Genomic DNA, 115,230 nt, shown 5'->3' on the forward strand with positions numbered 1-115,230 from the left:
TTATTTGACCTCCTGTAGCCAGCTCTATGGGTGGTGACAGGCCCAGTGTCACCCCGAGGTAGCCCGCTGGGCCAATGAGTTTGCTGTAACGAGTTGGGACACTGAGACTCCTTCAACATGGCTTATTCTGTCCTTCTGTCCTTTATTTATTTAGGTGGGAGGAGGGGACGAGAACCAAGCCAGCCGTGCTTAGTCCTTACGAGGCACTGAGACTACACCAGTTCTCAAACTGCGGCCTGTGGCTTCTGTCGGAAACACCGGGCGCTGCTGGTGCCCTCCACGCAATCTGAGGGTGGGGTCTGGCGTGTGGGACTCTGCACTGGGAACATGCTTGCAGGGATTCTGATCAACAGTGATGTGGGCATCACTCTTCCAGAGGCCCAGTGAGACCCCCATGGTCCCCAAGGAGTGAGGTGAGTTGGAAATAAGGACACAAGTGTCCTGATTCCCTGACAGAATCTTTAGGTTTTTACCTTAAGGCGAGGGGAAAAAAAGAAAAGATACAGAGTGAAGAATTCATTGTATGTTTATTATTCACAGTTAATCACTACCTACCAAATGCTACCCGCAGAGTTAAAGGATTAAGTACACAGGTCTTTTTATTTAAACACTGATTTTCTTTTAAATATATACACACAAAACTTAGTTCTGCAAGGCTTCATGATATACACCAATTCCAAAATAAAACAATCAAATGGTCCAGGTGCAGAATGCCAGAGATTCCTCATATCATCAGCAAGGAGAGGAGAAGCTAGTGGACAGGGGTGATGAGAGGCGGACGCTGTGTCTGGGAGTGCAGCGCCTCCTGGGCCTCAGGCCACTCCAGGCCGAGTCCGGCTCCATAACCAGAGTCCAGGGGAGACGCCGACCGACCACTTCAGAAGCCAAAGGCCACCACCAACTCCCAGTGGCCCCGTTTTTGTTGTGGGAAGGGTGGGGAGAAGATGATCACAGGCGTGTTACCACAAGGGAGAAGAAGCCAACAGGAGACGGACAGAAAGAGCTTTGCAATGGACTCAGCCTTCCTATCGTTCCAATCTTCCTTCCAACAGTCACTGCGTCACAGATACACTTCCTTTTCAGGGGGTCGGGTGGAGCAGCTATGAACACAGCCCGCTGTGAATGGAGACATGAAAAACCACCCGGCTGCTTCCTGAATGCGGCCTGAAGCTCACCTGGGCAGCTCAGGTAGGGGACACAAAAGGTGAAAGCCCTGAACAGATACCCCTAGATTTCAGAGTAAGAAAAATGAAGGGAAAACGCTCATCCTGCCCGCATACCCCACCCCAGTGTAGGAACACGGTAGAACCTGATACAATTTAAACCTTCCTGCATTTGAAACTTGCTGGCTCCAGAGACTGGTGTCTGGGGGTGTCTGGGGCTACAGAGGGCACAGACAACACCTGAGACCACAAGGTCAAGGACCCTGGCCCCCCTTTCAGCCAGCTCCAGTCAGATGCAGGGAGGGCTGTAACCCGGTCCCACTGTGCCCTGGGGCTCCGGCTCCCTTAACCTCCAGGGGCTATAAATATTAAAGTTGAACCTTACAGACTCTGGCTGTGCACAGGCAGGACGCCCACACCCTCATCTCACTTGTCTCCTCTTCCCTACCCTGTCCTCCCCTCCCCCGAGGGAAAAAAATATTTACAGAGTAGGAAACAAATTGGCTGTCTTTAACTTATTTTTAAAACAAAACAAATAAAAACCACCACTCATAAGCAACCCTTGAAATAAGGCAGAAGGCACTAAGAAAAACAACATGCTCAGGAACACCATCGGAAAGGGAAACCAACGTGGAAGAGAGACACAGGTTTGGGGCCTGGCTCGCAGGAAGCCCTGAGGGGCACACTCACCCCCACGCCCATCCAACCCTGACACAACATTCTGGTGGGGACTGGGGGCTGGCAGGCAGGTTCCCACTTGCCCTCCCTCCTCCGGCAGAAGCTAAAGGGCAAGGGCCGCCCGCTCCCGGCCCGCTCCTGTGTGTGTGCATGTAAACGCAGGACACAGAAGCGGCTGTTCTTTCTGTCGTCCCGACTAAAACAGACATTTTGCATAGAGAAAATATCAGCCCACGTGGTTTCTTTTCTTTTATTATTGGCATCAGCTAGGACTATATGTGGCATTAAATGTCATGCACTGATGGACAGAAGAGGAAACAGGATGAAAAAAAGGACAAAGGAGGAGGAATAGGAGCAGTGGTGAAAATTTGTAATAAAAACTCTTTTCTTAATTTATAGGTAAGTTTTGGCATTGTTATATCCAACTCCCCCTCCCACCCCCCAGAGTTCCAACCAAAGTGAGAGGGTCACCAGGTGACCCAGCTGGGTATTCTGAGCTCCCTCACAGGCTGCTGATAGAGGCAGCTGATGGGTTTAATTCTTTTGTACGTGTTTAAAATTTTTCGCTTTCTTTAAATAATCTCTTGACTCTTAGACGTTCCGGTTCACGGGGGTGACGTAATTGCGTGGAAACATGCCGGTCTGCCCGTGGCAAGCCCCTTTCCACCAGTTGGGGTCTGAGTTATCCATGACGTGGATAAAGTCTCCCCGACGGAATCCCAGCTCTCCATCCTCTTGGGGATCAAAGTCAAAGAGGGCTTGGACGTACGTCGGTTGCTGCAGAAGAGGGGCAGGGAGAAAACACACATTGCATCCCTGATCGTGGCCAGCCCCTCGTAAGCGGACCGGTGATGGGGAAACTGATGTGTGCCAGCCTTTTCACATTTCCTGAAATAACCCCTCACTTCTCCTCCCCTCCCCACCAATTCTTACAGTTTACCCGAGGTGGGTGTCGTGCAGTCTTCACCAGTGCTCAAAACCACCTGGGTGTCCCCACCGTGGAGGCGGGCTGCACCCCAGCATCAAGCAAAGAGCAGCAGGTACTGCTTCAAGAGGAAAGAACTTCGGAAACAGCCAGTGGGGTTTTGTTTACAATCCCAGACGTGGAAATGGTTTAGCTCCTATCGCTTTATCACGTAGAAAATCCTTAAGGTTTTATACAGTGAGAAGGGTAGAAGCTTGAATAAAATAAGGTGGTAATAACCATTACATGTGAGAAGGATTTTAAGAACGAGTGTGGACTTCACTCCCTTACAGTACGATTTTCCCCAAAGTTTACTTCCAGGCAGAGTATTTGAGGGTGTGTTAAAGACCTTCTTCCAAGAGACACAAGATAACTAGCAACACAATGCTTCAGAGAAGCAGCCTCTGGAAAAGACAAAACTATTTTTTGTTTCAAACGTCAAATCTTTAACATGACTTAATAATGAACACAGAAGGTCCAAAAGGAACCTTTTAAAAAAACACCTGCTTGCCTAAAGAGCTATTCTTAATTGCTAAGAATGACCCCAATGTGTCTTACGAGGCTTACCTGTGGCACCTGCTCTATGTCCCGGAGAAATATCTGCTGGTTTCTGGAGACGGATGTAGATCTGTGATAATCTACCAGCTCATTCAAAGAATTGAACTTGACCACCCAGAGGAAATACTTTCCAGCCCCATCTCGGAGCACCTTGAAGTGCTGTACATCATTTCCAAACCTGGGGAGGGGTAGAGGATACACGTGAGAACAGGCCAGAGGGCTCTGTCCCAGCTACCCAGGGGCCACCTGCCCACCAAGGAGGTGTCCTGGAGAACTTGTGTGCTGGCCATGCCCCTCACAGGCTGGGTGCCCAGGACTGTAGCACAACTTGACTTCCTGGCTGGAGAGCACCCTGAGACCCTCCATTAGGATGACAATTACCAGTGACAACAGGAAGAATCCTCGCCAGACAGGGAAACCCTGTCAGTCTGTCTAATTCTGAAAACATTTGTAAATAAAAAGAAATGTCCTGGGCTTCCCTGGTGGCGCAGTGGTTGGGAGTCCGCCTGTCGATGCAGGGGACGCGGGTTCGTGCCCTAGTCCGGGAGGATCCCACATGCCGTGGAGCGGCTGGGCCCGTGAGCCACGGCCGCTGAGCCTGCACGTCCGGAGCCTGTGCTCCACAGCGGGAGAGGCCACAGCAGTGAGAGGCCCGCGTAACGCAAAAAAAAAAAAAAAAAAAAAAAAAAGTCCTAACCTATATAATGCCTCTATGTGCCCTGCACTGTGCCAAATGAAAAACAGAACTGAAATCTTGTGTGACATTTGAAGACTACAAAAGATAAGATAGGAAATAAGGTGAGGAAAGGAGGGATTGGACAACTTCCAACAATTTTCCTATAACTGGGAGGAGTTTAAAGTCATGTTTTCTACTCAGGGATTTTAGCTCTACTTAAGGGGAAAAGATCTCAAAAGCAAGGAACATGCTGGGACAATAAATAAAAGGCCACCCCCCATAAAAGGCTTCTCTACCACCTGGTAAAAAGGCAAATGCTCTCTTTACAATGGCCCAGAAAAACAGCATGAGCCTGGCTGAGTGGGAATGGCCCACCACCGTCGTGCTGTCTGCCTAGAACATCAGCTCAAACAAGGCCCTGCCTGTCCCACTCTCTGCCGAGTCCTTGAGGTCCACACCAGCCCCCAGCCCTCAGAAGACGCTCTATGAAGATCTGTTAAATGAACGACTAAGAGTCTCTCCTCCCATCGCTGGTATTAAAGCGTAAATACTTCTTAAAACCAACCCAGCAGGTGGCAGCACTGAGCTTTAAGGAAGCCACTGAGTACAAGTGCGAAGTGCTTAGAAACAGCACTATTTCATGGGAAAAACGGTGGACGAGGAAGAAAGCTTTATGAGGAAGAAGGACATACTGAAATGGCACTTCTGGGCCCGTGGGAGCCCACTCCCACAGTGCAATGCAGGTGGCTTCTGAAAGGGGTACAGGGTCCCTAACGGTGAGCTGTTAACTACTGCAGTTTTTCCATTAGACTCAACGCCTTGAAACTCAAGACTGCACACTCTTGAACCTCCTTGGTGCAGGTGCTTGTGTTGTTAGAGGTGGTTATGACACCTGTTTCAAATTTTATTTCTAAAGCAATAAATACATGAACACTTTAAAGGTTTTATTTGATAAAACGGAAGGGTCTGGGAGGTTCCCGACAGCCAGCGCACGAGCATGGGCGGGCAGGCAGCCAGCGCATGGTCATCAGACAACCGAACCCGAACTGCCATGGGGTTTTTGGCCATCATTCAAGGATTAACTGCTTGTACTCCTTGTCCTCCACTGTTCGATTTATACTCAGGTCAGTCAGTATAAAACGTTAAGGAAAACAGAGGCGGAAACACAAGTTAATGAGAAGCATAAGGACTCTTCCACCTCAAGGTGCTCTCAGCCCACCAGGTCCTCATATGCAGGTGTTTAATCAAGCACATCAAAAAGCCACTGTTTCTAAGCATATGGGAGTAAGGGGTGCACGGGAACTCTGTACCTTCCACTCAATTTTGCTGTGAACCTAAACCTGCTCTAAAAAAGAAAGTTTCAAAAAAAAAAAAGCCATTGTTAAAAGAGGAAAAAAACTATTAGATCCAGTTTGATTTTTTTCATGTTGGGACTAAAACCTAACTATACTGGAAACGTATACGAAAGATACTGCAAATGTCACCTGAAACCACCTCCCACATCTTCACTGAGAAAAGAAACACAAAAATTTTATATTTAAATCTATATTAAAGAAACCCACACTTTAACTGCACATTTGGTCCTAAAATGAAACAAGATACTGAGCTGATTTTTGAAACTGAAAAATCTTTATATCATTTGTAAATGGCAAATAAATTGTTTTACAGCCTTCATTTTAAATGTATACTAAAGTGATCTGAGTTTTTAATCTAGTCACCTCTTTGTCACATAAACGATGATGTGATTTCTAAGATTCCTAGGGGAGGGTTTCCTGTGATAATATATTAACTAGAAATGGACAGAGTCAAAACACATATGGAAAAATGACAATTTGATTCAAAATCCTTACGTCACAGATGGGAAGTGATTAGCTTAGGATCCTCAAAGTTCCAATTTATATTCTCTATACCAAGGAGTTATACCAAGGTGGTATAACTCCCTGCCTTCCCCACTCCCTGCATACCAGCTCCCTTCCACATTTAAATTTACCACTGGGGAAAGCAAAAACCCCCAAACCCCTGTGGTCACCTTTTAAGTCAGTGTGAAGCCTAGTATGACACTGGTAGATTTCAGAGAGACACCTAGTCAAGGTGCACAAGGCAGCTGACCTAGTGATCAGTTGCTGTTACAGAGCTGCAGGAATCCCACAGAGGGCAGGGGTGCCCGGATAAGGGAAGAGCCGTGTGTGTGGAGAGCACTGCAGAGTGGTGGGGATTGGGGAAAACTGGCAAGTATTTGCTCTCTGAAGCTCAGCTGCTGCTCAGCAACTAAAGACAGTTTTCACATGGGAATCTAAATCCAGTGCTCCTAGAGGTCATTTTTAAGAGGAGCCAGAAATTAGGATTTTAATGTAAATTTGTCTGATTTATAAAATACTGTTTAGGCTCAACCTCTCCCAGTTTGCCACCTTTGGTGTGTGTACCCAGACACCTGGCCTCTGGCTTCACCATTTCCATCATCTGAAGACAGGATTCCAGGCAATCCAAGTAGTAAATACTTACTTGACAGAGAGGGAGAAATCCCCAGGAGCACTCTCGCTCTCTCGGATAAGAAAGGCCCCATCGTGCCGCTGTTTGCTAAGCATTTCTTCTGCCTTGGCTCTGGGGATTTTGCCAAAAAACCACCTAAGGAAGGAAGGCAAGCCAGTCAACATCTGCTTCCCCACAAAGAAACGGGATATCCAGCCTCTGAAATATGAGTAACAGAACACTCCTCGCTGAAGGAAGGGCCTCCCTCTCTACCCTCCTGTCTCCACATGCCCCATCACGCCTTGAGAGGGGGACCATCTCCCTGCAACCATCTCCTCCATTCCCCAGTGACTCAAAAGACACAATCGTGGGCCACTTTCTATACAGGAAGACACTTAAAAATGGGCCTCCTGGGCCAAAGCTCACTGGGCCCCCCACTGACTCATCAGCAAGGCAGCAGGGAAAGCCCAGGCCTATCGATTTGAGCACATGATGAACCATCTAAGGTGAGACAGGCCCTTCCTGCAGCCACTTGATAAGGCAGCAGCCTTGCTACAGTGGGATGAAGAGAAACAGGGGTAGGAAAGCTGGAAGGCCCAGAAGCTGGACAGGGCCACTTCTTGTAACAGCACAAAGGGAAGAGGTTCAGGCTGTGAGGGAGCAGCCTCTGCTCGTAGCTGTAGTTGGCACTCCTCTCAAGGCCACTCTCTGCTGTCACCGCTCAGAGTCTGGTTTTCAGGAACCATTAGGAATGCCATGCGTTACTCTGTGCAGAGGCAGCTAGTTGCAAAATTCACTTTTTCATTTGGAGTAACTTACAGATTCTTCTGCTCCCAATGCTAACTGACCTTGGTCACAAGAAAAAGTGGGTGAATTCATGGAAAAGGGTAGGAGCAGCAGGGGCTGGGGCTGACCATGAGGAAGAGGAGGAGAAATCTCTGAAACAGCTTCAAGTCACAGGCACCTCACTTCTCACAGGAAAGTCACAACTAATTAGGATAGATGACTGTGAAAACAAGGTTCTCTTTGCAACTTGTCGTTACTGTGTTATTATTTTAAAAAAAGCAACGATGCCACTTGTAACTAATAAAGACCTACCTGCTTCATCAGACTCCATACATGGTAACTAATATGCATTAAATATGCAAACTAGAATAACAAAGATACAAGGAGTCTGTTAAAGTTATAAATCTAACATATATCTATCTTACTTATAAGCAACTGCAAGATGTCTCTGAAACAATACACTATACTAAAATTCAAACAGAAGGATGGGAGCTGCTAGGAAGGATACATTCAGAAGTTGCCATTAGTAACCTTTAAACATTCCTAAAATCCGCAGCCTTGTATCTTTCTCATTTGAAGTGAAGTAATGCCAAGCCGCTGAGGAGCTGGTACAACCTATCTTCCTGCACCTACAAAGAACTTGAGGGTAAGTCTTCCAGGGCCTGGAAGTAAGGCCACACAGGAGAAATCATGTAGTAACACAACAGAACTATCTCCCACTAGGAAAGGACAGCTCATAGTGTTGAGATCACGTAAGTACTTTCTGTTTTCATCTGTGCTCTCTGGTTTACATTGCAGTGCCCGTGCACTCAGTAGCCATTTGGCCGAGAGGTGGCGAGAAGTTCCCCAACAGTCACATTCTTTCCTCCTAGACCCCCCAAATCTTCCAGCAGGCAGGCATTTTCCTTTCTGCTTTCCTTTTTTAAGGTATAAGTAATGAACATAAATTAAAATAGCTTAGATGTACGTGAAGTAAAAATAAGCAAGACTCTTCCCTCAAACTCCCCAGAGGCAGCAACTGTTGGCAGTTAGATGTGTATGTTTGTGGACCTTCCCTTATGGTGCACAAATATATAGATATGGTGGCAGTATTTTCTTCCTCTCAGCTTAAAATTAACTCATTTTTATTTTCAACTTGGAAAAAAAAACCAAAACCTGTGGTGAAGCAAAGTACTCTAACTGGAATTTTTACAAAGATTTACTTCATAAAAAACACCCGTTATAAGCACCCAGATTGAAAAATGGAAAATTAGTTGGAGACCATTTTATTAAATACTTCTTTTGTACCTGTTCCCATTTTCACTAAACACACACACACTCCCTCCCCCGCTTCCTCCCTCTAGAAAAAGAGGATGTCCCACAACATAAGGGATATGACACTATGAGGAACAGCTATCACTCTCAGTTATAACATTTAATACCACCATCCTACACTTCCTTAGCATTTTATACTGTTGTAACTTTAACTTCTTTTAATGGTGATATTTACATGTGACTACATGGCTATGGTCAAACTTCTTAAAATTTTTTAAAAGATGGGTTTATACTACAATACAATTAGCAAGGGAGAAAGCTAATGGGAGGAGGCAGCTTATTTCCAATTCAAGCCTTTATTACATCCCATAGGCACCCATCCATATGCATTTAATGTGAAAAGCACATATTTGGATCCACCCCCAGTATATACAACTCATGTTGCAACACTAATGCCAACAATCATTTCGTAGTCTGTGTTTAATTTGTTAGCTCAAATGCTATATTAGGTCATACTCCATTATTTTTTTTTTTTTTTTTTTTTTTTTGCGGTACGCGGGCCTCTCACTGTTGTGGCCTCTCCCGTTGCGGAGCACAGGCTCTGGACGCGCAGGCTCAGCGGCCATGGCTCACGGGCCCAGCCGCTCCGCGGCATGTGGGATCTTCCCGGACCGGGGCACGAACCCGTGTCCCCTGCATCGGCAGGCGGACTCTCAACCATTGCGCCACCAGGGAAGCCCCATACCCCATTTTAAACTTCCCTCTTGCTCCCTAACAAAAACTAAAAAAGGGAAGTAAGGGAGGCTGGGGAGATGGAAGGAGGGGCCTGGTACTCTGTACCCTCCCATAGCTATGAAACCAACACTGACCCTGTACTTATGGACATCCAGTCACACAGCAGCCCTGTTAATGTGAAACAGGCCTGTGAGGCCCACCACTGCACAGGTACAGGGTGATGGTCTTTTCTGGCAATATGGTTTCCTTTTGCAGAGCTTGGATGGATGAACACTGCCTGCGTTCCAGCTAGAGTCTGTGAAGAACACCACCATGGGGCCTGGATGCTTCCTGATCAATTATTATTCCAAAGTTCTTTACAGTGGGGAGAGAGGAGCAGGCATGAGAGTGACTCTTCCTAAAAAGCTAATCCATCCATCAGGTCAGTAACTACAAACTATCCAAGGAAGGTGGCCTTTCCTATGTTCCCAACAGTCAGATTTGAAGTGCCGACGTCACCTGAAACAATCTGAAGAAAAACAAGGATTTAGAGCCACAGGCATTTTATTTAATATAAAAATTACAGTCTGATGTTCTGCTGAATTCCCCTTCAGCCTGGAAATATGAAAATGAAAAGCAGACTTCCCTGGTGGCACAGAGGTTAAGAATCCGCCTGCCAATGCAAGGGACACAGGTTCGATCCCTTGTCTGGGAAGATCCCACATGCTGCAGAGCAACTAAGCCCGTGTGCCACAACTACTGAGCCCGAGCGCCCAACTACTGAGCCCATGCACCGCAACTACCGAGCCCATGCACTGCATCTACTGAGCCCAAATGCTACTGAAGCCCACTTGCCTAGAGCCCATGCTCCACAACAAGAGAAGCCACTGCAATGAGAAGCCCGCCCGCAGCAACGAAGACACAATGTAGCCTCCCCCGCCAAAAAAAAAGGAAAAATGAAAAGGAACTTAAGTTGATTTTGTTATCACTGGATCTAATGCTGAAGTCAGCGAACTATGGCCCTCAGCCTAAATCTTTCCAGTTTTGCTGTGACCCACAATCTAAGACTATTTAAAAAAATTTTAAAGGATTGTTTTAAAAAATTCAACCAAAGAAGTATATGTGACATGACAGAGACTGCACATGGCCCACAAGGCTTAAAATATTTATTATCTGGCCCTTTACAGAAAAGGTTTAGCCAATCCTTGATCTATTTTGAGGGCGGATTGTAGGAATAGATGTGCACCAATTTTTGGCTTGTGTGGACCGAGGTAGGATGCACTATGTGACTCCCAGTAACCACTATCCAACTGCTTCTCCCCATGGGGTGTATTCCGTGATGCTGTCCACGAAAAGCCCACACAGCCCCCAAAGCAAATATGGACACTAAGTGGCCACAAGAATGCAAAACTGTGCTTAGTACAATTCCCGGGAATCTATAATAATCTCATGCTCATCTTTTGTAGTTTCTTGGATATCACTGCTTGTGCCTACATTTTAGTAACCTGGGCATGGCTGTGTGTTAATAACAGCCAATCTAACATCACAGGGACCTCAAATAAGGGACATTATCAATCCACTGACCAGGGGCCACAAATCTTTTCCACGTACGCCTCTGAAGACTTAATACTTCTGGCTTTTATTATCATGAACAAATTGGTCCCAGCCTTTGTACAAGAATTTGCATCTGAGTATCAATTCAAAACTACTTACTGAGCTACTATGTGCAGAGGCAAGGCACAAGTTACAAGGGAGTATGAAAGCAGAAGACATAAATTCTTCAAGGAATCTAATATCTTTTTTAGGGGAGAAGGGGAGAGATCAAACTCACATAGTTACAAAGATACACGATAGTACAAGTTTCAAACAAAAACTAGAAAAATATACTTCACAGTTAGACTGGTTTTCTCCTTTTAAATCATTCAATGAAACATTTAGTGAGCTATTATAAGGTGCCTGGTTCTTCTTGAAATATAAGAAGTTTCCTTGAGGACCTCACAGATTCTTCATTATAGAAACTTCTGCATAGGTATCTTCCTATTACCAAACTGCAGGGTAACCCAATCTCTCTCCAGGCTTCCTGGATGTGCTCTCTCAAAGAACTTCCCATTAACTACATGGACGTTTTATTATACCATAACTTAACTACAGAACCTAACTTCCCAGCACCTAGCACGGTCTCTGCACATAGTGAGAACTGTGCAAGAGTTCAGCGACCAAAACATGAATCCAGCAGACAGTTTTAGGGTGAAGCTCCTGAATCATCTGTTTTGTTTCATAGAGGCAAATCATTTTAGAACAGATTCAGTTCAAAAGGTAGCATTTGGCTCATGTTTAGTTGCTAGTGGTGGTTACCTCTAAAAGGGGTACATGTATGGGGAGAAACTCACACTGCTCTATAGTTTTCTACACTGTGAGTCTTTTAAAATGAGAACTCTATTCATAAATCAGGAGCTTGGGATAAACATACACACACTGCCATATATAAGATAACCAACAAGGGAACTCTACTCAATATTCTGTGATAACCTATATGAGAAAAGAATTTAACACAATATTGTAAATCAACTACACACCAATAAAATTAAAATATTAAAAAAAGAGAAGTATATTAGTTTATTAATTCATAAATTAGTAGTTTTGAAATAAAAATACTGGAAGCTTTCCTAATTTGCAGCATAAAGAGGAATGAACTAGACCGTTGTCAAGGCGCTTTTGAGCTCTACAGCATTCAGTTCTTTGTAAGATGACGTAAAAGCTGTGTAAGATAAGATGTGGTTAAGATCTTTGCTCCAGTACTTGGGGGAAGAGAAATGACAGGGACACATCAGAACAGTGACAATGGGGGAGAGGGACAAATGGGCTGCTACTCGAGGTGGGGCAGTCATCTGAAAGTCTTTTTGTGTTAAAACAAAATGGTTAATGTGTTAAAACAAAATGGTTAAAACCATTTTGTGTTAGAACAAGTAGATACAGAGGATCTACCGTTTCTTCGTGTTTCGGTGGCATTCTAGTCTGAGCATTAAATGCTTCAGTTCTCCCTGACATACTCACAAGAAAATGACTGCTTTTGAGGGAGGAGCAGAGACAATAAAAGAGGTGGTGGGTAAGGGTGGGAGGAAAGTGGTCTGTAAGGGCAGAGACAATAAAAGAGGTGGTGGGTAAGGGTGGGAGGAAAGTGGTCTGTAAGGGCTCCCAGGATCCCACCATGTCATATACCAACAATAAACGGTTCTGGAATTTAAAAAAAAAAAAATTTTTTTTCTCACTGCTCTCAGCAGCCTGGAGTAGGAGAGCACTTTGTTTTCTCTGAAGTGGGAACACTAAAATGGAGGGGTAGGGCAGTGATTATAGTGTACATTTACTGAGAACCAATTATATGCCAAGTATTGTGCTCTGGTGATACCAAGATTATTAAGATATGGTCCCATAGGAATATCAAACATGTCAATACAAAACCACGTGATAAATACCCTTTCTAAAACTCAAAAAATGCAGAATTATGAAACACATCTGGCACAAAGGGTTTCACAGAGAAAGAATTATGGACCTGCGTAACTGCTGTTTTATCATTTGAAGATCACTGACAGTTACCTAAAACATACACTATTATTGACTATTATGCTCTCATTATATACTCTTACTAACATGGAAAAATCAACATGCTTTGTTAATTCCCTGAGAAGACAGAATAAAAAGTATGACATCCATCCCAATGATCTCAATTTTAAAAACATCATTTGAACAAGCAGATGGGTCTGACCCTGGAGGGTCAGCAGAGCCCAACTTACGGATGTGGTTTCATTTCTATGTAATTCTTGGGGATGAAGCCGTCTTTCCCATTGAGCTCTGCCTTGTACCAGTTCTGATCACATTCTTCATTCAAAACCTGAAAAGAATTAAGACAAGGAAAAAAAAGCAATCATTTCCTTTTCACTCTTAAGTGGGTAGCCATGAAGACGACTATGTTGCCTTTTAGGTTTGTTTGTAAAAGGTGTTATTTGGAGTATTATCAGTTACATGGATGCAAAACTTGTAATTTTTAAAACAACCAGCATTATGTCAACTCTGATACTTAAAAAGAAAAAGGAATTGTGTCTGGAAATGAGAATTCAGGTTCCCAAACATCTAGCATTAAAACCTCAGTAGAAAAGCAGAGGGAGGGAAAAATAAAAGATGAGTTTCTGTGAGGAGATTTCTGGAAAACAGCAAACACTGACACTGGAGAATAAAGGAAGAGAGTAGGTATAACCGCACAACAACTGGGCAGCAACAGAAAGAGCCTGAAAACCTCTCCAGGGATCTTCAAGCCAATTTCCAGAATCACAGAGATCCAATCTTGGGATTTCCTCATACTGTCTCTAGGTTATGCCAAGTATGGGTCAGCCACCGTCCCGCTGCTACCTGCATGCACAGCCATGTGCCCTTGTGTGGGAAAACCGTATTTTAATGAAAAAGCACGGTAAGTCCTACTTACTTCTCTTACCCTCAAGGGCCACGATGTGTCCGAGTTAGAGAATGCTGGAAGCACACCAATGGGCCCCATTCCAGGGGAGGCCCAGAGACCACACAACTGAGCCCCTGCATTCTGCAAAGTGAAAACAGCCTACCCAAGGTTACGGGCTAATGAATCCCATGCAGATTTTCAAAACTGAAACGAGTGTGCTCTCCAATACTGACTTATATGGATAGCCTATCATCTGCAGAGTATTAAAGGGAGCAAAATACGGACTTCCCTGGTGGTCCAGTGGTTAGGACTCCACGCTTCCACTGCAGGGGGCATGGGTTCGATTCCTGGTCAGGGAGCTAAGATCCCGCATGCCACATGGTGCAGCCAAAAAAAAAGGGGGGGTGGGCAGAATAGATCTAGGCATAGTATAAAAGCCACCCTTTGAATTCCAGATTTCTAACAAAAGGCAAAGGGTATAGGACATTTTAAAAAGTAACTTAAAAGAGAAAATAGACATGTGAGCCTAACTCAAAAATGGCGAACACAGGAAAATGCTGATGGACTAGTACAGTGGTAGTAAATCTATACTACAGAGCAAAATTCTAAAAGGAAGTTGGTAAAATTCTTTACCAAATTATTTACTCATGATGCTGAACAATGCTGTACTCACTGCCAAATTAGAACCTGGACTGCTTGATGTATATGTATTGACATTTCCAAGTGAGATACAACTTTGGAAAGGGTAGATAAGACTGATAGATACCAACAAATAGCTAAGTTGCACTAATGATGCCGACCAGTGAATTCACTTCTGAAAAAAGGCTATGCCCTGCAGAGTTTTACAAAGCTGGTGCCTATCTGTGATGCTGGCTAACCTCGGACCCTCAGTGTCAGTCACTGAGTTTACATGTGCACAAGATAAGGTAACAAGCTATTGCTAAATCCCATCAGCCTCAGTGATGAAAACTTTTTTCTTTTCATCAATTTTCCCTTAAAAATTTTTATTTATTTATTAAATACTGTGATGAAATAAACTAATATATGTAAAATACACTTATAATTTTAAAATATGCATTTCAAAAACTGTACTGTGGCCAGAAAAGTTATTCTGTTGCTAGACAATTATAAAGCACACCCGCACACCAAGGACGAAGGTCTGAGAGGGACAGGGCTCTTAAGGCACTCCCTGCCACAATGACATCAACGTCCGTCCCTAAGCACCAAGGTTAACCCACCAGCATCACAGAAGATTCAACAGCACAAGAGCCAAAGGAGCTTTAGGCCAGGATTTTGTTGTCTACCAAAAAGAAGGGCTGGAAGAAAAATGTGGTCTAGTAATTATCTTATAAAGCATTATGGCCCATTTGGACATGAAAACAGAATAAGGTAATCACTTGGAAAAGGCCAGTTTTAATTTGTGACCAATAACCTTGCAGAAAAGGTTCTACACGCCAGGAGTTCTTAGAACCAACCACATGTTCTTCTTTTTTTTTTTAATTTATTTATTTTTGGCTGCACTGGGTCTTCGTTGCTGCACGCAGGCTTTCTCTAGTTGTGGTAAGCGGGGGCTAACCCTTTGTTGCAGTGCACAGGCTTCTCATTGAGGTGGCTTCTCGTTGCGGAGCACGGGCTCTAGGCGCACAGGCTCCAGTAGTTGTGACGCACAGGCTTCGTTGCTTCGTGGCATGTGGGATCTTCCCGGACCAGGGCTCAAACCCGTGTCCCCAGCATTGGCAGGCGGGTTCTTAACCACTGCACCACTAGGGAAGCACTGCACGTTCTTCTTGTCACCTTTGTTAGGACAGAGGCAAACCTCCCCCTAAAAAAATGCCCCACGACAATAAAAGAAACTCCAGGGCAACTCCCAGATTTGGCACCATTTTAGAACTATGGTTTTCTGCAGAACAAAATTAATACTTGGTGTTTGTATGCTTTTCTCCCCAAGAAGGTAGGGAAAAATGGAACTAATACGTTTAGGTGATGATGATGAGGAGGAGGAGGAGGAGGAAGAAGAAGAAGAAGAATACTGGCCGGGTGGCTTGTGGGATCTCAGTTCCCCAACCAGGGACTGAACCCCCGCCACGGCAGTGAAAGCCCAGAATCCTAACCACTAGGACAACCAGGGAACTCACCAATGCTTAGATTTTTTTTTTTTTTTTTTTTTTGCGGTACGTGGGCCCCTCACTGTTGTGGCCTCTTCTGTTGCGGAGCACAGGCTCCGGACGCGCAGGCTCAGCGGCCATGGCTCACGGGCCCAGCTGCTCCGCGGCATGTGGGATCTTCCCAGATCGGGGCACGAACCCGTGTCCCCTGCATCAGCAGGCGGACTCTCAACCACTGCACCACCAGGGAAGTCCGCTTTATTTTTAATGTAATGTCAGAATACATGGGAGGCTAAAATTTTGGTTCTCTAGAATATTCTAGTATCTAGAATATCACTTTGCCAGAAAGCCAAGGTGTGGCTGTGCATGCCTGTAAATCTCTTTACTCGATAGTTTAAGAACAGATTGGTTCTGTGGGAGACAAAGCACAGGACAAGCCTGGGGCCACCTGGGATCAGGTTTTTCTACCCAGCTGGTACATCAGCTTTCACACGCAAGCCCTGAAAGCCCAGGATGGCATAATTTCAGAGTTAAAAATTAAGTTTTATTCAAATGCTTAAAACAACAAAGGGGGGCTTCCCTGGTGGCGCAGTGGTTGAGAGTCCGCCTGCCGATGCAGGGGACATGGGTTCGTGCCCCGGCCCGGGAGGATCCCACATGCCGCGGAGCAGCTGGGCCCGTAAGCCATGGCCACTGAGCCTGCACGTCCGGAGCCTGTGCTCCCCAATGAGAGAGGCAACAACAGTGAGAGGCCCGCGTACCACAAAAAAAAAAAACCAAAAAACAGCCAAGGGCACAAACTGACATAAGTGAATCTCAAGTAGAGCAGGGAAGGGCACCAGAACCACATGTGGAGGATGAGTTTGCACCTACAGAGACTGTACTGAATTTGCTATGGCTTTAGATGAAAGTTCACATCCTTCACAAGTAAGCTGTTAAGGCCCCATCAGAGTTCTGAGAAGGAGGAACTGCTCCTATCACCACTTCCCCAAAACACAGGCAACTTACCATTCGCTCATTCATTACCTCTTAACAAATAGATGGTTGAGTTCGACCACCAAATTTTCATTCCGTTTTGAAAATTCCAAGGAATGTTTTTAGCTCTTACCCCACAGCCGCATGTTCTATGCCAACCCCCATATTCCCTCAAGTTATGACTTTGTAGCCATCAAAACACTTTGGTTTAACGGAAGCAGACTGATCAAGAGATAAGATTATGAAAGGAGGAAGAGACAAGTTTCAGTGAAGTTTTTATTTGTTCTTTTTCTGGTTGCAGAAAGACAATGTTAGAGCCACAATCAGGCAGAAACCTAAAAGATAAGGAATGATGTGAGGTTCACACAGGAGAATTAAAATATTCCAGTTGATGGAAGGGACACAATAGGTGCTTTTGAGCTGTTGCTAATGTTAAACTTCTTGACCTGCAAGTTGGGTGTATTCAGTCTGTGAAAATTCACTGAACTGTGCACTTACGATATGTAACTTTTCTACACATATATCATACTTCAACTGAAAGAAGTATTTCAGTCAAGAGAACACAGTAATACTATGGTCCAATTTAGATGTAAGAAACATACACCAGGGCCTCATACGCCTCTGGTACAAACTTTTCACACCGAAAATACACAGCGGAGCAGAAAATAACAAAACGAGGCTTCAGAAACCCCCACCATGATAGTTTGCCATCACTAACCTATGAAAAAAATTCCCAGAAATAAAACTTTCTTCACTACGGACAACTCAGAGCATTCCACATGTTCTACTTTTCTATATTATATAATCTGGTAACTTTATTCACTGCTGCCACCACCCCACCCCCAATCTGAGACCATTCTAAAGGCAATGCAAATTTCCATCTTTACTAATACCAATTTAAAGGTTTCCAAATAGTTTAAAAAAGAAGAAAGAAAAAAAAGCCAGAGCTCAAAGATTTAGGGCTCAGACCCCTTCGGATGCACCTGATCTGGTAGGATTCAAGAGGCAAATAAACACATGGGTTCAAATTCCAATTTCACCAGCAATGAACTATGTGACCTTGGGCATACGGCCATTTTCTAAGTTTTGGTTTCCCATCTATAAAGTGGTGATAATACCTACCTCTCAGTGTTACTGAGGAGGTTAAATGAGAAAATGAGCAGCATGGCTCACTACAGAGCTACCGTCCAGCTGTTGCAGTGGACACATTTATTTCACAGTAGTTACTCTGCCTTACACATTTAGCAGTATTAGATCTAACAAAACATGGCTATCCTTGGGGCTGAGTTTTACCAAATTAGGTATCTTTGATGTAATGCTGCCCATGGGTACCCAGAGCACACGTATTAACAGAGAATTGGGATTCTTGTTATACTCTGGAAACACAGAGTACAAAACTTCTGTGTTTACTTCAAAAAAAATTTTAAATGCTGAGTTCGAGGATTACAGTAGGTAATGCCCTTCCCTGTCCCTTCCCTGAACTCCCATAAGGGAGTTCTTGTCTCCCTTAAATCCTGGGAGACAAGAACTGCACTTAATTTTCTATACAAATTACAGGAAAAAAAATGTGTCGTTTAGGAAAATGGTAGATAAGAATTTTGTTTATAGACTGCTGTATTTTGAAATACGGGGGTATTTTCTTGCCTGAACATATGCAGTCATCTGTAAATAAACAAAACAAAACAAAAAGAAGAAGGAATCATGATTTAAAAAAAAAAAAAAGCTGTGCAGTTCCAGAACAGTAGTCCCATCAAAGCTTTCAACATACATTCTAATTCTAACAGCTTGCACAGGGTTCAACATTTCTTCAGGGAAAAATTATTCAAAGTTTTATAGCATTTGTGAAGCAATTTATAAGAAAGAGCATTTGTGCATAAAAGATAGGAACAATTACATATTTAAGCTCTTCCACCACTTAAAAAACAAAAATACCACTTACAGCTGGTCCCTGCTTTACAGAAATTCTACATAAGCCAGTGAGTTTCCCCAGCTCTTTAAAGATCAATCAATCCCACACAAGCAACACTGAAATACTGCCAGGACTTGAAGACAAATTTAAAGAATTATGGTGACCCTACCACATAATTTCAAGTTCTTAGAATAGGGAAGGAAAACACACACACACGCACGCACGCATGCACACAGAGTGGCTTTTTAAAGACTTTAACCCCTAAGAAAAATTCTATAGGGCCCTGGCTAGGATAACAGTACTGGGAGAGCCATTTAAAATCAGTTCTCTTCAGCTGCCTGTTACATATATTATTAGGATGCTCTTCAACTTCTCAGACTCCCTTAGTATGGATTACTGCCTCAGCCTCAAACTACACTGATTCATTCCTAACACTTTAAATAAGTGCTCTACAATCACCACCTCCATCTGTTAAAGTTTTTGCTCAACATGAAAAACATCTTGGCTACGCTGCTTGCTCTACTGTGTGCCAAAGCATGAAAAACACCCACACTGTAGATGAGTTACTCCAAATTTATGTAATGATATCAAATCAAGGGGGTATTTTTACCTTATGGTGATGAACTCTTTCAACAAAAGTATAATATCTGTGCCACGAAATGTGTTTTTTAGTTCCCTTTGAAATGGGTATTTCCAGAAGATTCATTTCTTTGGGGATCAAGGAGCCCTAAATCAATTTTTTACATCATTTTCCTTTTAAGAAAGGATTCTATTTACCAAACTAAAGAAATCCAAAGGGCATTTGTTGGTCAAGTTTACCTTCTGACCACTAATGACACATGCTAGGTTTTGCCCTCTTAACAATTTTAAAAGGAAAAGAAAGAAAAAGAGGGAGGAAGGGAGAGGAAAGAAAACCTCCAAACTCCCAAATTTTCTATTGGTAAAATCACTCATCACTTATATACTGCCATTTGAATACAAAGCAGTTACACCCCAGGAACAGTGCCTTTTTTCCCATTGCCTGAGAGGCTCTCGCTACCCTCTCTAAACAGCTGCTATCAATGGGCATCAGTTTGAAAGGGAAACACTGCTGGATCAAGAGGCCAAGCCTACCCCCCACCCTGCCCCGCCACCTCCCAAAAGGTCCAGGTTTCATAGTTTAAGGTTGTCCTGGTTTGACCTCAATCTATTTAGTGCTCTGAATCACTTCAAACACCACTGTTTTTCTGTTAAAAAGTCTTAAGTAGCCTTCTATGGATCCAAATTATTCTTAGTTTGGCATTCCACTTTTCATAATTTGGCCATCACCTACTTTCAGTTCTTCCCACCCACTGCTTCTCTAAATGAACCTTTCAGTTCAGTCAGGCTAGTCAACTCAGCGACCTCTAAACACACTGTACTGCATCTCTCATGCTTCCTCTCTTCCTCATCTATTCACATCTCGTCTACCACTGCTTTGTACTGTGTACTGGAATGCTTTGGTCCTCTCCTAAACTTGACTGCAAGCACCCTAAAGCTGGCTCCATGCCACTTCTCATCGGTATTCTCCATGGTTCTCAGAATAGCATCTAGCATATTTTGAGGAACTGACTGGTATGTGGGGGCTTTGTTCTAAGTAATGCATACAGGATCACAGAGCTAGCTGGGTCTAGGGACAACAGAAAGAGCACCACACATTATACATTACCATGAAATTCCTTGGTGAAAATAATAACATCTTAAATAGACCCTGGAAAGAAGACTGACTGTCATGAATTTGTTCCCCGCAAGGAGATGCAAAATAAAGGAAGTAATAGAATGAGGCAATCAGTCTTCCTGTACCTTAAGCATCACTGCCAAAAAACTTCTATGGCGAGCACCTCAAAACGGGGTACCCCCCATCTTTTCCACAACACTACCTGCTTCTACTTTCTCCAAGATAAAAAAGTGTAAGGGTGGGGTGGGTAGGCAGGGAAGGGAAATTTCAGTATGAAACTGAGAAAATATGCCTTGGGTGGACTAGGGAGGGAAGAGCTGTAGCTCTGTATCTATACACGTGTCCCGACTCACAGCTCTCAGCATGGGGGCACTTCCTGGAATGTTACGATGCCTGGTTCAGCCTGCATGTCTGACTAGTGACTTACTTTTGCAGAGTGTTAATTTTATAGCTACAACTCCTCCACCAAAAGCTTTACAAAGGACACCATGAAGACCTTCACCTTTTTTATTCTTTTGAATGTCAGCCAAGTTGATGTAGAAAGAAAAATGATCTCTCTCTCTCTCTCACACTCACACACACACACACACACACACACACACACACACACACACACTGATTATATTAAGAGTTCAGGGCCATTCACACATTTTTTAAAATGGAAGACTTCCTTTATAATGTTCACATATGTAGCAAGATGAACAATTAAGACGACTAACCAAATTATTATTATAAGAATAATTGTAAGAAGAATAACCAAATCAGGATATTTTTCTTTCTCTGAGAAATATTTTAGTGTTCAAAAAACGAATTAGAGGGACTTCCCTGGCGGTCCAGTGGTTAAGACTTCGCCTTCCAATGCAGGGGGTGCGGGCTTGATCCCTGGTCAGGGAGCGAAGATCCCACATGCCTCGCAGCCAAAAAATCAAAACAAAACAGAAGCAATATTGTAACAAATTCAATAGACTTTAAAAATGGTCCACATCAAAAAAAATCTCAAAAACAACAACAACAAAACAACGAATCAGACACTTATCAACCTTTCCAGGTTCAGCTGTCATTAAGAAAAGCTGCTCATGACATTTTAACAAAACAGGAAGGTTGTTCACACTTATGTAGCTATTACTCCACCCAGATGAATCTGGAGGCAGTGAAACCTAAATGCACAGGCAGTACCCCAAAATAAACTCTTTATACCAAAGGGGTACCAAGAGTTTCCATTCAAAATAACTGTCTTCTGTGCTTTGTGTCTTGTGGAAGACACCCTACTTTAGTGTAGTTGACTGCTCAACAGAAGAGTGAAATGCTCTCAAGAGTGTCAGAATTTCAACTGCAGGGATTTGGGGCAGTTGGGCGCAGGGGATGGGCAGAGACAAAGATAAATATGAGGGAGTTTCAAGAGAGAAAATTCTGTACATTTGAAAAACTCAGCAATCATGTGACAGCCTGTACCAGGCAAGCACTCTGCAACAAGAGTGCAAAGCCCTGAGCTAGGTAAGCTTAGGATGCAATGGCCACCCTTCTCTCCCCAGGGAGCTTAGAGTCTATCTAGTAAACTGCTAGTTGCAACACAGTGTGATGGACTCCAGGAGTCGGGGAATTACAGGTACTGTGGCAAATGTCCATTCAACAGAAAATATCTGCGTTCCAAACACCGAAGGGAAAGACCTAAGTCCAGCTTAGGGGATACAGGAAAACTTCCTGCGGGAAGTGTGAGCTAGGTTATATTCTTCCTATCCCCCCTGCCCCCTGGTTATATTCTTTGTTTGCATCTTTAGTTCTGCTCAGCTTGTATAGAACTTTGAGTAGAAGGAACATGGCCGACTTCCCAACTTGCTATCAAGCAAACGTAGGGACGGATGGTTTCCTTGGCCACACTTGGCAGTCATTAACTAAAAGATTGGTTAAGTTTCCTTAAGTTGAAAAGTAAAACCTTTACTAATGGTATAAGAACTCCTAACTGGAAATAACCAAAATAATCAGAAACTACGGCTAATTCTTTACTTTAGCAATATATATGTATTTAGCTACTCTCCTTGTTCATTAACAGAAGGCTTTCAATTTTAGGTTAAATTCTACAACCCTCTCCTCAAAAACACCAAACTAAATAAAAAGCAAACAAAGCCTCCTAAGCCAGGGGAGCAGCAGTTGCCTGTTCTCTGATGACAGGCAAACCTGCTTACATTCATCAGCTCCCCCTTCTAAGATCTAACTCACTTCCTGTTGCTTCAGCAAATAAACCAAAAACAGGAGCTCCCAAAAAGCCCTCCTCCGCCCCAAAATTAATGACAACAGAGGTCATTAAGTTTAACTTAGGCCTTATTGATTCAAGATGTGAACTAAATAGGGTCTACTGATTTAGTCATTCCGTGCCCCAAAGTCACCTCACAGAATGTAACAGAAAAAAAGGCATCAGTCACTCAGCTAATCACTGGCAACTGCATAAAGATCTATGGCTCTTAAAAAGGAACGAAACTGGGTCATTTGTAGAGACGTGGATGGACCTAGAGACTGTCATACAGAGTGAAGTAAGTCAGAAAGACAAAAACAAATATTGTATATTAATGCATATATGTGGAATCTAGAAAAATGGTACAGATGAACTGGTTTGCAAGGCAGAAATAGAGACACAGACGTAGAGAACAAACGTATGGACACCAAGGGGGGAAAGTGTTGGGGGTAGGTGGGGGTGGGTGGGTGGGTGGGATGACTTGGGAGATTGGCATTGACATGTATATACTAATATGTATAAAATAGATGACTGATAAGAAACTGCTGTATTAAAAAAAAAAAGATCTATGGTTCTGAAACACTCGAGGCTAGGGGGTCTTTACACCTAGAATGCTACCATTCTGAACTAAAAAAAAACCTAGTTCCAAAATTTTCTGAAGCAGCTAATCTAGCTCCATGGCAGGAGAGTCTGTAACCACATGACAGACAGAGGGACTTGGGTGCAGTGGTAATTCCCCACCCCATTCCCAGGGTGGAGGTGAATGCAGGCAATTAAACAGGTTAATAAGTACAACACTAAACTGAAAATGTGGATTCACGTCAGGTTAAGCACAGGGTTAGGAAGCGGAAAAGAGAGGGACCTACCCTAGTCTGGGAGAGACGGGGAATGTGGTCAGTGAGTAACACCTGAGGGGACACCCAGAGTATCTCCTATAAATGGTCTAGGCAGAAGGCTCTAGTGTGCAAATTAGGAAGTTCAAATGGGTATGCTAAGGATGATAACTATAAGTCACAGAAGAGTGACATTCAGGTTTGCATTTTTCAAACATTCCAACGTTTGCACTGTGAGAATGAAGTGCAGGGAAGACCAGGCGGGAACAACTACAGCCGCCAGCGCTTGGACTGCAGTGGGAAAGTGTGGTAGAGGGAAGGAGACAGATTCAAGATACTTCTCTGAGGTGGAATCAAAAGAGCTTCGTGGGCATATGTGACTCGGTGGCCTCCCTCTTGGCCACCAATTTTTTTTCTGAAAAGCACTTTAGAAAAACAGCTATATAGAGCTGCTGGCAAATTTCCCTCTTTTAAAGCCACCGTGAGTAAAAAGCATAATTGTAAAAGGTAGATGGTACCCCCGTGCCTCTCCAGATCCAGCTGACATTCTCCTCTGCCCTTCTGTGCCCTCCACCTGTATGGACCACAACAGCAGGCTCTTCTACAGGCTTCCCAGCTCCCCAGTGGAGAGGCCGCAGAAGGCAGCTTCCTGTCTGGGGCTTCTGTGGACAGTCTTAGACCCGCAACTGAAAGTCTCAGCCTTCTTGACTCAGTCCTTTCCTCCTCCAGGTTCTGGTAACACCCCTCCCCCCTTCCTTTGCCCCACTGTCTTCTGCAGGCCTCAAAATGGGAACCCGGTTACTAGCTCTGGGCACTGTACCGTCCCCTGTGGTTTCTAGAGAAACCCTGCCCACACCTTGTAAATAGTCTCATTAATAAAATCTCCTCAAATTAGCCAGTTTAAATGTGTCATGTGTTTCCTACCAGGACCCTGACTGAAATTCCTCTCAAATCAGTTCTATCCATCCTTTGGAACTCACTGAGGAGATATTTCATTATACAAAGTGACATTTGTTATGAGGCAAACAGATCACAGGAAGTATCCAAATTCTACCAACAACTTGGGAGAAGAAAACTGTAAAACAGCCTTGAGGTCCACCATCTTACGCAGCCAAATAATTCTGTTTACTATTAAAACAGTTACAGGGAATTGAGAAAGGTGGTGGAAGTATGAAAATCTAGGATCTGTAATCTGATCATTACTAGGCTGTCCTGATGAGTTACCGTCGCTGCCCTCTTCGAATTGCACTTCAGTTAATGTTCGAGTGTCTACTCCACTGAAAGCTTTCTGCTAGGAAGCCGCACGGGATTTAAAGGGGGGGCGGGGGCAGAAAGACACAATCCCTGCCCTACAGATAAGGGAGTTATGTATGTAAATAATGAGGGAAGAAGTAAGAAGTGGGATAAGGGAAACTGCTGATTTTGAGTTGAATATGGAATTCACAGCTACATGTTTCCAAGTGAGCTGCTTAGTTAATACAGAAAACTCAATTCATGTCTGGAGAAACGAGAAAAGGGGCAACTTCCAAGAGTACAGGAGTAGAGCAAGAACCTAAAGGCAGAGCAACACAGAGCGTGTAAGAGTATGTGGTAAACAAGGCCATCTTCCCTTTTATATTTTAAAATGGGGTTCAAAAAAAGAGAGTTGCTGTTAAGTCACACTTTACTTGCTGTCCTCCTCCAGGCTACACACTGCCCTTCTGCGATATGGAGCTGTCACATGTTTAAGTGACAAACTAATTACAGACACTGTGGATGGCTGGATGTGGCTCAGTCAAGCAGAGTCACTTCCTACAGGTAATCACCATGGCAATGCTACTCCACTGCACGAAAACTACTGCCTAACACGTAAGACGAGTCACCCTCCTCGCTGTCTCCTCCACTGTGCTCAAGTGCCACCAGGAAGGCTAAAGTCTTACAGCCCAGAAATCTTCAAGGACGGGATATCACGTGGTCATGACTGGAATAACTAGATCAAGTGGCCTACTCGAGTCTTCTGTTTCTATCACTCAGAGATCTCACAGACCTCCCCGCTTCCTCTTCTTTTTGGATGATCACAGTGGCAAAGATAAAAACAAGTTAATATTCAGTGATGGTGGCTGGATGGTACTGGTGGGAGTATAAAAAGGTGTATGGTTTTACTGAAAGCAATTTGGCCATACGTATCAAAGATATGAATTTTCATACCTATTAACCCAGTAAAACCCAGCCATTCTTAGGACTCTATCCTAATAAAATAATCAAAGATGTACTATATTAAGACTCAGGGAGTAGACAAGTATGAGTGTCCATTTTGGGTCAACGTCTGTGCTAGGTCCTGGGGATACCACAATAAGGAAATGATCCTTACTTACAAGGAGCAGATAGTAGGGAAGGGATTGTAATTATAACTTCAGGTATAATAAGTTACGATGAAAAGTTCAGAGTGCTCTGTATGAGGGCACACCTTGGGGAGACCTAATCGAACTATGCAGAGTGTGTCAAGGAAAGCTCACCTGGGCAGTAACATTTCAACCAGAAACCCTGAGTATGAGTAGGTCTTAGCCAGGTTTGGGGGTGGGAATGGAGGACACAAATGAGAGCAAGGAGAAATATTCCAAGCAGAGAGAAGAGCGTAAGTAGAGGCTCTTGGGTGAGAAGGAGTTTAGCACAGTGTAGAACTGAAATGACAAATCCAAGGGAGTTTTGTGAAAAGCAGAGCCTTGGAGGCTAGAGAGAAAGGGAACTGGGCCAGACTGTGCAGGGCTCTGGCCCTGAAGGGTAGAATAAGGATTCTGGGAAACCATGGACTGAATTTGCTCTTTAATATGACGATTCTGGTTTCTGTGTGATACAAAGATCTGAGAGGGATGAAAGTGGCAGCAGGAAGACCACTTAATTACGGGGCTACTGCAGTAAGCCAGGCCAGAGCAGATGGACATTTGGACTAGGGTGGGGGGATTCTGACTGTTTTGAAAAGACCCTAAAATGAACATTAAAAAACCCATACACATTAAAGACTCTAAATTTACCCCTCCATCCTCTGCCAGGAACAGGGAACAGATATCAAATTTCAAGCCATATCACTAGCTTCTCAAGGTCACATAATTTAAAACTTAAAGTTTACTCTCCACCATAAATAAAAAGAAAGTGTATAAAAGAGATAATCCCGAAGCTTCCCTGGTGGCGCAGGGGTTAAGAATCCGCCTGCCAATGCGGGGGACATGGGTTCGAGCCCTGGTCCAGGAAGATCCCACATACCGCAGAGCAACTAAGCCCGTGTGCCACAACTACTGAGCCTGCGCTCTAGAGCCCATGAGCCACAACTACTGAGCCCGCGCGCCTAGAGCCCATGCTCCGCAACAAGAGAAGCCACCGTAATGAGAAGCCTGCGCACCGCAACGAAGAGTAGCCCTCACTTGCTACAGCTAGAGAAAGCTGGTGTGCAGCAATGAAGACCCAATGCAGCCAAAAATAAATAAAACTAAAAATAAATTTATAAAAGTGATAATCCCTCAGTTGTGCTGAGGTGATGTTTTAATTGCTATATAATTAAAAATCTACACAAAACTGACATTACTTTTTCAAACAACCAATTCAAATAACTATAATTTGCAATGTTTAGAATCTATGAAAATACTCAATTTGAACTAGTATACCCTGACATATGCTTACTCCCATATTAAACTTTATCTACTTCCAAATGTGACCCCAAATATGGACATTTTCATCAGGAAAACAGACATCAGAATTCAGGATGTGACAACTTTTTCTAGGCACCTCTCTAACGGAACTGGAGACAAACATAGCTGTTGTTAACAGACAGGCTAAACTAACTACCCCTCCTTTTACCGCTGCAAGGGAGGCCTGTCTAGTAATTAACCAGCTTTCAGGGCCTCCTTCAGGCAGCTGCTGGGCTCAGAGGGCAGGTTCGCAGGGAGGCCTGGGGGGAGGGCGGGGGGGGGGGGGGGTGGGGGCAGCCGGAGAACAACCAGGCTGCTGTGTTCCCGGCCTGTACCATCAAAAGCAGACAAGCCCAGCCTTGCTCCGCCTAGTAGTTTTATCTGAGCACCTACAGACTGTTCCATGTACAAAATCAGCACTGTCGTCCCACAAAACGTCACAATCTGCAGAGAACAGAGGGACTAAGAGGACTAAATAATAGGTGTATTAATGCAAACAATGGGCTTGTCAGACCCTCAATTCCAGACTACAAGGACAACTTCCTGATTTCACGTAGTATTTAAACTGGGAGACTTGTGTGCCATTCCACAATTCTGGGTCAGCCAACAGAACAACGTCCGTGCTGCCTGGTAAATGCAAGGGGAAACCAGGCATATGAGGTTCGCTCTCTTGCCCACAATAACAACTAGCTTCCCCAAATTACAAAAATCATCAGCCATATTATGATCAACTCAGGTATGACTACTGTTTGCCACTACGGAATAGTATTATTAGGCCTTTATAACCCCCCACCCAGCGAAGTCAAAGGCTATGAATGGCTATGCATAATAGATCTATAATGATTAAGTTATCAAATCTGAACTGACTAGAACCAAAATGCCCTGCTTTTTTTGCAGGGGGGGGGGGTGCTGCGCTGGGTCTTCGTTGCTGCATGCGGGATCTTTAGTTGCGGCATGTGGGATCTAGTTCTCTGACCAGGGATCGAACCCGGGCCCCCTGCAATGGGAGCGCGGAGTCTTACCCACTAGACCACCAGGGAAGTCCCCAAAATGCCCTGCTTTCTACAGGTGAATTCTCATTGTTGAAGTTACAGTTTGCAGCTCTGGCAGATAAAAATTAAGCTGGTTTTAAAAATTGTACTCCCTTTATTGGATGGCCTTCTGCTTTCCCTAGAGCTCTAATGGCCTTAAAACAATTTTTCTGAAAAAAAAAAAAAAAAAAAAAAAACAGTTTTTCTGGCTTTATTATATTTTTAAATTATTACAACTTTTCAAGGATGGTATGTGTATAAAAATGCCTGGAATACCCATTTAACTCTTCAATCGATCTACCATTCTGGGATTTTCCTCCAATACTTTCCTTGGTTGGATGTGTTGATTCCTAGAATTCATGTCTTCCTCATTCTTGGTTTTTATGGTAGTGCACCATTAATATTAATACTTTCCCAAGAAAGGGTGCTTAGGAAGCAAATGTTTTCAGTCCTGGCATGTCTGAAATTGCCTTGATTCTTTGCTTATACTTGAACGCCAGTTCAATGAGGTGTAGAATTCAACGGAATTCTAGGCCGAACAGCATTTTCCCTCAGCATTTGGAAGACACTGCTTTCTGGTATTTGAAGTTGTTTGTACAAAGTTCACTGGCAATCTGATTATCATTTCTTTATAGAGACTTGTTTCTTTTTTCTAGATGCTCTTAGAACCTTTTCTTTCTTCTTGTCATTTTGAAACTTAACCATAACCTATCTGAGCATGGATCTATTTTTGTACATATTGCTGGGTAGACTTGGTGGTCCTTTCCCATCCAAAAATCCACATCCATCAGCTATGAGAAGTTATCTTTTCTTTCTTTTTAAAAAAACTGATAGTGTCTTTCATTTGCACTGTTCTCCTTCTGAAACTTTAAGTATTAATTATTAGACCTCACGAAAGACCTCAAGTGGGCTCGCACTGTATCTCCTGAGTCCATTCACTCGCTCCTAGATGACTATCTCATTTTCCTATCTCCTTGAGCTTCAACAGCTCCTCCACCATCCTTCCCAGCAGATGATCTTACTTTCTACTTCACGGAAAAAACAGAAGAGATCCTTAAAAGCTCCCACCACGTGTATACAACTGCTTATACCTATATCCTTACCCTCTGCCTTCTGTTACTTTTGTCCATGCTCCTAACAAAAGAAAATTCTACTTCTGTGCTAGACCCCACCTTTTTGCCTGCTCAAGGACATTTCACTGAAGTACTTTTCCTTTCTTTTTTTTTGCATCATCAATTTTTTGTCTCTACTGGATCTTTCCTATCAGTAAATAAAAATGCTGTTATTTCTCCCAACTCTTGAGATCGGGATGAAAGCAGATTTCTTTTGATTCTACTGCCTTTACATAAAAACTCCTCGGAATAGCTGTTCACATTCTGTCTCCAATTTCTTTCCTCCTGTTCTCTCCCCCATCCCCAACATTTTATTATGAAAGTTTTCAAACGTAGAGCAAAGTTAAAAGAATTTTCCAATGAACACATATTTACCCACAACCTAAATTATGCCATTATGTGTTTTATCACATATCTATCTATGCAACCTTCCATTAATCCATTTTATTTTTTAATGTATCTCAAAGTTGCAGACATCAGTGCTTTCTCCTACATACTTCTGCATACATATTATTAACAACAGTTAAATATTACTTTGCAGTGTTTTCTTTTGCTGTAAAATTTACATAACCACCGCCACCCCCCTGGCAAGTTTCCCCATGTCCCCTTCCCTGTCCCAACCCATTCTCGCTGAACCCACTCCAAGCATGCTTCTGCTCTCACCACTCCATGGAAACTCCTCACAGAGGTCACTAGTGATGGCCTGTTGCTGAATCCAAAGGTCAATTCCCTACCCTTACTTGACTTGGCCTATCAGAAGCACATAATACAGTGATCATTTACTCTGCCTTGAAACACTTTCTTGGCTTCTATGACACAACACATCCTAGGTTTTCTTCCTATCTAACTGGCCGCTCTTGTTTGGTCTCCTTTGCTAGTGTCTTTTTTTTAAATTTATTTTTGCTGCGTTGGGTCTTCGTTGCATGCGGGCTTTCTTTCTCTAGTTGTGGTGAGTGGGGGCTACTCTTCGTTGAGGTGCACGTGCTTCTCATTGCAGTGGCTTCTCTCGTTGCGGAGCACGGGCTGTAGGCACACGGGCTTCAGTAGTTGTGGCACGCAGGCTTCACTAGTGGCACACGGGCTTAGTAGCTCCGCAGCAAGTGGGATCTTCCCAGACTAGGGATCAAACCCGTGTCCCTTGCATTGGCAGGCGGATTCTTAACCACTGTGCCACCAGGGAAATCCCTTTAGTGCCTTTCTTAGCTCATTAACTTTTAAAGGATCCCAAGGGCTCCAACCCAGAACCTATTTTCTTCTCTATCTACTCTCATTCCCCTTAATTTTCTCATATAGTCTAATGGCTTTTACATACCCTAAATCAAAACCCTTCTCTCCAGGGACTTCCCTGGTGGTCTAGTGGGTAAGACTCTGCACTCTCGATGCACGGGGCCTGGGTTTGAACCCGTGGGAAAACTAGATCCCACATGCATGCTGCAACTAAGAAGCCCACGTGCTGCAACGAAGATCCCAAGTGTGGCAACTAAGACTTGGCGCAGCCTAAATAAATAATGAATGAATAAAATAAAAATTTTTTAAAAAGCAAAAAAAACCCTTCTCTCCACTTCTACTGCTACAACTCTAGTCCAAGCTGCTATTATCTCTTGCTTGAATTATTACATAGTGGCTTCCTAACTGGTCTCACTGCTTTCACTTTGTCCCCTTCAGAATGTACTCAATTCTGCAAACCCGAATAACATCATTAAAATGTAAACCAGGACTTCCCTGGTGGTGCAGTGGTTAAGAATCCGCCTGCCAATGCAGGGGACACGGGTTCGAGCCCTGGTCTGGGAAGATCCCACATGCCACGGAGTAACTAAGCCCGTGCTCCACAACTACCGAGCCTGCGCTCTAGAGCCCGCGAGCCACAACTACTGAGCCCACATGCCGCAACTACTGAGCCTGAGCACCTAGAGCCCGTGCTCCACAACAAGAGAAGCCACCGCAATGAGAAGCCTGCACACTGCATCAAAGAGTAGCCCCAGCTCTCCGCAACTAGAGGAAGCCCGTGAGCAGCAACGAAGACCCAACACAGCCATAAATAATAAATAAAAGTTTTAAAAATAATAAACAAACAAATAAAATGTAAACCAGGGGCTTCCCTGGTGGTGCAGTGGTTGAGAATCTGCCTGCCAATGCAGGGGACACAGGTTTAATTCCTGGTCTGGGAAGATCCTACATGCCACAGAGCAATTAAGCCTGTGTGCCACAACTACTGAGCCTGTGTTCTAGAGCCCGAGGGCCACAACTACTGAGCCTGCATGCCACAACTACTGAGCCTGCGTGCTGCAACTACTGAAGCGCACACGCCTAGAGCCTGTGCTCCGCAACAAGAGAAGCCACTGCAATGAGAAGCCCGCGCGCCGCAACCAAGAGTAGCCCCCACTCGCCTCAACTAGAGAAAGTCCATGCGCAGCAATGAAGACCCAATGCAGCCAAAAATATATAAAGTAAATAAATTTATAAATAAAAAGAAAAAAATATAAACCAGATCTGTCACAGCCAGGAGTCATCTAAGCAAACACGACAACTAAGTGTAATGCGGTATCCTAGTTGGGATTCTGTAACAGAAAAAGGACATTAGGGAAAAGCTAAGGAAATCTGGATAAAGTATGGACTTTAGTTAATAATAATGTATCAGTATCGGTTCACTAATTGTAAGAAAAAAAAAATACACCGTACTAACATAAGACACTAAGAATAGGGGAAATTTTGTGTGGGGTATACTTGAACACTTTGTACAACTTTTCTGTAAATCTAAAACTGTTCTTAAAAGTAAAGCTTATGTAAAAAAAAAAAAAGCTGGACTGTCAGTGTGCTTAAAATGCTTCAATGGTTTCCCATTCCTCTAACATCTGGTGCTCCTTGGTTGTGCATTCATATTTAAAATTGAGGCAAAACGAAAGCAGCCTAGGAACTCTACTGGAAGTGGGTGAGGCTTGAAAACAGAGATTCTGCTTTAGAGTGAGTGAACAGAGCTCTAGATGCAGGTATCTTTAGGAAGAGTAGCTGAACACCATTTCCAATGCCACAAGCTTTTTTGGGACAATGCGGAAGTGTTCATTGTCTGTTATTCTCAATGACGGTTCTACCTTTGTTGACAACAAATTCTCCGATCATATTGTGACCTTTGTTTACTGTTCTTTGTATTGTGTAACACACTGAACACTCACCAACACTGGAAGGGAGTGGGGAATGAGTATGTCTGTAGAGAGAGCCTATAATGCAACTTGAATTGGGACTAAAACAACCATCACCACCACCAACAGCAGCAAACCACCCACAATGTAGAAGATACTTAGTAAAATGAATTAGGTCTTTAAAACTCTAATCAAATGTTAAATATAAGCATTTTAAAAAACAATTTAGGGCTTCCCTGGTGGCGCAGTGGTTGAGAGTCCGCCTGCCGATGCAGGGGACGTGGGTTCGTGCCCCGGTCCGGGAGGATCCCACATGCCGTGGAGTGGCTGGGCCCGTGAGCCATGGCCGCTGAGCTTGCGCGTCCAGAGCCTGTGCTCCACGACGGGAGAGGCCACAACAGTGAGAGGCCTGCGTACCGCAAAAATAATAATAATAATAAAATAAAAATAAAAGTTTAAAAAAAAAAAAAAACAATTTAGGTAAAATGCAATTTGGAATCAATTCATCTTAACAGGCCTAATGGCTACATTTTTAGTTTAAATATTTACTTACCAACAAGAGCTATTTTTCTTACTCTCTACTCATCTGTGTGGACAGTGATTCTAATAACTAACTTAAGTGAAAGGACAGAGATGATCAATTCCAGAGAGCTCACCTTTGACTAATATGGCAAAACTCATCAATCGTTTGCTCCAAGTCCACAGCATTTCCTGACTGGTGTGAGGTAGCACAGCACCGAACACGAAGCTTTCAATTACCTGGCCCTCACCTAACTCTCCAGTCTTCCTGCTATTTCCTTCCTTGAACTCCAAATTCCAACAATACTAAAGCTACTGCAAGCTGCTTCCCAACTGCCAAGATGTTTTATGATTTTCAGACTTCGTGTATGTGTTTCCTCTGGCTAAGATGGCAAGCTCAAGATTTAAGGATCACTTCCTCTCTGCAATCACGGATCTTTGTATTATTATTACAGTTCTACCATCATACTAGTCTCAATGCACTGTAATTACTTGTCTTTTCTACTAGATTGAGCTGAGGGCAGGTGCCTCAATCTATTAACCTTGGTATCCTCAAGGGCATGTCTTGCAAGAAAAACCTTTGTTGGCGAAATAGTATGTCACAAAAATATTCTAGATCTTTCTCTCTTCTCTCTTTTTTTTTAAATCAATTTATTTATTTATTTTTGGCTGCGTTGGGTCTTCCTTGCTGCGTCCAGGCTTTCTCTAGTTGTGTTGAGCGGGGGCTACTCTTCATTGCGGTGCGCAGGCTTCTCATTGCGGTGGCTTCTCTTGTTGCGGAGCACGGGCTCTAGGCATGCATGCTTCAGTAGTTGTGGTGCACGGGCTTAGTTGCTCCTCGGCATGTGGGATCTTCCTGGACCAGGGATCGAACCTGTGTCCCCTGAACTGGCAGGCAGATTCTTAACCACTGCGCCACCAGGGAAAAAATGATAAACTATCTCCCAAATGTAAATCAGGAAATGTGATTATTACATAATGAATTTTTATGCCTGGTTTTCTTTTTATTCATAATAAGCAAATGTTTCAGTAGCTTAAATCTCAAAAGTATGGTTCCAACAGATTTCAAGCACTTAGTGTGTGTGTGTCTCTCTCTCTCTCGTTTTCTCTCTCACCCACCCACACACTTATACACACACATCTTAGAAAGACTATTCTGGACAACAGGGACCAGTTTTATGTGTTTGGAACAATTCCTGGTAATTGTCAGTCCTTCACATAAAAATCAAGGGACCAGATGGGATTTTAGGAGATTTTCCAATTCATTTTCCTATTATAAAACCTAGTAAATGAAGTCACAAATACAGGCAAGATAACTATCCTATTTTAGAAGGCTTCCACAGAACTACCCTTAAGAATTTACACAAATGTAATCTCTACCCATGCAATTTAGGTCAAACTCAGCATTAGTTCACACAGGAAACAAAATACCACCATTAGCACGTGTGTCTGCACAATAAGGAATGATGTGACACAAAAGGAAAGTGGACTGGAGTGAAAAGAACACTGAGATCTAGTAGCATCAGTGCTGCCCCTCCCTTTAACCTTGCTCTGGTCCCTTGGCTTGTCTGGGCCTCATATAAAGCCCCTGTGAAATAAGAGTGCTGGGCTGGAATGCTAGGTTCTTTTTTAAACTTAGAACTTAAAAAGGCACAATGTATTGTGCACCTGTTATGTGACCTTTATATGTATATTAAGGCCAACCCTTCACAGAGAGAGTATTTTTATTTTATAGATGATTGCACAGTTAATTCAAATTCAGGTCTGCTTGTTCTTAAAAACGTGCTAATCTGCCTCCTGGAAAAGGAAAAGGGAAAAAGGAAAAAAGGAAGGAAGGGAGGGAGGAAACTACAGACTGGCAAAGATAAGTATTTTTCCTGCAGGCAGCAAAAGAACAGAAAAATAGGTCAAGACAATCCACTATGCCATGAGTAGGGATACAGAAATCCTAAGACAAATGGGCCCAAACACTTGGCTCTTTAATATTGTCATCATAAATGTTATCACTTCTTTACCAACTGCTTAATCTACCAGGACATACCGTCATACTACTTCTCATATATCTACTTGCAAAATGCCAAACATCTTGAATGAAGGTATGTTTGAGGCAGTTTGAGGAACCATCCTAAAAACCATGGTTTGGGGTGGGGTGGGGAGCAGGCACGCGGGACAATAAACTCTTCACCAAATTAGGGGGAAAAACCTTCCCAATTTAGTAGGTTTTAACATCTCTGAAAACAACATGATTCCATGAGCAAAATATATTACACTCATTACATGCCTGTTACTAACTGAGCAACTCCATTCATACAGACTATTAAATTAATATTGTAAATTATAATGTTGCAAATATCCTAGGATTCACGTCTTCCCACTCCTAGTATTTTTCTCGGCTTATTTTCAGATGTTTAAACCATCTCAAAGTTCCCCAGTGAACTGTATAAATATATTTTTGGAAGCATTATATACATACTCTTGGTAAGTGTTAGAATCACGTTTTGCCATAATCCTAAAAATACCCATAAGCATTCCTGAAGCGCTTCAGATTAGTGACAGAGCTAGTCACCCTCAGGCCAGTTTAGAGATGAGAACAATAAAGAAGGTACACTAACATCCTGAGACACAGGGGCTCAAGGCACTGCAGGTACCAGAATGAAAAGGCCCAACATTTCTCAGCCTTTAAAAAAACGAAACAAACAAACAAAAAAACCCAACATCACCACCACCCCCACCATGAAATTTTGATTCACAGATACATGAATATCTATTTATGTACTGTATGCATAAAAAGAGTAAGGTTTTTTTCACCCTCCAACCACCAAATTTCTCCCCCTTGGGGGAGAGGAGAAATCACTCCCGCTGAGAAGGTAAGATCCAGCTCATCTCCTCCACCAAACTACTCAGAACACACAAAAGTCAGGAAGTATTAACAATCTGGGAGCCAGCGGATTTTTTTTTAATGTGTTGATCTTTATCAATAAGAGATAGAAGACTTCCCTGGTGGCACCGTGGTTGGGAGTCCGCCTACCAATGCAGGGGACAGGGGTTCAAGCCCTGGTCCAGGAAGATCCCACATGCCACGGACCAACTAAGCCCGTGTACCACAACTACCGAGCCCACATGCCACAACTACTTAAGCCCATATGCCTAGAGCCCGTGCTCCACAACAAGAGAAACCACTGCAATGAGAAGCCCATGCACCGCAACGAAGAGTAGCCCCCGCTTGCTGCAACTAGAGAAAGCCCATGTGCAGCAACGAAGACCCAGGGCAGCCAAAAATAAATAAATAAATTTATTTTTAAAATATTATATTAAAAATAATAAGAGATAGATACAGGTGCTGAACAACTGTCACTTTATTCCTGTTCTCAATATTTTAAATTGCCAGATGCAGGACAAGAAAAACAGAAACAAAAATTCTCTTTTGTAAAGGTTATTCCACCGGCCCATTAGGTGCATGGCTTTGTCTTGCCTTTAAAAATTCTAAAACTATATATGCTCCCACCCACAGTATCATGCTTTTGCATTCAAAATCCAGCCATTTTGCCTCTGCTTCTGTGTGGGCACCTAAGTACAATGATGTGTGGGCCAATCTTCAAAAGGGCATTACAGCCCCCCACCTCCAGCCAAGATCACCCAATTACTAATGTGATAAACACTGACAGCCAAATGAAGTACTACAGTTAAAAGCTAAAGGCTTTCTCACTTGGGGAGTAGAGGAAGGAAGAAAAGTAAGTCTAGAGGATAAAAAAAAAAAATTTAGAACTGTTTGTTTGAGTTGGGTATTTGAAGGAAACAGAAGCAAAAATAAAGGTGAGGAGTGGAGAGTTTGTTCTGCATGCCATACTTCATAATCCATTCCTGTCACAAAGGGTATGTGTCTGTTTTGGGGGGAAAGGGAGATTATTTTCCATCACACAGATCCCCTGGATTCTAAAATTAACAATCAAGAGACCCTTCTTCAAAGGTTTTGAACACCTAACTTATCTTCTTTATGCGCCAATCCCCACCCACTAAGAAGTGACTGTCAGGTCTTATACTCCTGACCTCTAAAATCAGCTAAGGGGGATCCTATCATTTCCACTCACAAAAGCACCTTCTGCTTTTAAGCTTTCTCTCTGGAAAACCTTTCCCACCTTGGAAAACTATGTGGATTATCTAGAGGGCAGTGATAGATATACTGTTTGATCATTATTTCAGGAACCCAAAAGTACAAATGCAAAGAATATTATACCTGCAAAATGTTTTACTGAGTCTCATTCTTACGAAATCACAACTCTGAATTTTTGTCCTAAGAGCAAATCAGCCAAAGAACACAAAGACACAGCTGACCTATGTACCAGAAAGTCAATATAATGACTGCATTCCAAAAAGTCAACCTAAGATATTCCTAGTAAAGTTTTACAATGGCCTCTTTCTGTTTCAGGGACAGCAGGAATGCCTCCATGGATGGCACTGATCACTGCTAGTTCCTCTTCAAATGTTTGACATTTCTCAAGGTTCTCTTTTTGGTATTGTTCTAAGCCTACATTTTCACTTCAGAAAAAACTCACCTCCACACAAACTTCCATTACTGCCTATATTCTACTTGGATATACGCAAATTTCTCTAGCCCAAATCAACCTCTTCAACAACCTAATCTCTTTCCTTGGATGTCTCACAAGCACCTCAAACTTAACCACAACCAGATAGAACTCAGGATGTTCCAAAAAGTATTCCATCTCCCATATTACCTTTCCCAGTTAATAGCACCCAGAGCCACCAAGTTGCTTTAGTCAGACTTCTTCCTTATCCATCCCCAAGTCTGGTTCCTTCTATCATGTAAATAAATAGATGTCATCTTCAATTAAAATGTCTATCACTTCTACACAGTGCAATATCCTAACTTCCCTTTCTTTAGCACTCTGGTATAACAATTTCTCTCTTAAAATGCAACTGATGTTACTTCCATGCTTAACATCCTTCAATTACTTCCTACCCTCAGAGAATCAAGTCCAGTACTTAGTTCAGCATACAAACTCCAGTTTCTGCCCAACTCTCCAACGACCTCTGCCATTTCCCCCATGAAGACCCCACGTCCTGTCTATAGCCAAACATCTGCTGTTCCCCCTCACCTTCTGTGTTTTCATGCCTCTGCCCCCTTTGCCTGGAATGCCCTTCCCTCCATATTTGTTCACCTAGTCTTATCTTACTCTCCACATCTTAGCTGTAATGTCCATCCTTTGTGAAATCTATCACCACCACTCTCCTTGTACACATCTCCACTAGTGAACTGAAACTAACTGTACAACCACAAAGTAGTATCTAGTTTTATCACATACCTATATAAACACTCGATGCCTGTTTGGTGAATGAGTTTATCTCCTTTAATAAATTACTAAAATAACACAGCTTACATCTATTAAGCATTTATCATGTGCCAGAATTCATGACATATTAGGCCATTTCATCCTCACAACAACTCCATAAGGTCGGTAGGTATTATTCTGCTTTACAGATGAGGAATCTAAGGCCCATTCAAAGAGGCCAGAGAACTTGCCCAAGGAGTGATAGCTTGTTAATGGAAGAGGTAGGACTGGAACTGAGGTCTGACCAATTCTGAAGTCATGCTTGTAACCTCTGTGCATACTTCTCACTATGCGTTATTTTACACCGTCCTTAACAGGCCTCCCGAAGAGTGTTGTCTGCACTATTTCTGTCTAAAACGTCACAGAATCAATTATCTAGCTAGGTTTCTATTAGGGTTTTATACTTTCTGCAGCTGAGGGAACAGAGTTATTTCGGATTAAGAATGCTATGGACAATGAGCTCAGAATAGTACGATGACTCTAAACTGTCTCACATACAAGCATCTGGTACCCAACCTAATCTTCCCATAATATCCAGACAGAGAAATTCAGCCAACCCAAAAAGTTTTTTGAGGTCCACACAGGAAAAAGATATCTACCAACTACTTATTTACTCAGGTCAATCTTCAAACGGAATAACTCCTCCCATTTTTTGGGAAGGCAGTGCAGTCTGCAAATATGAAAATTCTTTTTATTTGGTAGTTTTGAGCCATATACCCAAACATCTAATGGCAGACCATGAAGAAAAAGTAAGATCAAACTAATCTTGTTAAGTCTCTCCTCTGCTCTTGGCCATCTTTATTTTTAGGACATTCTCTAGCAGTTCTAGTATCAAATGATTGTGATACTGAGAATATGTGAGCTTCACAAGCTGGCAGGTGTCAGATACCAATCCTACAGTAGCTCCATCTGCTGCCCACCCAGATGCTTACATTTAAACTGGGAAAAAGTCCAGGAAGGGGGCAGAAGCTAATGGCTCATCTTATACCAGATCTCCTACTTTCAGCTGTCTCAAAAAAAACAAAACCAAAAACCCTCTAAATTAGAATCATTTAAACCTTCCTGGACAGAATCTTATATCAAAGAAATTCTAACTCCTACTTTAATGAATTAAATTAAGCTGTCCTTTTACTCAGAGTAAATCAGTTATGCGTTTTTAATAGAAGCTAAACACAGTAAAACTGGAAGAGAGTAGCAGGTACAGGCTATTCTGGCAAGATATTGCCTTTGCAACTGTGCTAGGAGTGACTGGCTTCAGGTGAAATGAACACCTGGTACCATCTATACCACAGTGAAAAGCTGAAATCAAAGTGAAACAAGACAGTGGGGGATAGAAAATGATGAGCAAAAGAAAAAAAAAAAAGCACCATCAGTACATTTAGAGTTTTTAAAAGGTAAAACAAGAACGTAAGAGGGAATAATTAATAACCAGTGGGTACCCAGGGGTTGCCCAAGAGCATGAACAGAACCACCCAAGGAATGGATCTCACTCAACATGCCAAAACCAAAACCAATCGTCCTCCCAAGTCTCCCTACTATCCAACTCATCAGGTCTGTCTATGAAACTACCATTTTCACAATTATTTCTCCTTTTCTTTCATATCCAAGTCTAATCAAGTATTAAATTTTACTCTTCTTTAAAATACCTCTAAATATAATAAGGATGTTCACCTAAGCATTTTTTAAAATAGTGGCGGGGGGGACTTCCCTGGTGGCACAGTGGTTGAGAATCTGCCTGCCAATGCAGGGGACACGGGTTCAAGCCGTGGTCCGGGAAGATCTCACATGCCGCAGAGCAACTAAGCCTGTGCGCCATAACTACTGAGCCTACGCTCTAGAGCCCGTGAGCCACGACTATTGAGCCCACTGGCCACAACTACTGAAGCCCGCACGCCTAGAGCCCATGCTCCATAAGAGAAGCCACTGCAATGAGAAGCCCGCGCACCGCAACGAAGAGTAGCCCCTGCTTGCCGCAACTAGAGAAAGCCTGCGTGCGGCAACAAACACCCAACGTGGCCAAAATAAATAAATAAATAAAGAACTTTTTAAAAATAAGAAAATAAAATAGTGGGGCGATGGGGGAGGAAACACTCTAAAATGTCCAACAGCAGTAGTGAAATGGTTAAATTACGGTACATACGATGAGATACTCTGCAGCTGTTACAACTGTTACTTTTTTAAAAAACAAATTTATTTATTTATTTATTTTTGGCTGCTTTGAGTCTTTTGTTGCTGCGCCCAGGCTTTCTCTAGTTATAGCGAGTGGGGGCTACTCTTCGGTGCGACGCATGGGCTTCTCACTGCGGTGACTTCTCCTGTTAAAGAGCAAGAGAATGGGCTCTAGGCACACGGGCTCAGTAGTTGTGGCTCACAGACTGTTGCTCCGCGGCATATGGGATCTTTTCAGACCAGGGCTCAAACCCGTGTCTGCTGCATTGGCAGGTGGATTCTTAACCACTGTGCCACCAGGGAAGTCCCACAAATGTTATTTACTAAGAGTTTATAATAGGATGGGTCGGGTAGACAATGGGTGGTCTCCTCAACCTCTATTCTGCCTCTATGAAGCAGCCATGAAGCTTGGGTGGGACTGACCCCCCAACCAAATCTCCCAGGGCAAGTCTATCTCCCCTAACCCACAATGACCAGCTCAGTCCTTGGTTACCTATACCAATCAACCCAAATCTCAAAACACCTGCTGGAGGTGGGAAGGGCAAACTTCTCCCTCCCTCTGATGTTAATGACATGTCTTCTAGTCAAGGTCCCTGGCGATAGACATACTGGTCACAAGGGGAACCAGCCTCAGAACAAAGCTAACGTGGAACAGGGTATAGCTACAAAAACTCATGGAAATACAGAGCTGAACCCTGATCAAACTATATCTGATCTCTATTCTACTTTTGAACTTTTTGATTATATAAACCAATACATACTTTTTATTGTTTAGACTAGTATGAGTAATGTATCCTGTTATTTGCAAACAAGAGTGGCTTAACACAATGGGAAAATATTTATCTTTTAAAAAGGCAATTTCATATACAGTATGATCTTTAATTTTAAAAACGTCCAGAAAAAAATGATTATTAGGAAAGATAATAAACTGATTATTTCTGGGCAATGGATTGGGCTAGACTTGGGTACTGACCATTAACTATCATATATATATTAATTATTAAAAAAGAGACTGTCAGATTGATCACTGTCTTTGAAACTCATTCCATTGACATGCCAACTCTCTGTGAATCCTGACACCTGAAATGCCACTCTCCTTTTTCCAAATCTCCTGTCCAAATCTTAGCCATTTAGGATCAGTGCTTCTCTTCTTTCCTACCTATAATCCCAACAACTTCTTTCTCTGAATGCTTGATGCCTTCAACAGTTAGCAACCATTACAATAACCACCTCATTTACTGAAAACCTACTATAATGCTACAATCCTGGGCACTTTATGTTATTACATTTAAACATAACTGCTTCTGTATTAGTCATTTCTACTCAACCAAATACGAAATTACTGGAGAGCAGGAACTGTTTTACATTTATGTTGAATTGTCTCAACGCCTAGCATATTCTATTATAAAATAAAGCAGAGGTTCTAAATACAGATTATTTATATACATTTGGAAGAGGGGAAATAGCTTTTAATAGAGTCCCAAGGGGTATGGCCCCCAAACAGGTTAAGAACTATTGCACTAGAGATTCAACCAATAGTTCTTAAATCATAACTAAACAGACCACCAATAAGCCAAAGATTCCCAGGTAAAACAGCTCCTGATACATGTCAGTCGGCACAAGTGGAGAAACTTATTTCTAGTCACATTTTGAGTGTATAACAAGGTTTTGGGAATCGCACATGGATAGTACTCTGATGAAATGGAGGCAAACACAGAACTTTCCCTTGACAACGGACAGCACTGTTAAAGGTCCCTCTCTGCCGGACCTGGGGAGGAGTGCCTGTGTTTATATGAATGAGCTGTTGAACCTGTGATCTTTTTACCCCGGCAGGGCGCTTTTCCTAAGCCTGCCATAATAAGCACAGCAGCATAATGGGGCTAACAATGAGCATAAAATTAACCAAGGTTTCAGTACTTCAGGGTCTTATAACTGAGAATTCTCACTTGAATTTTTCTAAATGAATAAGGCCACACTATTCTTACTATTAGCCACAAATAAAAAGTTGTACTGTAACCAATTTAGAAAATCTACAGCAATGGAATGCAGCATTTGCCACAAAGGGTCATACTCCCATCTATTACTCTGTTTCAAGACAGCTAGTGAAACAGGAATTGCCCGGAGCAGTCGGTCTCGGGGGTGACTCCTATTCCTCAACATAAAGGCTGCTTCTTGCTTGCTCACTCTATTCTGCAGTGGGGAGGGCCTACACTGTCCACAAGATTTTTAGTCCAACCTCTTCCTATGGTTTAGCATTCAATCCTTTATCTTCCCCAATTAGGTAATTCCTCAAGTTCCCATCCTGTTGATGATACCAATACTCTCCCCAGTCTCAAAGCTGCAGAATCCTCTGGCTCGACTGCATCTCCTGCCCTGTCCTGTGATTTCTTCCCTTATAACACCCTCTAGATTTGGACTTCCCACTAACTTATTTCAGCAGCTTGCCTGAAACAAAACTGCATTCTGAGAATTCCCTGGCAGTCCAGTGGTTAGGATTCTGTGCTCTCACTGCCTAGGGCCTGGGTTCGATCCCTGGTCGGGGAACTAAGATCCCACAAGCCTCGAGGTGCGGCCCCCCAAAAAAACAAAAACACCCCACTGCTTTCTATTTGATAATAACTAACTGTATATTTGCCATTTTAACTGCTTACATGTTTCAATTAATTTAATCCTCACAACAATCTGATGAGGTAAGTACTATTATTATCCCCATTTTCCCAATGAGGAAATTTTGGCACAAAGAAGTTTAAAAACTTGCACATCATGACAACCATGGCAAACAGCAAAGCTGAAGTCTGAATCCAAATGGTCTGGCTCCCGCCTGGGCTCTTCATCCCTACGCTCCATCTTGCTTCTAATCTTTCTCCTCTTTAATCCTGTACTACTCAAAACAGTCTTTCTAAAACACCATTTGGGTAAACTCACTGTTCCAGGACCTGTTAGAAAACGCTGCTGTTTCATCAACATAAATGCCTGCCTTCTGATCAGTCCACCGTTCAAAATGTGAACGAGATCAGATTTTGCTCAAAAGTCTACTCTCCCACCGATTAGCTGTGCAATTTTACACAAGTTACTCAACCCGTCTGTCAACACACTGGAAAAAGTTCTTTCACTGAACTGTTGAGAGGATTAAAGAGCAAAGTACCTGGTACAGAGCCTGCCTGGCTCCCAAGTCTGTCTGAGCTCAATAAGAGCTAATTTTCTGGGCCCATATGAAAACTTTACCTTCAGTAAGGTACCTCTATGTTCAAGTCCATCTCTGTTCTCATGTTCCTCCCACCTAGAAGGCTCTGATTACTCGGATGGAAGCTACCATTTTCTAGTACCTTGAGTCCAAAATTATTTAGTTATAGTACACAATCACTACATCTGATTCTATCCTGCTATAAATCCTCTAAATCATCGTTTAATCAGAAGACATACTTCCTATAACTGTCTTCTTTACAAACTGTTTCACAAATATGTATACAGAGCCTCACCAGCTCAACTCTAAGTCCCCGCTAGACTGAGACTGTCTACTTGGCACACACTCAAAAGCTTCCAGACCAACCTAAATGTAGTATATAAAAAGAGAGAAATGTAATATGTCAGGGAGGAAATGTGTCATAGTTTAAATCAGTCAGACATTGAATTAAAAGCCTTCTCTGCCTAAAGAGCAAAGCAGAAGAAGCCATATTGCTGTAAAGGAAAGTCCTTAAAATAAACCATATCTGGGTAACACTGGTTCTCTGCTTTTTCAGGAACTCCATTTTGTCAGTTTCCCCAGAGGTGTAGCAGGAACTCACAAGAGACTTGCCAGTTAGCCACAATACCTATATATTAATTTGTAATGAAATACAGAACTACCACATGAATCCAGATATTCAGCTCACCCAGTCAGAGCACCATCTCCCTGAACTGTGTTAGAGATTTTTTTAAACGTACCTTGGACATGGTAACAGATTATCTTACTTTAAAGAATTGATGAAATTTAGGAGACAGTCTAATCAACAGTGGAAAGCATGCTAGAATTTAAGTCAGGCTACCTGTACTTCATTTCTGGGTCTCTAGTTACTGGCTGTGTGACCTTGCACAGATTACTTAACTTTTTTTAGTCAAGTTTTCTCAGCTGTAGAAATGGAGGATACTAATATATTCTTTGTAGGGTTATTTAGAGGATTGGATGAGATATTATAAAGGGAGTGCTGGCACAGTTCTTGGTGTGGGTTAAGTATGCAATAAATATTAGTTGAACCTGAAAAAAAAAAAGCAATATAATATGTTATGATTTTCTACATTTTGTGTCAATGTGCCACTAGATATTCCTCAGAGTTCAAAATGGGATATATCAAAACTATCTTATTTAAATGATTTTAAGCTGGAACAAGGAGTAGCAGCTTAAAGTTCTAGCAAAACTGAAGGTTTCTTTACACTATAAGGCCACAACCAAAAGATATAAAACTTTAAGAAGGCATAAACAACCATATGTTGCTTTACTCAGCTGAAAGATGCTGATCTACCCTGGTATTGAGAAAAATGCCAGTTTATTCCTTTGCTTCTTCTGCGCTCATCCAGAGAGTCACAATGTAAGACTCTTGAGACAAGGACTGTGGGCTGGTATGGGCTGGGCTGGTCAAAGGCTCACTTTCTCACTCTAGCCAACCAGCCTATTTAAGATGGCACCACTCAAGACAGCGATGGTGTTTAGGAACTTACTGACCCTGGGACTTCTGTGGTGGCACAGTGGTTAAGAATCTGCCTGCCAATGCAGGGGACGCAGGTTTGATCCCTGGTCCAGGAAGATCCCACGTGCCACGGAGCAACTAAGCCCATGAGCCACAACTACTGAGCCTGCGCTCTAGTCTGTGAGCCACAATTACTGAAGCCTGCGCGCCTAGAGCCTGTGCTCCGCAACAAGAGAAGCCACTGCAACGAGAAGCCCGCGCACCGCAACAAAGAGTAGCCCCCGCTCGCCACAACTAGAGAAAGCCTGAGTGCAGCAATGAAGACCCAACGCAGCCCCCCCCCCCCCGAAAAAAAGAACTTACTGACCCTCTAGTATACTTACCACAATTAGAAAAACAACTCAAAACATATGTACTCCTTTCCTTTAAGGATAGCAGTATTTACTCAAAACATGAACCATCATATTACCAACGAAAAGGCACAAACACTTAAAATTAATGAATGCTTAAAGCTGAGGCTTAGATTGACTTACAGAGTCAAAGTTAAAGCCAGGTCCTACTAGAGCTGCAAATTCATTATTTTCTGAATATCTTAACAACATTCAAGCTCCAGGTTTATCACCAGGATGCATACATTCCAAGAGCTGGTTTCTATGAGCAAATTTAAAAGGAGATACTGGTGCCTTGTTGACTGAAGCCAACTACTCAGGACCTAGAAGAACTGAAATGTCAGTCTATGAACAAATTTTCATCAGCCTGTCAGATCCGCCTGCATTTATTTCTTCTGAAGACTTTCCAGACTCTGACTAAGAGCATTTGCACCACTTGCTGGTTCTGACTTCAGGATCTTGTTCAGGTTGGACGCCTTCCAGGTTTGCTTCAGCTATGTTTGGCACCACAAAGCACATGGCTAGTCCTAGCTGTGTCGCTAACAGGAGGTCAGAAAGCGTCCCTGGAAATACAGGGACACCAGTAAGAGTTCGCACAGTTGCTTGTAAGCAAAGTGTTCTGGCAAAGCTTGAAAAACAAGAAGAAATTCTTCCCCCAACCCACCTCATTGTTAGCAGTGAAGTAAACTCAGGAGAACATCCGATAAGATTCTTCTTCCCGAGATCCAGCCCCTGAGAGTGTTCTTCCTCTCTAAGGCTGGGAGTTGTGTAAACTATGTAAATTAGAACAAATCAACAGGCTTACTTCAAACTATTCCTGTAAATTTTTTTCTCATTTTTCTTATACACTTAAAGAATAAAGAACGAATTCAGGAGAGAAAGCCAAAATGTTTAGAATCTCCTTCTACTGCAATATTTCTTACATGTGTATGAACCATCTGCTGAAATAAAATGCCACGACTATAGATGAAATAAGTGTCCAAAAACAAAAATTCGTGGAAACCGGGAATGTTTTTTGGACAGTAACAAAAATAAAGCTGATTGAATATTCTTTAGATCACATGCAGAGTAAAGTGTAATTATACCTTACAGAGATTTAAAGGAAAAGTAGCTAAGAAGCCTAAGGTGGTGAAAAAATAAGAGAATAAAAAATTACAGCAGAAATTCCAGAGTTTCTATCTCTGGTTTATGTCACCTAAATAAATGCAAAAACAGCTGAGGCAACATAAGAACCAAGTCTGACCTCTGACAGGGCAATACCGGGTAACAAAGACAATACCAACTTGGACTCAATTCATACTGAGTGGAACGAACCTGGTGTGGGTTTCAACGTTTCTTCTGTTCCAACAAACTAAATGACCATGTTGCTGGACACTGTGCAAGATGCTGACATACAGGAATCTGAGGCCTGGGAAAACAAATATGCCAACGGCCAGAGGTACACAACTAAGGGGCAGTGCTGGGGCACCGGAGGGAGAGAAGAGTGTTGAGAAAGACTTCTGGAGCTCGGGTGGGCTTGCTCTAAGTCACAAAGAATGGAAGGTGGCCAAGGTTACACTAGACAAAAGGAACGCCAAGTCTGAAGACCACAAGGTGTGAAATAGCTCAGTGTTCAGAGAAATGATGGAACTAATTGAAAATTGACCTAGTATTGTTTAAATATAGTCAAAGATTAATCAACCCATTATTTGACATTACTGGCAAATATGTTCACTAATGAAACACTGTAGAGCTTTTGGGGTGAGGATATTTAATTGTGCAAAATTTTGGTGCAGTTTAAACCAAAGAAACAAAATGACTCTACAACAAGAGTAAGACTTTGCCTAAGATATTTATGTAAAACACAGTTCTGAAAACACAATAATTATGGTTTTGCTGAATTCAAAGAAATGCTGCCTCCGCTCTCTCGATGTGCCTCAGATGCTGCAGTCTGCACATTCAGCTCAAGACCACATTACACATCCAATGACACAAGGAACCCAAATTAGAAGAGCCAGCACTGGACTCAACAACACGTTACATGTCACCCCAGTGGAGCCATTCTATGAGCACTCCTCTGGTTTCACTAGATGACAACAGGTTCCCAGTATCTGCCTCTGTCTGCACGGGCTGGGGGAGAAAAGGTGCAGGGCTGTGGAGAAAAGGGTTTGGGAAGTCAAAGGTTCCCAAGGGAGGGAGTAGTGCAGACAGGGAAGAACTCACGAGAAAGAGAAAATCTTACCCCAGTTCTACTGCTAGTCCCCAGCAGCATCCTACTTTCCCACCCCCGTCCCAGTACTACCCAAGGGCCTCACCTCCAAAGACCAGAGTAACCACTAATGGTTTGCAACAAGAGGGAGGATATGATTCCTAGCATTTCCAAGTGAAACCCAAAATACTTTGAACACAAAAACACTGTTATTTGGGTGGTGACGTTCTACAGCAGCACTGTCCAAGAAAACTTTCTACAATGACGTAAATATCCTGTATCTGCACTGTCCAATACAGCAGCCACTAGCCACGTGTAGCTATTAAGATCTTGAAACATGGCCAACGCAAGTGAAGAACTGAATGTTTTAGCTAATTTAAATTTAAATAAGTCATATAAGGCCAGTGGCTATAGTACAGAAGAGTGTGGTAAATATTCGGCATATGGAAGCCAAATACTTATGTGGTCCAACCTTAAAATGTCAATAAGCGTTACATGAGAAATAACATCTTCCACAGAAACACCAATTTATAAGCTTTTAGAAAATAATTCTTCATTAAGTAGGGACTATCAAAGAATCAAAAGAATATTAAACTTTAAGTGTGTGTGTGTGTGTGTGTGTGTGTGTGTATATATATATATATATATATATATACATATATATATATTTTTTTACATCTATGTTCAGCCAACACAGCCAAGATGAGCTTAGGAAGACACAGCTAAACAATGCGGCATCCTGGATGGGATCATGGAACAGAAAAAAGGACATTAGGAAAAATGAATGAAATCTGAATAATATAAGGACCTTAGTTAATAATAATGTATCAATAATGGCTCATTAATTGTAACAAATGTACTATACTAATATAAAATGTTAATAATGAGAAATTGGGTGTGAGATATATGGGATCTTTTTGTGCTACCTTTGCAATTTTTTTTTGGTAAATCTAAAAATGTTCTAAAATTTAAAAATCTATGTTAAGAAAAACTATGTTCACAAAGGGAACTCTGCTCAATATTATGTAACAACCTAAATAGGAAAAGAATTTGAAAAATGATAGATACAGATATATGTATAACTGGACCACTTTGCTGTGCACCTGAAACTAACACAACATTGTTAGTCAACTATACTCCAATATAAAAAAGTTTAAAAAATATATATGTTCAGTAAAGATGCTGTAGCAGTTTTACTTTTATCTTAATGAGAAGATCCTGTTGAGGGACCCTGGCTGAGAGCACAAGTAGCACTGACATCTTATTCTATCCTCCCTGTAAACAGAATGCTGAATTTGGGGGCTTCCATACTTACATTTCATAAACGACTGAGTAAATGTTTTCAGGTCTACGAGGAGGCATCTTGAACTTCTTTATTTACTTGAGCAATTTTCTTTCAAAAGCTTCATGAAAATGTATTCCATTTTCCACTTCTTTGACCACAGACTTTTTAAACTTTAGATAGCAGATTTCAGGTGTCTATTACTCTGGACTACACACAAACTTGTTAAATATAATTCATATTCATATGGTGTTGGAGAAAATAAAATGTTTAATCCTTTCCATTTCTGATGTTACCATAATACTAGTGTAAAGTTCATGCTATTTTCAATACCTGGAAAGTTCTAGTTTAAAGTAACCCCACTTAAAAACACTATTCAGTATGTTCTACATGCAAATGTGTAATAGAAACCTATTTCCATAAAAATATTTTCTTAAAAAGTGGGGTGGTAGCGTCATGGGCATAAAATTTGAGATTGATGGCACTCATCTAAAGTTTTTCACAAAACGTGAAGGAAGTGTCATAATTACTTTGATGCTATCTGCGTCTGCCACGTTGGTATCAATATGGCTCATATCTACTTTTTAACTGCCAAATACAATGAAAGGCAATTAACCTTCCAAGTTTAAGTGTTCTAGGACAACTCCAACAACTCTTGAGAGTTTGACAGTAAGCTTCGCTAATGTTAGAAACAGAAGGCCTCAGTAAGTCAGGCATATCTGGATGGACAAAGCAGTCATGAGTGTTTCTAAGTTAGCTCAGAAAACTTTTCAATACTCATGTCTTACCAAGTCTGTTTTCATTCAGAACACCCAGTGCATACCTCTAGCATAGCTCTTAAAACAGTGTATTACTAAATATTATCTATACCTCCAACCCTTTGCACTAAGCATAATACCCTTAACCTAGGAGATACTCAATTTGTTGCTATGATTCACCAAGATACTAGGTAAGTATTCTTAAGAATTCATCAAAATTCTACAACTATCATGACATACTCTAGGAAAAAATAATTAACTGACTAGACCTAACAGATATCTAGAGAACACTCCAACCAACAAAAGCAGAATACACATTCATCTCAAGCACACAGCAGAACATTCTCCAGGATAGACCAAATGCCAGGCCATAAAACAAGCCTCAAAAATTTAAAAGGACTGAAATCAGAGTATGTTCTATAAGCACAATGGAATTAAAATAGAAATCAACAACAGAAGAAATTCTGGGAAATTCACAAATATGTGGAAATTAAACAACACACTCCTAAATAACCAATGGGTCAAAGAAAAAAACAACAAATTAGAAAATATTTTGAAATTAATGAAAACAAAAACAACTGCATACCCAGATTTATGGGAAGCAACTAAAGCAGCATTTAGAGGGAAATTTAAGGCTACAGCCTAGGTATTTATAAACATTTATATATATATATTTTTTTCAGTTCCTATCACTTTATCTTTAACATCTTTATTGGAGTATAATTGCTTTACAACAGTGTGTTAGTTTCTGCTGTATAACACTGAATCAGCTATACATATACATATATCCCCATATCTCCTCCCTCTTGCGTCTCTCTCCCACCCTCCCTATCCCACCCCTCTAGGTGGTCACAAAGCACCGAGCTGATCTCCCTGTGCTATGCGGCTGCTTCCCACTAGCTATCTATTTTACATTCGGTAGTATGTATAAGTCCATGCCACTCTCTCACTTCATCCCAGCTTACCCTTCCCCCTCCCCGTGTCCTCAAGTCCATTCTCTACTTCTGTGTCTCTATTCCTGTGCTGCCTCTAGGTTCTTCAGAAACAATTTTTTTTTTACATTCCATATATATATGGAGATATGTGTTAGCATATGGTATTTATTTTTCTCTTTCTGACTTACTTAACTCTGTATGACAGTATCTAGGTCCATCCACCTCACTACAAATAACTCAATTTTGTTTTTTTTATGGCTGAGTAATATTCCATTATATATATGTGCCACATCTTCTTTATCCATTCATCTGTCGATGGACACTTAGGTTGCTTCCATGTCCTGGCTACTGTAAATAGGGCTGCAATGAACATTGTGGAACATGACTCTTTTTGAATTACGGTTTTCTCAGGGTATATGCCCAGTAGTGGGATTGCTGGGTCATATGGTAGTTCTATTTTTAGTTTTTTAAGGAACCTCCGTACTGTTCTCCATAGTGGCTCTATCAATTTACATTCCTACCAACAGTACAAGATAAACATTTATATTAAAAGGAAAAACATGCCATAGTTCACTTCAAATTGAGGCTGCTATTCTTTTATTTATAAAACCCAACACCCCCAAAAGCAGGTAATCAATAATTTTTCATCAGGTTATCTGAGAATATGCAAATGAGAAGCATGCCCCTTTTGCGAGGCCCTTAATATCTAATAAGAAAGAAGAGGAGGGAAAGAACATGCAGAAAGCTTACACTTTGACACACAATACCAACAAACTAATAACTGAATTTGAAAATTACTTCTACAGTCTTTAAGGACAACAGCTGTTCAGATGTATGTAGTTATATTAGGTGCTCCAAGAAGGCAAATAAAGGGCATCTGAACGCAAAGAGAATGACTTTCCAAGTAAAGTACTGGTTCTTTCTCAACCAGTAACCTAAATTTAGGAGACCAATAAAGTAATTAATCTCAAGGAAAGACCTGCAGGGCTACAAGTTTCCACTTCTAGCACTAAGTGAGGCCATTAGTCACAAATTCATCTGAATATCTGATGTAGACAATATCAGCACAACTTTTGGGAAAATTCACACCAATTTCAGGTTCGAAATCTACTCTGACTCAGCTTTAACATGTGACTTTTCAAGTCTTAATCATTATGATCTTCTCTAATAGCCTGGCAAAGTGACCTTTCTAGCTACTGCTTTTTTTCTAAAGAGGTACAGTACATTTAAACAGAAACCCCATCCTTCCTTCCAAAGATGAAGTACCTTATTTTCATTATTACAATTTTGAATATGGTTTCTGTGTGCTTCTCATCGTACCCAGAAAGTACAGTAAAAGTAACTATAGCTATACTCATTAAATGTCTTTCTCCCTGAAAGGTTACAGAAAAACAGAATAGTTATTTTCTTTGGTAAGAGTATTTGCCTTTTACATTTTCTAATGAGTTCGACATTTGTTTTATTTTATTTCAAAAAGTTATCTTGGGCTTTCCTGGTGGCGCAGTGGTTGAGAATCTGCCTGCTGATGCAGGGGACACGGGTTCGTGCCCCGGTCCGGGAAGATCCCACGTGCCGCGGAGCGGCTGGGCCCGTGAGCCATGGCCACCGAGCCTGCGCATCCGGAGCCTGTGCTCCACAACGGGAGAGGCCACAGTAGTGAGAGGCCTGCGTACCGCAAAAAAAAAAAAAAAGTTATCTGGGTGACAGGAGGGATTATGGCCTTTCTTTTACACTTTTCAATAACTCTAATAAACATTTTAAAAGCATGAAATGAAGACACCTGATATTTTTCAATGCACAACAGATAACTAAAACCCACAAATAACTGCAAATCTTTATTTTGTCTCTTAATTTTACCTTTCAGAGCCAAACATTTTTATAGAAGTTGATAAATAAAATGTAAATGACTAAATATGGACAGGAGACAAGGAAGGCAACATGGATCATTAAACCTAGGAAGAACTGCAATTTGGCTGCATTACTAGCCATAATCCAGTTTGGAGACTGACCTAAGTCAAAATTACGTAAGTAAGAAAGCACATAACGTTAGTTTCATATAAGGTGCAGGGAAAAGATAAGCTAGATATAACTAGAAATCTGGGCAGCAAGACCAGTTTTAGGGCCAATCTTACTTGTTCATAAGCAAAAGAGCCGAGCCCGCGTCTAGTTTATTGTTGTGTATTCTCTATTTTACATAAAGTCTATGTAACAGTCCTAGATAACTTGGAGATGCTTGTGCTGTCTTCACCAAGAAGAAATGAACAAATTTACTCCATGAAGCTGTACGCTGATTTTTTTTTTCCTTTTAAGAAATCAAAATAGACCCTAAAATGTTTGTTGACTTGTAAATTTACATCTAGAAAACTACTGTGGTGTTTTTGGTTTTTACTGCTTTTCTGATTATGAAACTAATATATGCCTGTAAAAACATCCATTATAGAAATGCATGCTGTAGAAAGTGACAGTTCTCCATAATCCCAACATCCAGAGAGAACCAACAAGATAGTTTTGTTTTTTCTTTATATCTCAGTACATGTTAAGAGCATGAGGATGTTTCAATAAATCACTCCACTTTTTTCTCAAAAGCTCTCAGCAGAGCCTTCTGGCTCTAAAGCTAAACATTTGCAGCATCAACTAAACAAAGCTGGTTTGTCTGTCTTTCCATCTTTTTCCAAACATGAGTGAGGATGGATTATCTCCCTCCAGAAGGGATTAATTCAACCAGAGAAGTAAAACTGAATTAAAACTACATCTATGAGTACACATCAAATTTCTCAGCTATCAAAATTACTTATTAACTTAACTTGACACAGCTCTAAAAAAGCAAATTAATCACCTGAAGGAACAGCACAAAATAAAACGTGCTTCAGAAAAACTAGATGCTGTTGTCAAGTATCTTAGATGCTGAGTGAAGAGGTTTAATCATTTCACAAATCATTTCACAGTCCTATAAAACACTGTCAAACTGTGAAATAATATTCTATTGTTAAAGGAGGTCAGAAAATGAAGCCAACATTAGCTGCACTACTATTATGTATTCTGACTAAGATTATGGGCCATTCTCATTCAACTTGACCTCAAGTAGGTAATCTGTTCAATCCTTTTGGACAATAGAGCATCATACATAATCAAAAGCCTCCTTTGAGATGATAAACTAAACTTTTAATAGAAACAAGCTAAGTATCCAGCAATGGGGAAATAGCTAAGTCAATTATAGAACATTAACTTTAAAAATATTTTAAAACATTAAACCATTAAAAATAATTAGTAAAACAAACACAGGAAAATGGTAACATATGTTGTATTTTAAGGCCACTATAATTACAGCAGTATAAAAATGTTTATACAATAACAAAGCCTAGAAGAGATCTGCAACAGTAAAAATACTGGAGTGGGGAGTTCGTGCAGAATTTTGAATTTCCTCTTTTTTTCTATTAATGTATATTAAAGTAATTTTAAATGTTAAGGAAAAATGGAAATATTGACAATAAAATGTTGTAGGGACTTCCCTGGTGGCACAATGGTTAAGAATCCACCTGCCAATGCAGGGGACACAGGTTCGAGCCCTGGTCTGGGAAGATCCCACGTGTCGCGGAGCAACTAAGCCTACATGCCACAGCTACTGAGCCTGCACTCTAGAGCCCGCGAGTCACAACTACTGAAGCCCGTGCGCCTAGAGACCGTGCTCCGCCACAGAGAAGCCACCGCAATGAGAAGCCCGCGCACCACAAAGAAGAGTAGCCCCCGCTCGCCGCAACTAGAGAAAGCCCGCACACAGCAACAAAGACCCAATGAAACCAAAAAAATAAAATGCTGTAAATTTATTCTCTTTCCTCTAGCAATCCATTTCAAACCATACATATTTATCTAGGAAAATAAAAGATCTACAAAATGACACAAAGACATTGCATGATCAATATTCTGACTGAAAACACACACTGCTTTCTTTCTTTCTTTTTTTTTTTTTTTTTGCAGTACGTGGGCCTCTCACTGTTGTGGCCTCTCCCGTCGTTGCGGAGCACAGGCTCCAGACGCGCAGGCTCAGCGGCCATGGCTCACGGGCGCAGCCGCTCCGCGGCATGTGGGATCCTCCCGGACCGGGACACGAACCCACGTCCCCCCCATCGGCAGGCGGACTCTCAACCACTGCGCCACCAGGGAAGCCTACACACTGATTTCTTGTTCTCTGTGAAGTCTACAGTTTTAAGGTCCAAAATGCATTTCCTCTCACTTTAAAACTAAACTGATGCTTTTTGTATTTTTTCAAAAGCAAAGTACTACAAAAGGCTTTGCCATTTTGCTAAATCTAGATTTTAAAAGTCTGCTGTTAAACTGAAGAATAAATAAATTAGTTAAAAATCAAAGCCATTGTTAGGGTGAGAAAAACTTTAAATATTTACCACTAATAATTACTACCTGTTTCAACAAAAATATTAGGACAGAAAGTATAAGAGCGACTGCTAGAAATGGGACCATAGTAGGCTCTAAGCTTTCCTAGAAGATAAAGAAGGAAACATATCAAAGCATTATTTATAGCATCCTTAAGATTTAAAAAAGTTGTTTGAGGGGGAAATACGCCTATTCTAGGTATGGAGACCAGAGAGAATGTTCTCCCACATGTCCTCCCTGAGGACACATAATAATGAAAGATTCCTTAGTATCCTTAGAGTAAATACAGCAACGAATTTTTCCCAAGGCTGTTTCTTCTATCACTTCTTAATATTTGCCAACAGCATAATCCCAAAGCTCTATTCAGCCCAAGAAATATACAAAAGTGAGGTCCCCAACAGGACACTGTGCAGTTACCCACCTCTTTGCTTTCAAGTTTAACCCTGAGAGAGGGCCAAAGACTTTTAAGAATGGAGAAACTACTTGTCTTTCACAAAATCCTCCATCAATACCATGCTTTCTGCTAAGTTCTGGGACAAAGTTTGCACAATTCTGAGTTTGAGGTAGTATCAGGACAAGCACCCAGCCAGTTTTATGTGTCGAGTCATGTGACTTAACAGTTACCTGAGCCAGCAGTAGGACTGACATCCTCTTAATCAAAGTTGTGCGTCTGAATAACATTAATAAAACTAATAGCAGGTAGCATTACTATCTACTTTACGCGTCACTGCTTTAAGCACACTAACATATTAATTCTTTTAATCCTCACTGTGACTCTAGGAAAGTAGACGCTATTGTTCCCATTTTGAGGATGGGAGAACCAAAGGAGAGTCAGCTTCCCAAGACCAAAAGGCCAGATCTGCCAGAAGAAGAAGGTGGGTCTAGTCCTGGAGCAGTTCTTTAGCACAATACCACAGGTGTCTCTCATTCCACATACACTAGGAGGTAAAACAGAGGAAGTATCTGCCAAAAAGACCAAGATTTTCCTCCAAAAGGTGTTGTGAGTCACTTTTTAAAAGGTGTCTAAGTTTTATGACTCTAAACATAGATAGGCACAGTGAACTTTAGCCTAACAGCAGGTTAAATCTCAGTCATTAAAAATACACAACCAACCAAGCCCTGACGGGAGCACTTTAACTTCCTAGAATAACCATCAAGGTAAAACATGCAAAATGTTAACTACTTACCATTTGAATAAAGCTGTATTGACTTAATAAAACTGATAAATTAATTAAAGTAATGTGAAAAAAAAAAGCACAAGAAAGAAGTAAGAATCACCTGAAATCCAGCTCCTTGGAGATAACTGTTACCTTTTAGGGGATCATTCAGAAAGAAGTCTATGTATTTAATAAGCAAATAGAAATAGATAGCAATTTTCCCTAAATGGGCTCGCGCCCCCTCCCTCCCTCCCTCATCTGACCTCATTTGGGTACAAAAAAGCCCCACGGGGTAGTGGTTAAGAACATGGAATCTGGACTTAACCGGCCTGGATTTGAATGTGAACTTGGGCAAGTTACTTAACATAAGCCTCAGGTTCCTGATCAGTAAATTGGGGATAATAGCATCTGTCCTAATAGGATTATTGTGAGGATTAAAAGAAAATACAAGTAAAATACTTAGCTTAGTGCACAGACATATACTAAGAACTCAATAAATTAGATATATTTTCACTTTTTAAAAGAGGATCCATAAACACTTGTCTGAGCAACACATATACTGTATTCATATAGTTTTACATCAACATTAACATCTTCACAGTATCCCACTTTACAAGCACCATAATCTGTTTATGTAGCCTCCCACTGATGGGCTACTTAAGGTTTTTTTTTTATAATATGGTAATTCCATGTATTCGAAGATGCCTATTTTTACACCTTTTAATATCTTGGAAATGATATTTCATAATTTAATTGCAGAAATTTCCAGGTGGCACACAGATTCACTGAAATAAACATCCCCCCCCATGTCTACATTTAAAAAAAACTTGTTTGTGAATTTTCTTAGATTGAATTCTTGAAAGTGCAACTGCTGGGTCATTTTATGGTCTAATATGTATCACCAAGCCATGTTCAAAAAGACCAACTGTATTCGTACAAACCTCCACTGGCAGGAGGTGACAGTACCCATTTCCCCACACCCCGGCCAAAAGAGGGTGTGGTCAGTCTTTATCATCTTTGCTAATCCGAAAGGTGAAATGACCCTTTTTTTCCCCCTTCATTTCTTTTATTATTAACCTCAGCTTACTTAGATAGGATATCCAATACGTCACTATGTAGAAGCAGTGCCGTAAGACAGCTGTCCATGCCTGGCAGGTGAGTAACTCAGGACTGCAGATAAGCTTATATTTCTGGTTTACTCATACCTGACAGTTAACAGGGGAATTAATGTACTGTAGGGGGAGCACTGCAGCCAGGCCTAAGATCAAATCCCAGCTTTGCCTCTTACTAGATGTGTGAACCTGAGCCTGTTACTTAACTTCTGCGCCCATAAGATGGGGCTAATAATGCCAACCTTCTGATGTCCAAAATTAGAGATCATGTATAACTTTGTGGCACATATTAAATGCTTCATAAGTAGTAGCTATTCAATGATGACTTAACTATAATGGCTCACAGAGGTGAAAACTGAAGACCCCAAAGGAACGGTGCATTTCCTTAGACATTTCTTTCTCCAAACAGGGACGACTGGTCTTCAGCCAGCAACCCCCTCCACCCCCAAAGGAGTCTTGTACAGGAACTGAAAGTTCATTCTTAGCACCTATTTGGAAACAGTCCATTCAGATGACAGGGGGGAAACGAATATGATGAAAGGCAAACAAATTATGTTGTAAGAGAACTCAAACTGTCCTCATTCTTAAAGATTAAATGCAATATTCTGAGTTTAGTTAACAAGATTGATAACAATTCTTATCAATAGGCAAAGAAATACTTCAAAAAGTATACTGATACCAGTACTTTGAAATAGTGAAGAAAAAACCCCATCCCAACCTCTTATTTTTTAGGTTTGATAGTTCAAACACCTGAAATGAGACTCATGTACTGAAATTCAGGACTTAGAGCTGTTGTGAAAACTGGAACCAATCACACTCTAGTTCACATTCCTGGCTCTCAGGAGCATACTCAATGGACGTTCTTTTCTCAGTTACACAGGAGACTTATTCAAATACTCCCAGCTGACAGGCAGAAATCCCGTTATTTTTTCTTTTCCTCAAAGCACCCCCTGTCCTTCATTCCTAGTCTCCTATACCTGTACAGGCACTTATCTCACAACCTGATTACTGGAACCTGCCAGGCTGGGACTCCAGGCTTCCCTCCTTGCAATCCACTATACACACAGGACACTTCCACTATACACACAGGACACTTTCGTCATCAGCTGATAACCTTCAGAGGCTTAAGGACAAGATCAAACTCTTATTGGGTTTTTCTTATCTGGCTCCAGTTCTACCTTATTTTCCACTCCGTCACAGCCTATAACCTTATTCTAGCATTCCTGTCTTAAACACAACAAGCACAGCCCCCGCTCCTCCCTTGTCCTCACCTAGCCCTGTCCTGGTCTTCACAAGGTCCAGTCCAAGTCATGCCTCTTCCACACAGCTTTCTTGGACTTCGGCTCTCACCAATCTCTTCTCTTCAAAATTACACTGGCAGTTACAGTGTGTAACACAACTTCAGCATTCTGTTAAATACCAGTTCAGCACTAAGTACTAATAGCTGTGATCTTGGATAGATCATTCACCTCCATGGGCCACCATTTCCTCACCTTAAAATAAGGAAGTCTTTTCCTGTTCTAAAGATCCTCTAGGGCTTCCCTGGTGGTGCAGTGGTTAAGAATCCGCCTGCCACTGCAGGGGTCACGGGTTCAAGCCCTGGTCCGGGAAGATCCCACATGCCGCAGAGCAACTAAGCCTATGTGGCACAACTACTGAGCCTGTGCTCTAGAGCCCGCAAGCCACAACCACTGAGCCCATGTGCTACAACTACTGAAGCCCGCGCGTCTAGAGCCCGTGCTCTGCAACAAGAGAAGCCACCGCGATGAGAAGCCTGCGAAGTGCAACAAAGAGTAGCCCCCGCCTTGCTGCAACTAGAGAAAGCCCATGTGCAGCAACGAAGACACAATGCAGCCAAAAATAAATAAATAAATTTATCTTTAAAAAATACAGATCCTCTAATTTTACACACTGTCACATACTGTTTCACATACTAACCTCACTTCTCTTATTTGATTTTAGAGTTCCTGAAGGGAGAAAGTACATCTTCTATTTCTCCCCCAACTCTCAAAGCAACTTGCCCCAGGATGTGGCTCAAGGAGACGCTCTGTAAATGTAACAGTAAAATAGTGTCATCAGCCCTGAACCCAAGACCTAATTCTAAAGCGGTTTAGGAAACTGGTAAAGGAAGTTCGTGCCAGGCAGAGAAGAAGATATTGAGATGATCTACTGTTGGTTCTCTTCTAGAGTCTAAGGTCTGTCTTGATAGAAAATAACCACCCAGCTACAGAATGCAATGAGCACAGGTTTGAGAGCTCAGAACAGTCTCTTCATTCCTATGCAGCACTGTCTGAAGTATCAATACATGTGCAGAAGCCTCTAGATGGCAAACGCAACTTTTAGGTAAGCTCAGGCATTTTGTGTGCCTAGGGCAGAGTATTCAGGGGCCTCATTTTCAGTGGAGAACCCCTGGGGCTATCTCAAGGTTGCCCTACAACGGTGGGGAAATTTAGGTTCACTTCATCCACGAACGAAGAGCAATTTCTTCCATACCTAGCCCCAGTGCCCTCCCCACCCCTCCCCAAGAAAAACACAAGCTTTTATAAGAGGGAAATTAACAAAGGCAGATATATCCAAGCATTAAGTTCTATTTACGGCTTCCAGTAAGATGTTTTTAATTTGCTCTCTCTTCTCAGGGCAGTACAAGTCAACATGTGGACAGAGAGTAAGGAAGTGGTCTGCTGGGAGACACGAGTCAACATTCAGCAAAAGTTAACCAGGAACTCCAAGACAGTGAGAGGGTGTAATCCTGAACCTGTTCATAGGAAGAGGGCTGAGCCCCTTTCTATTTCATTATCTTCAAGTAAAATGTACTCAGTACCCACGTGCACATGTCCCTTTTATCAACAGAGGGTAAATAGATCCATATTTCAATCGAGGGAAACTGGTCAATGCTTTCCAGACACTTCAAAACATGATCTGGCTCACAACTAGCATCCTAAAGAGTGAACAAATCAGAGCCACTCAAATGAAGCCAGTTACTCCCTGAATAATCAAAGAAGAAAACGCTGCCTTTTTTTTTTTTTTTTAAACTAATAGTGCTTAAGACAAAGCAATGTCCCTCCTCTTCACTCAGCTGTTTCACAGAATTATGAGACAAAGGGCAACTACTGTATCGTCACTTATTTTTTGGAGTAAAGCCACAAGATTACTAACAAACAGCTAACGGCCACCATTCAAAAGCAATAATGGCATTATGACTTCATATGCCAGTTATCTGCCAAACTGGAAAGAACCAAATATATGTATGTTTCTCTCTCCCCAAAGAAAATCTGAAAGTAAATGTGAGCACTCTGATTCACTTTCTCTCCCATCATAAAAATTTCTGGGGGAATATTAAACAGCACCATCCTAATTGTAGGATGGGAAAGAAGGACATTACACTTGTTCACGAAGTTTACCAATTTAAGGTGGAGAACTTATAAAATGTTCATGGTCCAAGACTAAATTTAGTGGCAGTAAACAGGGAAAGTTCTTGTCTAAAAATTCTTTAAAACAGACCTCAAAGTTCACAGTTTTGTTTTGATTTGTTGCTTTAGTGCTAAATGTGCAACTGGATAGACTAAGAGAAAAAATATGAACTTCCAGGCTCAAGTTTCAAGTTTCTACTTCATGGAGAAATCTAATTTGTATTTCAGTAAACAAACAAACCAAAAAAACCCCCAAGCTTGGCCCCAAAGCATTTTTGTACAAGTGACAAATGTGGCTACTTGAGGAGCCAATCTTTTTTCCCTTTATCTGAGTAGCCAATCTTATTATGATATCAGGAGCAGGTTATCTGCTGAAAATAGTAATCACCTAAGAAAACACCAAATTATCTCCTCGGTACATCAATGATACAGAGTAATTTAGTAGTCTAAGTTATGATTGCCGATTTCTAGCTAAAGAAATAGAAACAGATGATGTATTTCTCTCTAAAACCTATAGCTGGTTCTGTCTGCTTTCTGATTAATTTAGTGCTGACTTTGAGAATACAGTCAAAAAGCTCACACACACCTCAGAATGCGAGAAAATATTTGCAAATGAAGCAACTGACAAAGGATTAATCTCCAAAATTTACAAGCAGCTCATGCAGCTCAATATCAAAGAAAACAAACAACCCAATCCAAAAATGGGCAGAAGATCTAAATAGACATTTCTCCAAAGAAGATATACAGATTGCCAACAAACACATGAAAGAATGCTCAACATCATTAATCATTAGAGAAATGCAAAACTACAATGAGGTATCATCTTACACCGGTCAGAACGGCCATCATCAAAAAATCTAGAAACAATAAATGCTGGAGAGGGTGGAGAAAAGGGAACACTCTTGCACTGTTGGTGGGAATGTAAATTGACACAGCCACTATGGAGAACAGTATGGAGGTTCCTTAAAAAACTAAAATAGAACTACCATACGACCCAGCAATCCCACTACTGGGCATATACCCTGAGAAAACCATAATTCAAAAAGAGTCACGTACCAAAATGTTCACTGCAGCTATTAACAATAGCCAGGACATGAAAGCAACCTAAGTGTCCATCAACAGATGAATGGATAAAGAAGATGTGGTACATATATACAATAGAATATTACTCTGCCATAAAAAGAAACGAAATTGAGTTATTTGTAGTGAGGTGGATGGACCCAGATACTGTCATACAGAGTGAAGCAAGTCAGAAAGAGAAAAACAAATACCATATGCTAACACATATATATGGAATCTAAGGAAAAAAAAAAGGTCATGAAGAACCTAGGGGCAAGACAGGAATAAAGACACAGACCTACTAGAGAATGGACTTGAGGATATGGGGAGGGGGAAGGGTAAGCTGTGACAAGGTGAGAGAGTGGCATGGACATATATACACTACCAAATGTAAAATAGATAGCTAGTGGGAAGCAGCCACATAGCACAGGGAGATCAGCTCAGTGCTTTGTGACCACCTAGAGGGGTGGGATAGGGAGGGTGGGAGGGAGGGAGACGCAAGAGGGAAGAGATATGGGAACATATGTATATGTATAACTGATTCACTTGGTTACAAAGCAGAAACTAACACACCATTGTAAAGCAATTATACTCCAATAAAGATGTTAAAAAAAAAAGCTCACAGTTTCCTTCTCCTTAAAGGGCTCTTTATCACCTTCTATGAAGTGCAACCTACATTTCTAACATTACAAAAACTACTGCACAGTAGTAGTTTACAAAAACTAACTTCAGAGCAGAACTCTACACCTTGGGCAGTGAACAAAATAACAACTCTCCATAGGTCTGCAAAACTTAAAAACAAAAGTCACTAGTCCTTTTATAAAGAATCATATTTCTGTATTTCCACTTTCTTCTTCTTTATAAAATCCTAATAATTTCATTCAACAGTAGTAAACAAATGGATGGCAAATTCCAATAATCAGGTTTAGAGGAAAAAAGTCAAAACTTGAGACACAGTGAAGACTCAAACATTAAATTTTAGGTTTTTCTCAGAGTTGATACACTATTTGATAACACCCACCCATGTAAAAATAAATTACATATCCAAAAGAGCAAGCTGCTCGAGTCAACTGGGTAAACAACATAATTAACACGTGCCAGGTGGAAGGCGAACCTCATGTAAATAGTGGGGCTCAAAATGAGCTGCAAACTGTAAGGAAGCTTATTTTTAAACTGTCAGCAGGTTTCATTGGTGCAATCAGAGTTTAATATGGGGTAACTGCCCCTCAAGTTCAAGAAAATCGAAATCTGACTGGTACAACAGCAAGTTGAACCTTGTCATTTAGAACTCCATTAGTTGCTTCACAAAGAATAAGAATACACTGAGGTTCTTTAACGAGTTTTGGCATGTACTTCTAACCACCTCTCTAAACTAGGGGAAATTAATTTCTAACCTACTAGGATCACATTCCAGAAGCAAAAATCTTTTGACTATGTAAGATAAGACTAATTGAGTGCTTTTACAAAAATACTTCAAATTTGGGTCTTTTAAAAAAATCCTCTCACTTTTTTTTATATAACTCTAGTAGATCAGGTAACCCAATCTACTCATACGCTTCCTTACTATAACCATATTGCTCTGACTTTACTTGAATTACCAATATCAAGAAGCACAGAAATGCTCAAGGCATTCACACAAAGGCAGTTAAAGACCACACATCACACCAACCCTCTGAAGTCATGTTTGATATTCTACTCAGCATCTAGCTCTCCAAATCACACAGGATGGTAAATGTTAAAAGTGGGCAATGAAAAAAGAACAAGCACAGCTTCTTTGTGTGTTATCAGGGCACAAGAAGGCAGGTGAGTACAAGGAGAAGCCATCTGAGCGTTTGCTGGGCATCAACACTTACCTTGAGGATGTCCCCCCTTTTGAAGCTCAGCTCGTCGTCTGCGGTGGCTTTGAAGTCATATTTGGCGATGGCTTCCATTCTGAGCGGGGCTCAGGGCTCAGCAGCCTGAAGCAGGGGGGAAGGGAGTCTTCCCTGCTGAAGCAACCCAGTGCTCTGGGCTCAGCCTCGCCTCTCAGCTGGGACTCGCTCCTGCACGGCGGGACACACAATGCCACCCTGAATCAGAAGAGCAATGATTGAGAGAAGTGGCCGGATCGAAGGCAGCCCCGCCCTGCCAGTCGGCCTGCCGTCCCAGCCCCCACGCCCCCTGGCTCGGCCTGGCTCAGCCCTCCTCCCTCCCTTCCAGGCAGGAGCCCTGAGCTCCTCCTTCCTCTTTCCAGCCTCGGTCCCCAGGCAACTGACAGGCCTGCCGGCCAATGGCGGCAGCTGCTCAAGCTATTCCAGAACACACTTCCTCTTCCCTCCCGCTGGGTGTGTTCGGTGTGCAGGAACCGGCTGGAGTCCGAACGGTCTCCGCCTTTCCTCCCTCGCCCCTCACGCTCTTCTCCAGGCACGAAATGCAATCCACGCAAAGAAAGGCCTCGCCCTCGGGATGGCACCCTACTTTTCTCAGTTATAGAGGCCTCTCTCCCTCCTTTCTCCCTGCCAACCTTTCTGGTGCTTTGAAAATGTTGGGTCCCCTATCCACAGTCAAAAGCCAGCAATGTGGGCTGTGGTCCTGAGCTGCTTTAACTGTTCTCAGAAACTAAACCTTGGTCTGCCCCTAGGAAAGTGGAAGAAACTGACCCTAGGAACTACTTTCTTATTCAGTTTGCTACTCTCAGCATAGGCAACTCTCCCTCTCCACTTGCCAACTGTGATCGGCAAGCTCAGGTGACCAGAGAAAGGAAATCCAGCTCAGAGCCTTTGGTGGGTGGAGACCTGCTCGTGCACAAGGCTCCCTATCCCTCGAAGACCCCCAACACTTTGGGGGCCCCAACAGCCCTTGAAAATAGACGTCCAAGGTTCAGCATTCCAAAAGCAGCCTCTGCATTATTCCTAACTAGCCTACGGAGCAAGGTTGAAGTCCTAATCTACACTTGAAAGCAATCCCTTTTTCAGAATCTTAGCTACCGCCCAAAAGCCAAACAGAAGCCTCTCACAGTTACCCCTGAGAACAGGTGCTTTTCTCAGAGCCAGGGGAGTACTAGACTGATCCAAACTGCATTTCGCAGGCAAAGATTCTGTAATAACCCTTAGGTAGTGTACCAGGTGATGGTGAAGCTGGGCAGTACAATCACTGAGGAAGTGAGGAGTCTCGAGCCCTGAATATGGGACACAACCTAGACCTTCCCGTAACTAAAGGAAAACGAAGCCCCATTCTTCTTTTGTCAGTCACTGTTTTCATACAGGCTAAATAAAAGCAGAAAACAACACTGACACTGGCAGAACGGGGACAGATTATTTATAGTGACACCCTTTGGTGGATAATTACCACCTAGCAGAGACCTCATTTGAGGGGCACGAGTGATTATTATTCTTTTGTTCTAAAGTTAACAACTGGGGCATTAATCAAGCATAGCTACAAAAGGACTAAGGAGTAAACCAGTTGGGAATACTAAGGTTAGAGGGAAATGAGTATTACCAAGGAGGAAAGAATCACCCGGTAATAAAAAGTCCTTCAGCCGAATTCTGAAGGCCAAACATTCCACTGCAGGTAAACCAATAAACTAAACCAACGTTTATTCATTCTATCAGGCCATACCTAGGATATCCTATGTTGTGCTGGCTCTAAAACAGGAAAGCAAAAAGAGTCCCAGCAAATTTAAAAAAAAAGATTAGTCTCAGTACTTTCGTGTGACCTTAAACACCCTTTACTTATACTCACCACAGTTACTTATTTATCAAATGAATCCATATAATTTTAAAAGTCAGAGCATTAAAAGGCTTATGAAAAAGAGCAATTCCCTACCCCAACACTCACAAGCAATCACCCTCAATTTTGATTTTAGCTTTCTCTTTATGTTTACTCCCAGTATTTCTAAGTAACACCCTTCTACTGCTGTTTCTTAATTTATTCCAGCCATCACCTATCACCTGAAAGATGAGGACTTAGCTGTTCCGCCCCTGCCAATTCTGCCTTGCCCCATCCCAGTAATGCCACATATTCCGGTTTAAGCAGTAGTTATTACATTACGAAACATCGTTCACTGGTGATTTAAATAATGTATGGTAACCAACCTTCCTTTCTAGTACACTCCTTCAATTTTTCCCGGAATTAATAACTGTTTCTCCTTTTTTGCCTACTTTCCAGTGTGTACCTATTAAAACTTTTTACAGCTGCTCCAAAATCTCCGCTACATGCCTATCAATATTTTCCATACCCTGACCTGACCATTTATTTTCACTGGCCTTCAGGTCTGATTGTTGGGACTATGTATCAATGATGGGAAGTTGAAGAATAATTGCGCAGATCCAAAAAACTTCAGAAGTTTCATTTTTGAAAAACAGAAATCAGACAGAAACCTAAAGCACTGTCACTGTCAAGGTACTATGCAGTACAGGGCATAAACTTCTATGTCATTCATGATTCCAGACAGCTGCAGTGTGACTGAACAGCCAGACCATAAAAACCAAGAGTTTTCAACATTTGCTCTCCTGCTGTTACTCAACTTATCTACCACAGGTTTCCTAGAGAAAACTTAAACAGACAACACTCTTGAAAATCGTGTTTCAAGTAACAATTGCTTTGTAAGATACAGTTTAATAGGAATGAAAACCAACCAATCAATACTTTTGCGGTGATGCCAAGTAAAAATTAGCGTTTCACAGAGAAAACTTGAGAAGGCCAGGTTTTAAGCTATCCACTGAAAAACATGCAGGCTCAAGAAATTCAAAAGGGTGTGTTTCATTAAAGACAAAAAAATTCTATCACATACACCACATTAATTACTTTAAAAGGAAGAAAGAAATCTGAAAGTGGACACAATGTATAATGTTTTTAACAGAGTATATGTTGCTGTAAATTTCTCAAGAAAATGGGCTGGGAGTACATTTAACCCTGAAGCCTGATGACAGAGTATGTCTGAACTGTTACCAGCACACATCCTGCAGCCCATCACAAGCAGAGAATTTTAACAAGGCAAGAGCAGCTTGAACTGTTCATTTAAAGCAATACGCACTGTATCGTAAACTGCAGTCTCCTAAAGGTATTTGTAGGATTTTATTTTCTGTCTTCCATTCAACTCTCTTCTTCCCAAAATTCACAGAAAATAAAATACACGACACTTCACTGGGCCAGTATAGCTTAGTGTTAACCCTGCATCATTTGTAAAGGCAGGCTGACCCCAAGTTCAAGTAATGACCTTGATGCTTACCAGCTATAATTTTGGGCAAGGCTTTTAAACAAGCCTCAGTTTTCTCATCTGTAAAATGGGTATAATATCACCAACTTTATAAAATTCACTGAGCATTGAATTAGGTAATACAGATAATAGACATATATGAAGCGCTACAGACAGAGCCTGACATTAAGTCACTCTAAGTTAAAACGTGACTCTACTTAAAACATATTAGATGTTTGTCTTCATTATTAAAAATGGAAAATTAAGGCTTACACTGCCATGGCCCGGGTTCAGTCCCTGGTTGGGGAACTGAAATCCCCCAAGCTTCATGGCGCAGCCAAAAAAACCGAAACAAACAAAAATCGGCAAATTAAAACAATGAGATTTCTTTCACCTACTAATTGTCAAATTTTTTAAAGATTTATAACATCCAGTCTCTGTGATACTATGGATAAAGAGATTCTCAGACTAAATTAACATTTTGAACAGCTACTATATGCCTAACAATAGGCTTAGTACTGGATTATAAAAATAAAATCACCACAGAGCTCACACTCTGTCGGGGAATTAATTAGTTCAATCTTTTTGGAGAGTAATTTTACAGCATCTATTGACAAATTTAAAATATATACCCTTGGGCTTCCCTGGTGGCGCAGTGGTTGAGAGTCTGCCTGCCGATGCAGGGGACACGGGTTCATGCCCCGGTCCGGGAAGAGCCCACAAGCCGCGGAGCGGCTGGGCCTGTGAGCCACGGCCGCTGAGCCTGCGCGTCTGGAGCCTGTGCTCCACAACAGGCGAGGCCACAACAGTGAGAGGCCCGCGTACCGCAAAAAAAAATAAAAATAAAAAATAAAATAAAATACATACCCTTGGACAAGCAATGCCATGTCCCAGATTTATCTCACTAAAATAGTGACACAAATACCATGTGCAAAATACATGTATCCCTGAGCATAACAAGAAATATCTTTCTATATATCAAGATACATTATTATCAAGTTTTTTTAAAACTGCAGAAAAATTAGTTTATCATACTTCCATAAAATAATACATCAGTGTGTGCTAAAAAAAAAAAATTCAAAAGGTTAACAATGATTACCTCTGGAAGCGAGTTCACGGAATATTTTTACTTTCTGTACCATACACCTCAATTGTATTTTCATTGTCTTTACTATAAGCATGTATTGCTTTTGTAAGTCAGAAAAAACAAAAACAAATCTTACTGGCGCTCTGGAGTTAGACCTGGATTCAACTGTCACTGTACCACTTACTAACTAGGTGGGCAACACTGGAGAAATAACTTACATTTTCTAATCCCTAGTGTCCCTCAGCTAGAAAATGGGGAAAATAATAGCATCTACAGCTTATAAGGTCATTTTGCTAATTAAAAGAGACAGCACCTGTAAATGCTGAGTCCCTGGCATAAAGTGCTAAGAGGTATTAAACCAGCATCACCAGTACCTCTTCAAATATCGGTCCACATGTTCTCAGTAAATCTAGAACTTCCATTTACATATGGACTCAGAGGAACGCTCTGATAGGCAAATTAACAGTCTATTAAGTATGAACTAAAATTAAATACCTCCAAATCAAGTCCTAACAATGCTCAAATATTCACATATATAAAACTAATCACATCTATAGTCACTTATTCTACTGGGCTTTTAAACATTTACTGTGTATATACAGAAAGTGTACCTTCGAGTAATTTAAAGCCACATTTCAGTCTCATTAATTTACGGGTGCATCCTGTACCAACAGTTTTGGTTCTTGGATCAGCTACATCAAACTCACCCCATTCAGGGACTGATTTCACTGTGAGGTGCCTTCTGGAGTTCGGCAAGGTAGTGGCCTTAGCCCGGAACCTAATTTTAAGTAAGATTCACAGGTAATTCTTATGCATGCTAAATTTAAAAAATCACTGCTGTGCTGTAAGGGTGCCTTGACTAGATTTTAAACTTTGCATCTCAGACAATGCACTACAAAGTCTTTGCATAAAATGACAATAATTCATATTCACTTGGCATAACTGGGAAAAACCCAACTTTGACAAATAAAATGAAAGGCTCTCAATGGCCGTTCAGGAGTGCTGGAAAGTTCTTCTGAATTAATCAAGTAACTATCAATATTAGTTTCTCTCAGGAGACCATGGCGGGTCTCTACTCTGTATTACTTCATTTCTCCAAAATCTATTACTCTTCTGTTCTAAGTAACAATTAGAATTGTTGCGGCATAACGTGCAACATAACAGGAATTATTGAGAAAAATCTCTAAGTACCACCAACTTAGTATTTAAAATCTAATAGTAGTCCCTCCAATCTGAATACACTGGCTAAGGAAACTGCCTCAAACATTTAAATGCTTTCTTTTAGTATCAAAGAGAGCTGATTACAAGAATTAACTTTTAATTTTGGGATTCAGAAAATTTTGAACAAAGGAAGGAGCAAGAGAACAAATTTCTTTCTTTCTGTCAAAAAAAAAAACAAAAACCAAACCCAACAACAAAGAAGGCTGATTGTAACAGATGCAGGAAAAGACACCTTATCTTAGAAGGCTGGTAAAGAATAAATTAGTACTATTACAATGGGCAAGCTTTAATTAATTCATCAATGGTCTAAATAAATTCTATTCCCTTAAATGTTTCAAGCTATCTTAATTCTATTGTAATATAGGACTATGGTTGGTTTTCGCTTTTAACATTCACCACCCCCACTAAAAGCCAAAAAGAAGTCACACAAGCCCCAAAATGACCCAATCTCCCTTACTAACATAAAAGAGACATAAGAAGAAAAGCATGAGCAGGCACAACAACATGATCTAAAAGTGAAGAAAACAATTAAAACGCAAAAACACAAGCTACACCTGTGACCGAGTGGCAGTATTGATTACTTAGAGCTGAATTCAATCCTTTGCGCCTCCCAGTTCCCAGGGGGAGAACGTTAAGTCTCGCATGGCTCTCTAGCAACCCTTCTGGCAGACTGAAGGAACACAGTGGACGCTCAAAAATGAAGAATAAAGCAGGAAAGAGGGCATCTTCCCGGGAGAGAAACGGGATCTTTATATGAGGGAAAAAACGAATTGTGCCAAAGAGCCGAAACCTCGAAAAATTATGCCAGAGAGGGGACAAAAAGGAGGAAGGGGAAGTAGATTAGAAAAAAGGGGGGGAGGGGGCAAGTGACTTGCATTATAGGAGTAAACATTTAGTGTCCGCAGTGGAATGGAGAGAAATAGAAAGGGAAGGCAACTGGGCAGCACAAAGTGAAAGAGGCACTAGAAAGCCAAAGAAACTAATGCTAATTTCTCTCGTGTCTTTCCCACTTTTTTCTGATAACCCACAGTACCAAAAGTCAGACCGCGAGGCACTTGGCTCCTCTGCAAATTATATTCTTACTGCATCTGAAGCCAGCCTAGTTTAACTCCCTAAATAAGCTGTAACTCACATGTAAATCATAGACACGGAGAGCGCTGCAAATGAAAAATACCAGTGATTCCCTCCCGTCTCTTACTGAAATCTTTCCTCGCAGCATTCCAATCAACTGCTGCTTATTTTTCTTGACCAATGTTTTTCAGAGACTAGTCAAAAAAGAAAAAAAAAAAAAAGGCGCTACAGAAGCAAAGGCATCTTGACTGGCTCCAGTAGCAAACGTCCTCACTCACAGTATTAATAAGGTTGGTGGGTTTCCTCCCAAAATTCGGCCCCGAAACACCAGGAGACGGTGACTTGGTGACCGTGCAGGTCGAAGGAGCATCAATCACATTTGCAGCCCTCTGCGAATCCCCCGCCTCCCGGACCAAGTCAGACTGACTCACAGAATGAGTACCCCGTGCTCTCGGGCTTCTCCTGGGCCCCTTCTGGGCAAACCCCCACGAAAACGGCACGAAATTTAATTAGGAGCCCCCCAGCCTCTTGCCCCGGGGTCCGAAGCTCTGTCCCGAGCCAAGGGACAGGGGAGGAAAGGTCCCCAGGAAGGAAGCGCCCCAGAAGGGGAAACTGGGCTCCCGGGGAGCCCAGGGATTCCGCTCCCCGCCCCGTTCCTCACTGTCCCGACCTCCAGGCCCGGCAGCCCTCGGTACGCAGGCCCGGGCCCCCCGGGCCGACTCCCGCTGCGGAGAGGGGAGGAAGGGGTACGGGAGCAGCGCCGCCGCCGCCGGCCGTACTCACCGTGGCGCAGCTGCTCCGCTCCGCGCCCGGCCGGCCCCTCCGCAACGGTGCGAGCGGCCGCCGACCCCGCTGCTGCTCCCCGAGGGCAGCGACTGTTCTCGCTGCCGTCACCGCCACAGTCTCCGTCGCCGCCGCCGCCGCCGTCGTCGTCCGGTCGCTGAAGCGGTACTGCTGCCTCGCTTCCGCTCCTCGTCGCGGTCCCGCGAGAACTTCCCGGCGCAGCCCCGCCCCGCCCCGCCCCGCCCCCGCGAGACTTCCCCCAGCGGAAAAGGCCCAGAGCGCAAGCGCTCCTCCTCGGCCAGGCCCCCGCAGGTAGACCAGCTATAGGCCAGGGCGCAGGCGCCGGGCCGCCCCTCAGCAGGTGGCACCGGCAGGGCTCCACCCCCGGGGTTGCTGTAACCCTCTCGGTGCCAGAGCGGGTAAATAGAGCTCACCCTTGAAGGAGTAACTCTTATCCACGCCCTTTCCCCTTCCACCAAACCAAGGCAATTTGGCTGGGGGGTTGGAGGGAGAATCTCCCTCCAGCGTGAAGCACTCCAAATAGAGGACCAGGTCTTGAAATATTTGAGAATCCGGTCCGAACAAACTCTGCAGTATTAGATGAATTAACACAGTCGCTCATAGATTGAATCAAGCGCCTAATACATGCTAAGCGTAGAAGGTACAACGACGAACAGAAATCCTGGCCCTCAAGGAATTCAGGGTCTAGATTCTATACTCTAGAAGAGTGGAAGAAAAGTAAACAAATTATACCTAAGTCCTGTTAGAATTATTTGGAGAGTGCTGAGGAAGCTAAAAAGTTGCGGGGGGGGGGGGGGCTACTCTGCCCATCTCAGAAAAGCCTACCCAGAGAAGGTGATTGTGGTGACGTCTGAGCCGAGTCTTGGAGGATGTGTAGGAGTTCGCCAGAGAAGCACGGGCAATAGCATTCCAGGTGAAGGGAACGTCACGCACGTACAAAGGAACGGAGGTGTGAGAGTCGTGTTCTGTGCAATGCTAAGTAGTTCGATTCGTAAGCGGGCAGTGGCAGAAGATGAGGCTTGTAGGAGTAACTCTTTATTTTTCAGTTCCAAAAGCTCTTTCCAGTTAAAAGAGAGAACAGAGCATCTAATGGTAAGGTGCTTCCTGGAAGCCAACAAAATAGTTAGAGGTGAGAATAACCAAACATCTGATTCTATAGAGAAAACAAGCCCATTGAAATAAGGAGAATGAATTGTTCTTTCACATCAGCTGCATGTAAGGCACTATGCAGGGTGATAGATGAACCCAACCAAGTCTCTGCTTTCAGCAATTTGTCATCTAGAGGAGAGTTGCCTAGTCTGCAAGGCAAAACAGTTGGCCCTAAGTGCCATTGAACTACATACAGGACTGCAGAGGAGGGAGCCAGTTACTTGGTGCTCAGGTAATCAGGGAGGACTTGGTGTTTGAATTGCAACATGAAAGCAGAGAGGAAAGAGGGATGGAGTCAGCCAATATTTCAGATTGGCCAGAGTTTAGGATTTAGGGGGAGGAATAATGAAAGGCAAGGAAAGGCAAGGCCAAGATGTACAGTTTAGGCTTCATTGACAAGTAACAACCTCTGAAGGTTTTTGAGCAAGAGATGCCTGACATGAGGTGAAAATAACAAGAGGACCATCTATTCACCACCCGATGTATACTAAAGTCATAGAGTTTCTACGGTGGATAATATCCCCATTTTACAGACTGGGAAACTGAGACTTAAAGAGGTTAGAAACTTACCCAAGGAAACCCAAATATAGTAGATCTGAGATTTGAGCCTAGGCCTGTCTTATTCTGAAACCCATATTTTTCCCCCACTTTGATACTTTGTTTTAGAATGGTGGCCAGAAAAAAAAAAAAAAGAAATGAAAGGGAAGGACTTAGCTGCTGAGCACAGAGGAGAAGGAAGTGAGGGAAAAGTTGCAGTTCTTCGTTTTGAGTGGGAAGAACAGCAGACAAATTTGCCAGTCAAGAGGAGGAGCTGGGGCCAGTGTCCTTGCCCTCACGGTGACACACAGCCACACCCCGCCTCTGCAGGAGACCCTCCAACACTAGCAGGACCCTTCCCCTCACTATCAGCAGAGAAGAGAGGTGAAAGGAATCCAAACCAGCAGGTCTGAGTGACGAAACAGGGATTGTCCCTGTATTTTCTGTCAATGCAAAAACACTTTCAAAATATGTAGTGAATAAATAAATGTATAAAGGAACAAACGAGCAAGTAAGCACAAGAACAGCAAGGACCTCTACCAACCTCTGAAAAACCAGGAAATGGTTCATCAGCTGATCTACAAAACAGCTGGAGAAAGAGCACAACGGAAGACACGGTTGATCCACACCTGCGTAAGAAGTTGAATCAAGAACTAAAGCTTCCCAAGGAAAACCCACTGTACTAAGAACCAAGTTTTTCATCTCCCTGTTATCCCACAACCATTTTTCTTCAACCTGACAACTCTGTAATTAGAACCGAAGGCCTTTTGTTGCTGCTTTACCTTCCAAGTGGATTTTGTCTTTTGCAGTTGCAGAGGATTTCTGCCAGGACTCCCAGCCTGTAGGGCAGTAAGGACTCCTGCTTGTTGATATGAAACCAAGGCTGGAAAACTGCCCATTTCCCTGTGCTTCGTCCCCATTCACAGCCCAGCAACCTTCCCCAACTACACTGGTCTCTCTGAGATTAAAAACTCCCCGAATGCCAGATTCTCTTAAGAAAACGTTGTGGCCATATTTCCTGAGACAGAAGAGAAAAATCCCTTTTCAAGTGTGCTGCCTAGAAGTTAAGTTCTTGAAATTTGCTAGTATCCAGGCAACGTCTTCTCTACTTTTGGACGCTGGACTTTTACTACAGCTTTCCTGTAAGGAATGTCGATACCGTAGCAACACGTATATATGGTACCTCACAAAAGTTAACACATTATTATATCATTTTAGAGCTGGATAATAGGAAGAACACAAGTCACATTTCATTAATCAACTGAAAAACACTGAGTGAGGACTGGGGAGCTCTGATCCTTTCCATTGCTGAGCCTCTCCTCCAATAAACACTGGTTAACTGCACACTAGTGTCAAAGTCGGTTTGCACAGCATCCGAGAGGCCTCGTTGTAAAAATGGAGATTAGGTTCCACAGGTAGGAAGTGCAGAGGGGGATTCCTGCTGGAAACCACCCAGGATGAAGAGCCAGTTCCTGCCAAGTGAAAGTCCACCAGCAGAGCCACAGTTAGCCTACTGATTCCAATTTCCAAATCAGCATAAACGCCAGGATTCAGGGCGGAGCCAGACAGCTGGAACTTTGCAGATGTGGTCAAAATGTTTGTAAAGGATGAGTGAGGGGGGCGCTTTCCAGGATACTGCCCAACAATGCTGGGCTGTCAGAGGCAACCCCATAGGCAGGCAGATGGCAGCATGGGGAAAAGCAGACAGAGGCACTGTGCCAGGTTCCACGGCACAGGGGCCCGGATTAATCCACCCCATAGAGGAAGGATGGATTAAAGCCTAGAAAACTGGGTTCCAATCCTGACTGCCACTCACCAGCCATGTCGCCAGTTAGTCTGGATCTCAGCTTCCTTACTTCTAAAACAGGACAGATCGGTGCTTTGTGTCCACCCAGAGGGGTGGGATAGGGAGGGTGGGAAGGAGACGCAAGAGGGAGGAGATATGGGAATATATGTATATGTATAACTGATTCACTTTGTTATACAGCAGAAACTAACACACCATTGTAAAGCAATTATACTCCAATAAAGTTGTTATAAAAAATAAAAAATAAAGAGGAGGAGCTGGGACTTCCCTGGTGGTCCAGTGGCTAAGACTCCATGCTCCCAGCGCAGGGGGCCCAGTTCAATCCCTCAACAGGGAATTAGATCCCACATGCTGCAACTAAGAGTTCGCATGCCGCAGCTAAAGATCCTGCATATCGCAACTAAGACCCAGTGCAGCCAAATAAATAAATAAATATTTTTTTAAAAGGGAGGAGGAGCTGACTGGGCAGGAAGTGGTGGGGCAGGGCATGTACAGGGAAGGGACAGGCAAGAAGATGATGATGCCGCAGTCTGGGAAATGTAGGGTTCATCATTCTGGGAGACATGCAGGTAGAAATATCCAGTACACTGTCCAAAAGCTCAGTGCATTCATTCTTCCTCTCCACAATATTAGCTGAGCATCTACTCTGGAAACAGCAGGATAACCTGTCACAGAGCTCGCAGTCTGAAGGGGAAGACATACCGCTGAGAATATAACACTCTCAGGACTGGCAGCTTTGGGAGCACACAGCAGGGGACCTGACCTAGTCCAGGATCAGGGAAGACCAACTGAGACTCTGTTAGCCTGAGAGGAAAAGAGTATTCCAGGAGAGTGTACAGCATGTGCAAAGGCCAGACAGTAAGAGAGTACTCCAGGAAGCCATTTACAGCTGGGATGAAGAATGTGGCACACGGGTGAAGCATTTGGAGAGGGGCATGCTGGGCCTTTCCAGTGCTGCTAAAAACTAGGGACGTGAAGTACTTCCCTGGCGTCCAGTGGTTAGGACTCCGCGCTTCCACAGGCTTGATCCCTGGTCGGGGAACTAAGATCCCGCTTGCTACTTGATTCTATGAGATACTGAAGCCGGGGTGGGCTGTGGTCAGCTTTTCATCTACAAAATACATTCACACTCTAGCTGCAGAGTGAAAAATCAATTGGAACTAAGCTTTTATCATCTACAAGATAATGTCCTAAGATCTGGGCAAGACCCTCATGGATCTGGCCGCTGCCTGCCAGCCCCACTCTCTCGGTCTCTGGCCAACACACACTCCACCAATTCTAAACCACTGTGGTTTCCGGAAGGTGTCATGATCTTTTGAGGGTCTGTATCTTTGCACGATCAGTTTCCTCTGCTCAGTTGGTCTTCTCCCCCTTCTTTAGGCCCCCAAGTCAGTTTTAAGGTTTCTTCCTCAAAATTCCCACTGGACCTCCAATCTCACTGCTGCATAATGGTTTCTTCACTCTCCCCCCTCCCCCATCCACCACCAAATGCTCTACAAGCTCCCAAACAGGACCACACCTTCTCACATGTGTATTCCCAGCCCCCAGCACAGTGCCTGGACTGAATTAATGGATGGAGGGAGGGATGGATGAATAAATACCGGAAGTTGACTAGAGATAAAGATGTGGCTGACTTTCTGTGCGAATGTGTTATTTGAAGCTAAGGAAGTGGGTGAGATCTCAGAAGAGACTAGATAACTAAGGGAAAAGAAAAAAAATGATGCGCTTCCTTTTAAAATTGATAAAACAGACTCTGAGTATGTCTATGTGAAAATATATGCCTATGGACCAGATTTGGAAGGGAACATTTAAAAGTAAAAATAATCGTGTTGAAATGAAGCAATTGGGGATGACTTAAAAAAAAAAAAACCCTTCAACATCTGTTACATTGCCTCTTCGATTAAAAACTCCTCTATGCAGACACAGACTCAGAAACTTGAGAGAATGCTGCCCAAGATCATTGCATGCAGAGAAAAAATCCACACTAGAAGCAGTAATATTTAGAAGGTGTGTTAAATAGCAAAAAGAAATGGGAGCAAGAGGCAAATTGTGAGGTACAAGCCACTCCCTGGTATGAAACGCTGTTGCAACTGTAGCAAAACTTGCTAATTACAAATTGGCCACATCAGTCGCTTTGGAATGCAGAAATTAATCACCAAACGGCTCTCTTTTCGGTTGGGGTTTGCGGTTATTTTGAGTCGTCGGAGAGGGTTTCTCACTTTGCTTTCTGTGAGCTGTGGTGGTGCCACCTGCCGGTCAGAACTGGACACTGCCCTGGCATTGACTGAACCTTGAAAGCCCATCTCAGGCACCTCCTCTGAGACCACTGTTCTGAATTTTTCTTTAGTGGGAAGGAACCAGGCAGCCAGTGACAACCAAAATTGGTCATTGAAATTCTACTCCCACCTGTTTAATTGATCTTGGAAGTTCTTATCTTAGAATCTCCTCTGCTCTAGCATACCTCTCAAGCTTTGAGGGTGGCCTCTGATGCTGAGCCTACCACTGGGACACCAAGTCCTGTGACTTCCCTTCCTCTACCTCCTGACTCCGTTTCCATCACCTGGTCCACACACCACCATCCTTCCTGGGGGGCTCACCGATCATCCTGCCCCCTTCTAAGTCACTACAATGCAGCCAGAGTGGGCTCTCTGAAATACAAGTCAAATCAGGGGGTCACAGAGGAGGCCCTTAGCATGCCCCATATGGCCCTCGTGGCTGGCCGCTGCCAGCAACTCCAGCCTCAGCCCTTTCAACTCTTCTACTGCCAAGCCCTCAGCTAGTCTTCTGGATGACTTGCAGCTTCCTGAATGACTGTACAATTCTCTTACCTCCAAGTTTTTGTGCATACTGCCCCTTCGGGCTAGAATGCCTCCTCTCCCTGCCTTCCCTGCCATCGCCTGGCTCCTGTCTGTCCTCCAAATGTCAACGCAGTGCCACCTCCACCAGGAAGCCTCCCATGATGCTCTGGTCCCTCCAATGTGTTCTCATAGCACCCTTGGCAACTCCATCATTCCTGTTTTCGTAAGACCATATGTGAGCCATCTGCTTGCTTGTCCTTCTCCCCTTTAGACTGCAAGTTCCTCAAGGACAGGGACCATGTTTTGTTTTCCTGGCTCCTCACACCTAATCTAATGCCTGTGTGGATGAAATATATTGCCTGCCATATCAGTAAACAAAGGATGTTGCAGCCATCAAGCCATCACATTACAGCTGCCCCAGTGGTGAGCCCTGAGGGAACTCACGTTGGAGCCAAACAGGCTGCCCACTGCCAAGCCCTCAGGTACTGCCGTCATCCCCAACTGTGCACCCTGAGGGGGTTCAGGATGGAGAAAAGCTGGAGACTGGCCCCAGATAGCCGAGGTGCATTTCAAAGGAATGATTTCAGTGAGCCCAGACTCTTGCCTCTTCCCATACACAGAAAAGTGCTAAATTCCTTAACTTGCAGATATCTGGTTTTCTTTAATTAACAGTAATCTTTTGATGTTCTGACAACCTGGTCTTTGTTGCAAAAACTCCTATATATTCTGGCCCACCCCCCTTCCCTCAGAGTGATCTGAGAGTCCTATCTCCTGGGCTTGAAGTCCTCAGAATGTCCGCTGAATAAAACATAATTTTTCACTTTAGGTTGTGCATTTTTTTCAGTCGACACCTTGTAATTAATGTTTAACAACCAAATGACAGGCTGGCTTAAGGTATGGTAGGAGGATAGAAGGAGTTTTAAGGAAGGTAAATGGAGACACCTGAAACTAACATAACATTGAAAATCAATTACGTTCTCATAAAAAAGTTTTTTTTAAAAGAAGGTAAATGGAAACAAGGGAGAGGAAGTAGATGAGAAATGCTGGAAAGGAACAGGGGAAGGGAAAGAAGGAAAGAGGAAGGAAAGAGAAAAGATAAACGAAGAGGCATGCCTGTTGGGGAGCACTTACTTCCTCGGTTATCGCTAAGAGACATTTATGCCAAAACATCCTATCTTTTCTTAAAATATTGCTCACTCGCCACTTTTCTTAGGCATTGACAGTCATAGTATAGTAACCAGCTATAATTCTGTAATTTCTTTCTTATCTGTCTCCTTCCTTCCACATTCTCGGCCGTCACTCCTCTTTTCTCTTAGGTCATTCGCCAAATCAGTTTTACCAAACGATATTCATTTATGTGACTAATTTTTATTGAACACTGTGTGCAAGATTGGGAACTAGGGACAAGGGTGGATGGGTAGAAAAATGAATTTTTACAAGTCAGTGTCGCTAAGAACTTTATAAACTCCCGTGGTGATAAAGCCTGACTCCAAATAATGCAATACCGCATAACAAGTGCTTTTGGAGCACTGGACTCAGGGTGAAAGGAGTCCAGGAGAGAGAACCTGGGGATAGGGAGTCCAGGAAGGCTTCACAGAGGATGTAGTATCTGAGTTGTCTTGAAGAGTAGCTGGCATTCTAATAGGTAGAACCAAGTTGAGGCCCCTCTAGACCAAATAGCAAGTTTTTAAAATGGAGAAAAGGGCCAACAATTCTTCCCTAATGTAGCAGTGCTCACAATTTAATGCACAAGAGAATTGCCTGGAGACCTGTTTAAAATGCGAGCTCCAGTGACCCAGAGATATTCAACTCATTAGGTCTGGGAAGGGCTCAGAAATATGCATTTTAAATAAGCAGCTGCAGGTAATTCTTAGCCTGGTCATCTTTGGACCAGGCTTTGAGAGACAATACTTACTGAATAATTGAGTCGTGGGGATTCTGGGATCTTCCCAATGTATCCTTGATTACAGGAATCAGGATGTGAGTTGCTATGGGCAGGAGAGAGCTTGGGACTCTTTCCCCAGTGCACTCCCCTGGGTCTTAAGCTGCCTGTGGCTGAGAAATGCCAGTAAAGCCCATTGGCGTGGTCAAGGTCTGGGCGGGTGGTACTTCTTAGCACCACATTGTAAATAAATTAAAAAATAAAAGTCCAGATAAGCAAATGGACTCTGATCCTGACAGCTCTCTGGAGCAATGTCAGAGTCAAGTTCAAGGAGGGTGGCCCTTCTCTATTCCTTCTGTTTCAGTTTCCATGTGGCTCTTTCATTAGAATATGTTCTGTTCATTAAGGAGATGAAGTCAATTCCATTTTGGCCTGAGCTAAATTGCAAGTGATGTATCCAAAGGGTGGAAATGTCCCCACTGTTCCTATGCCTGCGAGAAAGAAGCATTAGCGATTTTAATACTAGGAAGTTTCTCCAGTATTGGTTCTATTATATATTTTATTAAAATTAGATATTCTGCATATGAGACTCTCCCTCTCCTTCTCCCTTAAAATTTCCCATTAAAAAAAAATTTATTTGAGTCTCTGATGTCCTTTGGCTTTTTAATTTTTTCTTTTTTGAAAAATTTTATTTATTTATTTTTGGTTGTGTCGAGTCTTAGTTGTGACACGTGGGATTTTTCATTGTGGCACATGGGCTCTTTGTTGTGACGTGCAGGCTTAGTTACCCTGTGGCATGTGGGATCTTAATTCCCTGGCCAGGGATCGAAGCCACCTCCCCTGCATTGGAAGGCTGATTCTTAACCACTGGACCACCAGTGAACTCCCTAATTTTTTTTTTTTTTTTTTACAAACTAAGTCTTAATTAGACAAGTATTAAATGAACCCATCCTCCCATGAAAGATGAAAATATTATATTTAAGACTAGCTGGCAGGGATTGAGCACTAATTTGGGGCCAGGAAAAGTCTACGGGCTTTATGTACATTATTTCATTTAGTCCCTACAATAACAATACGTGGTAGATATTATGACTATGTCTGGATGGCGAAATTCAGTGTTTCCATAAGGAGGGGATAGGCAGCTGTGTCCAGTGTTGCTAGAGGATGGGCAAGGTGAAAACCGAGTCAACCACTGAATTTAGAGAGATGGAGGTTGTGGGTGATATTGACAAGGACAGTCTCAATAGCTGGTGGGGTGAGAGTCTGATGGAGGAGATTAGAGAAAGAATTGGGGGAAAAGAGAATAAGGAATGTAAGCAAGTGCAGGCAGTAAGTACAGATAATTCTTTGTAAGAGTTTTGCTATAAAACAGAGCAAAGAGTAGGATTTGGGGAGCCCTCCTGCACTGTTGGTGGGAATGTAAATTGGTGCAGCCACTATGAGAACAGTATGGAGGTTCCTCAAAAGACTAAAAATAGGAACTTCGCTGGAGGCCCAGTAGTTAAGACTCCCCACTTCCAATGCAGGGGGCCCGGGTTCGATTCCTGGTCAGGGAACTAAGATCCCACATGCTGCAGGGCATGGCCAGAAAAAAAAAAAAACCCTAAAAATAGAGTTGCCATATGATCCAGCAATTCCACTTATGGGATTACATATCCAGACAAAACAATATAATTCAAAAAGACACACGCACCCCTATGTTCACAGCAGCACTATTCACAATAGCCAGGACATGGAAACAACATAAATGTCCATTGACAGATGAACAGATAAAGAAGATGTGGTACATATATACAATGGAATACTACTTAGCCATAGAAAGGAATGAAATAATGCCATTTGCATTTGTGTTGAGTTCTTTGTAAGATGTGGATACAATACCTACCTCATAGGGCTTCCATGAGAAACAGTTGAAATAATGTATGTGATGTGTAGCACAGTGCTTTGCAAATTGTCCAATAAATAGTAGATATTAGTCCAAAAAAAATGGACCTAGAGATTATTATACTAAGTGAAGTAAGTCAGAGAAAGACAAATACCATATCACTTATATGTGGAATCTAAAATAGGACATAAGTGAACTTATCTATGAAACAGAAACAGACTCACAGACATAAAGAACAGATTTGTGGTTGCCAAGGGGGAGGGAAGGATTGGGAGCTTGGGGTTAGCAGATGCAAACTATTATATATAGGGTGGATAAACAACAAGGTCCTACTGTCTAGCACAGGGAACTATATTCAATATCCTGTGATAAACCATTATGGAAAAGAATATGGGGACTTCCCTGGTGGTGCAGTGGTTAAGAATCCACCTGCCAATGCAGGGCACATGGGTTCAATCCTTGGTCCACGAAGACCCCACATGCCCTGGAGCAACTAAGCCCGTGCGCTACAACTACTGAGCCTGCTTGCCACAACTACTGAAGCCCACTCGCCTAGAGCCCGTGTTCCGCAACAAGAGAAGCCACTGCAATGAGAAGCCTGCACACTGCAATGTAGAGTAGCCCCCGCTCGCTGCAGCTAGAGAAAGCCCGCGCACAGCAACGAAGACCCAACGCAGACAAAAAAAAAAAAAGGAAAAGAAAAGAATATGAAAAAGAATGTATATATATGTATAACTGAATCACTTTGCTGTACAGCAGAAATTAACACAACATTGTAAATCAAGTATACTTCGATAAAATACAATTTTAAAAAAAGAGTGGGATTTGGATGGCCAAGAAAGAGATTTTAGATATAGGACCTATTAGGGCATGCTTTGTGTGCTGAAGGGAATTATCTAGTAGAGAGGGAGACTTTAGGATACAGGAGAGAGACGGGAATTGAGAAGCAAAGTCCTTGCAATTCGTCCATTTTCATGGACAAGTAGTGGCATAAGTGAAAACAGATGTAGGTGGGTGGATGGCAGTGGTGGTGGGCAGATGCAGTCTTTCTATACTGACGGCTTCTGTTCTCTCAGTTAAATGCAAGGGGTTGACACCTGAGGTGGGGGAGGGGGAAAAGAGTGCAGGAGTTTTTTTTTTTTTTTTTTTTTTTTTTTTTGGCTACGTTGGGTCTTCGTTGCTGCCCGTGGGCTTTCTCTAGTTGCTGTGAGCAGGGGCTACTCTTCGTTGAGGTGCACAGGCTTCTCATTGCGGTGGCTCCTCTTGTTGCAGAGCACGGGCTCTAGGCGCGTGGGCTTCAGTAGTTGTGGCGCACGGGCTTAGTTGCTCCACAGCATGTGGGATCTTCCCGGACCAGGGCTTGAACCCGTGTCCCCTGCCTTGGCAGGCAGATTCTTAACCACTGCGCCACCAGGGAAGCCCAGGAGGTTTGTTTTGATCAGAAGGTATGAAACTGAACTTTTGGACTGGGGGGATCAAGTCGATTTAGGTAACACTGCAGGTGGTGCTAGGGTCCCACTCAGATTTGTGAGTGTGAATTTAAAAGAGGCCACTCAGCCTGATTGCCTGTTTTTAACAAGTTACATTCAGCTGCCTGGTTGCAGACACAGGGCAGGTGAAGAACTTGGTTTTGCCTGTTTGGGATTTGCCAGGCCAATACCACCAAAGAGGGGAGGGGTCGGGGTGTGGAGGGTGCGTGCAAGGCACCAGATACAGTGATGGGTCTTGGTGTCCAAGCCAGGCAAGAAAGAAAGGGGGAAGGGAAGTGAGTATTTGTTGGGGACTGAGTTTCAGTTTGGAGAGAGAAGAAAGTTCTTATCTTACCTTATGGATGGTTGCACACTGCGTTGTACACTTAAAAATGGTTAAAACACTTGCCACAACTAGAGAAAGCCCTTGCACAAAAACGAAGACCCAACACAGCAAAAATAAAATTAAAAAAAATGGTTAAAACAGTAAATTTATGTTATGTATGTATATTTAACCATAATGAAAAAAGAAAAAGAAAAAAGAGAAGGGAGAAATAAGTGTGAGAGTGTGTTTGTGTGTGTGTACGTGTGTGTAAAAGCAGTAGGGTGAATAGATTAAAGCTTCCCTGGGGCCAAAGGATTGTTGGGGTGGGGAAGCGAGAGTAAAAAGGAGCTGGGAAGATAGAAGATGGGGCTTAGACAATGGGACACTCGAAATGGGGATGGTCAGCCGTGGCTGGTAGTGATGACAAGCTGTAGGGTCTGACCATGGCAATGGGTGGCTGAGGTGGGGCGGAGGGAAAGATGGCTGGAAATCAGGAGGGAAGCCAAGGGCCTGAAAGATGGGACTGGATGAACTGTCTGTGCACGTTTCTCAATTCTGACCTTACGTTAGAATCTGCTAGAGGGGAGTTCCCTGATGGTCCAGGGGTTAACTCAGCACCTTCCCTTCCGTGGCCCAGGCTCAATCCCTGGTCCCTAAGATCCTGCATGCCTCACACAGAGCTGCTAAAAGAAAAAAAAAAAAAAAAGAATCTGCTGGGGAGCTGTAAAAAAAATATAATGAATATTTATAAACATTTACAAATATGAATATTTAAAAATATTGAATAGTGGTTACCAGAGACTGAGGGGAGGGGGAGGGGGGGAGTTTCCGTTTGGGAAGATGAAAAATGTTCTGGAGATGGATGGTGGTGATCGTTGCACCGTGACGTGAATGTACTTAATGCCACTGAACTGTACACTTTTTAAAAGGTATTTATTTATTTGGCTGCGCCGGGTCTTAGTTGCAGCACAAGGGATATTCATTGCTGCATGCGGGATCTTTAGTCGCGGTATTCGGGATCTAGTTCCCCGACCAGGGATGGAACCCAGGCCCCCTGCACTGGGAGCGAGGAGTCTTACCCACTGGACTACCAGGGAAGTCCTAAAAAGTACTATCTTGATTCCTGTCCCCAACCCAGATAAATTAAAATCTCTGGGGTTGGGACTTCCCTGGTGGTGCAGTGGTTAAGAATCTGCCTGCCAGTGCAGCGGACACGGGTTCGAGCCCTGGTCCGGGAAGATCTCACATGCCGCGGAGCAACCAAGCCCATGCACCACAACTACTGAGCCTGCACTCTAGAGCCCGTGAGCCACAACTACTGAGCCTGCGTGCCGCAACTACTGAAGCCCACGCGCCTAGAGCCCGTGCTCCGCAACAAGAGAAGCCATTGCATGGAGAAGCCCGTGCACAGCAACGAAGAGTAGCCCCCTGCTCGCCACAACTAGAGAAAGCCTGCGGGCAGCAACAAAGACCCAACGCAGCCAAAAAATTAATTAATTACATTAAATCTTAAAAAAAGAAAAGAAAAGAAAAAAATTCTCTGGGGTTTGGGCTCTAGACATGAGTATTTTAATAGGCTGTGGAATTGCTGAATTAGCATGTTTTCTTTCACTCATTCATGCCACAAACACATTGAATGCACATTATGAGGTTGGCCCTAGGGGTGCTTTGGTGAATTTAAAAGGACAAGGTTCCTGCTCTCATGGAGCTTATAATCCGTGGGGAAAGGTGGACAACAAATCAGTCAACAAATAAATATGTAACAACAATTTCAGAAGCGTGTTTCAACCATCTAAGTGAGCTTGGACTAGGACGATGTGTTGGAGATGGACAGAAGGGCTGTGGGGATGGACAGACCTGAGACCTTCACTGCAGGGAGAAACCTCAGGTTGCAGCAGCGGATTGTGGAGACACGTGGTTGCATCTTGCTGTTGGGTTGAAAGTGAGAGGTGAGTGAGAGCGAGGAACGAAGGATGACACCTCAGTTTCCAGTTTGAGGTTGGGAGGACTGACCCAGGAGACACAGCGTATAAATAAACATAGGATTGAAGGCGAGAGAGGCAGTTCCAGTGCTAGGCTTTCTGTCACTGTAATCTCTGTTATGTGGTATCATCTGTTTGTGACTTAATTTCCTTACCAGGGAAAAAATGCGGAAAATAATACATCCCCAAACAGAGTGGTTGTGAAAAATAGCAAATAAGCAAAATAAGATAACGCATTGTAAAAGTGTTGCAAAATGATTGAGCCATAACCTTTTAGACACACCTCTCAGTTTTCCCCGTGTTCATTTTACCTATCCCACATGGATCCATTTCCCATAGTTATTAAAAGTGCATCAGCAACGAAGACCCAACGCAGCCAAAAATAAATAAAATAAATAAAATTTCAAAATAAGTAAATAATTGATTAAAACAAAAACGCATCAGGCCGTATCTTTTAGCTGTTGGCTCCTGAGTAGACACACCTATATTACCAACCATCCAACGATCTCAAAACAGTTTGTAGATTATCACCATTATTTTTCCTACAAAGTCTTAAGGCCTCTCTAGAGAGAAAACGCTCACTGCCACCCTGTGACCAGGCAGGCTGCACCCCTGGCAGGTGGACAAGTGTCTCATTCCAATGCAGGGTGATCACTGCTGCGGTCGGAAGGCTGGGAACGTTCAAACATTCAGGGCTTTTGTGTTTCACATGAAAGTATACTTCATGGTTTTGATTAGCAAGTGGAATGACTTCAACTTGCTCATGTTGCCAGCCCTGCTTGTCATCACCTCCACGGGGCAATTAGTGGGGAAAGAAGGAAGAGGCTTCTGTTGTCGCAAGGAGTCCAATATTTTTAGGGGGATTCTTCCATAGGCTGGAAAATCGGGCAACTCCTGTGGTCATCACTAGAGGTCACTCTAGGGAAGCGCTACCTTGAGGTTGCAGAACTCACTGCAAAAGAATGCTGGTGTTTGGCTCCAAAAATGGATTCGACCTCGCTGCTGTCGGGACTCGCTGCTTCCGAGTGCCAGGAAATGCCGTTTGCCAGGTCCCAGCAATGAAACATGGAGGAAATATCCAGTTGCACCCTACGCAATGGAAACCCCAGTTCCCTGGAATCAGACACAAATCAGGAAGAAACAAGACTACCCTCCCCTCTCGCCCTCCTTAACCCCTCAATCTTTAACCGCACGTTTCAATTCTTTGTGGTTACCAGCGAACAGAAGTCATATTTCCCCATTTATTGAATAAACCACAAAGCTGCATTTTCTCTGCCTTCTCGTGTGAAATATCTTTCGTCTCTGCTAGTCTATTCTCTTGGTTTTATGACCCAAGGGCAGAGCGTTATGGAATTTATTCTCTCTTTCTCAAACTTCTTCAGATTTTGATAGCTTAGCGGCCAGGTTTCTGGTGTCCTCCCTTCTGGCAAGGATCTTCCGTGTCTGAACATTTTGTCTTAGGCGCCTCAATGAAATAATGCACGGAGTGTGTTTAAGTCAGAGCCTGGCCCTCAGTAAACTCTTAAGAAATGTTCACTGTTGTTATTATTACTGTTATTATGGCGTCTGGACTATGACACTAAGAAAACTGTCAGGACTGAGAGAAACAAGACTGGTTTCAGGGATTCAATGGCATCCCAAGGCCCCTCCCAAGGTGGCCAGACAACTTAAACCAGATTGTCACCGGGAACAACCCTCCCTGGGCAGTTTGGCTACAGATGCAATTTACTGCCTGTGTTTTATACGGCAATATAGCTGAGGGTTTAATTGGCAACTAACAGAACGTCAACTCCATTACTCCTTTAACCCTTCTTGTTAATAGCAATACAATTAGGAAGAGAACGAACTTGTCCTGACTTCCAACTATGTTTCAGGGCGCTGTATGGGGCACTTGGTACAACTGATCTCATCTAACTAAGCTTCAGGGTCCTCAGCCATAATAACAGTAGGGTGCTGTGAGAAATAGTAATGTACATTTACCTGCTTCCCTTAAGGCTCATTTTATTTGAAAATAGGATAGGATTGCTTGTAAATCAATTCTAATGCTTTTTGCTTTCCCAATTCTGCCTCATCCCCCCACCCTGCCCCGCTTCTTGTACTTCTTTTTTGTCCAGCTGAGTGTTTTATGAGACTTTACTTGGTCACAAAATCCCTGGAAGTTTACTAAGGCAATCTCTGTTCTTCTGCTCTGAGCTCCAAAATCATAAAGCAACTTGTTTCACAGTGTTGCAGCAGGCTTTCTGGGTCTAGGAATCAACTCCGTCCCTCAGTCTTCGGCTCAACTCAAGAACTCAAACCTCCACCCTCTCCCAAATTAACCTGAGTGTTTGGGCTTTAGGAAAACTAACACTCTACAAGCATCATCATGGGTTCAGATCAATATAAATACCAGAACTGCCTACAGACCAGAAGGGAGTGTCATTTATTCACTCACTCTGATATTTAGGAATGTCAGATGGGGAAAATCGGCTTTATATAGCTGAGCTTATACACACGCAGACTGAAGATGAACCAGACAAGCAGCTCCAAAGGCTTGGAGGCTGCAGGGGAAGCAAAAAATGGAGTCAAAGATGCTATGTCAGGGGTCTTTCCTGATATTCTGAACAGGGAAAGTTCTGGCCTGGTTTGGAGGCCAAGAAAGGAGAGCATACAGACAGTCACAGCAGTAACTGAGAGGTTAGAAATTGAATGTAAATGGAAGATGAAAGAACCTGGATGGACTTTCCTTTAGTATTAAAGGGACAAAGGCTAATGAATGTCTTCCAGTACATGGAAGATGATCACTGCCATTTTCCTTAATGACTGGATACCAGACAAATTTCAGCTTAGTGAATTCAGGTTAGATCCAAGTGGGAACTTTTTGACGTAGACTTACGTACCGGAATGTGTTACCGAGGTCACAGAATCTCGTTCAGTTGGGTGATTCAATACCCATTTGCTTGACAGAAGATTGGAGACATATATATACCTCGATTCCATATATACGCACAGATACCCCGTTAACAAATAGCCCCGTTTATCCACTAAACAGGTGCATTTGGGGACTTGCGCATGTTTAAATTTCCCCAGTGGATCCTGGGTAAATATAAGATCTGTGCATTTTACAGAATGGAAACTGGACTCCAGCAGGCCAGGGGGAGAATGCAAGAAAGGATCCTTGGTTTCTGATCATTGTCTCCTCTAACCTGTCCTCTGGCCCCTCCAGCAGCTGAAGGCAAAACTATGTGACCCCGAGGATCCCTGTCCGAGAGGAGAGCAGAGGACCTAAGCCCAAGGGGAATGTCGACAATGCGGGCTTGGCACATGGGGAATGTCGGGAATGAATCCACAGTCCAGAGTTCAGATCTCACAGTATGGCTTTGCTCTGCCCTGACATCCTTCACCAAACATGAGGGGCTCTGCTTCGGGAGCTGTGAATCCCGCTTCTGAATCATATTGCTTTTCTGAGCCCATGTGTCTTATTATAGCTAGAAAGACTTCACCCAGTCTGGCTCAGGCTGCAGAGAACTAAACATGCTTTCAAAATACTCCCTCCACTTGGGGTCCAACACGACACACAGGCAGCTGTCTTTATTATATCAAAGTCTTCTGCCCTCCAAAACTCATTTCCCTCCAAAGTAATTTTTTTTAATTGAGGTATAGTTGATTTACAATGTTGTGTTAGTTTCAGGTATAGAGCAAAGTGATTCAGATATAGATAGATAGATAGATACACACACACACACACACACACACACACACACACACACACATTCTTTTTCAGCCTCTTTTCCATTGTACGTTATTACAAGATCTTGAATATAGTTCCCTGTGCTACACGGTAGGTCCTTGTTGGTTATCTATTTTAGATACAGTAGTGTGTGTCTGTTAATTCCAAACTCCTAATTTATCCACACACACCCCCTTCCCCCCTTTGGTAACCATAAGGTTGTTTTCTATGTCTGTGAGTCTATTTCAAAGTAATTTTTTCAATACTGAAAATTTCTGGGAGGATTCTCAGGAAATTGGTATATTAGTTGCCTAGGGGAGGGGAACTGGGAGGTAAGGGGTAGGAGGGAGACCTATTTTTCATCTCTCTTTGTTTCTTTTGCATTATTTATGTGCACGGATTACCTATTCCAAAATAAATACAGTAATTTTTTTTTAAACATAAGATTTGTAAAAATCTGTGTGGAATTTCACTTAGCTCCTTTTCTTCCAAATCACGTTTTCCCCCCTGTCTTACTCACCTCCCCATTTCACTAACAATCACAAGGACCACATCTACCTTTGACAGAACACTCATTATGTCCTAGGCACTGGGCTCAGCATCTTCTGTTCATGATCTCATTATCTCACTTAACAAGCTAGGGAACTCCTTGGCGGTCCAGTGGTTAGGACTCTGCACTCTCACTGCTGGGGGCCCGGGTTCAATCCTTGGTCGGGGAACTAAGATCCCACAAGCTGTGTAGTGCTGCTAAAATCAACAACAACAGCAAAACCCCCAAAAATCCCACAAGCCAGTGAGAAGGTTCTCTTATTACCCAAATTCTACAGGTAAGGAAACTGAGGCTTCAAGGAGGTCCCACTTTGAGAGAGCCAGTAAGTATCAGATCTGCAATTCAAACTTGAGTTTATCTGACTGGGCCCCACTTGTAACCCTCACAGCCTGCTGCCTCAGTAACTGTAAGAACACTGATGTGTCAACTGTATCAAACATATTAGGAACTTCCTCACAAATTCCTTTGTCAACCAAACACTTAAAAGGCACAAAAGTGATGCAACATATTTAATGCACATTCTTTGCACGGGAGCAAAGCTGGGTTCTGAGTACATGTGCCTTTTTATGTTGGAGGCACTGATTATTCTGCAGAATGACTGACTCTCCGGCTTATCAAAGTATGAAGCCTCTAATCCCCCAGGACCAAATCCTGAGCCAGGACGCTCTCCGTGGGACACATCTTAGGCAGCATTCAAATGGAAAAAGGGACACTTTGGGTTTGACTTAGAAGGCACCACCAGTACATGCACCAGCCCTATTTCTGGCTAAAGGGGCAAAGCTCTCGGGCTCAGAGCAAAGCTGTGAGAATCTTAGAGGCCCCGTGAAAGGACAAGTCCCCGCATTACTGGTAGTTTCTATGGACACAAGAAGAAAGGACAGGATTGTAATGAAAAATAACTAAGCATCCAGCAATTCGAGACGAGGCCGCAGATACCAGGTGGAGTAACAGCTGATAACATGTCACACACTCTCACGGAGCCCCTGTCACCCAAAGATAGAGAAGTTTCATAAACATCCATCAATTATTCCAAGTTTTTGTGTTGAAATCAAGGCAGGGATCTGTTCATCACCCTTAAATAAACCTGCCTTTATTTATGTAGCTTATTCACATCTTTAGGGGGAGGATTTACAAAATACTTTATATACTTTGCAGTCTGGTGGTTAGGACTCGGAGCTTCCACTGCAGGGGGCACGGGTTCCATCCCTGGTTGGGGAACTAAGATCCTGCACAAAAAACATCTTCACATGCATTATGTCATCTAATCATGATCTTCACATATATTATCTCATTTGATCAAGCGAGGGTCCTTGTCTTCCTGTAGTCCTGGTCAGGTTCTGTCCAAGGTCGAGTATTTTGGGACATACACTTGATTTTAAATAATGAGGGTCACAGTGATTCAGTTTTAGCACCAGCAGAAAAAGAAATTCTCCTACCTTCCTTCTCAAAGTTTGCATCCATGACACTCTTGAATTTAACCACTTGCAAGTGAGAGCGACCACCGGAGTGAACCATGTGGCCAGGAAGCACAGGGGATGGAGACAGCCTGAGCCCCGAGACCCTCTTCTTTCCCAGTGTTCACCATCTCTGTCCGGCAAATCCCAGCACGATGCCATCCTCCAGATTATGCAGGACTGACTGCCTTCATTCCAATGATTGACCCTGGGAATCTGACTCCCAATTAATAATTGACTTGTAGAAAAAAATCAGAGCTAAAGATATGCTGTGGCTGGCGGAATCTTTCCATGAGAAAGGGGACCTTCTCTTGGAGCAGTGTTTGAAAATGTTTTTAAATTTTCACTATTTCCCCCAAAAGGGAAAAAGTAAATGAAATTCTCCTTCATGACGGAAATTAAATACTAAGAAATAAGATTGTGTTGGGCAGAGTTAAGTTTTGGAAGACCACAAACTCTTACAAAATCTCATTTATTTCATCTTCCAAGAACCAATTTTTTTTTAACATCTTTATTGGAGTATAATTGCTTTACAATGGTGTGTTAGTGTCTGCTGTATAACAGAGTGAATCAGCTATAAGTATACAAATATCCCCATAACCCCTCCCTCTTGAGTCTCCCTCCCACCCTCTCTATCCCACCCCTCTAGGTGGTCACAGAGCACCGAGCTGATCTCCCTGTGCTATGCAGCTGCTTCCCACTAGCTATCTAGTTTACATTTGGTAGCATATATATGTCAATGCTACTCTCTCACTTCGTCCCAGCTTACCCTTCCCCCTCCCCGTGTCCTCAAGTCCATTCTCTACATCTGCATCTTTATTCCTGTCCTGCCCCTAGGTTCCTTAGAACCTTGTAATAGCCAGGACATGGAAGCAACCTAAGTGTCCATCGACAGATGAATGGGTAAAGAAGATGTGGTACATATACACAATGGAATATTACTCAGTCATAAAAAGAAACGAAATTGAGTTATTTGTAGTGAGGTGGATGGACATAGAGTCTGTCATACAGAGTAAAGTAAGTCAGAAAGAGAAAAACAAATACCATATGCTAACACATATATATGGAATCTAAAAAACAAAAAAAGAACTGATTTTTTTTTTTCCCCTTTAGGGGCAATACCGCCTCCACTGAGAATGCATTTCATAGAGGAAATTCACATGTTTACCATTTAGGAACATAATTTTTCTCCCCAGATGGCCTCTTAAACATCATTCTTAACTTGGGAATTATGAGTGATATCAAGCAACTAATATTACAATGCTGAATATAAAAATATAAAAATGGGTATCTTTTCTTATTTAAAGCTTTTTCCCTTTTTTTCCCATCAGGTAAATTTGGTCTTCATCACTTTTCAGTTTTTAAATCTGTGGACTACACATCGATAGCTTGAACCGAATTGTTCCTCTGCGATCCTGGAATAGCCTGGAATCACCTGGCTGTTTATCGAGGATAAAGACAAAAAAACCCAGCTACATACTGTACCTTCAAGTTAAGCTGGGATTTTCCCTTATGGCCTAGAAGCTGGAAGGGCACGTTCGAATCAGCTGGGATCCGGGGCATGTGCGGGTGCACGCAGCAGGCATCTGCTCCTACACCTCGTGCCCCTTCCCCTTGCAAACTCGGCTTAAGCTCTCCGGCTGTGGGAAGGGTGTGATGAATGACAAGCTTAGGGCTTGTTTTCAGCTTCATCCCACAGCCCATTTATTATTCGATCCTGAGCAAAACCACTTAGCGCGGTTGTCCTACATTTCTGCCTTCTAGGCTATGTATACGATAAGATGTTACTGACTCTGCAGGCCATTTCACAGGGATGTCCTAGGTCATCAGTAAAAAGCTCTGTGAGGACCCAAAGGAAAGGTGACGAGTGAGTTCAAGGGTTTATTATGAGAACTGCAAACAGACCTGAACTTCAGTCCAATAAAGACATTCAGGGAATACTAAAGTTCGTTTGGTTCTGAACAGCACGCTCACCACACCCATGATAAAATCAAAACAAAACCAAGGCAACAGCCTGTGTTTGTTGACCTTTACACCCCAGATGAACTGCTCAGTCATGGGGCTGTCTTTTCCTGAGCCCCGGAGTGCCTCCCCAGGAAGGGCACCTGTGTTTATGAGCTGACATTGATCACTCAGTCCTCACTGTGCCAGTAAGCCCCTGAGGCTGGCCCCCTCAGGTGGGCAAGGTGGCAGTCACAGCTGAAGCATGTGACACCGCCAACCAGGCAAGGGATTATGCAGAGCTCAGCAGGGACACCTGAAGGGGAAGTCCCAGGTGTTGCCCTCAGGCAAATCCATCCTGCCCCTTCTTTAAGGCTGGTGGGTCCTGCGGATTGCATAGCTAGCTTCCTTTCATCTGTCATCCTGATGCTGGAAGCTGGAACAAGCTCCCTGGGGAGAAAGACCCATCACTGTGAGTGGACGCAGCCTCGCTCCTAAGGGGCTGAAAGGTGGTGTGAGCCTGAGCTGAAGGGCTGGGAAAGACCTCAGCTGAACTTGATCCCTAAAATGACCGATTTTTTTGGAACAGGAATGTTCTATTTCCAGGTATTGACAGCACCTCCAGACACTAACCCGTCACCTCCCAAGCTTCTGCCTTTGATCATAAAGAGTCATGGATGAGAAGATGGCAGGTGAATGGATACAAACCCATTTCTCCCCTTAGAAAAGGAAGTGGGGGAAGGACCTTACATAGGAATCTGCAACTGGCAATGGTTTTTCCTCTGGGGGAATTTTCTGTCATTCTCAGGCCAACCCCTCACCACTTCGGTTTTAGGTTACCCAGAAGTGATCAGGCCGTAGGGTCTGGCAGGTGTCAGTTGTGCTAAGACCCTCAAGACTGATAGAGTTTAAGCCAAACTGACCATCTGGTTCGAGGTATTCATTTGCTACAGGAGGCTGTACAGCAAAGCATTTAAGAGCCTGGTCTCTGTATCCACATGACGCAGCAATTTCACTCCTAGGTGTCTATCTACTCAAGAAATGAAAACACACATCCACACAAAAATGAACACACATGTTCATAGCAACATTATTCATAATAGTCAAAGAGTGGAAATAACTCAAATGCCACCAACTGATGAATGGATAAACAAAATGGGGTCTATCCATACTAGAATATTACTCAGTAATTAAAAAGAATGGAGGGACTTTTAATGGTGGAATGGTGGCGCAGTGATTAAGACTCCATGCTCCCAGTGCAGGGGGCCCGGGTTTGATCCCTGGCCAGGAAACTAGATCCCACATGCATGACGCAACTAAGAGTTCGCATGCCACAGCTAAGGAGCCGCATACCGCAACTAAGACCCGGCGCAAACAAGTAAATAAATAAATATTTAAAAAGGGAAAAAAAGGAATGGAGTGCCGATACACATCACAACACAGACGAACCTTGAAACCATTGTGCTGAGTGAAATAAGTCAGTCACAAAATATCACAGGTTATGTGATTCCATTTATGTGGAATGTCCAGAATAGACACATCCATGAAGATAGGAAGTAGATTAGGGGCTGCCTACGACTGGGGGAGGAGGCTGGGGACAAATGGAATTGAGTGCTAGGGGGTAACAGGGTTTCTTTATTTATAAGTTTAAAAAAAATTTATTTAGGGCTTCCCTGGTGGCGCAGTGGTTGAGAGTCCGCCTGCCGAGGCGGGGGACATGGGTTCGTGCCCCAGTCGGGGAGGATCCCACATGCCGCGGAGCGGCTGGGCCCGTGAGCCATGGCCGCTGAGCCTGCGCGTCCGGAGCCTGTGCTCCGCAACGGGAAAGGCCACAACAGTGAGAGGCCCGCGTACCGCAAAAAAAAATATATATATATATATTTATTTATTTTTAACTGCGTTGGGTCTTCGTTGCTGCGTGCAGGCTCTCTTCAGTTGCGGCGAGTGGGGGCCACTCCTCATTGCGGTGCGTGGGCTTCCCACTGCAGTGGCCTCTCTTGTTGCGAGCACAGGCTCTAGGCACGCAGGCTTCAGTAGTTGTGCCATGCGGGCTCAGTAGTTGTGGTTCGCAGGCTCTAGAGCACAGGCTCAGCAGTTGTGGCACATGGGCTTAGTTGCTCTGCAGCATGTGGGATCTTCCCGAACCAGGGCTCGAACACGTGTCCCCTGCATTGGCAGGCAGATTCTTAACCACTGAGCCACAAGGGAAGCCCCAGGGTTTCTTTCTGAGGTGCTGAAAACGTTCTCTAATTGGTGTGGTGATGGTTGCACAGCTCTGTGAATATACTAAAAGCCACTGAATGATACCCTTTAAATGGTTGAATTGCATGACATATGAATTATATCTCAATAAAGCTGTTTGGAAAAAAAAAAAAAACTTGGCCTCTGGAGACAGACTGCCTGGCTTGAATCCTGCTCTATCACTTATTAGCTAGGTGATCTGATGGTAAGCTACTTGGACCCTCTGGGCCTCACTTTTCTCACCTCTGAAATGGGAATGATAGTATTTCTATCCTCATAGGGTTATTATGAGTTATGTAGAGAACTTCAGACAGTGCATAGTACATAGTAAACCCTACACAAGGGTTAACTATTGCTAATATTATTATTAGTCACATGTGTCTCCCTGGACATCCCCTAGCTGGTTCTGAGACTCAAGAAGCTGTCAGAAGGATGCTTAGAAAGCATGAAGTCAGAAGCAGGTGGATATTCTTGTGGATACTTCATCAGACCTTGGAAAGCCCTTCATTCACTCATTTGTCAAAGTCATGACTATGTGCCAGGCACTGTACTAAGTGCTGGGAAGGCAGTGATAACCAAAATAGATTCAATTTCCTGTTCAGATGAGGCATGTATCCTAGTGGAGGAGACTGACAATGAACAAATAAACAAGAAAATATAGCAGATAGAGATCAGTACTCTAAAAAATAAAAATAAAAAGCTAGTGGGATAGTGACTGGGGGCATGTTAAATTGGGGGTCAGGGGAGTCCCCTCAGAGAAAGGGACATTCTGGTTATGACAACGTCTTGGGGGACTTCCCTGGTGGCACAGTGGTTAAGAATCCGCCTGCCAATGCAGGGTACACAGGTTCGAGCCCTGGTCCAGGAAGATCCCACATGCTGCGGAGCAACTAAGCCAGTGCGCCACAACTACTGAGCCTGCGCTCTGGAGCCCATGAGCCACAACTACTGAGCCCACGTGCCCCGACTACTGAAGTCTGTGCGCCTAGAGCCTGTGCTCCGCAACAAGAGAGCCCACCACAATGAGAAGCCCGCACACCACAACAAAGAGTGGCCCCCACTCGCTGCAACTAGAGAAAAGCCTGCGTGCAGCAATGAAGACACAATGTAGCCAAAAGTAAATATAAATAAATAAATGTATAAAAGAAAACCTATTGGGGAAGGGCATTCTGGGAACAGCAAGTGCAAAGGTCCTGAAGCAAGAACATACCAGGCGTGTCGGAGAAAAAGAAAGAAGGCCAGTGTGGCTGGAGCATGCTGAACAGCAAGGTGGCAGTGGTGGGAAATAAGATTGGAAATAGAAGTAGGGATCAGAGTATGTAAGGTCTTGTAGGACATGTGTGACAGCAGCCTCCAAGGTGGTCCCCGGTGGTCCCTGCATCTTGGTATTAACTTCCTGTGTGGTCCCCCCCACATTGAGTGGGGCTATCTTGTGTAACCTGTAGGCTGTTGTAGAAATGATGGAGCATGACTTCCAAGGAGAGGTCACAAAAGACATTGGAGCTTCTGCCTTGTTCTGCCTTGGATCATTTGCTCTGGGGAGAAGCCAGCAGCCATGTCCTGAGGCCACTCATACAGCCCTATGGAGGGTCCATGTGATGAGGAACTGAGGTCTCCTGCCAACAACCAGCATTAACTTACCAGATACATGAGTCAGGCACCTTGGGTCTTGTAGCCCCGATCAAGCCTTCAGATGACTGGCCAGCATCTTGACTGCAACATCATGAGAGACCCCAGAGTCAGAATCATGCAGCCAAGCTTCTCCCATATTCCCAACTCATAGAAACTGTCTGAGATAATAGATGCTTATTGTTTTTAAAATACCAAATTTGGGGGCAATTTGTTACACAGCAATAGATAACTAATACATCATAGTAAGGGCATGAGATTTTAGTCTAAGTATGATGGAAAGCCATTCAAGGAGTTCAAGCAAGGGAGCAACATGTTGTGACTTATGTTGTAAAAAGATCCCTTTGGGGACTTCCCTCTTGGTCCAGTGGATAAGACTCTGTGCTCCCAATGCAGGGAGTCTGGGTTCGATCCCTGGTCGGGGAACTAGATCCCACATGCATGCTGCAACTAAGAAGTCTGCATGCCACAACTAAAGAGTCCTCACGCCACAACGAAAATCCCGCGTGCCACAACTAAGACCCGGTGCAGCCTAAATAAATAAATATTAAAAGAAAAAAAAAGATCCCCCTAGCCACTGTGCAGAGACTGGATTGGTGGGGGCAGCCGGAGAAGAAGCAGGGTCCTATCAATAATTAGGAGCTGTTGCAGGAGTAGAGCAGGTGTTGATAGCGGCCTGAACCAGGGTGGTAGAGTTGGAAGTGAGAAGTAGACAGATTAGGGTTGTAGTTTGGAGTTAGAGCCCATAAACCTTGCTGATAATCAAATACAGGAAGCAAGGAAAGGGAAGGAATCAAAGATGATAGGTTGTGGCTGGAGCAGCTGGGTATTTGCTAGTACCACTTACTGCACGGTGGTGGTGGTGGGGACTGGAAGAAGGAAGCTGGTATAGGGAAGAGGCTATGAACTTGACTTTGGAGGCTTTATTATCTTTTTCCATAAATTTATTTATTTATTTGTTTATTTCTGGCTGCATTGGGCCTGCGTTCCTGCGCAGGCTTCTCTAGCTGCGGCGAGCGGGTGCTACTCTTTGTTGGGGTGCGCGGGCTTCTCTTGTTGCAGAGCACAGGCTCTAGGCGTGTGGACTTCAGTAGTTGTGGCTCGCAGGCTCTAGAGCGCAGGCTCAGTAGTTGTAGCGCACAGGCTTAGTTGCTCCGCAGCATGTGGGATCTTCCCGAACCAGGGCTTGAACCCGTGTCCCCTGCATTGGCAGGCGGGTTCTTAACCACTGCACCACCAGGGAAGTCCCTGGATGCTTTACATTTGAGATGTCTGTTAGACATCCAAGTGAAGGTGTCAAGTAAGTGAAGCTGGGATTAAGAGTAGAGATTAAGACTGATATAAGTGTGGGACTCATCAGCATGTACATGGTATTTAGGACCATAAGACTGAATTTGGCCACCTAGAGAGATACTCTAGCAGAGAAGAGAGGAGGCCCTCCCCTCCAATATCTGGAGGCTGATCAGAGGAGGAGCTGGTAAGGGGGATTCAGAAGGAGTAACAAGTGAGGCAGGAGGTAAACCAGAGTGACCCAGAAGCCAGCAGAAAAATGTATTCTTCCGAGAGAGAGGAGAGGGCCAGGAGTAGCTGTTTATGTTCCAGGAAGCATGTCTGTTATCCTCTGCAGTCCTGACTGCTCACTAACAGAGAGCACTCCTCTGCAAGATGTTTTACTGTTTCTTTAACGGGCTCCACTCTGTTTCACTAATATGGCCCCCTCTGTTGGTAAGCCAATGTTCTCTTGAACTGGGTGGAAGCTGGCTGCCTTCTCCTGTGAGCATACCTACCAGGGTAGAGGACCCCTGTGACAGCGATGGAAATGTAGTTCAGATATCAGCAGGGGGCTTCCTTGGTCCTTTTAGATCTAGACAACATTAACCTGAACCCCATTCGAAAGAATTCTCTGCAGGGTCTTATGTTCTCATGAGCTTTTCTGGTTCCCAGCTGAACTGGTTTACTTCAGGGATTCTCCCACAATCCCACTGGTGTACTTCCTGTTACCCATACACTTGCGCCTTAATTTTCACTAAACCAAACACTCACACAGGCATCTGTATGAGTAGATCTCTCTGTTGACGGACTGGGGAGATGCAGGGGTTTACACTGTAGAAACACAAGCAACTTTATTTAAGTTAATTTATTTATTTATTGGCCTCGCCATGAGGCTTGCAGGATCTTAGTTCCCTGACCAGGGATTGAACTGGGCCCTCGGCAGTGAGAGCGCGGAGTCCTAACCACCGGACCGCCAGGAAAGTCCCAAAACACGAGCAACTTTAAATCCATACCAGGGTATGTTTTTTTCCTAAAAGCCCTCTCAGGCTCCAACATCCCTTTACATCGTTCAGCCTTCCTCTCTGCTCTTTCCTTTCTTTCTCATCCAGCTCCAATTTTGATGTTCATTTTTTTCAATGCAGAGCATTTAGGTTCATTCTCTTATTGTTTGGCCTTGCTGACCTAGGCCTTATGGGTCTCATCTTTCCTTAAAATATTTATCAAGTATTTTCCTAAACGAAGACAGTTTCCTTCCTTTTCAGGACTTTTGGTGTCACTGTAAGGACATGAATGTACATGTAAACAGTCATTGTGATAATCTGTGAGGAATTATAAAGCAGTAAGGTGCTGTCCATGCTCTCAGAGAGCTTAAAAGTTAGTTAATGACATGATATTTACACCTAAAGTGCTAAGAAGCAGTGCAAAAAGGAGTCTAGAATGCCAGACAGAGAAGCCTGGAGTTGGTGTTTGGAAAGTAAAGTGCTGGTGATGGTGTCTGGGGTTGGGGTGGGGGGTAAGGATGGGGCTGCCCTGTCACCTGACATCTGGACCACCTCCGATGGCTTCCTGTCTCCACTGGCTCCTCTTTCGAGTTCATCTTCTACAAATTCATCTTTCTTCCTCCCAAACCTGACCGTCTCATTTCTCTGTTTAAAAGCTTGAGGGGAGGGAGCATTCTCCTTCTTCTTCAGGTAATAATAACTTTCATGGATCCTCAGAAAACGGACCCAACCTCCTCTAACAGGATTTTCTGCTGCAGCCCCTCCACGAAACGCACCAGACTCTCTGACCACAACAGGCAGAGTAGATCTGTCTCAATTCCCACCGCTAAGCAGTGAAATATGGCCTTCACTCTGGAAGATTAAAACGGCTGCTTTGCGGCACACAGAAGACCTGGACGTCAGTGAACTGCTGTTATTTCTGGAAAGCAAACAACATAGAAGCCTCTCCTACGTGGAAACCCAGAGATCAGTAAGATGATACAATGATGGTTTTTCACCTAAGCCTACACGGGATTTCTCAGCCTTCGTACCACTGACGTTTTGGACCAGATACCTCTGTTTTGGGGGCTGTCCTGTGCCTTGTGGCTTGCTTAGCAACATTTCTGGCCTCTACACGTTAGATGCCAATAGCAGTCCCCAGTCGTGACAACCAAAAATGTCTCCAGACATTGCTAAATGACCCTGGGGGCAACAATCACGCCCAGCTGAGGAGATCGTTTTATATATATATATATACTTATACATATGCATATATATATATATATATATATACGTATACCTCTAGCTATATTGATATATTTGTATTTAAAGATATAGATATGTATATATCTGTAATGTGTCTTTATCTATAGATACATATATATCTATATATGTATATATCTATAATGTATCTTTATCTATAGATACATATATATCTATATATATTAACTTATACCTCAATAAGAATATATACATATATATGTATTTCTTACTGAGGTGTAATTTAGATACACTAAAACATACAGATTTTAAGTGTATAGCTTGATGAGTTTTGATAGATAAACCTATGTAACTCTGTACTCTAATCTAGATATAGAACATTTGCTTCATCCCCCCAAATTTCCCTCATGCCCCTTTGAAGTCGGTCCTCATCCACACCCCCATCCCTGTCCTAGATGTTCATATAAATGGAACTGTATGGTATGTAATCTTCTCTGTCTGACTTCTTGCTTTCACTATAATGTCTGTGAAATTCATTTATATTGTGTATCGGTGGTTTGTTTATTTTACTGCTGCAGGGTGTTCCCTTTTGTGAACATGCCACCATTGTTTATCCATTCTCCTGCTGATGGACATTTGAGTAGTCTCCCATTTGGAGCTACAGTAAGTCCCCTGCCTACGAACCTTCAAGTTGTATGCAACTTTCAAAGATGTGAACGTGCCCCTGTATGCCAGCTGTTGTACTGTACTACTGTACTTTTCAAGGTACTGTACTGTAAGGTTAAAAATGTTTTATTTTTTGTTTGTTTTTTATGTATTATGTGTGTGAAAAGTATTATAAACCTATTACAGTACGGTACTATATAGCCGGTTATGTCAGTTGGATACCTAAGCTAGCTTTGTTGGACTTATGAAGAAATTGGATTTACGAACGCACTCTCGGAACGGAACTTGTTCATATGTAGGGGATTTGCTGTATTATGAACCAAGTCTTTGTGTGGATATTCACCGTCATCCGGAGATTTAAGTCTCGGGAAGGGAATGCAGCCAGATGTTCATATTGTGTTGTAAAGTTGTGTCCCTGTTTCAGGATTGCTCTTCAGGAGGACAAACAAGTGTCAGAATGGCCTCATTCTCAGTATTTACAACAAAGTTTCCCCAGAGGATCTCTCGAGTGAGTCAAAGGGCTCAAGAGAAGGTCCTCGTCAGTGAGACGTCACTACGGCTTTCTGCAGATATTAGAGGAGCAGCTTCTCCTAAAAATATCACTCACAACTTAGAGGCAAAAGCCTCTTGGCAACTGAGGAAGGAACATAGGAGCTTCCCACTCAAGAATCAACATCCCAGATAATTTTACCTGGCCTCACATACCAGTTATCCTCAGGCACGACCCCAAATACCAGTCTGAGCCATTTCCTCCACTGCTACCTCCCTCCAAACCTTCCTCCTGTGTGATCCGAAGCCCTTGTTTCTTTGAGGAGGAAATCTCTAACAGCCTCAGCATCTTCAAAGGATGCTCGTGCTAACCCCTCCTTCACCCACGGAGTGGCTTTCCCATGAAGAGGCCACTTTTCCTGCAGCTCTTGAGGGGAGGCGGAGTTCTCCCAAACTCAAGTTGGGAAGGGAAGCAGATGCATGGTTTTCCTTGCTTTTTTTTTTTTTTTTTCCTTGCTTTTTTTTCCTGACTCCTTCCAGGCCATTCTGGTTCCTTCCTCATGAAAACTCCCTCTCTCGAGGTGCATGCCATCTGGCAATCATCTGTGACCCCACATTTCATACTCTGCTCCAAGTTCTACCATGACCCTGTATGGACAACCCATCCAAGAGCTTAGATGTCAAGTTTTTTTTGTTGTTAATTGAGATATACTTGACAGATGACATTGTGTAAGTTTAAAGGGTACAACATGTTGACTTAATACATTTATATATTGCGATGATGATCACCATCGTAGCGTTACTGAATACCTCTATCAACTCACATAATTATCATTTCTTTTTTTGTGTTGAGAACATTTAAGATCTAGCCTCTTAGAGAATTCCCTGGCGGTCCGGTGGTTAGGACTCTTCGCTTTCACTGCTCAGGGCCTGGGTTCAACCTCTGGTTGGGGAACTAGGATCCTGCAAGCTGTGCAGCTCGGCCAAAAGAAAAAAAATCTCGTCTCTTAGCAATTGGAATTATATGACACAGTATTGCTGACTATGATCATGGTGTTGCGCTTTCGATATCTAGAACTCAACTATCTTGCAGTTGCAGGTTAGCTACTAAGTTTCCTGCCCTCTTAGATAAGAATCCCTAACATCCATGTTATTTCAGCCCTTGACCCCCATGCCACACCCCAGACTTTGTCATCATTTGAATAAACAAAGAAACAAAAAACCAAACATATTTAGGAGTTGAGACATATCAAGCCCCCACTTATACCACAAGCCCCCCCCCCCCTTATATCCACCCCACTCTGCTAACAGATTCAAGGTGTTGGCCATCAGATCCTGCAAGAGAAACGACTATGTTAAAACACACACACACACACACACACACTGTTCAAAATAACTTCTAATAAAGTCCAGAAGGTTGTAAAAGTGATCCAGAGAATTCAGGTAGGGGCTGAATTATACTCCCAAAGTCTAGACCAACATCATTCAGAGCCCTGCTGTATATACAATGATACTTATAGATGAGAGTAAGTGCAAAATGCATTAAGTCAGGCGTTTGCTCAAATATAGGTTCTCAGTGAAGCCTTCTCTTGTCACCGCATCTCAAACTATCCCAACCCTTGGCGTTCTCCATTCACCTCCCCAACTATTTTTCTGTATACCATTTACCATCATCTGACACACTCATCCGTCAGCAACGCTCCCCTATGTCTCCAACTACAATGGGAGCTCCGTGCGGGGAGGGATTTTTATCTACTTGTTCGTTGCTGTATCTGCCACCCACCCAAACAAAGCTTTGGGATTATTTCCTAAAGCTGTACTGCCATAAACAGAGATAATCAAGAGTTGATCATTTTATGGTTCTTTATCACCTGCTGTCAGATTGCCCAGTACAGATATTATAAGAATGTAGACTGCAATCAAAAAGTAATGCTTAAACCTACCAGTTTCACTACAGTTTCAGCATTATTAAATTTTATTATTTTATTTCATTGAACAAATGGGAAATGGCTCCTCTGGGTTTGTTTTCATTTTTCTTGTTTTGTGGGGCTGTCCCACACCGCGCAGCTTGCGGGATCTTAGTTCCCTGATCAGGGAACGAACCTGGGCCCTCAGCAGTGAAAGTGTCGAATCCTAACCACTGGACCACCAGGGAGTTCCTTGGATTTGTTTTAATTTAACGTTCTTTGCTTATTAGTGAGATTGAATCTTTCTTCCAAAATAACAATTCCTAATATTTGGTTTCTTCTTATGTAAATTGTCTGCTCACGTCCTTTGATCATTTGGTCCCTCCTTTCAAAGAGCCTGGAAGTGTCCATAGGTGGGTCTGAAGCTTCGGCTGCAGCAACAATCAACACTTAGCCATTTGCAGAATGTCGATCCTGAAAGTATGATTTCTGGCAAGGGACTCTAATTGATTGGGGCGTTTAGCTCAGACAAGTTAAAAGAATTTCAGCCCAGGAATCTAAACAATCACCATTTCACCCTGTCACTTTTAAACACCTGATTAGGCTGAAAGGATGGTGCAAGACGAAGGATGCTCCAGTGCGAGGGGAGAGGAGCGTGTTTCTGCATGGATGGGATTCAGCGTGTCACTCCTTGTTCAAGAACCTGAATCAGCCCTGCTGAGTTGCTCACATTTTCTTACTCACCTCCCATGTTTCCACCGAGGTGAAGTGAAGTCACAAACAAACAGCGATGTTTTCCGGCTGATGTTGTGTTCAGTCCTTTGCTCTAAATTAGCCTTTCTGAAGCACCTGGAGCTGAACAGGTGCTTTGTCGTTATAACTGACACTATATGAGGTCAAGGGCGTAGAAACCTAGGAGTCACCCTTCCCTCTTTCTCCCCAGACCTTAAGTCCAATCAATCACTAAGTTTTGCGTAGTTCACCTGCTAAAGATCTCTTAAGACATCTACTCACCACCCAGGCAGCCACCAGTTTAGCACAGGGACAGTGTTGCTCACACTACTGCCAGGCTTCCTCTCTGGGCCTCTCAAAGCTGTTCTTGCTTCCTTATGATCCATTCTCTACTCAGTAGCCAACCTGAGTATTTTTATAAACACCAATCAGATTGCAGGTACTCTTTCACTTAAAACGCTCCAATGGCTTTTCCTTTTTTAATTAATTAATTAATTAATTAATTAATGGCTGCGTTGGGTCTTCGTTGCTATGCGTGGGCTTCTCATTGCGGTGGCTTCTCTTGTGGTGGAGCACAGGCTCTAGGCACGCGGGCTTCAGTGGTTGTGGCACGCGGGCTTCAGTAGTTGTGGCTCCGGGGCTCTAGAGTGCAGGCTCAGTAGTTGTGGCGCACGGGCTTAGTTGCTCCGCAGTGTGTGGGATCTTCCTGGACCAGGGCTCGAATCCATGTTCCCTGCATTGGCAGGCAGATTCTTGTGCCACCACGGAAGTCCCTCCAATGGCTTTTTGATGCTCTCAGAATAAAGGTCAAAACCCTTAACGTGGTGCAGAAGACCCCGAATGAGTTGCCACCTCCTTCTCCAGCTTCATCTCTCATCACTCCACTCTTCCCCTTTCCTGCAGGAATCCCCTTTAGTTCCTCAGTCTCATACCCTCCTTCCTCAGGGCCTTTGCACATGCCACCTCCTCCCTCACCTTCCCCAGCCACCCAAGATGTGGTCACCAGGATCCCATTAGAGATGCTCATTTGCTGCACTTTGCACACTTGAGAGGACATAACTATTTACTTGCTTAAGGTCTTGTCTCCTCTAGTAGAATATAACCACTTGAGGGCAGTGATCCTGACAGTTTTTTTTTCCACCTATGCCCAGCATCCAGCCCCAGGCCTGGCACATGCAGGGAACTCAGTAAATACTGCTGACGGATTGGCAGGTAGACCAACACAGCATGACGTCGTTGGTCAGTATTTTTTGTTTGGCTGCATTGGGTCTTCATTGCTGCGTGCAGGCTTTCTCTAGTTGTGGTGAGCAGGGACTACTCTTCGTTGCGGTGTGTGGGCTTCTCATTGCGGTGGCTTCTCTTGTTGCGGAGCACAGGCTCTAGGCACATGGGCTTCAGTAGCTGTGGCACATGGGCTCAGTAGCTGTGGCACATGGGCCCTAGAGCACAGGCTCAGTAGTTGTGGCGCATGGGCTTAGTTGCTCCATGGCATGTGGGATCTTCCCGGCCCAGGGCTCCAACCCGTGTCCCCTGCATTGGCAGGTGGATTCTTAACCACTGCGCCAATAGGGAAGCCCACGTTGGTCAGTCTTGAAGGAGTTTATTCCAGGCTGATTTAACAATATTTGAAACATGGTTCTTACAGTCACACGACATTGAGTTTTTCAGCTACGTCTCTTAAATATTCCCCAGGGCCACAAAATATAATAAATGAAGCAGTGATTCTCTGTTGACTGTAGTAGCTAAGGTGAAGTCATCAGGTGTTACTACACTGGCTAGTCTAACAGAGACATAACATCACAGACAGAAAGGGAGCTTTTTTTTTTTCTTTTGGCTGTGCTGTGAACCCGTGCCCCCTGCTGTGGAAGCATGGAGTCTTAACCACTGGACTGGCAGGGAAGTCCCCTTTTTTTCTAATTAATTTTTTATTAAGATTTCATATTTTTACAGCAGTTTTAGGTTCACAGAGAGGGAATTTCTTTTTTTTTTTTTTTTTTTTTTTTTTGCGGTACGCGGGCCTCTCACTGTTGTGGCCTCTCCCGTTGTGGAGCACAGGCTCGGGACGCGCAAGCCCAGCGGCCATGGCTCACAGGCCCAGCCGCTCCGCGGCATGTGGGATCTTCCCGGACCGGGGCACGAACCCGTGTCCCCTGCATTGGCAGGCGGACTCTCAACCACTGCGCCACCAGGGAAGCCCACAGAGAGGGAATTTCTTGCTCGTTGATTCACTAGCTATATGGCAGAGGAGCGTCACATAGCCCAGACCATTTAGTATTGAAGGCCTCTTTTTCCTCCTCCTTCATTCTCTCTTTCTTTCTTCTCCCCTTCTCCTTCTCTTTTCCCTCTACTGTTCCCCCTCCCTCTTTTGTTCTAAGGAGAGATGAGAACTATGAAAGTTTATATAGCTAGGGGAAAGGATCCAATGGACAGGAAGCAACTAAAGATGCTAGAGAGGATAATTGAGCACCAGCTCACTTATTCAACAAACATTTATCAGACACCTACTGTGTGCCAGGCACTCTGTTAATCGACAGTGACACAAAGATGAAGAAGACATTGTCCTTGGACACAAGGGGCTCACAGGAAGAGAAATGACATATAATTAGACAATGTTATTAACTACATAAAGCCTAGGGATGGATACGTCCAGTATCTATACAGAATCATACAAAGAAATGATAATTGGCATTCAAAAGTAATTGCAAAGCAACTTCAGATCTTTTTTTTTTTTGCGTTACGCAGGCCTCTCACTGCTGTGGCCTCTCCCGCTGCGGAGCACAGGCTCCGGACTCGCAGGCCCAGCAGCCACGGCTCACGGGCCCAGCCACTCCGCGGCCTGCGGGATCCTCCCGGACCGGGGCACGAACCCGTGTCCCCCACATCGGCAGGTGGACTCTCAACCACTGCGTCACCAGGGAAGCCCTTCAGATCTCATTGTAGTCTCTTGAGAAAAACGTCAAAGGGGGTATTACATAAATGATTTACGAGAAACCTTCCTAAAATCCTATTCTTCGTTTCTCTTTCCCTCCTCCTCTCTGCTAAGGGGGATTCTGTCTTTACCTGTTAGGTTCCCGGGTCATTCACTGTACAGTATCAGACTAACAGGGGAAAGGTATTCCACCTACTCCCCTAAGGCATTTCTCACTCTGCTCTAAAGCTTCTCTTTTTCCTCTCTCCAAACTTCCTCCGGCTCTTCCCTAACCCCGTACCATCCTGGCTCTTCTCTCTTCACTTTCTCCTGCTCCCTTTTCAAACCCAACTGCTCTCATTTGCCGGTAACTCTGCATCCTATCCAAAGTAAACCCAATCACTCAAAGCTTGCCTTTCTCAGTCCTACCTTTCCGCTACTCTTCTGATACTGTGCAATGATCTGGCAACCTAACAGGCACAGACAGAATCCAGGAGGAGAGAAAGAGACCTTGGATACTAATGTATTATTAATATTATTTTGCTGTCGAAGATATAAAACAACGTGGTAAGTGAAATGATAGTTATCTACAGAGCAGGGACAAGCCAATCTGATCTTAAAGGATGATCGGGAGTTCGAAAGAAAGAAGGGCATTTCAGGCACCGCAAACAGCATAAGCTAAGCCTAGAGATGGGAAATAGGCTGGGGTGAGGCAAGGGATTGAGGATACAGATGGGGAAAGGAAGAGGAGTATCTCTTCCCTGGAAGAATGTTGAAAGGGGAATAGGAGTAGATGAAGTAGATGAGACATCTCCACTGGAAGCCCTTGGTCTTCCCATCAAGGTCATTATGGTAGGGAGAGATAGGGAAAGCTCCAGAAAAGTGAAGGATTGGTACAGCTGCCTGGGGTTACTACACAACCAAGAAGACATGGCCATAGAGACCTCAAAGCCACAAAAAGTCTAGCCAGGGTGAATTTAGAGTGGGTGTATCAGTATGTTTTGGATCAAGTGATTTTTTTTTTTTTTTTTGTGCAGTACGCAGGCCTCTCACTGTTGTGGCCTCTCCTGTTGCGGAGCCCAGGCTCCGGACGCGCAGGCTCAGCGGCCATGGCTCACAGGCCCAGCCGCTCTGCGGCATGTGGGATCTTCCCAGACCGGGGCACGAACCGGCATCCCTTGCATCGGCAGGCAGACTCTCAACCACTGCACCACCAGGGAAGCCCTGGATCGAGTGATTTGATTTACTTCTTAGGCAAAGTTTTTTTTTTTTTTTAATTTTTATTTTTTAGGCCATGCTGTGCAGCATGCTGGATCCTAGTTCCCTAACCAGGGATGGAACCTGTGCCCCCTGCAGTAGAAGCAAGGAGTCTTAACCACTGGAACGCCAGGGAAGTCCCATCTTAGGCAAAGTTTTATAGCTGGGGGGATTGACAGAGGGGATGGTCAGTGCACAGTGAAGGACTGTGGCACAGCCCCTGAAACTGGTAGGCACTCAGTTCAAATTTGTTGAGTGATATTCATAAAACCCAACGGAACAGAGAAACAAGTATGGCCAGAGGCGACTGAGGTACAAAGTGGAGCAGGGCAGGATGACTGTTACACCTGCTAACCTTCCAAATGCAGCCATATAAACCTTCTGGGATGAAGTGAAAAGACATTAGATACAGGCAATTGACTAGTTCAGTTCAGCAAACATTTACTGGGTATCAGCCCCCAAATAAGGTGCTGTGTGGGCTGCCAGGATAAGCCAGCTGCCTTAGGTTGCTTGAAGTCTTACAAAAATAATTCTGTGCAAAGCATACTTTTGTAAAGGCAGCAGTGGAGACACAAAGAAAAGCTCAGTGCTACAGAGTTTCAATGACTAAAAGTCAGGGAAGGCTTTTGGGCAGGTAGTGTTTGGGGTAGACTTTTAGGATGGGTGTGGATTTGAACATTGATTTTATTGGTAGGAAGGAGCCTATAAAGCACAGGGAAACTCTTGGGCAAAGAAGCAGAGGTGGGAGGGTCCCAGAGGCATTTAGGGGATGGTGGTGAATCTATGTGGCTGCAGGAGTAGTTTGGTTTGTGGGGAGTTAAGCCTGGAAATGTATGCCTGAGTCGATTTATGAGGGGCTTTGGATGTCAGGCAGAGAGATTTGGACTTCTTCTATTGGCGAAGATAAACGGCAGAAGATTTTTGTATTCAGGAAAGGGACATGATTCTACCAGTTTTAGACAACAGCTAAAACAGTTCAAACATACAAAATTAGGCACTGAAATGGCACCTTCTTGTCCAGCTGAAAAGCAAGAGAGATTTAATTACATAATCAAATTCATTAACAGGGAGAAGGGGCTCTTACTTCCCAGGACCAGCCATGACCTTCTTCTAGTTTTATAAACAGCCTAAAAAGCAAAAAAACAACTCTCCAGACTTAGATCTCTGGGAAAACAGAAGTAAATACTGACACAGGCTTGCTTTGTTTTCCCAAGAGAGGTCTCCCAGGCCACTTCTCTAATTATTTAGAAAAAAAAATTTTTTTAACTTGTTTTTCCCTTTAGAGTTCAGTCGAGCTGAGGAGAAAAACTGCAGTATTGCCTTAGATTCTCCAGCTTCGGTTTGGAAGCAGTATTGGGACTGCCTTGGTCTCTGAGCGAGGTGTCTCGAGGTATTTGTTCCCAGCAACAAGGAGGGAGATTTGGAGACACAGGCGCCCTGCAAAGGGCTTATTTTAAAAAGAAAGGCGGGGGGGTCGGGACGGCCCGTTGATCTTTTTAGGATAATTCCATAGGAAAACTAACCTAGGTGAAAGCCGTGCCCTCGCCTCTGGTCAGGAACTCTGGATCAGAAAACGCTACGGCATGACGTTCAAGGATGGACAGTGGGAAAAAAAAAAAAAAAAAAAAGGATGGACAGTGGTTGCGCGCTCTCCCACAGGCATCACTTGGCACTTAATTCCGCCAGGCTCCCGGAGGGGAGGTTGTGGCTACAGCCTAGTGCTCCGCTCAGCCAATAAGAAGCCAAGAATCCCCGCCCGTCTCGGATTGCGACCAATCGACACCCAGGACTTTAGCTAGCGAGCCCGCGACTCCGTTGTCCGAGAAAGGAGGCAAACCCCCTTGGAGTTGCCAGTAACGGACATGGCTGCGGCCCCTGGAGGAGGGGACGCGAAGTGAGGAGGGGGCAGGGAGGGGAGAGGACGCGGGCGAGGAAGACTGGTCCCCGGGCCCCGGTAAGTACTAGAAGGCCCGTGGCCCGAAGCAAAGGGGCGTGGGGCTCGGCCTTCCGCGTCCTCGGGATTCTTGGGTGAGGGGAGGGAGTCTGGGGTCTGCACCCAGGTAACGGTCTCGGGGGAATCCCTTCGGTGGAGGAGTCAAGGGACTGGCTCTTGCCTCCAGCTCTTGGCCATTTCCTTCCCCCAGGTGCTCACACTTGCCCTCGGCCCTGGCTTGGCCCTCTGGGGGTCCGGCGTCGGAAATCGAAGCCTCCCGCCAACAAAGACTCCCTGCCCCAGGATTGCGGTGCCTGGGCCCCGGCCCAGAAGGCTTCCAGCGCTGGTGTTCAGTTTATTTATAGATCTCTGGGAGTCCCCATCCCGCCCCCAGTTCATACGGTTGCCTCCCCTGCGCGCGCACTCAGCTGCCGTCCGGGCCCTCGTGCTGACTACGTCCCCTGTGTCCAGGTGGATGGAGGCGGAGGGGCTTTTCAACCCTGAGCAGCGACGTTGCAGTTTGGAGCATGCCCTGCCTGCCACCCCCCCACCAGCCCCCGCCCCCTTCCGCCTTTCCAAAAAGTTGTTTCAAGACTCCTTAGAAGCAACCAGAGGAACATTACTTCCTACCCTATAAACTGATCTCTCTGCTGTGCTCTCGTTCCTCTGCTGCTCACCGCTGAAGCCAGTTCTTAAAGTCCCTCGTGTGCTGCTGTGTGAGCCCCTGCCCGGTGCCAGTTACGAGGGAAACCCTGCTCTTTCATTGGTGTGTGACCACGGGCTGCACTTTGGCGTGTTCGTTGATTTGGTCACGTGCTGCTACATCCCACCCTCTTTTTTTGTGTGTGTGGCTCTTGGGGAAGAAAAGGAGGGAGCTCTGTATCGAATCCCTTTTCCTTCTTGTGTGTGATTTTGTGTACTGGGGACGATGATAGTTTTCTCATGCTTTATCCAAGACCCTCACCTCAGCTGTAGTGACACAGTTCAGTTAAGCCTGGGTACTCTTAGAAGATGGAAGTCAGGAGGGAATTTTAACGTTTTATTTTACAAATGTGGAGACTAACTGTTGGGAGAGGCAAAGGGCCAGGGTCATCAAGGTCCCAGGACTGGAACTCTGAAGTCCAGATTCTTGAGTCCTTTATCCACTAAAGCCGGTTGTTTCCTAGGTGTGATCTGAGAAAACCAAGTACCCTAACTTCTCTCAGCCTTTGCAGGGCGGTTGTGGGCATTAAATGAGGTGGTCTGTATATAAGGATACCTTGGATGGGGTCTAGGACTTACTAGGTTCTAAATATATTTTTGCATTTTTTAATTTTAAGTAACCAGCAGGTAGTTCACTGGCTGATTTCTTGTATTAATATTTATTGTAGTCTCTGTTTGTGGGTGTAAATTAGTGGTTCTCAGGAAAGGCAGGGAGGGGCAGAGTCAGGACAAGGTAGCCCTTCCTCCGTTTGGGGGAACCACTGTCATTAGAGGTGTTATGAATGAGAGTGTGATTGTGTTTAAGAATAGTGCAGAGGCAGAAGAAGGTTAAGAAGCACTGAAGAAAGAAGAAATACCATGGTGGTATGTCTTTATGGTGATCTTGGTAAAAGAAGAGCTGATCTTAGTAATCCAACGAGGTAGTTTTAATTTTTTTTTAAATGGCACAAGTAAGGTTCATTTTCTAAAAAGTCAAATGAAAATGATCCATGGAGTTAAAAAAAAAAACTGTAAAGATCAGAAGACATCAGAACGTAGACTGTCATTAACTGGAACTGGAACTGGGGGTAAATGTTCACATAAAATCCACATACTGTATGTATTCCGCAAGGCTTATTTCAACTGCCATGTCAGCTGTAACTTCCTTGCTCGCTGGTTTTTGTCAGAACGACAGACAGGGAAACTGGTGGAGACCATGGTGAAGTGCATTGGCCAGGGAGTTGGAGTACAGACCATCCCCTTGGATAACCAAACAGCAAAGAATTGAGAGTTAACTGCCCTTGAACCCCTACCCTACCCCCCACTCCCACCCCTTGTTTGTGGTGACCTGACATCAGAAGATTAGTCCGGGAGAGCCAGGGCTGGGCGGTGAGATGGAAGAAAACAGAAAGCCCTTCACATTTCTATTTTGAGAAGTTGCTAGGGAGTACCAGCTCCAAGTGCTGAAAATCAGCCTTTCGGAAAGCTTAACTCCTGCAGAACTCAGGAGAAATGAAAGTCGCTCTCCTTCGGTTCCTCCCGCTGCTGCTTCCCCAGTGTTGGGCTTGGGAAACAATTTCTATGGGGCGAGGGAGTAGCGCTGTTGTCAGTGTGACCTACACCCAAGGCTTGACTTAACCTCACCTGAGTCGAGTTGGAGCTCTGAGAATAGCCTTTCTCAAATCCATTCCTGGCGTTTAAGTGAGAAGGTTCCCAGTCGTGGCTGGCACTCCTCTGCGGGTCAACGTGTGCTAATCTTTTTTATCTGGGTATTGGATCAGCGTTGGTTTCACGAGAGCGTCTTTCTTGACCTAAAAGCCAGGCTCCTTTAAAAATATTGTTTGAACTCTGGTTTCTGAGCAGGCCCAGATTTGTTTACAGTACACAGGTGAACTAAAGGCTAAGCCGGGGCTGCAGCAGGAATGTTTTTCTTCCAAAGGGACCAGCCAGCCAGAAATGTGTGGTTTGGTGACCAGGGGTTCGTGTAATAATAAGCTTTGCTTTGCCTGTGGTTGCCGAGCCAGTAGTAAACAGGATCACGTGGCGTGGCAAGTAGGTTAAGGACCAGATTTAGACCCGGCCTGATGCCTGCATCCAAAGGCCTAGAGTGATGGGGAATGAGGGGTGCCCAAGGGAAGGAGACCCTTTCAGGGCTCACAGCGGCCTTTGGGAAACTAGAAATAGTGTAATGATATGAACCCAGTTCTCTTAATTTCAGGATCATCTTGAAAAAGAGATTCCTGATAGCAGTCTTCCTTAGTAGGAAGGTGAAGAGAAAAATAGTGGGAAACACCTGCAAAAAGATATATACTGGAGAGAGACTCAAAGGTGTATTGAAAAGAGCATAGGGACTTCCCTGGTGGTCCAGTGGGTAGGACTCCACGATCCCAATGCAGGGGGCCTGGGTTCAATCCGTGGTCGGGGAACTAGATCCTGCATGCATGCCTCAACTAAGAAGTTCGCATGCCCCAATCAAGACCAGGAGCAGCCTAAATAAATAAATATTTGAAAAAAAAAACATAAACATCCCTAAAGTTGACATGGAATGCAGGGGGTGAATATTCCTTGTAATGTAAGCCAGAACCAATTGCAAAATCAGAAGTTGCTGATTTTTTTTTTTTTTTTTTTTTTTTTGCCACACCAAGTGGCTTTTGGAATCCTAGTTCCCCAACCAGGGATCGAACCTTGGCCTCGGCAGTGAAAGTGCCAAGTCCTAACCACTGGACTGCCAGGGAATTCCCAGAAGTTGCTGATTTTTTTTTATTGTGGTAAAATATACGTAATACAAAACTTACCATCTTAACCAGTTATGTGACATTAAGTACATTCACAGTATTACACAGCCGTCACCACCATCCATCTCCAGAACTTTTTTATTTTCCCAAACTGTGTCCCCATTAAACACTTAATTTCCCATTCCCCCCTCCTCTAGTCCCCGGCAACCACCATTCTACTTTCTGTCTCTAGGAATTTGACTACTCTAGGACCCTCAAATAAGAGGAATCATACAATATTTGTCCTTTTGTGACTGACTTATTTCACTTAGCGTAAGGTCTTCACAGTTCATCCATGTGGCATGTGTCAGAATTGTCTTCCTTTTGAAGGCTGAATAATATTCCATTGTATGTATAGGCCACATTTTGTTTATCCATTCATCTGTTGATGGATACTTAGGTTGCTTCCACCTTTGCTATTGTGAATAGTGCTGCTGTGAACATGAGAGTACAGATATCTGTTTGGGTCCCCGTTGTCACTTCTTGTGGGTATATATCCCCAGGAGTGAGAGGTTGCTGATTCTTTAAAGAAACATTTGGTACATTCATATGGTTTGAAAATCAAAAGGCGCAAAAGTATATACAGTGAAAATTCTTCCTCCCACTCCTATCCTCAGCCACTCAGTTACAGTTTATTAATATCTTCTTTTGTAGGTTATGCTCTTGGTATTGATTCTAAGAAATCCAACCCAAAGTTACAAAGGTTTTCTCCCATTATTTCTTCTAGAAATCTTATAGTTTCACTTTTCCATTTAGGTCTATGATCCATTTTTAGTTAACTCTTGTATGTGGTGCAAGCTATATTTACAAGGTTTTTTTTTTTTTTTTGCATCTGAATATTCAATTGTTCCAGCACAATTTGTTGAAGAGACTTTTTTTCCACTGAATTGCCTTTATACCTTTTTTCGAAAATCAATTGACCCTATATGTCTGGGTCTATTTCTAGACTCCATTACCAGGCCAACACCACACTGCATCGATTACTGTAGCTTTATAAAACCTTGATGTCCAGTGGTGAAAATATTCCAGCTTTGTTCCCCTGGGGTAGTCTAATTTGAATGTCTCTTATTGTGGGTAGAGTTGAGCATCTTTTCATGGGTAGATGCTACTGGATTTCTTGATTTCATAGTCTCTCGGAGTTAGAAGAGACCATAAAAAGCCATCTCTTTCTTATTTGCTACCTGATGTATTTATTAGCTCCATAATTCCCCACCTCTACTTGGATCCCTCTAGTGATGGGGAGCTCATTGCCTCTCAGGGTGGCCTCTTCCATTTTCTTTATGCAGTTCTAATATGTATAAAAGATATTGCTTGGGAGTTCCCTGGTGGCCTAGTGGTTTAGGATTCCAGGCTTTCACTGCCATGGCACAGGTTCAATCCCTGATGGGGACTGAGATCCCAAAAGCCACGCAGCCAAAAAAAAAAAAGATATTGCTCATATTAAGTCCCAGTCGGCCTCTGTATAGCTTCCTCCCCCTAATCTAGTCCCTGTTTTTGGAGCCTCCCAGAGTAAGCCTGGCCCTTATTTCCCCTGGCAGCCATCATGCCCTTCTGTCTCTGCTCTAACCTGATGTGTTTTAGGTGTCCTGGCCAAGCATCTTCTGTCCCTTCCATTAATCCTCATGTGATAGTTTCTCCAACCTGGTTGCTGTTTTCTGGAAGCCTTACATTTTAGTCAGTGTCCTTCTTAAAGTGTGTGTTGCACAAATGAACAAGATATTTCAGGTGTGCTCTGAAATGCACAGGAATGAGACTTAGCCCTGTCTTTGGGGGGACTTGGCATATCTGTTAATGCAGCCTAAATGTGAGTGAACTCTGGGCGGCCATGCCGTTTATTTTGAAAATGCATTTAATTAAGCCATTTGTAGTAGTTTACTACAGTAGTTTTTGAACCTAAGGGTAGGAGTTAATATCG

At 43.3% G+C, this 115,230-nt stretch overlaps 1 protein-coding gene across 3 annotated transcripts; it reads right to left on the bottom strand.

The window, feature by feature from the left end:
• Positions 1-508: 508 nt before the first annotated feature.
• Positions 509-90,824, bottom strand: GRB2 (growth factor receptor bound protein 2). 3 transcript variants are annotated; one of them, XM_059996928.1, is made up of 6 exons: positions 90,667-90,824; positions 63,632-63,847; positions 13,054-13,151; positions 6,542-6,664; positions 3,373-3,541; positions 509-2,618 (listed from the first exon to the last, which is right to left on the bottom strand). In XM_059996928.1, the coding sequence occupies exons 2-6, from the start codon at positions 63,707-63,709 to the stop codon at positions 2,433-2,435; spliced, it is 654 nt and encodes a 217-aa protein (XP_059852911.1). In that variant the 5' UTR covers positions 63,710-63,847; positions 90,667-90,824; the 3' UTR covers positions 509-2,432. The 3 variants fall into 3 exon arrangements, with proteins under 3 accessions (XP_059852911.1, XP_059852913.1, XP_059852910.1); XM_059996930.1 differs by lacking the exon at positions 90,667-90,824 and adding an exon at positions 71,117-71,307 and having other exon boundaries at positions 63,632-63,820; XM_059996927.1 differs by lacking the exon at positions 90,667-90,824 and adding an exon at positions 71,117-71,307.
• Between the last annotated feature and the right edge of the window lie 24,406 nt (positions 90,825-115,230).

The sequence above is a fragment of the Delphinus delphis genome, chromosome 19 (assembly GCF_949987515.2).
Source record: "Delphinus delphis chromosome 19, mDelDel1.2, whole genome shotgun sequence".
Taxonomy (NCBI): Eukaryota; Metazoa; Chordata; class Mammalia; order Artiodactyla; family Delphinidae; genus Delphinus; species Delphinus delphis.

Excerpts from the sequence above, each read along its gene's own strand:
- GRB2 (XM_059996928.1), bottom strand. The coding sequence starts at position 63,709 with ATGGAAGCCATCGCCAAATATGACTTCAAAGCCACCGCAGACGACGAG. Across the intron at positions 6,665-13,053 it reads ATAGAAATGAAACCACATCC|GTGGTTTTTTGGCAAAATCC; the intron begins GTAAGTTGGGCT and ends TTCCTTCCTTAG. Across the intron at positions 3,542-6,541 it reads GATTTCTCCCTCTCTGTCAA|GTTTGGAAATGATGTACAGC; the intron begins GTAAGTATTTAC and ends ACCCCTCCCCAG.